Source organism: Phaethon aethereus (genome assembly GCF_964289735.1).
Source record: "Phaethon aethereus genome assembly, chromosome: 21".
Classification (NCBI taxonomy): domain Eukaryota; kingdom Metazoa; phylum Chordata; class Aves; order Phaethontiformes; family Phaethontidae; genus Phaethon; species Phaethon aethereus.
The window spans coordinates 621,103-733,882 of NC_138597.1; the positions used below are offsets into that span (position 1 = coordinate 621,103).

Below are 112,780 nucleotides of genomic sequence, written 5' to 3' on the forward strand. Positions count from 1 at the left end.
TGAGCTGGAGGAGCATCCATCACCCTGGGGCAGCTCTGGCCTGCAAGTCCAGGACCTGACTGAGCCTACAAGGATCCAGAAGGCTGGATGCGCAGACAGCCACCAGGTTTTGGCCCAAGGAGAAGGGACTAAGCATCATGCCTAGCACTGTCTCTACTGAACCCCAGGAGCCTTGGGACAAATGAAGAAAATGACAGACTAGAGGGAAATTAATAGAGCAGAAAATTTGAAATGATGTGGAAATAATTCCCCCAGCTTAAGGAGAACTCCTTGTAGGCTTAATTTCAGAAAGCAACTGTTTTCGTGTTGCTAAATTACAGTATCAAAGTGAGGGGCCCTGGCTGGAGCTTATGGGACATGGGGACATTTCCATGCACATGGCGAGCTCTCCCATCTGGAGTAAGGTAAGGGCTGGGGTGGTACGATCACAGGGATGGGGGCATGGGGTGGTGATGGCTGTCTTGGAGAAGCCAGTGTACTGCTTGTCGCCTTCACAAAGATTTGTCCCGTTAACTTTTCATGCCCAGTTTGGCCCTGCCATAAGCAGCTGGAGGGGAGGAAAAGGAAATGGGGGGGGTCTGTGAGGTGTCTACTGCTCCCCCCTCTCCATGGGGGCTTCTGTCCTCTGCTGTGCCAAGCAAAGAGGCTGAGGCACAGCAGGCTTGGGAGCGGGATGTGCTGGGAGGGATGGAGGGAGCAGCTGCAATGGGAAGGGAGGAGAGGGATACTCCTGTTTCGTGGGAAGTCCTGAATCCGCCTGCTGTGTGGGGCTTGGCCCCAGCTGCGTGGATGCTTGCTTGATGCCCTGACCTGGCCCTGTGCTGTGAGGTTTCCTTTGCTGGCTCCTGGGGCCGGGCTGGCCCTGCCACGATGTGCCACCACCTGCAGCTGTCTGCGCAACAGGTCCTCTGCGGCCGAGCCAGGGAGGGAGTGAGCACCGGAGATGCAGCTCTGCCCCTGTGCCAGGACCTGTGGGACCGGGATGAGACTCTCTCCCTGGGCACGTTCTCCATCCAGGGATATGAGGCCTCTTGGACAGAAGCCACAGAAAGCAGAGATTACAACGAACCCAGGGAAGAACACACATCCATGAAAACGGTGCCTCCTGCACCCCATCCCAGCTGAGGAGCCCTTGCCCAGGTCTCAGTGGCAGCCTGTGGGCATGCTCTGCCGGCGGGTCCCAGGGGAAGGGGCAGAGCAGAGTGAGGTGGGTGTGTGGAAAATGGTCTCGCATATGCTGGAAATCTGTTGGGAAGTCCCCAAGGAACCCCAGGGAGAGAGAAATCAGCTTCTTTCCTGACAAAAGAAGTTTTCAAGGTGTCCTTTAGGCTTCACAGCGCACAGTGAGATTGATCTGTGCTCAACCCCCCAGAGAAAATCACCAGGTTGTATTTTCTCTTTCCTCACACATAAATGGGCAGGAGCTGCCCACACATCCCCACCAGCAGAGCTGGGAGCAGCCAGCCCCAGGCAATTAGGAGAAGGGAGGCAGGCAAGGCCGGCATGGCTCACACACTCCTGCACTGGGCACCAGCGCCACATCCAGCCCTGCCCTGAAGGGAGGGCTTGGTTTCCTCCTCTCCCTGCAGCAAACACGGCTGGCTGCAGACTCCTGGTGGGCAGGGTGCGAGGGGCATGCACGAGGAGAGACACAGCCCTGGGATGTGGGCAGAGGAGCAGGGGCATCCCATCAGGAAACACGGCCCCAGCCTACCCCGGGCAGAGCTGTGGGAGGAGGGAAAGCACCTTTTGCTGCTAAAGCACTGCAGACCTGTCCTGTGTAAGCTCCAGAGCAGCCTCCACTGTGCATGCATGACCACGCAGACCTCCATCCCTGATGGGACGCTCCCAGTTGGAAAATCAGGGCGGCAGCCCCTCTGCTGCGCAGCACTGGTCACCCAGGCAGCACATCCGCACAGAGAACTTTCTCGTATCACAGGGATGCTGCAAACAGCCCTGACTCACATGGGCGATGCTGGAAGGACCAGCTCGAGTGGCCTCTGTCCTCTTTCTGCTGAGCTAGACCGCTCCTGGCAGCCTTGGTAATCAGGCTAAGTGGGGGTTTCAGCCTTCCTGGGAAATACCCAGGCTTCCCAAGGCTGCATCCACAGCCCAGTTCATCCCTGCCTGCCCTAGTTTCGTCCTGCTTACTGCTGAGCACCAGCAGTGCCACGTATTCCTCCAGCACAGGCAGCTCGGCACAAGCCGGGGAAATTTCACTTTTATTACAGCAGATGGAGTCCGAAGCCCGACGTCTGGGAGAGGAGAAGTGTGCCCACCATCCTCTGCAGCTACAGCCTGCACAGGTCTCACCAGCCACCCCACCAGACTGTGCCGGGGCACAGAGCATCTCTGGGCAGGGGACCATCCTTCTGCTTGCCGGGGAGACCTGGCTGAGTGTGGTGCATGGCCACGCAACAGCCGGTGAACTGCACTGCAGACAAATGCATGGAGGAAAAAACATACTGAACCCTCTGTGCACATCAATGGCCCCAAATTGAAGAAATGGCCCAGAATTTAGGAACACCCGGAGGTGTTATCACCACCTCATGGTAGACACAGGGTCTGGTCACCCCTCAGGCTGGGTATAGCAGAATGGGTGAGGGACCAGGAGGAGCTGCAGGGTAAGTGGAGACCTTCCAGGGCAGGAAGGTAACCAGCACAGGAAGGGCTTGGATTTGCACCGTAACTTGGCCCATGGAAGTGCCAACCACTGTCAGCTGGAGCTGGAAGAAGACAGACACTGTAAAGCCTGACCAAAAGAGCCAAGAATGATAAATTCAATTTGAAACATAATCTATTAACCACACTGGAGTGGTGGGGTGGCTAATTGCTTGCTATGGCTGGGATGGTCACCTCCCACCAGTGGCTCCAGTCCAGTGCATGTTGTAAGGGGAAAGCCATCACCATCCCCATCAAAGCTTCACTGGTGGCCTGAGGCAGCCAGGCAGTGAGGAGTGGAGGGGCAGCGGAAGGCAGAGCAAAGGGAGTGGAGGCAGAGCGATGAACCTGCTCTGCTGCTGCTCCCCTGGGCTCTGGAGAGCACAGACCACCACTCATGCTGCCAGAACAGCACCTGGTGGCTTTGGTATGATAGCTGGGAGAAGGATGAGCCCAGGGTGCTGAAGGGCAGAACGTGTGTGTCAGAGAAACCGCTGGCCGCTTGCTGTGTTGTGCCAGCAATAGCGTGTAAAGCGCTGTCTGTGCGAGAGGAATCGCGTGTCAAGTGCTCCCCGGGGCCGTGGGATCGCTGCTCGCTGCCGCCCGCCTCCATCCCTGCCCTCCCCGCACGGGAGGCAAAAGCAGAGTGGCGGAAAGCATCTGGAAGCAGCATCCCGGCAGGCATCCCACCCGCTGGGCAGGGAGGAAGCACGGGCGGCTGCCGGGGAAGGGCTGCATCCCTGGGTGATGTGCTCCCAAAACACAGATGCCCCAGGGCAGGAGAGGTGGCGGGATTTAGGGGTAAGAACTGGGTCAGTCCTTCAGAGGCTGAAGGGCTAAAGCCAGTGCATTTAGGTTGCTTTACGGCATCTCAGCTCTTAGCCCGTCACTACTCCATTTATTTCAGCAGACTGGCTTGTACCTGTCATGCATTGGAGGTTGTTCCTGCTCCGTCATGTGGCCCTTCCTCGGAGCATGGGCAGAAGAGCATGGGAACCCGTGTGCCCTTGGCTAAGGGGCAGCACAGGGAGGCATGGGGAGCTGGCGTATGCAACCCACCCACATTAATGATGCCACTAGCATTTTTCAAACTGCACCCAAGAAGTCACACCGCATTGTGGGCAGACAGAAAATTAGCTCTGGAGCTAATTGTATCATGTCCTGATTTGCACCTGTTGAAGGTCGATGAGTCTCTCGCTGGGAACAGAGCTGGTGGTGTGCAGCTGCCATTTAAATCCATATGTAGGAAAGGACAGAGCTTTTCCCAAAGCAAAGCAACACCAGAGAGGATGGACTGGATTGTTCCAGCAGGGAAAGAGCGAAAACACACAGCCTGGAGGGTACGAGTTGCCAGGGCTGTCATGAAACGAGGCTCAGCCAAAGATTTAGGTTGGAAGAGCTCTCTGGAGGTCCACAGCCCAGCCCCCAGCTCCAAGCATGGCTGACTTCAAAGTCAGATCAGGTTGCCCTTGGCCAACTGAGAGCTGAAAAGCTTCACAGATGGAGATTTTTTGGCCCCCGCCAGTACTGCCTGTGAAATCCTACACGTGCACATGATTAACAGCACGGATGTAGTTCAGGGATGCAAAAGGCAGAGGGAAAGTTTTCAGCCGCAAGATTTGCCAGCCCTTTCCAGGTGCTCAAGCATTTAATTCTGTGCAAAGTTCTCATGCCTTTGATGCCTCCTGCAGCCACTCATGTGGGAAATAGACAATCGAGTTCCTGTGGAGCATAAGCCACATGCTCGGGTGTGCGGATGGAGCCAGGGAGGAATGGCTGTTCTTGCACAAAGAAAGCTGAGGCAAGTTAGGATGCACAAAGTTTTAAAGCCAAACAGGGGCAGGGAGAGAGGTGGATGCACTACTATGTCTGCTGCATCACCTTCTTCCTGCCCCACAGAGCAGCTCTGGGGAAGTCCATCAGCACTCACATCCCATATAACTGAAAAGTTTGAACAGTAGGAATGTCCTTGCTAGGTACAATTAGCTGCCTGAAATAACTCGGCTGAATTCTCAGGAGCCAGGCTTATTCTGCAGGCCTGGTCATTAGGAAAATCATCAAGATCTTGCTGAAGAGAGAGCATTTATCAGCCTGTTTGGGAGCCGACCCTGCATCTCCAGAGCAGAAGCAGAAGCTGCATCCCTTGTGCAGGAGGTACCTGGCTGCACACCTTGACCTGTAGCCTCCACACCAGGCAGGGTCCCACCACCTCATCCCTCAGCAGCGCTGCTCTGCGTCTGGCCATACCCAGCACCGTTCCATCGTGAACACAGCTCTGCCTTGGCGTAGGAAGCCAGGCGAGGAAGAGGGAGAAAGCTGGCATGGCCGGCCGGCCGGAGCAGCGGCCGGAGCAGCGGCCGGAGCAGCAGCCGGAGCAGCAGCAGGCAGCGGGTGGTCGATCAGCTGTCTGCTTCCGTGACTGCACTCGGCGTTTGCCGCAAAGAGCTCCAGAGAGGAGAAAGCCTCTCGCTCATGAAAGAAACATCAGTGCTAATCGAATCAGGGTCCAGCCTCGCAGCACACAACAGGCCACGGTAGCTCATTCATATTTCATGCTTTGCTCCACTTCAGCAAGACAAAGGCCAGTGCAAAAAGTGGGGGAGCCCTGCCCGGCATGGAGGACCCCAGGACCACGGGGGGAGGCCAGCGGGGAGAGGAAGCAAGGGCTGAGCTGCACATGGGCTGGGGCCGGGGTGTGGGAACGTGGCTGGGACTTGCCCGCGAGTCAGCGATATCCCAGGTAAGCTCAAGCCAGCACTCACCAGCTTTCAGGTTCTGGCCTCTGAGGGTCAGCAAAGCCAGTGGGTTGCATGGGTCTTTGCTCCGTCTCTTCCGTGGCTGCTGGAGGCTTTTCTTGGCCCCGGGCTGTGGGACACTTGCACCTCCGTGCTGCTAGTGGTGCGTGGGAGCCCAGGGAAGCACAAGCTGGCCATGGCCCACAAGAAGAGGAGAAGACAGCACCCATGGCAGACAGTGACTAGGGTCTGGCTGCCCCCCAAAAGCATCTCTTTAAGGGCTTTGCTCTTGCCTGCAAGAGACTCCAAAGACCCTGCTGCTGTGGGATGGGGGTGTGGGGCGCAGATCCCAGCAGCAGGCTGCACAGAGCTACTGCTGGTGTAGGAGAGCAGACAGGCTCCCCAGCCTGTGCCAGGACCTGAGCCAAGGTCTCTGCTGCAACAGCAAGGGATGTGAGCAGCGGTGTGGGATTCTTTGCCGCAAAGCTCCCAGCAGGGATGGTGGAGGGAGGTCTGCAGGGAAGGGAAGGCTGATGGAGTCCATGACTGAGGCTGATAAGAGAAGATAAGGAAGAGAAAAATAAGATTAAAGGATAGGCAAGCTGGGAGTTAGACAAATGGGTGGGCAGCCATCTCCACTCCTCTTGGAGCACTGACAAAAAGGACAGAGGACCAAGAGAGAAAATTCCTATTTCAGCTGCAGAGACTTGGCCCTTTACTGGTGCCCATCCCCGGCGTGCCTAGATCAGTACACCAGCTGGCAGCAGCTGGTGAGCCTGTCACTGGGGAGACCCTGCTGCCTTTCCCTTCCCTGTGTCAAGTTTCCATCTCCCAGTAGCACTCTCTGCTTTGGCTTTTCACATGGCTCAGGGATCCAGCACGGAGAAGTAACTGGTTTTGGTGGAGATACCACTGGTGCTGGCTCAGAGCAGCCTGAGTGTCTGCAGGACATTTCATCCATCCCATCACCCTTCCCTCCCTGCCTTGCTTCCACCCCTCCTCTGAGCCCATCAGTTTTGTCAAGAGCACCTAAAATAGCAGCGGCTCGGAGATCTGCACATGGTTCAGTGGCAGATGGTGGGTTCTGCCCTCCACAAAGCACAGCCTGGCCGCGAGCCAGTTGTCCTGACCCTCCAGGCTGCACTCCTGGAGGGCACGGGCTGCCTGCTGTGGCCAGACCACTGGTGCAGGTTCCAGGAGCAGAGAACAGGCAGATGCCAGTGAAAAATCTGGGGGTCCCTGCACGTGCCTGCAGGGCACAGACGCTGCTGGCTCCCTGGGATTGCCTGCACCACACCCTGCTTTCAGCCAGAAGCCACCTCCTGGAGTCTCAAATCTTTCCATCTAAAATTGGTGGGACACTTCAGCATCAAATAAAGAGGTCTGGAGGTATCCCCAGGCAGCTCCTCCCAGCCCTGTAGTGCCAGGAGGGTGACTTGCAGGGAGACACCTCTTCCCCAGAGCAAACCTGTCCTACTCCAGGAAGATGTGGAGGCAGGGACATGGCTAATCCAGGCTCAGGGGCAACTGAACAATGCAGAAGTAGAGCAATGCCGCCATGGAGGAAGAGTAAAGGAGGGACTGCCAGAAGCAGTATTTGAGGCTGGGGCTGGTCAGGGATTGCCACGAGGCTGTGGCATCGCTCATCCTCCTCCCAGGGATTTTTAACATCCAGAGGATGTTAAAATATTCTGGGCTAATGACCAAAAGGGTGAGACACTGACTGAACCCCACAGACTCCGGGTCTCCCTTAGGGCTGAGGTGAAGCACATCCTGCACCACTGAGCCTGCGCAGCAGGTTCCATGGTGGGACTTGTGCACAAGGAGAGGTCTGGACCTGGGGACCACCATCCCCACACAGCCTACGGCAGCAAGGGGCTCACGAAGGCAAAGCCAACCTCCTGGAGGTGACCCAGGGCAAGACATACCTGTCTTGGTCACGACAAGCTGCAGGTTTGCATCCCCCACCACCACATGGAAAGATGCTGAAACCGCAACAGGGAAAAGAAAGGTTTGGGGCGAACAAGCGAAAATGCTAGCCATTTCCTGCACAGCATCTCCAGATGGAGCCTTACCTATCTTCTCTTACCATCGAGTACGTAAACTCACTACAGGTCTGCCTGGATCTGCCCTCTTGTCCTACGCTTCAGCTCCCAGCACCTACACAAACATACAGGCTCGGTGAGAGACAGCCACTTGGCAGGAGCGAGAGCTGTGGGCAGTCACCACAAATGCCTCCGATGGACACTGAACATCCTTAAAAAACTGGGGAATTGCACCCCAGTGTAATGCTAGCCCTTGAAAACCAGTCCTAGGTGCCAACTCTGTGTAATTCAAGTGACCTGTGCTGTTGTGTCCCTTTCATAAACTACTCTTTAAATTCCCCACCTTGCAATGTACTGGGATTTTGGAGAGGCTTGAAAAGTAAATGTGAATATAGATACGGTAATAGGCTTGGAAAATCAAGCGAGAACAAGAGGATGCAGGACACTGGAGAGAAGCAGCTGGCACAGACCCACTCGTCTTCCCAGGGCTGTTTCACCAGGCTGTTGGAGAACTGGTGGTGGACCAGGCGCTGCTCGTCCTTGAGCTGCTTCATCACCCCCGTCCTTCTCCCACAGTTATAGGCTGAGAGAATTAAGTTTTTGCCAGCCTGCACTGGAACCCCAAGACAGAGCAGGACCAGCAGCTCCAGGGTGCTCAACAAGAACAGGGTGGGCAAGGAGGGCTCTACCCAGAGGGCAGGACGGGGTCCCTAAGCCAAAGGAGTGGTGTCAGGGGCTTGGCTGCTGAAATGAGGACGTGTAAAATCTGAGGAAGAGGATTTTTGTCAGTGGTGGGAGCAGTCCTGGGAGAGGATCGAATTGAAGTTGTTGCTTTGTGACGGCAGAGAGTCGGCGGCCACGGCTGTCAGCACTGACGCTGGAGGCCTTATCCCTGCAGCCCACCACAAGCATTGCTCAGCCCAGCCACGTCCATCTGTCCATCCTGTCCTCCCAGAGGTGGATGTCTCTGACAGGCACTCTACAGAGACAAAACAAAAAACCAGGCTCTCCCCAGCTCAGTGCCCCTCCTGGCTCCCTGGGATGTGTGTGCAAGAAATTTCAAAGAGGCTGCAACTCTGCTCCTCCCAGGAAGGAGCAATGTGTTGCCACCCTCTCATAGACATGTGTTGTCCCCATGACAGCTCTCCTCCTCGGGCACTGCTCTGCTCAAAGGACATAGGCAGGGAGGTGAGAGCTGGTGTAACCTGCGGTTACGAGCATCACTAGACCCCCTCACCACCGAGGGTGCTTCACCACCCTGCTCGTTGCCCTCAACAGGCTGTGGAACCAGCCCGGGTGGCCTGGAAGGTGAAGGAGAGGTGGTGGGATGCTTTCAGGGAGCAGCTGAAGACAGTGGCAGGAGAGCAGGGGACAAGGGTAAAGCATGGAAAACCAGAGCACGTGAGCTACAAGTACTCTCAGGGGCACTTTCCTTCAGGACAGTGTCTCAGTGCTCATTGCAAGCAAAGCTTTGCCGAGGGAGCTGTCACAGGTCCCTCTTTTGTGCCTTCTCCTGGACATATGTAGACATAAGCTGAGGCTGCCGCCGTCTTGTCTGTGGGGGCCCTGCTGCACCGCACGCTCTTTCTCCAGCCATCGTGTCCCCTCAAAGCCTGTAGAAGCAGGTGGTCCTCAGTGCTGCGGTCCTCTGTCGCGCTTGGCTGAAACCCACCACAGCTGCGGGAGGGGAAGAGCGATGCAGGACAGGTACTGGCTGTGGGGATATGCTGCCTATGACTGCGTTGCCCGAGCCCTTGCTGGCAAAAGAGGCGAGAGGCTTGGAAATGTGTTGGAAAGCTGTACCATAACATTTCAGTGCTTTATGTACAGCGTTTGTTGGTGAGATCTGCTGCTTAGAGATATTTCTCTGTCTGGAAATTTCACAGGATCCAGCAGGGCTGGTGGAAGGGACCTCCAGGTCCTCCCATCCAGCATCATGTTCAGAGTGGGGCTGTCACCCGCCACAGATCAGGTTGTCCATAGCACTGTTCCCCTCAGACCCCTCCAGGGAATGTGGTGTGTTCTTGCTGTGCATGGCTGGGGTCCTTCCAGCCTCTCCTGATCACAGTTGCCTTCTGCTGCCTTCCCCCCACCAGCATCAGCCACCGGGGCTCTCCGCACAGGTAATCCCAGGCCACTGCGAACACACACATCTGGCATGTGGGCAAATGACCTGCAGGCTGGAGAGGTGAGATCTGAGCTACTGGCTCAGGCATGGGAGCAGGACTCTAAAAGGACAAGGGAAACTGAGGCAGGGAGCAGCACTGAGGAGCCTAATGCTGCACTTCAGGCAGGATGTCTCTTATCCCAGCAAAGCCTGAAAGAGGCTGCTCTGGGAACCACGAGCCATGTCTGTGCTATTCCCGTAAGTATCATAGTGTTGATAAAGAAGTGAACAGAAATCAAAGTGCCTGGAACAGTGAGGATGCAGGGAGGAAGGTCAGGTGTTGGTAAGAGCATTGTTTTTGGCATGGTGAGAAAACGTACAGAGATGTGCCCATGGCCAGAGGAGGGGTCACACACTATCAAGTCTCATCCTGTTTTCATCTCTCTGAGCAGAGAAGACAAAGATTTTGCTAGAGCTTTTTTTTTTTTTTTCCTTTGAAAAGCTTATACTCGATAAGTCATTGCCTCTAGTTATGAAAAGCTCTTTTCCACACCAGGCACAACTTGCCCAGGCCTCCTATTTTGGCTCAGACCTACCTTGGCTCCCCTGTGCTCTCAGCTCATCCCAGTTCCTCTTCCTGCCTCAGCTCTTCCCAAGTGTCTCAGCCCCATCCTAGTTCACCCAAATCTGTCCTAGTTGCCCTCCTTTCCCCACCATCCATCCCTGCATTCTCTCTTGAAGAGCCCCATCTCTTGCACAAGATGCTCCTGTACCACGCTAACACCTCCCAGCAGGGCTCAGCAATGGAAAAGCACCAGTGGAGCCGGCAGGATTCGTCGCTCCTCCAGAGCATCTGGAGTCAAGGAGGCTCTCAAGACCCCACAGAGCCCAGAGATTTCCAGGTCCCCAGGTTCTCTCCTCCCGGCACCACAGCAGAGTCACATCAAAGAGCACAGCCTTTTGTTTAGGCCCTGTTTTAAATTTGCTGCTAATTTTTGGTGTGTATATATCAGTGTTTGGCTTGTGCTCATTCACAGAATAAATGCTCATTGCATTGCTCTTAAATGATTGCAGACCTCCAATTTTAATCTTTTATTCATAATCTTCCTCCAGCTCAGACACAAGAAACCCCATGTAAATTCAAAACCCGCGAGAATTGAAGATTTCTTAAGTGCTTGCTGACCCTTCGCTGGCAGGTCTGAATGTGAGAGAAATAAAGGAATTGTAATGAGGAACCTCGTCTTTTCATAACAGGTTTAGAGGAGGAGCCCAGAACTTTCATCTCTCCCCGCTGCGTGTGCCTGCGGGATGGGCTCAGTCCCACTGGGCAGGGAGGCATAAGCCTGCTGCTCCTGCCTCTCCGTCGTCTCCTGCATCTCCTCTGCACTGAGAGGTGGAAGTTCACATGGTGCCCTTGGAGCACGCCCTGCCTGTCTTGCAGCACACATCGGTCCCCGAGTTCATACCCAAACGGCCTCTGCCACCCCACGCTCCCTCAGCTCCTGTCCACGCAGGAACAACACTGCTCATCATCCTCTGCAGCGCATGCGCCGCTCCCCCTTGATACACCCAGTTAATTTGCACCTTCTCTGTGTTTGGGAAGGGCACAGATTGCTCCGTGTTATCTGCTGAATACCACCGCACCCACACCTTCTGTCCCACAGCCCAGCAGTTTTCCGGATGGCTTTGTGGGAGGAAGATGGGAAGGGGGGAAGGAAATGAAAGAAATTATGAGTAGTAAGAAATCCATATAAGTGAACGACTCTGGGGTCAGGAAGACATCAGTGAGTGCCTGGGAACAATTTCACCTCTTTCAGCATCAGCAAAATGAAAATCTCTAACGTGCCATGGATGGAAGTCTATATCAACAGGTTTCAATGCCTTTACCCTTTCTGCAAGTTTCCTATGTGGTGTGCAACCCCTGAGGCTTTCTTAAGTCAGTAAAAAAAAGGTGTTTGGTTTCTTTTTTTACTTACAAGAATAAGCAGCACGGTGTGTAAGGGAAGTGTTGCCAGCTTTGCATGCAGAAATCCTTCTGGCACCTGCAGGTGGTCTGCGATTCCCTTCTGGAAGGACCAGCATAAGCAGGAGATACAGCAACTGTGCACTGGGATTTCCCAAGACACAACTGCCAGGAGTTTCCATGTAGGAAATTTGAAAGGGTCTGTTGTTTGTCTGGATATTGTGGACGTTTGACAGCCTGCTCAGAAGAGCAGGTGTAATTGGGCCTGGGTTGCTGGATGAGGGACCCATAAACTGCCATGGGTGCAGAGAGCCAAGGGTCCTGCTCACGTGCTGCACAGCAAAACCGTGCAACCCAGGCTACGCAGGTGGTGGGGCGTGTCACAGGTCCCTGAGGAGCTGGGCTGTGTGTGTCTGGGGATCTCCTGGTGCTCCCCTCGGAGTGAGATGCTTTGGGTTATATCCCATGGAGTTTTCCCACTCAGGGCAGCAGGCTCGGATGGAGACCTCATAACGAGAGATCTGTGTTTGTGCTCTGAAGCCTGTCCATCCTCCCAGCCCCTGCGGCAGAAGTCGGGGTTGCTGCAGTCCTGACTCATCCCTCCCCAAGTCCAGGGCGCTTGAGGTAGGGAGACCTTGCCCTGATTGCAGAGCAGGCACTTCCGTCAGCCTCTGCTCGTCCGGGAATGAACTGTGCTGCTATCTCGCACCTTCATGGTGGTTTTCAAGACGTGACCTATGGGATACTTCAAAACTCGTAAGTTCTTCAAAAGAACTTAACCCGTAACCCTTCCAAGGGTTAAAACAGCAGCTATGGATGATATTTCTATCTTGGAACAGGTTATCCTGAGTAATTTGCTTGGACATGATGCTAAAGGACTGTGCTAAAAGCAGAGAGAGAAGGTGGTTTGGGAATACAGCTTTCCTTGGCAGACTAAGCTGGTATGTGACCAGACAGGAAGCACATCAGCACATACGAAGCAGAGTTCGCCATCTGTTAACACTGCCCACTGAGTGCATCTGACCCTGCAAGCCCACGCGGCGCTGGCACGAGCTGAGCGTGGGTGCGGAGCTGAGACGGGTGGCTCCATGCAGGGCTCTGCAGGTGCCCTGCAAGTCCAGACTACCACCTCTAGGCAAACAAAGCTCGCAGAGCCTCGCTTGCTAACGACACAGCCAAACTTGGCTTCGGAGATGACTTATTGGTAGCCTGGGGTAATATTGTGTGTGACTAGAAAAGAAAAGCTGTTTTACCAGGGAAAGACCAGCTCCCAATGGTGCAAACTGGAAAAAACGTTTCTTGGGGGACATTTAAGGTGTGAAAATCCTGAGGGCTATTTTGATACATGAAGGGGTTTCTTTGCTGTCATACATAAGCCAGAGTTTCCATCACCTCTCCTCAGATGGAAGAGTTTGCCTCTTGACCAGCTCCTTCCCCTGGACAGGTTCCCTAAGTCCTCTCCACAAGGGGCTTGCTGCCGAGCCAGTTCCTCTCTCAGCCCGCAGGATCCCCAAGTGCCAGCCCTGTCCCCCAGCCAGCCACTGCCTGCAGTGGGTCTCAGTTTTGGGAGCATGGAGCCGTGCACAAGGTCTGGAAACGTGACTCTGTGTCCCGGAGAGCAGCCCTCGATGACTCGCCCTTACCAGGACTGCACTTTCATGGCAATTTCTTTCAGACACGAAGAAATGACACGTTAAAAATGACACAACCCTGCCGCGTCTTCTCAGGCGTTGTGAGTGGGGTGACGCCCTGGGCATGGTCCTCTCAGTGTCTCACAAAGTGATGCTGTAGTAGCTGTGGAGCCGCTCTGGACACAGGCCCCCACCCACACGGAGCAATGCACACAGCACCCGGGTGCATCGGCTCCTGCCCAGGCACCAGCACCCCCCATCCTTCCACGGATCACTGCTGGCTTTGACAGGGAAATTTAAGAAAACTTTGTACATTTTGCACAACGTGGATACTGGCTTTATTCATAACTGAAACAAACTAGTGAAATGTGGGTCCTCGGTGAACACTGACAAGGCCCAGCATTTCCAGGCTGCCCCACTGTGCCCAGTGCCAGCAGCGTACCGTGGGCGAGGTGTGACATGGTTGCTGTCCCTCTCTTCATGCTGGGGTGAGAGTCTGAGCAGAACCTGCACAGCTGTGTGCACTGGACATGTGTGTGGAAGGAGCAGGTGACCTTCAGTGGTCCCTGCCAACCATATTTCTTGAGGTCTCTGGCAGATGAAGGAACCAGCAAACTAGAAAGGTGGAACATGATGCCCAAGGATGTGTTTGGGAGGGAGTGGGGAAGGAAAGGAGGTGGGTCTGGGACAAGGACAGGTCAGGAGCAACAGGTATCCTGCAGTCGTGATGTGGGTGGTAGTGATGGGAAATGCAACTACTGAAATGGGGTATGTAAGGGCGAACGCAGAGCGCTGGGTTTGTGAGCCCAACCCTCAGCGCTGGGGAGACTGCCCAGGAGCAGCTTGCCCAGCCAGCGGGCTGGTGCTTCAGGAAAGGGGCACCAGAGGGAATGGTGGGAGGAGGGGACCGGGGGAAGGACGGTCTGGACGGGGCTGGCAGGATGACGATAGCCGTAGAGCCTGGGAGGACAGGGCTGGCCTTTCCTCACAGCCGGGGTGCGGAGCAGGGCTGCGCTGCCTGGGGATGGTCACCTCCATCCCTGAAGGGCTGCAAAGGCTGGGGGCATGTGTGCAGGCAGTGACGGATAGAGCCGATCCCACCCAGTGCAGTGGTGCCCTTTTGGGTTTCATAGAAAGAAAAATATTCCTGCAAATGCTGGTGTTGTCTTTGTCCCTGCAGCTCATGCAGGTAAATCCTTCACTGGAGGGCAGCTGGAACGACAGCTAAATGCCTACAAGAAGGGTTTTGCAAGCCCACCTACGAGATACTTCAGCTCAGACTGCAGGGGATGAGGGTTGAGGTTCTACTGGGGTTTTTTTGGTTTTTTTTAACAATTCCTGAATTTCCAGGAGAGGGTAAGCCTAGATCTGGGAAAACCTGCAGAAGACTCCCAAGGTTCAGAGGAACCTCTGCACACAAGATCTTCTGTGCTTGCATGATCTCCTGCCCTACACAGCAGTGACTTGGTGGTTTGGTGAGGGGCTTCTCCCAGCCCACAGCACAGCGACCACCCTGCAGGGAACCTAGGAACGATCAGCCTCTTGTCCCTTCCCTGAGCGCTCGGGCCAATCCCAGTGACACTCCTGCTCCCCAGGGAAGCATCCTTCAGGTGTGGGAGACTTTCTGGAGTGGAGTAAGGTGGTGGCTAGCTGGGCATTCCTGTGCCAGCCCCGCTGTGCCTGTGAAGCAGCCATGGGGGCCCCCATGCTCTCTGCAGGTGGTGAAGCAGCTCGCTGCAGCACAGGGACAATAACAGGCAAGGAGATAGCCCATGGGAAGAAGGAGTTTTATTGTCCCGGAGGAGGTGCACACTCTGAACAGAAAAGGCAAACCCTGTCCCACCATGCCCGCAGCCCGGAGCAGCCCAGTGACCCCGCGCTGCAGGATCCGACCCATGAACCACCTGGAAAGGGGCCATTTGCTTCAGATCCTTCAGCCTGCATGACCAGGGTTGCCCAGCAAACCCCAAGGACACAGGTCTGTGGCACTGGCCTGACCTCTGCTCTCCCCAGTTTGTCCAGGATGGACTCACCCTCTGGAGAGTCCCAAACGTTGGGAAGAGAGGACACGGCCAGTACCCACCGTCCTGTGCTGCAGGGCTTGGACTGACGCTGACTGCAGGGTGGGTGGGTGACAGGTCTGAGTGCAGGACGCAGGGTGCAATACAAATTAAACAACACATTGCATCTGTCCCCCATTACAGAGAGCTTCCATAGGAAGAAGTAAAGTGCCCGCCACAGTCAGAGAATCCATCAGGACATAAGCGCCCTGAATGGAAAGCTAAGCCACCCCAGAAAGGCAAGTTTAGCCAGGATTATTGCAGCTGAGAAATGGCTTTAACCCTCCCCCCGCCCCACCTTGTGCCCAAACAGCACTGGGAGGAAGAGACCTCACGCCAGATCCTACCAGTACGTGCATTTAAGTGATGCTGGATTTACTGTGCCCGTGCTAAGGACAGGATGCTGTGGTCCAGGCTGGTCCCTGGCAGTCAGCATGGTTCCCCTCCAGCACTTCTCCTTCTCCAGCAGCCCCCCTCCCCAGCCATGCTCCCAGCAGATTTTTTTGCAGTGAGTTTAGCCCCACGACTGAGGCTTCTGTGCTTTGAGACCATTTTCGTGTTACTTAACATCGTATTTCAGTAAAAGAGTTCCCAAACCTATAGAAAAATGTATTTACATCCGAGAGAAACCTTCCCAGCCCACAGCCTGCCCCCCCATCCCTGGCACATCTGCATGTCTGCAGCCAGCTCAGCCTCTCAGACCAGCTCCACAAGTCTTTGGAGGCCACTGCTCCACACCAGGCAAGCTCGCCAAAAGAGATGCTCCTGTGGAGGAGAGGAGAGCGTGTGGAGGGAAGGTCTCCCGGCCACCAGGCTCACCAGCTGGGTAGTGCTGAAGATCCTCTTTGCCCAGACCCCCTGTCCTCAGCCGTAGGACTGCGTGATTGCAGCCGCAGGTGTTGCGCAGGACCCCTCCTCTGCAGATGAGAGGGCAGCCCTGGGCACAGGCAGGCAGCGTAGTGAGGAGACGGCTCTTGGGTTTCTCTAAGAGCAAAGAAGAGTTTGGCAGAAATCTCTCTGTCCCTCCATCATGCGAGATGGGAGCAAACTCTCCCGCTCCTCTCTGGTCTGGTACAGCCTTGCAGGAGGCCAGGGTGGGTGTTCTGCTGGGGGAGAAACCTGAGCTGTGTGTCCCTAGAAGATGTGCCTGGGCCGCCCTGGGCTGCCTGTGCTGGATCTGGAGAGGAGCAGTGCTGGCAAGTTCAAGAGGTGGAGAGGCTTCTGCAGCAGCCTGGAACTTCTTGAGGCTCCAGAAGGCAGGCCCTGGCCACCTCTCGTCCATGCTGGGGAAGTCTCCGCTGCAAGCAGGGCCAGTTGCTCCTGTCACTGCCAGATTGTACTCCGTCACCTGCCCTCCTGAGCTCGGTACAGGTGGACCATGCAGTCACTCACAGGCTGGTGCAGTTCAAGAGGTCCAGGCTGGAGTACCCTGGAACTGGGAGGTGCTGGGAGCAGGGGTGTCTCTGCTGTGTGACAGCCTGTGGGGCTCTCCACAGTTCAGAGATCCAACAGACTCCCCAGTTGTCAGATCCAAAGGAGCTGTGTGCCATGGGAAGCCCAGTCCCACTGCTCCTGGTATTGCTGTTGCATCTGATACTAGTTCATCTGCAGGTGTAGCTGGGGCCATCCTGCCGTGTGAAGGGGTTGCCACCTGTCCTGCATAGTTGTGTGGGGAGCCCCCATCCCACAGGGACACATTAGGGGATGGAGAGAGGCGTGACATGTCCCTAGCCCACTTAGCATGCTGCTCCCCCCTTCAGATGGGGGAAGGAGGCAGCAGGACCATCAAGGTGTCTGGAAAGCCATGTTTCCACTGATGCTGAAATTGAAGAGATGCTCGCGGGGTTCCAGGTCCTGGTCTGACACCCCTCTTCCTGCTCACCACCCTGCTGCCTCTTTGCCAGGGTAAGTGTTAAGGAATGCCCAATGCGGGTCTGACAAGCTCGTGATCAGAGATGCCTCCTGGGGCCATTTGTGTTCAGCAGGTGGGACTTCATGGCCTGGATGCTGCTCAAGATCTTCTTCTGGTGGCCCATCATGGTGATGCCCAAACTCCGAACGTCCCTGTAGAACAAGAACACTGTCAGACACCCCGTGGGCTGGACCTGTTCCCAGTCCCAGAGAGACACTGCTCCTTCCTGTGTGCACACCCCATGGACCAGCCCAGGACCCTGGACCTGGCTCATCTCTGCTTGCCCATCAGCACAAGGCTGCTGCTGCTGCAGGTCCATGGGACACAGAGGCTGCCATTCACTTGGGCAGATCCTCCTGACAGGGCTGCTGTGACAGCCCCAGAGGGAGCGGGAGCAGGAGTGTGATCACTCCTGATGGGCTACTTGGTGACAAGATCAATGCTCTGAAATTGGATTCAGTTTTAGCGAGATGCCCTCAGATACCCCTGTCAGAAAGACAGATGGATGATGAGCCTTCCCTACTCAAAGGCTTCCCCGATGTGCATGAGAAACAAGGATCAGTATCAGTCCCACCGCAAAGGCCCCAGTTCCAGCCTTTGATCAATGCACATGACAGCTCTCTGCCTGTGTCTTTCCATCTTCCTTTTCATGGGCTCCTTCTCTACCTGCAGCACTTCGACCAAGGCATGCACTGTCACATCCTTCCCGAGTCACAGGAACTACTGTCTGGCAGCCTCATGCCTTTTGACAGGCAACAAATCTCTTCAGAGGCAGGAGAGGTTATTGCCAGCCCAGGTGCTAATGCTAATACCGAGGGATGGGGAATGTAAGCCCAGGGTAGGAGCAGGTATAGTTGCTGTCTTTTCTGGTACCACTTGGAGAATCAGCCACCTCGGGGACCCCCTAGACAGGGGCAAGTAAGCTCCTTACAGCAGGAGGAGGAGGATAAGTGGTGAAACACATCTTTGCCAGCTCTCCTTGGTCACTCGGCTATGACCTTCCACTCACACCGAGGCCCTGGATGGTGCCTCCCTGCCTAGCTGCACTGAGCACGCAGCCAGTCCAGTGCACTAGGGTCTGAAGAAGCTCTGAGGTGCCTCCAGCTCCATTTGTTTCCCGATGAAGCTGTGCAGTGTGGCACAGCTACACTTTGGTACAGACATGCCTTTTGCAGGGGAAACAAAGGGGAGAAGTGCAAGGACACAGCAGCCTCATATCTGATGCTGCTTTGATCAGGAGGTTGGATTATATGACCTCCTTACAACCTGAATTACCTGTGAACTTATGATGACATTGGGAGAGCCACCACAGAGCACCAGAGGTGAGTTGGTACTCACACCCTCTCAGTACAACTCCCACACCTTCTCTCAAAGGTCAGCATAGCCTTGGACATTGTCCCAGGTCTCAACACACTTTCCTTAGGGCTGTGTCTCTGGCATCAGGAACCAACTAGATTGAGCAAGTCAAGGCAGGATGGTCACTGTTTGGGGCTAGTGGAATGGTGCAGGGCAACCCAACCAGTGCTGTTTGTACTCTGGTACTCACTCAATGTTCATGCGCATCACCATGCCCAGGGAGGAGTACCCTGCCATGGCAAAGTTGTCCCGGTAGTGCCCCAGCCGGATGGAGTCCAGCCAGTCCTCCACTGTCAGACAGCTGGCCAGGTCGAGGAGACGCCTGTCGAAGGGTGTTTGGGTGAACCTGGGAGCAGGATGGAAGGGGTTAGACCAGGAGGTGTGGTCCTAGGTGGTCAGACTGTGAGGTCCACCTCAAAGAGCCTGTCACCCTGCAGGGGGGCAGGACAGAGACAGCCCTCGCAGGCTGGCAAAGGCAGGCACGCCGCTGCGTGCGCACTGCTGCACATGGTGGATGTGGGGATGCCACGGTGGGAGCAAGGCAGTGAAATGCAGGATGCTCCCCACTGCCCACCACCACCTGTGCCCATGGGCCCTACACATGTCCATGGTGGCAGGAAAGCCACTGCTGCTAGAGCTGGACAGGAATATCCCCTACTGGCTGCAACCCACACGTCCTGCGCAGCATCAGCTGTCAGCCCGCTCAGCGGGGCAGCTCAGGGAGCCCTTACCGGTTCACGGTGGCTGTGCACTTCAAGTTGTCAGGGTTGCGGATGAGCTTGTCCAGGATGCCGACAATCTGTGAGAAGCGTGGCCTCTCGCTGCGGTCCTTCTGCCAGCAATCCAGCATAAGCTGGTGCAGGGCTGTGGGGCATCCCATGGGGGCTGGCAGGCGGTAGCCTTCCTCCACCGAGTTAATGACCTGGAAGGAAGCCACACGCCGAAGTGGAACTCTACTCCCACCCAACTCAGCACCCCAGACGGCAGTGCACAGGGAAGGTCCCTGGGAAGGTCCCTGGTGCATGAGCTGCTGGGCCATCAGGTGGGGAAGCAGGGCAGGTGTACACAAGTCACGCTAAATGACAAGTGCGTTGCCAGCGAGCTGTGGGCAGTCTCTGTGGAAGCAGGCTGGGTACCACACACATACAAGAAGTCACTGCTATGACAGCAGATTTATTAAGTGATCCAACAGGCCTCAAATATCGCAGCTTCCCTCCAGCAGACAAGCCGCGAGAGCTGCACTCACGTTCAGTTGTTCTACAACCACGGCTTGCCACCACTTATCACGGCTGGAAGAAACCCTGCTCGAAGGAACTGTGCGGAAGAGGTAGTGAAGCCACTGCATCCATGCCCTGTTGTCACCAAAGCCACCTTCTAAAATAATAAAAACACTAGAGAGAGAGAGGACACTCAGGACCCCAGAGCAGGGAGAAGGCAGCTAAGTTTATAGTCCCTATAGTCCCCCATAGGTTAAAAAAAGGAGTCCTGTGGTTCTGCAGAGTCAAAATATTAATTTTATTGCCTGCTTTTGGAAATTTTGCTGCCAGGTTGTAGTTGGGAACGTAACCTACATTTTCCTACAGTTTTCGTGCTGTAAGAGTGACTGTAAGAGTGGCTCCCACTAACTCTGACAAGCCCAAAGCCTAACGCTGAGCGGTGCAAGCCTGGGGCTCTCAGCAGCCTCACGTGGGCAGTGGAAGGGATGGAGTCCCAGCACTGGGTGCAGCAGGGACTGGCAGGCTAATGCAGTGGGCTTCAGTGATCCTAGGGAAGCCCTGACCCCCCCCATGGAACGGAAAAGGTGGCACAACATGTGCTGAAGCTCTCCAGCCAGCAGAAAGGCTTGTACAGAGCAGCAGACAGGGACGGGGAGACGCGCAGTGCACACAGCCAGGCACAGCCTGGACCCACGCTGCAAAGGGAAAGGCTGTGCAGTGCGATGACGGGCAACACACCGATGTCCCCACTGAGGGGACAAGCACACGGTGCACAGCCCTGTGGGGATGTGAGGAGAGGAAAGGGCTGCTCCTTGGGTCCCTTTTCGCTAGGCTGGCTTGGGTCAGGGCAGGAGGACAGGCAGGCTTGCCACCATGCTGTCCCACGTTCACTCACATCCCGGTTGGTCATGTTCCAGTACGGGCGCTCGCCGTAGGCCAACACCTCCCACATGACAATGCCGTAGCTCCACACATCACTGGCCGAGGAGAACTTGCGATATGCAATGGCCTCTGGAGCCGTCCAGCGAATGGGGATCTTCCCCCCCTGAAAAAGCAAGCAACAGTGGAGGCTCAGGGCATGCAGGGTTCAGGCATCCCTACCTCCCTGCAGCTGGGACGGAGGATTAGACAAGCGATATGCTGGGATGGCATCTTCTGGAAAGGACTGAGGAGGCAATTTGTACAAGATGACCCTGAAGGTGTACCTGAAGGATGACTTCCAGGTATTTCCAGTAGAGCAAGGAGAAAGCTGTGCTGCTTGTAAGGTCTTCTTAATGCACAATTCTGGCCCTCAGTGCTCAAGAGAGAAGAATTTGAAGTGATGTGGTGGAGCCGAGGGCTGCCAGAGCACAAGAGCATGGAGCTGACCCTGGGCACAGGAAGAGGGACTGACTTGTTTAGTGTGGCAGACAAGGAGAGTGATGACATGTGCTCCCTGTTCATTACTGCTTTGGTAGGCAAGGACTGAAGAGGAGGACTTGTTGAATTAAAGAACCATGCTAACAAAAATCATCAAAAAATGGGCTAAGAACACATTTAAGCTGGAAATGTCATTGCCAGCCATACAAAGAAGAAAGTTGTGGTGTGGGGAACATCAGGTGGGTTTCCCAGAGCAGCTGGGGGGCAGTCATGATGTGCCTGGGAACAACTTTCAGGTATCTCTGTCTAGGGAGAGTTGCCTCCACCCAAGTGAGTCCTGCCTGCTCTGGTGCACTCCTTGATGGGGTGCAACGAGGTGTCCTTTGGGGGACTCCCTTTGGGGAAGGCATCTCCTGAGCAGGTTGAGAACAACAAAGGAGGAACACAGGATGCTGTCTTATCACAAGGTTCTGAACAAGAAAACATCCTCAGTTCAGCACTGTACCATAACACCCACCTACTGACCAATGGACAACTGAAGGAGTGGATGGAGCTATTGCAGTCTAGGGAGGGACTCCAGTGAGGACATTGGAGCATCCCTGTGCAGTGGCCATGCATGCCCACATGAGCTGTTGGCTGGGGAGGTTTAATCAGCTCCCTGCTCTCCTCCCTCACTTTTCTTTGTTCACTGCACACTTCAGTTCTGGGATGTCCCTGTATGAAGGATGATGCATTAAGGCTCAGAAGCAATTTGGGTTCATGGTCTTGGTCCAGATATCAGCAATGAGGTGACTATCTCCATTCCTGCCCTGCCTATCTTGATTTGAGAGTGGCAACTTTTCCATCTGTCAGTGACATGAGGCAATCACTGTCAGTAAGGATCAACAAGACTGCAATGCTAGGAGCCACGCACCGTGGTGGTGTACGCAGCATCGGGGTCATCCTCCAGGATGCGTGAGAGGCCAAAATCAGACACTTTGCAGACCAGGTTGCTGTTCACCAGGATGTTGCGGGCCGCCAGGTCCCGGTGCACATAGCCCAGGTCAGACAGGTACCTCATACCCGCTCCGATGCCACGCAACATACCCACCAGCTGGATGATGGTGAACTGCCCGTCATGTTTCTGGAAAGGAAATAACCCAGAGTTCATTCGTGGTTTTCACGAGCATCCTACTGATGCTGCTCTCATTAAACTAACTCCCTAGTACCTCTTATCTTTGGCTTAGTACCTCCTCTAACCCCAGTGCCTCTGTCTTGCCCCGCAGCCCACTTTCTGCCCTCCCAGCACTTCTGACACGCTGTTCAGGCAGGTGTCCCTGCCTTTGCACTGCTGCTCTGGGCAGCCGGCCGCGATGCCCTGGAGCCAGTGCCTGCGGGAGAGGTGAGAGCCCAGAGCTCACTGCTCCGGCGCAGGGGTTGCAGTGGCCATGAGGCTGAGGAGCAGGAACCAGCCTGTCCTCCAGTGACTCAGCCCAGGGGGATGTGCAATGAATACAAGAGAGCTCCCTACCCTGAGGAAGGTGTCTAGTGAGCCGTTCTCCATGTATTCAGTAACAATCATTACCAGTTTGCCTGCAGGAGACAAGGGAGGTCAAGTTAGCAGAGAAATCACTTTCCTCCAGGAAGCCCAGTGCCAGGCTTTTACTGGGAGAGACATGAATCCAGGCCTGTGGATCTCCTCCAGCCCCGCAGAGCGGTCTCACCTGTGCACCATACAGGACAGGCACCACAGAGGGGATGTGGCAATAACTGCAACACTTACCCCTCCCTTCAGGTGCTATTGATGTGGCTAGGTCAGTTTTGTTATCCCGCTGAAATCTGCATGCCATTAGCATAAAGCTTTGCATTAGAATGTGCCTTTTTGAAGGAAGACTTCAGATTATGATTCAATACAGGCAGCCTTTAAAATAAATGCTAATGGATAGGACATCTCCTAAAGCAATAACCCTGACCTGGGGCACACTGCGGACCAAGGTGAGGCACTGCCATATGGAAATCTTGTGCTGTAAGAGAAGGCAAGGGGTGGGATGGAGGGGACCCTAGGTAAATGGACATCTGACAAGCGAGCAACAGGGGCAGCTGAAGGATGGAGCACACTCAAAGTGATCCCTGACCCCCATCTCCCAGGGTGCCCCCAGGGAGATACATCCCAGCTCTGCCCCACCACAGGGTCCCATCCCTGCCAGCCACATACTCCTTGTCACCACCCCCTCCAGATGGATGATGTTGGGGTGGTCGAACTGCGCCATGATGCTGGCTTCGCTCAGGAAGTCCCGTCTCTGCTTCTCCGTGTAGCCTGCTTTCAGTGCCTTGATGGCCACAGGAATCTCCCTCTTCCCTGGCAGCTTCAGGCGGCCATAGCACACCTCTCCGGACTCCCCTGGAAGGCAAGGGAAGGTGAGGGCATGGGGAGCTCCTCAGCTTCTTGCACTGACCCACCAGCACCACCCATCACCCAGTCTGCCAGCATGGTCACAGCGTGCTCCGGCCCTTCAGGACTCCTGGGCTTTTTGTGCATCGCTGTCCCGAGCACAGAAAGGATTGCCCATCTCTGGCTTCCAGTGCCACCTCTGGCTTCTGGGCAGAAGTATCAGAAACCACCTCTCTCTCATGCCTTTTACTGCAGGCGATGGGCCAAGAGTAGTGATTACAGTGGCACTTGCTCTACCCCTTTTAATGAACAAATTTGTGAGTCTCTTAGAGCAGCAGGGATGTCTCTCAGCCAGGCTTCCTAATGCTGCTCTGCAGTAAGCCCTTGAGGTGCTGCTGGTGAAGTTCCAGCTCTGTCTCTGCCCTGTGCTTCCCTGCAAGCCCCTGTTCCTATGCAAAAATCCCTTTTGTTCTTAAAATTTACCATTTCTCTTGCAATATCATTTGCATCTTGTCACTCCAGACACTTGCTCCAAGGTTTGAAAGCAGGGTGGTTGCCTCGGAGTGCCCACGCGGGACAGGCTGAGCATCTGCTGTGTCAGCCTGAGCCGTCAGTGCCACGCCGGCGGAACGGCAGCCCTCTGCACCAGGCTGCCGCCAGAGAGTTTATTTCATGCACCACCACCCCCCCCCCATCCATGATTTTGATCTCAAAAGGAGAAGGAGCAGATGAAGCCCCAACTGAGAGTTGTGCCGTGCTGTGCAGCCTGCTGTGGTCTCAGCAGGCCACAGGGACAGCACAACCTCAGACCGTGAATTTCCCTGAGCAGATGTGATGCAAAGAGGCAGTCTGGCCTGGAGACTCACCAGACCCAATGACCTTCTCGATCTTGATCCGGGAGGCCTCGATTTCACGGGTGAACTCGTGCACGGCTTGGCAGGGGTCCTCGTATGTGTGTGGGTCCACATAGAACTTGGACTCGGGGAACTTCACTGCCAGGATTCAAAGGGGAGAGAGGAGATAAGCTCTTTCAGGCAGCCCTGCTGAAAAGTAGGAGCACCCAGCAGCTGAGCAGAGCATGGGCAGGGGCAGGACTTCTTGGGTTGACATGCTGAGGAGCCGCAGAGGTTGCAGCCCCAAGGAAACCTAAGGTACTCTTTAGCATAGCAGTGTCCTCAGAGTAGTCCAGAACCTGGCTGCCGAGGTCTCCTCCATGTGACTGTCCCCCTCCGTCACACCCCTACCCCTTACCTGTGATGAATTTTCCACTCTTCTGGCCTGCTGCTGTCTGGAATGAACCTGCTGCAGTCCCACCTCACGCTGTGCAACACTTCAACCCCCTTACCAGGATGCCCCTGGGATCAGAGCCCCTGCCCAGCTCTCTTAGACACATCCCCAGGGGCAGGCAGTGGTCAAAGCCCTTCCCTCTGGAAACCACAGCGGTCCCGGGGGGCAACGGTACAGGTCCCTGCCCATCCACAGGCCCCTTCACACCCCAGGGGCAGCAGCAGGGAGGGTCCTACCTTGCCCATTCTGATAATGCATCTTCTCCTCATCGGAGTCCTGGAAAGCCTTGCTGTACCCGCAGTGCCTGCCACGGGGACACAAGGGTCAGAAGAGATGCTCCCATGCCTCGCTCCCACAAGCAGCCCAAAGGCAGGGGTGGAAGGCAGTGCATGCCAAGGCTGTAGGCAGCCCAGGAGGAGCTGGAGTTAGCGCTCGTCCCTCCACCAGCTGCATCTCTGCACCTTGCTGGACTGACAGTCTTGCTTGGCCTGGAGCAAGGTATTTGCCAGGTGCTCTCCAAGGCTGGGCAGCGCTAAAAGCTGCAGCCCTTTTGGCCCCTCTGGGCTGTGGCATGTCTGCTCCACATGCCTTGCTCAGCCATGCTGAGATGTAGCAGACACAGTCCCCCTCAGACCTTTCTGATGCAGAAGAGCTCTCTCCACTCCTGACCCACTCCCTAGCGCATCCAGTCAGCCCTCATACTGGTAGTGGTACTGGTACTGGTATGGCTATGGCTATTGTTGTCACTATCGCTATCGCTACTGCTACTGCTACTGCTACTGCTTCTGCTACTGCTACTGCTTCTGCTACTCAGCCTGCTGCCACGAGGGGAAGGTCTGGAGACTGGCTTTGCCACAGGGAAAGTGGAGGCAGGGTGACACCTGAATGAAGTCTCTTGGTTGCTTATTAACCCCTGACCTATGGATGCTCTGAACAAACTGAGAGGAAAAAACTTGCGCCCAAGTTCTCCCATCCCTCCTGCCCTGCTTGGTGACAACCCACACTGACCTCCAGAAAACACTTACCTCTTCTTGCAGATTAGGACCACCAGCAATGCAATAAGACCAGTGATGAGTGTCAGGCAGATCCAGACAATTGTCATTGTGTCGTATCGGAGAGAGACTGGAAGAAGCAGAGTAGGAAGGAGGTGAGCTGGAGTGAGGAGCGCTCCGCTGTGCTCAGAAACTCACCTATCTGCATGGCGTCGTGTTTTTCAAAGATAAAGCACCATCCATCCCCAGCTTTGGGGCTCTCCCAGTGTACAGGGACCATTTACACATGAGGAAATGAAGCACAGATCTGGGAAAGCCATAGTGATACCACAAACCAGTGCAGAGAGGAGACTGGTGCCTCAGGACCTCACCAGGTCTTCCCTAGCCTAACTGCTATGCCCTTCCTCCCTATTTCTAATGTAACGGCACATCTCAGGGAGTGCTTGCTATCTCAAGCAAGCCCTGCAGGCTGAAACCCCGGAGATGTGCCTCCAGCCTCCCTCCCCACGTGCCAGAGGAACAATGGCCAAGGGCATCACCATCCCCCATGCTCCCTGCCCGACACTTCCCACATCCCACAACTGCACACACTCACCGGGCTTCCCTGTTTCCACCTCCACGGTCTGACTGAACCTCCCGCAGCCAGCGGACGTGCGAGCCCGAACCTGGAAAATGTAGTGGGTTGCGGGCTTGAGTCCAGAGATGGTGGCAGTAGTGGCCTTGGATTTCAGAGTCGAATAGCTCTGCATTTCCTTGTCCTGGTGAAAAGCAACACCAAAAATCTTGCTGCATCAGCACAGCAACCACAAAGTCTTCCAAAAATAGTCCTTTGTGCACAGCTGGCTGACAGCAGCAATTGCACCAGCAGGATTTAAACTGAGCTGTGCCCCTGTCTAAATCCACCACGCTGGGACCAGTTTGCAGCAGCAAGCTCGGTGTTACCTTCTCGTAGTACTTGATCTCATACTCCAGGATGATGCCGTTGGGCTGGTCCGGCTCTTGCCACAGCAAGGTGACGCTGTTCTGGCCCGTGCTCTCCTGGCGGACCACCACCACCTGGGACGGGGCTGGGGATGCAGACGGCAGGGTGTTAGGTGCCTGCTGGTGGGGGTCCTGCATGGGTGAGGGCAGCAGGACACAGCAGCAGGGAAGGGTGGAACTGGAGCCCCATGCAGGACCCTTGGTTTAAACCATGTTTCTGTTTTAATCGTGGAGATGAGTGCTGTGAAGGGGCTTGCAAACAGGCTTTTGTTCACTTCAGTTGCCTCAATATCTTTCCTGTGGAGCGAGCAGGCTCCGAGGAGATGAAAGAGGAGAGCTCTGTCCAGGCACGGGCAGGAGGGGACACTGATGCTTCGCTGTGATCTGGAGCCAGAAAGGAGACGGGGCTGCGGGGCTGGAGGTTGTGGAGATCCCTGGCAGGACCCTGACCCCTCCTGCCCCACCTGGGGAAGGGTACAGGATCACCCAGAGGCATGCTCAGGGACTGAGCGTCAGTCTGAAAGGTGCCCTGGGGGTGCTCTCCTGCCTGGAGATGCTCTTGTCGTCTGCCCGGGCCTGGGTTGGGAGCCTGTGAATCTGTCCTTGAACCTGCTGCATCTGAGTCGGAGCTGCCCTAGCTGCAGAAGCCAACTCACCAGACTGTTCCTGCTGGGAAAATCCCCCCTGGAAGGACCCCAGAAGGTGTGATGGGTGCTGCCATTGGGTCCAACTCACGGGAAGGTGTCAGGCACCCCTTATGACCCTAACTGCCGGATGGAGAATGGGATGTGGTGGCTCTGGAGATGACAGAGCTGCTGTCTGCCGCGGCTGCAGCGCAGGGGTGTCGCTGGAGCAAAACACAGACCAAAGGAGGCCAGAGGGGCTGCAGCAGCAGTGGGGCAGCCAGGGACTGAAAGGCAGCAGTTTTAGCTCAGTTAATCTTTGGGCTGGCCCCTCTGAGAAGCAGGAATCACTGCCGGGACACAGGAACCTGGGTAACTGGGACAGGACGGGTGGGGGGGATCAGCTAAACCCCATGGGCACATGCAGTGCCATCTCTCCAAACAGCCCCAGGGTATCTCTGCTGCACCTGCTCCTGCCCCACTCAGCCACTCGGGGCTGGGGGACAAGGGTGACCAGCACCCAGCGTGGGCAAGCCACTGTGCAGTGCGGCAGGGGTCCCTCAGCCCCTCCTGCTGGGCAGGGATGCTCTGTGGTGTGCAGCAGCTGCAGCACCACCATAGCAGATAAACTTCAACCACTACCAAATTCCCAGCCCCGCTGGTTTTGCCGCAGCTGCTCAGCATCCACTTTCCAGCAGAGAGGTTGAAATGGGAATATCCGGCACTTCCCAAGAGCATCCCACTCTGAGGCATCATGCTGACACTGCTCATCAGCACTTGGAGGGATCATGCAGGAGCGAGTCAGCAGGACTGAGCCTCGGCGGAGGGGTGAAGAAGTGCCTCAGGCAGGCATTAGTAACAAAAGGGCCTTGTTCTGGTGCCAGCCATGAGCTAACCCAGTGAGGCTCTCAGGGTTTCTCCTGCTGGCACCACTGCCATGAGAGCAGACGGGGCTCAGCATCACGGGAGGTTCCTGCGGGCTCGTTTCCAACCAGGAGGATTAACATGAAGTGTCAGTCCCTGCCCGGTCCCCTCTGCCTACAGCATGCTCCATGGAGAGGGGCTTAGCTGGGCTCCGCTCTGGGAAGATGCCCAGGTGACCCTGGAGCAAGGTCCTGGCTTACCTGGGCCACAGCATTACTCAGAAGTATTTCCTGGGGAAAGAGCATTTCACAGCAAGGGATTTGCAAAGATGAGGCATGCATGAGAGAGACTTTTCTCAGCAAACCTTGCTGTCACCTGCCAGGGCCTGGCAGTGGTGTGAGTTAAGAGCAGAGCATGAACTGCTGCTTGGCCCTTTGGGAAGGGACAGAAGGCTGGAGGAACAGCCTGAAAGGTTCATGCTCCACTTAGTGTTCCTGTCAATAAACAAGTGTTCTCCGTGCCCCCGTCTCCTGCAGAAAAGGAGCCTCCACTAGCGGCTGCAGGCTGCAGTGGAGGGAAAGGAGGATGAAGAAGGATACCATGAACCAGAGAAGGGTCTCCAGCCCACCCCAACTCCCTGAACCCACTTCCAGCAGCAGAAGGGTCACATCTCCTGGGGTTCCCATGCCCATCACCAAACCAGCCCTTGGCTGCTAGGGCAGGTTCTGGCTCCTGCAGGTGCTGTCTGGAGCAACATCAGCATCACCAACACATGCAAAGCCTGGCGGGGGTATCTGCTCCTCCTACCTGCCTGGTTTGTTGTGATGTTGGCGACTGCAGCTCTTCTGGACTCCAGGCTGAGGTCGGACACGCCGTTGACGGCCTCCACCCAAAAGGAGTAGTTGGTGTGGGCCAGGAGGTTGGTGACGGTCAGCGCTCCCTGCACCAGGCTCATCTGCTGGGGCACGAAGCGGATCCCGCTGCCGCACGCCTCGCACTGGCCAGCATCCCCCACGCAGCGCCTGCAGACCACGTTGTACACGATGTCAGCACGTCCCCCCTTGTCCAGGGGCGGGCCCCACTCCAGTGTCACCGAGGTGCCATTTACACTGGAGATCAGGTTCACAGGAGCAGAGGGTGGGCCTGGAAAAGAAGCAGAGGCTCAGGCAGAGCGGGGGCTGCTGTAGTGTGTTGGGACCGGCAGAGCGTGGGACCAATGGAGAGATGCACCTCGGGGAGCGTGTACCTGCGCGTGTAAACGATGCTACAGGGAATACACAGCTTCCCAGCGTGGGAAATGCTCCAAACAGAAGACAGCAAAGATGCAGACAGCTCTCAGGGTGAAATGCCATGGAGGTAAGAAGCTCTGGATCAGGATGCCAAATGGCAGGCAGGCAAGAACTCCCCCAGCTGAGTTCTGGGGAAAGCAGGAAGCAATGGGGGTGCATGAAGCTTTTGGGGGAAGAGCTAAGGTGTTGATGGGCTGGGCAGTGGAGAACAGGACCGGCTCATCTACAAGGGAGGGTAAAGTCACATTTCACTGGGGAGATAAACAACCTTGGGTGGATATCCCCCAGGGAAACACAAGACAGATGTTGCTGACCTGTCTTTCACCTTGGCTTCAGCTAGCAGCCCCACACCTTTCTGCACTCCTGGACCAACTTCAGAGAGGAGGACTCCTCCTGGGATGCTCTTGTCCCCTTTTAATAGCAGCAGGCTCCTCAAAGCAGCCTATTGCAGAGAGTTGAGCTGAGGGCTGAGCTGAAACGCGTGACAAGCCCTAGTGCCACCGTCCACCCACAGTGACGGAGAGCACAGCAACACTTGCCTACCCGCACTGCCCCATGGCTTCCCGGGGCTCTGACCACCCTGGGCATTTCTGCAGAGGCAAGCAGCCAGCAAGTGGCTGGCACGCTGGCTGGTGCGTGAGCGGGCGAGCTTGCCGGCAGAGCCACGGTCTCATCCTGCTCGCTTGCGGGAGAGAGCCCTGGGAGGGGAGCAGAGCCTGGCCAGGGATGTTTGGCCCCATCCAGCAGACGAGGATGAGGCAGAGGACAGTGAGGGAGTGCAGCCTAAGGGGGGCCCGGCTCGTGCACCGAGGGGAGACCCGGGGTTGAAAGGTGGCTACAGCGCCGTGGGCAGCATACGTGGAGACAAGGGTGCCCGCTGGGCTTAGCCGGGGAGCGTCCGCTGTGTCTGCGGACGTGGCACCTGCCCCGCTGCGGCGCGGATGGGCGCCTGGGCAGCCGGCGTACTCACGCGTGCAGGCGGCCGAGGGGGGGTCCTGCACTGCCCTGTAGAAGCTGCTGTCGCAGTGGCACACGTGGGCTCCCCGGCTCTCCGAATGGCTGTGCAAGGGGCACTTTGCACACAGCTGGTCCCCAGGGGCCGACTTGTAAAATCCCAGCTGGCAGGCTGCAGAGGAGGCAATGGGTAGAGGTCAGAGCGATGTGCCTGGCTGAGGAGCATCCTACGGCTTGGCGAATCCCACCAGCGTAAAGATGGACCCTGCTCTCACCCCCGTCCTAGTGCACTGGAAACCAGCCCTTCTCACAGGCAGGCTCAAGTGCATCTGCTCTTTGTGACCTGCCTGCAACGCTCGAGGTGCTTTCCTTGCTGCCCAGAGCTCTCCCCACCGCCTGGCCCCGGGGCAGGGAGTGCTGTGGAGACCAAACCAGGCAGCACTGGGAATCACCTTGTAAACCATTCTAAGAACTGTCATTTATGGGGCAACCTCACTTCACAGTGGTTGCCACTCTACTCATGCTGGGTGCGCCCAAGTGCCCCAAAGCATCCATGTCATGGGACATGGTGCACATCCCTCTGCAAGCCCCCAGTGTGCTGCTCTACAAATGGACAAGTTTCCTTGCACAAAACAAGGGAAAACACCCTCTCTTGTTTCGCGTTGCAGCAAGCGGGCAGTGCACGCTGCCTGCTCTCTGCGGAGGGACAGCAGGGCCAGACAAGCCAGCCTGAGTTTTCTCCGACAACACGACCCGCCTGCAGTTGCTCTGCACCCTCCTGGTGCCGGCGGCCGTGCGGCGGGTGCACACGCTCATCCCGCGCCGGGGCTGGCGCCAGCCTGCTCCGTGCTGCACCCGCCTCTCCCGGCAGCCCCTCGGGGGAATCATTTGTCACACAAGCAAACAGCTCGAATCTCATTAGGAAAATCGATTAGCTGAAGAGTGACATGTGGCATGTCAGGTATCTGTCTGGGGGTGGAAGGATCTGTCCTCTCCTGCAGATTTCAATTCCAAGTAAGGAAAAACAGGCTCTGTCTGGGTCCCTGTGTTCATCAAGTACTTCTAGGACCAGTTCCAGTGATTCAGGCATTAATCCTGGCTCTGACTCATTTCTGTTCTTCCCTACTGAGGTAGTAATACCTTCATTTTCCCATCTCTACCCCCAGTGGCCAGCTCTGCATACAGCCTCAATTTTTGCTTCCAAGCATGTAGAAGGGTTTTGTTTGCCATCCATCATCCCTGGTGGTCTGGGTCCCTCTGTGCTGTCTGTTTGTTCTCCTTCTAGGTGCTGATTTGTTTTCTTTCTAATAACACTCCTTTCTTTGCCACGGATCTCCCTGGACTGATTGCTACCAACATATTTCACCTATCACAGACTGCACAGCGATACAACAGCTCTTTATAAATGGACCACTTTCGGCACTGGCAGCTGAAGGCAGCGCTCCAGCCACACACCTCCATGGTGGCTTGCTGCTCCCGCTGCAGACTCTGTCACCAGCTTCTGTGTCAGTTTTGCACCGAATGCTACTTTAAAGACAGGATGTACATGTGCTGCACATGCCAGAGATGTTGGTATTGCAGGTGGGTATCACAGCTTGGTATCACATCTTGGTACAGCAGACTGGAAAAAGCAAAGGCCAGCAGCTCCAGACTTTGTTCCTAAATTCCTGCTCCTTCACTCCCCAAAGGGCATTGGAACAAGAAGCAGAAATGCCCAAACTTGGGGATGCAAGGGAAAGCGTATGTGACTCACGAGGAAATTGCAGCAGCTCGGGGCTGGCTTTGCTCCCCAGCTCTCCCACACCTTTCGCCTCCTCAAGGGCATCAGAAGAGGAGAGAACACCGGGCAGGCAGTGCTGGGAGAGGAGGTTTGCTGTCCCCAGCCAGCCGCACCACGGACAGCCCGGGACGTTTGCCAGGCTCTGGTGCTGACTGGTCCTTGTTATGCCCCGCACGAGCGAGCCAGGGACTCTCTACCCTTACCAAATGCTCTCTGCCTGATGCTGCAGCACCCTCTGGTCTGCAACCCCTTGTTTTTGGGTGTAAGACTGAGATGAGTGCTGTTACACCCTGTTCTCCGGTGGGGACAAACTTTGGGGGGTAGCCATCTGGGGAAAAAAAAAAAACCCAAATCCCTCAGAAAGAAAAGTTCCCATTTTTTTGCTTGTGTGAAAAGATGAAGACACGGCATGAGCACGGCCTACCAGATGGGAACCGAGAAATGAGACAGCCCCGCGGTCCGTACGGGGCAGCATGCATGCCAGGATTTGCTGCCTTCGACTTGGGTGAATCTCCCGTGGACCTGCAAACCACCATCATCTCTATCCATGCAGTAACCATCAACCAGGGACTCCTGATGCAAGAGGCACTGGAGTGGTTCCCCACACCAATATTTAAGGGCAGAGAAATCAGTGCTGTATCAGCTATGGAGAGACAGACCAGCAAGTAGGATGGGAACACGAAGCGCAGCAGGTTTGCACCAAGCAATTGCAATCACTTAGAATTTAATGTTGTAAAAAAACCTATTAATTACCTGTAGCAGTGATTCACAATTATTTTAGAGGCTCAGGGGGAAAATTATCCTAAATGACAAATTGCAGGTGTATTTGTGCACCAGGGCAGAGCTGTTGAGAGACACCTCCCGGCACCTGGACAGCACGAGCACGCGAGGAGGCCTGGAGAGTGACTGGGGCTGGGGCAGGCACCGCTATGGACGGGATCGTGTCACGCCGTGTGTCAGTGCTTGCTTTAGATGCAAGCGGAACATGCGTGCAAAGCCTTTTGCAGGCACGGGAGATGGGGCACCATCTTGGAACCTGCACGAGAGATGAAATCCCTACAGCACAGGATGACAGGCATGTCCTGCTCTGGATTGGGCTCTCATGCCAGGCCAATGACACATGGAAGACCAGGACATCCCGGGATAGCTCTGGGAAGAGTAAATGAGCAGAGAAGTGGCCAGTGAGAAAAATTCAGTCAAACGCAAAATCCGCAGTGCTCCACAGCCATGGCTGTGGCACACTCTGAAGGCACCGAAATCTGTGCAGCTCCAGGGAGGTGCAGAGCCGATGTCCGGCTGTCTTCACTGTAACCAGCTACTGCCACTTGCCAGAAGTGCCCTCCCAGGAGCCCTGCAGAAGGTGGGGATTTCTTTTTTGAAATTATTTTATGCAATTGATTCCCTTGCTCTGTGTCTGAGGATCTCGGGTCCTGCCTCTTTGTGGACCAGCAGAAGTCCTGTTACTGGTGTCCTCCTTCTGCGCCCAGCAAAACCCAGCCAAGGCTGCCTGTCCTTGCAGTTTCATCTCACGGTGTGGTTTTGCCGTGCACATGGGACAGCAGCAGACCTTCACCTGCAGCCCAGCTCAAGACTTGCACATCTATACTGGGCTTGCAGCCCAGACACCCAGCTGGTCCCAGTGTCAAGCAGAGCCTACAAAATCCAATGACAAACCTGAGCTTGGCAGAGCACACCTCCACCCCTCTGTCACATAGGTAGGTCCCCAATTATCAGCCCAGGCTGTTGGGTTCAATACTATGGGGCTTCCCCGTGCCCCCCACTGCACAGCACATCTTGCCTGTTTCCCCCAGCCCACCAGCCCCCCTCGCTCAAGCATCGCCTGCCCAAGGGGCCCCAAGCAACAGGCTCGTCTCAGAAAGGGCGAGCGTGGGCAGGGCTCTGCCAGCCGTCTGTAGTTCGGTCAATTTGTTTCCCTCCCTCTCCATCCTCTGGGGACAGGACAACATCTGCTAATAAGCTGGCAGAGCTCGGGAGATGATAGATGAACGGTCAAGGATACACTAGCTGGGAACGAGCCGCTCTTCTCATCCCAAAGTCGCCTTCTGGGACTAGTGCTCTGCAGGTGGCCCAGGCGGGACCACCAAGGGCTACTTCGGAGGGACTGCGAATGTGAGCATCGACCCCATGTCAGTCCCTCTTGGCTCCCTCCTCAGCCCGGGAGGTTTGGGCAGGGCAATGGCACGGCTGAGAGGCTGCCATGGGACAGCTCTGTGGCACCAGTGCCGCCAGTTGCCCCCTTCCCTGACCCTACAACAAAGTTGGACATCAGCAAGCACCAGAAGAGCAGCCATGTACCTCCCTTTGGCGGTGCTGGGAAGAGATAGAGATGGAAATAAGGGTATTGTAGCCACTGTGACAGCCAGAGGCAAGCACCAGTCCCAGAGCCCTCCAGGAGAGGTTAACACACAAAATCCCAGCTCCTTTCAATCCAGTTTCAGCATGATGCTGCCAATCTCAGCTCCCACGTGATACAGACACTAAAACAGAAGGATGTTATTCACAGTCATGTCTTAAAAAGAGACACCCACCTCATTGCCCCAAACCTTGTGTTTTTGCAAGGCTGTGCTCCCCTTTCCCTGCATTCCCAGGTCAGCCTAATCTCTGTCCCCAGGGTGGTCAGTGGTCTGGGGGGGTTGAGGATGGCTGGGCTGGCTTTCTCAGGCAAACTGCTGGTTCCCGGATCATGCATCACCCCACAGCCCTACTGCTGCTCTGGGCACCCTTTGCAGGCTGCTTGCCCCTGCGCTGCCTCGCACTCCCATCACTGCCTTACCTGTAGCCCCTGAGCTCCACCTTACAGCCCTTCACACAGCCCAGTTCCCACCTTGCGCTGCCTTTGCACAGCTCACAACCCTTCCCACCCCCAACGCTACCTTACAACCCGTCACACCACTCTACACACCTGAACTTGTCTCGTATCATCCCAGACTCCACATCACCTCCCCGCTGATTGTCCCTTCTTCCCGCAGTTCGACCCATCTCACACTCCTTCACACCCCTAAATGTTGCAGAGTGGCAAACGGGGAATTTTCATCCACCAAGATTTTGCAAAGCTAGCAAAATCCTGTGCATCAGGCTGTGAGCAAATGGCACGTGCAGCAAAGAGTACCCTGCACAGCTTCTTGCACAATGCCCAGATTTCACAGCTGCCAGGACAAGTTGTATAAGGAGGGCCCTGCTCTTCCCGGTGGAGTAATTCCACTTGTAGTGCTGGGCAAACTGGAACTGTGGTGGTCCAGACTGGCTGCATCCCAAACTGGATTTTTGCATGATGTTGCCATAGAAAAATCAGCAGGTGTCACTTCTTGCCTTAAAATCAGTACTGTTGAAAGCACCCCTGACTGCCCTCCTCTTCTTCCCTACATCTTTAAAAAAAAAAAAAAAAAAAAAAAAAAAGGAGAAAAGCAGGAAACATCCAAATCCCAGTTTGCTGCAAGTGCTGCTCTGCTGCCTGGTGCAGATGTCCTTCTGCGGGAGCGACGTCGAGGTGACCTGCGCAGCCTTACGTAGGTGAGGCAGCCTGGCTCGCTCTCGGAGCGAAGGCTGTGTAAAGCTTATAAAGCTTATCCAGGGAAATGCTACAGCTTGCAGGAGTCAGATGGAAACAGGCGGGCCAATGCTAGAATTAGAAAAAAGCTGTTTCCAAAACTCAGTCTTGTCAGAGGGTTTTAGACTGAACTATCCAAGGCTTCTGAAAAAAACACGTTTTTCACCAGACCAAAAAGAAACCCAGAAAACACTGTGTTCAGGATGGAGCAGGGCCAAACGGAGCCACTGCTGCAGATGACGGTGCTGGAGGTAACCCTGCGTCCTTGCTGCAAGGCTTCAGGAGCAAAGATGCATAAATGAAGAAAGGACATAAAAAACCACCAAGAATGTAGCCCCAGCCCCTGCAGGAACCAGTATGTAGCTTCAGAGGGCATGTGAGCCTTCTTACCACATGCTTATGGCTATGGCTATATGTAGGGGCTGAGCTTTAAAATAAGGGTGCTCAGCACTCCAGCAGAAGCAAAAGAAGAGCATTGCAGGACCAGCACAGCCCTCGCCCCCACACAGCTGAGCATCACCAGCTTTTGGATCCTTTTCTCCTCACAGGGAAGTGTCAGCAGCAGCATCTTGTTTTCGGGAAGAGGAAGAAGTCCTCACACAAGCAGCAGTGACATGGGTGCGTTCTGGATCTCATGCCAAGTACAGAAAAAATTTTTGTCATGCTCCTACTGCTCTGCGGGATGAGGAGCATCTTCCCCATACAAGGCAATCACATCAAGCCTCTGGATGTGCTGGTAGTGAATTTAAGGTGCCCAGCCTCCCGTTGCATTGCACCATCTCCAGTGTAAGCACTGGTGCAAAATGCCAGGTCTTTCCTGCAGGCTGCCTGTTTCCGAACTCCTCAACAACAGCTTCCCAGGCACCTGCACAGTGGCAAGCCAGAGTAACAGCCTGTGTTCATGACCTGAACCTGGCCAAATCCTGTGGAAAAGAAGAGTTCAAACTGAAAAAATACAGATTGCAGAACTGGTGAAGATCTTTGAGTGCTGCCAGATCCATCCATCACAGTCCAGCTTCTCTTAGCACTTCTTACGGGGACTACAGAGACCTACCAAGCACAAATGAAATTTGTTTCATCCCCATCAATACCCTGAACTCCAGCCTAACATAATTCTCGCTCTTCATCTGTGTCAGTGGCTAAACAGAGCAAACTCAGAGGAAAAGTGGCAAACAATAAAATATTCAGCCAGGGAAAAGAATTACATCGTTCTGTTTGCGGGGAAAGGGCAGCTCTGCAGTCACCTTTGTCCTTTTTGTTTGTTCCTAACCAGAAAAAAAAATGGGTTTAGGTGTTGGGGGGCTGCTTTGTTTTGTTTTCCTAGTAAATGCAATTGGCCAGTTGCTTGAAGGCACTGGAGATGCTGAGAGCACCTTGCCCTGCACCCTACCTTCTCCAGCGTGCTCGCTGAGCTGAATTTTTGCTTGCGCGCACAGCCCAGCAGGCCTGGGATCCAAACAGACTAATTAGAAGCCGGGTCTGGGACTGTAAGATGGAAGCCCTGGTATGAGGCAGGTATGAATCCAAGGATCCTACCCCAGCGATGATCCTCCAGGGGAAGAAATTTTTCCTAATGTCCAGCCCAAACCTTGCAAGCAATTTGTGGCTCTGACAGATCTTCTTTGCAGTCTGTTACTATCTGAAGTCTGATACCTGGATCCGGAGCAGTCCTACCTTACGTGGTTTGGAAAACAAACTGGTTGGGGGTTTTTTGGTTTGGTTTGGTTTTTTTAGGATGTGGGGCTTTGCATGGGATAAAGTCAAGGAGATATAATCTCACCAGCCGGTATTGCCTGTATTTTACGAAGCAGCTGACTGGCTTGCAAAACAATGAAAATCTTGTGAGTCACTAAGTTCCTTTGATTTTCTTGCCTGGCATCACTGAAAGAACATTTGCGTAACTCCCACGGAGCAGCTTCGAAACTATAACTGGTCCTGCCCTTGCAAAGTTTATTTTGGCACACTCGTGGCAGAAGCCCTCAGCGGCAGGCACCCAGGGCATCGGTGCAGTCTCGCTCCGGGTTCGGCAGCCTGGGACCCTGCCAGCGGGCACAGGAGACTCTGAGCAGGCGTGACCCAGGTGCAGCACAGCCACCAAGCCTGGGGCTCAGAGCTGGCATGTGTGTGCTGGGACTTGCATGGAAAGTCTCCTTGAAATCCGCACTGATTTGCAAAGAAACACGAAACATATTCCAACGTGTTTATTTGGAGTTGTAGTGACAGGGTGTTTTGACACACATTTATCCATCTCCTTGATACACGGTACATATGCTTCCAGGCAGGACCTAAGGGAGGTGGATCCAAGCCTGCTAATGGGTGTCCTGAAATCCCAGGTTTCCTGGTTGGCAGAGGCATGTGTGACGCCCACGCACATTTCTGGGGCCCCGTGTAGCTCTGAGCCAGGAAAAAGGGGTTTTGCTTGGAGTCAGCCCAGCAAGACCAGTGTCCTGTTTCCAACACAGCAGCCTGTATCGGTTGTTAGACATGAAGACAACACACGGAGCTCATGGTTGCTGTGTGATGTTCTTATACAGGTGGGAAAAAAAACATGGTAATCAGAAAAAGGAGAGAGAAGCCTGACGCTTCTCAGAGCATCTCTGAGATAGAAAGGGATAAGGAGTGTGGGGACAGGAGGGAATGCGGCAAGGCTCGGGTGGGCTTCTTTAACCCACTGCTATATCTTTGCTCCTCCCTGCATGCTTCTCCACCCCTTCTGCTCTGAAGGGAGGGATCACAGGCCGTGGTCTCCCTGGGTAGGTATCCAGGGACAAGCAGCATCCCTGCCTGCAGAGCACCGGGCAAAAGGGTCCGGCCCCTCGTGCCCAAGCCCAAGGCTCACGTGACTCCACCTTTCCTCCCCTTCTGACATCAACATCTGGACCACATCTGTTCACACAGCTAGCTGCAAAGGTTTGCTGCTGTGGCCACCATTCATCACCCAGCCCAGCTGGAGTCTGTGTCTCTGACCTGGCATCCCCTGCCCATGGCGTCACCTGTGTCATTTTGTCCCCTGGTGTTTCGAGGGCTTTCCCTGACCCTGTTGCCCACCAGCAGGGCACAAGGGTGATGGGGTGCAGCTGGATGGGGTTTCTGCTCCTCTCACGCTGTTTCACGCTCCTCTCACTCCTTTCCCCTTGCCCCATCAGCTGGAAAGTCAGTCTCCACTGACTTTCTTCATAAAGGTCCATGGATGTGTATGTATTCACAAGCACATAATTAACAAGCTGGGTATTTTCTCCTCTTAATTAGCAATGCCGTGGTGCTTTAATTGCTCAATTAAAGTTGCCCACGAGGAAGGTTTAAGGTACATTAAATTTGCTGATTGGTTCATCAGCATGAATCCCACCAACTGAAAAAAATTAACTGGCTTCCAGATTGCTAACCAGACTCTCCAGATCCATTTCCACCAGTCGTGTGCCACAGAAGGCATGAGAGAGCCCAGCAGCAGAGGGGTTTGTCCATGAGGGGCCAGCAGTCCTTCTCCTATTCTCACCTCTCCTTCAGTTTGGGAGCTGGAGGGGAAAGGGTCCCAGCAGTGACAGGTTCCCTCTCTTCTTGTCCAGAGGCCACAGGCCATTTTTTCAGCTTAAGCAGAGCTGGGTAAAGCCTACCCCAGAGCCAGATCCTCGTTCAGCCGCACACATCAGACCCCTGTTTGGTACCTGTTCTCGCTCAGCCCTGGCAGGCTTACAAACAGTGGTCCTCGTGTGCAAATAGGCTGATGGAGCAGCAGTTGCTTAATTGTTGCTCCCTAATCACAGTTTTTCAGCCAAAGGCAACAGCCAAGCTGAAGCACCCAAACACCACAGAGGGAAAGCAGGCAGAGCAATCAGGACACCCGGAGGCTAAGGTGCCTGGTCCCAAACTTTTGACAAGAACGTCTGAACAGCGAGTCCACTCCTGAAACCCATGGATATACTGCAAAGATGCTCTTTGGGACCTGCATTTCTGCCAAAGGCTCATCCACCCACTCTGACAGCAGGAAAGGGGCCCTATCCTTTCTGGTTTACCCTTTTTAATTTGTTCATTAAAGAAAAAGCTTCCTGAGAGGTTCTGACCCCCATGCAAGGTCCACAGCCCCAAAGCCTTGGTGGCTCAGGACCCCAGCAGCCCTCCCCAAAGGGGGGCTGGCCTGGGCTGGTAGGAGGGGTGTGGGTGAAGAGCCACTGTCCTCACCTGCCTGAGCTTCTCTGTCCATCTCTACATCCATGCACAGGATGTGGTACACGTGTCCCAGCTCTCAGCCTCACAGCTGCTTGAGGAGGTGGCTTGTGGTTTTCCTCCCACAGAAGCAGACCCAGGGTTAAAGTGCTCCCCTTTCTCATTTCTCTAATTGCACTGACCTTACTGGAATGGGTGCCTATTTGTCCTGTATAGCAGCTGCATATAAATAAGGTGAATTATGCTGATTGTCTTCTTATCTGATAAATTGCTGGGACAGATCCTTTTCAATTATGCTACTGCTTATTCTGCTATTTAGGCAGAGCAGTTGCTATTTGCTGTGTGTAAGAGATACTAAAGTGTCTCGCTGTGGACTGATAGGTTTCAAGGAGGAAAGAGTAGCACATCCAAGGCTGGCTGTGGATGATGGGGGATGAGGGAAGCAAAGTCCTTCAGAGCCTTGAAACTGGAGGGGAAAAGTGAGTCGGGCAGCAGGGCTGTGCTGCCCTGTGCGAGAGACCCTGAGGGGTTTCATCCTTGGGGTGGCTGTGGCAGAAAATGCCATGGGACTAGCTGCTGGGAATTTTCGGAGCTGGCAGACCCCAGGACCCCATCAGCAGCTGTGGCAATTCATGCTCAAACCTGGTTTCTGTCCAGTAAGGCACTGCAGCACCCATGCCCAGCCACAGCTGGAAAACGGGGCCCTGTGGCTCTGAGGTAAATCAAGCAGATGCATGAAGCGCAAGGGACAAATGTCTTGTGCGGTGCAGGGCTGTGACACACGTGATGCCAGGCTGGCTGGTCCTGACCCCAGTGCCCCTGGGCTGAGATCTGGCCCCCCCGAGCCCACGGGAAGTGCCCCTCACATCCTTATGGCAAACACCAGGACATCGCAACAACGTCCGGGACTGCGTGGATCCCGCCCGGGTAAGTGCAAGGGGTCAGAGATCCCAGCCACCACCCTCCTGCCCAAATAAAGGGGCATCCAAGGTGATAGCTGAGAGTAAAGGGGACGAGGGGCAGAGAAGTTCCTGGGTTCCTCCGCGTCCTCCACCACCTCCCACCCCACGCTCAGTCCTGTGGCACAGCCTTTCTTCTCCTCTGAAGGGCTGGGAACAGCTCTGGCCATCCTGAGCCGTGTTCCATCACTCTGGCAGGTCCTTAGAAAAATGAATGTTAAAGAGGAGGGAGAGAGACCTCCACTGTTCAAACATCTTTAGCTTTGACAAATAAGGCGTCCGGCTGTGAAAGGCAAAAGGAAATTAATTTGGAATCACACTTTAAACACTGCCATAAAGGCAAAGTATCTTCTCTCTAATTTCCCCCCCCCAAGCAAAAAATGAATTTCCCTGATATTTATAGAAAGATTATTAGGGCCACAAGGAGTGATTTATATCATCTCATCCCTGTGACGGAAAATGAAAAATTGCTGGGGCTACAGCCACTGGAATCCTGCTTTTGTCCACCTGACAATTAAAACGGCTAATTTCCAACTCTGCCAGATCTGCTGGGGTTATAAATCATTCCAGAAAGGCACTTTTCACTGTGAAAAATGAACTCTGCCCCTGTCAAGCACAAGAAGCTTAGATCAGAGATTTGCATCTGTTTGCTTTCGTCTGTAAATATACGTACTCCAGCTCCACAGCCACCCACCAAAGGAGGTGCTAGGAAGGAGGTGCTGCCCTTGCTCGCTTGGTGCTGGGCTATCACATTCCCTGTGCTAGGAGCTGCTGAGGATAAACGGGACAGGGAAGGCAGCGGGACAAGGCAACACTGAGGTCAGAGAAAGTCCAGTGACGCTTCTGTCCTGTTTCTGGTGCCACAAGCCCTGGGAAGCTCCACCCGAGAGCACTGCTGGTCCAGCAGCGTGGGTCTGAGTCCGTCTGCATGCAGAAGGGCCATGTTCTGCCTGCACCCACCCCATCTGGGGAGGCAGCTTGGACCACGCTTCCTCCTGCGCCATGCCTACGGGCAGGGGCAATCCCACCACAAAAGGGCAGGAGGGCAGAGAATGAACTCTCCCACAGCTTCGCTCTCAGGAGAGAGACAAACGTGTTCGAGGAAACACAGCAAAATGAGGCAGGCTGAGCACAACACCGGTGCCAGGGCTTCCCTCAGCCTCCAGGTTTGAGGTGCCTATCTCCTGGGGCAGAGCCTGCTGTATGGGACCACAGGAGGGGGAACACAGGGAAGGGGTGCTTGGACTTTCTGAACCAAATCTCCACTCACAGCTCCGTGCAGTCGTGGGGCTGGGACCTGGCTGTCCACGCAGCCCCTGCCAGTGCCCCCTCCCATGGCAGCACTCCCATTGCACCCACTCTTTAACGTGGGAGGAGACCCTTTCTGAATTATCAGAGCTATCCTAGGATGACTTTCAAATCAGTGGTCGCAGGCTGGAGGAGTTTCAGATAGAAGCTTTTATTCTGCCCGTCCTTCCCCTTCTGCGTAGCTGGGGACCCGCTGGGGCCGGCACGTGGATCTGTTCCAGTCCAGTGTCGGACGTCCTAACCTTGCGACAAGTCTCCCAAGACAAATGCTCCACTTGACGTTTCCACAAAACTCAAACAGAAGCCCCGCACTCTTATTTGTGCTGCTTCCCTAAACACGCCCCATAAAGAAACGGAGAGCAAACAAATCCGCGTGGAGGGCTCTCATGGGGAGCCCCGAGCGCCGTGCTCTGTACACACACATCCCCACGCCGGCTGCACGGCTGCTGCTGGTCGCCCCTCTTCCTTATCGCGGTTTGTACAGTCGGCAGCCTGACGTCTGCACAGAGGGCCCCCGGGAAGGCTCTCCACACCCCCGGACTGCAGCAGCCCCGGGGAGTGGTGAGGGGTGGACGCGATAACCTTCTTTTGTAAAAGCTCAGTGGTTTTTGCTTTGCATTCCTCACTTTCAAACCCCCGGCCACAGGGGAGCGAGCGGTGGGGCATTTTGGAGAGGCCAGGTTGTGCTCCGCTGGAGAGCGCACGCAGAGATCTCAGCACCAGCCAGAGCTGCTGGGGCACCAGGCTGGGACCTCTGGGCCACACGCTCCATGGTAGGGTACGACGGAGCCAGGGCAGGCCCCGTCCCGAAGCCAGCCCCCATCCCAAAGCCAGCCCCCGTCCCAAAGCCATGCCCTGTGCACCAGGACCCGTCCCAGTCAGGCTCACAGGAGCCTGCTGGTGGTACCAGCGACACATTTTGGAAGCACAAAGCCGGCCAACGGAGGCTTGGGCAGCCCTTGGCCTTCAGAGAGGCTGGCTTTCCAAGTTTTTGTGAGCAGGCTTCTGCCCTCAGCTCTTCCCCAAAGAGGCAAGAGCCCCTTTGCAGCCATCCCTCCCCTTGCAGGCACCGCTAGCAAGAAGCAGGGACTCACCCATGCAGGAATCCCGCTGCTCTTCGTAGCCAGCACTGCACACGCACTTCCCGATGGGCACCAACCATTCTCCCTCAGCACTGCAGTACATTTTGGGCGTGTCCCTCTCCTCCGAATGGCCCACGCACTCTCCCCGCACTTCCACCAAGGAGGACGAGTCTGCCCCAGTCACAGCCTCAGAGAAGGATGCCAAGTTCCTCACCATTGCTGGGCATTTCTTGTAGTACACCCGCACCGAAACGATGGCAATGCAAGCACCTATGTCCTGGAAGGCCAAGTAGAAACCCCTCTTGCTCAGTGGCCCCACACCCCGCACCTCTGTGTTCAGCTTCAGGCGCCTCACCCCCAGGTCCACGTTGGTGAAGCTCTCATCAGCTGCTATGGTATCGATCTTCAGAAACTGGCTCTCCCGGGTGCTAGTGCCCAGGTCCCGGTCAGACTCCAGGTAGTAGAGGTTGAAAGTCTCCTTGCAGGTGCCCAGCACACCCGGCATGCTGTTACAGTCCCGCAGCGTGAATTTAATCTCTGCGTAGACACGCCGCGCACCATCCCGTTGAACCCAGTTGGTCCGTAGCCAGTTGTTCTGGTTGGGGGTCATGACATTACAGACCTGGTAGGTGTGGATGGGGCTGAAAAACTCATCCATTTCATTGATTGAATCCCACTGCGGGACAGAGAGAGAACAGGTCACTCCAGATGTCCCCAACACCAGGTGAGAAGTCTGTGCCATCACCCACCCCGCGATGAACTCCCTCTGCTCCTGCAGCTGTGTCTGGACGAGAGATCACTGTTGCCACAGGCCAAAGGATAATGAGGATGAGCACACTTTACCCATCACTAATTTGAGCAGTAACTCTCACAGCCCACTCTGATGCGGGGCCGGGTGAAGTGCACCCCTGTTTGCAGATGGGAGTGCTTGCATAAGCCCGATCTGATGGCAGAAGCTGATGGCAGTGTGTGTTTGGGAGGGCTCCAAACCCTCCAAGACCATGTCTGCAAGTCCCTTCTCTCGGCGCTCAGCCTGCCGTTTGCAGCAGCAGCAGGAAGGTCCCTGTGTGGGGCTCACCTGGCTCTCTTCTGGCTCACGCAATCTCCATGCACAAACTAAATATGCCGATGTCCAGCTGGAGAACTGCTTTCGGGGTGCATACTGCGGGGTGAAGGGGAAGCATGCAGTGAACACAGGACTTCCAGCAAGAAACAGGGGTCCATGGGTTCAGAGCCCTCTTCTTCCCAGGCAAGGTGAGGTTAGCGTGGTTCCTTGGTGTCAGACCACAGTGCTCAGCCCAGCTGAGAAGCTGGGCAGCTTGGGAAACCCGGGGGCTTAGAGCTTGACAGCTCGGGGGTTAAAATCCAGTGTAGCAGTGGCAGCAGGATGAGCTTGGGGAGGAGATGCTGGGCAAAAGCAGGCTGCAGCAAGCAGGACTGCAACGGAGGGGTGGTCTGGGTGAGTTTAGAGGGACAGTGATATTTGTGTCATCCAAGGGAGGGATGCTAAGTGGTTTTGACTGATGAAAAGTGAGAAGTAGTGAGATTTTGGATACAAATGAGATCCATAATTGAGGGACAAGTTGAACTTAATAATTGGGGTCTACAGGACATTTCTGGAGGCTCGTTCTTGCCTCCTTCTTGTCTCTCTCTACACTCCCACCCTCTCCAACCCCATCAACCCCTCATCAGGACCCACAGACCTTCCCTTCTCTGGGGGCTTCCCACCACCTCTTCACCTCACATTCCTGTCCAAACCAGGCACCCCAATCACAAGTCCCATGGATGGGTCTGGGATCCTTAAATTCTTCTTATGGTAGAAGGAGGAGGAGGAAGAGGAGCAGAGAAGGACTTCAAACCTTCTGCCTTTTCCATGGACCTAGCAGCAGGCTTTGAAGATGCCCGAGTCCCACCACCATGCTCAAGTCCAGCTGTGAGGGGCAGCCCCAGGCACAGCCTTTCCCCAGCTGGGGAAGGTATCGGCACCCCTGCAGCGCTTGCTGCTCTGCCTACCAAGCCATCGCCCCCCGCAGCCTCAGCACCCCCCTGCCCGCACCTGCCTCGGGCTGCCAGCTCTGCCTGCATGGCCGAAGGCAGCCCATGGGGAGCAGCCCCCCACATCAGCATTGTGCGTGCCCTGCACCTGTGTGCTGCCTGGGGGGGCTGGGGGAGCCAAGCAAAGCTCCAGCAGTTGTGCGCAGATCGGGAAAACAGATCTTTTAAGCAGCATTGCAAGTACATTAAAATAAACCTCTGGGCTTGCTCTGACAGGGCAAAAATGGTGTTTTTTTATGCAGTCGGTGACATGTGGTTCATTAGAGATGCAAAACCAACAGCAGCCCAGAGAGAAGGAGCCTGATGCTCGGCTCAGAGTGGGTGAGCCTGAAGGCTTCATCCCAGTGACTGTGGGAGCCGACGAGGATGCAGAGCTGCTGGGACAGGCACCCCACAGCCTCGCTGTGTGGCCGCCAGTGCTGCAGGGACAGGACACGGCTAGGGGAGGGCATCATGCCTCCAGAGAGATACTGGACAGCAGTTATCAGTGGTACCTGTATGGCAGCCTGCTCCTGAGAAGGACCGTTTTCCCTCTCAGATGGGAAAGCCCTTCCCCATTTAACCTCCTCGACCTGCAGCTCCTGGGCAGAAGGTGTTGCTGTGCCTTCTGGTAGTGCTAGGGTGATCATTTCGATGATGTACAACCTCAAAACACCCCCAGCATCTTGCATTTAGGAGAAAACTCTGCTTCTCACTCCTAAAAAGCTTAAAGCAACCTGGAAAACGCAGCAGCTCCAGGTGCAAACTTCAGTGAAAGCTCATTCAGAGGTGAATATGCTGGCAAAGGGTGTGAAAGTCAAGCCACTGCCAGGAGAGAAAAATATTTCTGGTTCTTTTAAAAACAAATCTCTTCTGAATTCCAGAAATGCCCAGGTTCATCCTAGGATCACTGAAGTCCTGCTCTGCACCCCAGCACTCGGGTAGACAAGGGGCCAGGCTGCCCGCGTGCTTTGCCGAAGGGGTCTGTGGCTGCACCCCTCTTACTACGCCTCAGCTTCTCCAACCGCAGGGAAGAGCCCATGGAAAGTGCTGCGACACCTGGGACGCACTCCAGTCGCTTGGCCAAGGGCCACCGGGGTGCCCTGCCGCGCGTGCAGGAGCGGCACGGCTCCCGGCACACCCCTGCACCGGGGCCGGCAGGAGCCAGCCAGCTCCCTGCGCCCCCACGAGCGTGTGCACGCACCGCAGCGCTGTGGAGGGCGTGGAAGTCGTTGTCAAAATTAATCGAGCACAAATTAACACAACATCTGTTTCCTGTCTCTTCCCTGATGAAATCCCCGGGGGAAACGAGGCAGAGCTGCGCGTGGGATGAGGGCAGAGCTGAGGGTGGCGAGCAGGGGTGCTCCCCACGAGGCACAGCCAGATCCCCTCTGCAACATCTGCGGGGCTTGGGGCTCTCCAGGAGTGCCTGGCAAGGGAAATATGAGATTATTGTGTGCACCAAAGTGCCTTGGCCTCCAGCTAGTGTGCTTGCTCTAGGTCTCCAGACATTCACTTCTCTCCAAAATCTGTCAGAGGAGACACTGCTCATGATGGCAGTGTCCCCAAATGCCTGTGGCACTGCCAGAGGTGGCAGCATCCTTACTGGTGTCAGAGCAGGGAGCTCAACGCCCATCTCCACACACCGGAAACGGTCAGCCCAACCGCAGGGGAGAACTCGGGGGGTTTGCATTGGCAGCATCGCTCTTTCAAACCTGGTGCTTTTTTGCACAGCGACCGGGCTGTCAGCTCTTTCCCAGGGTCATATGCAGTGCCTCAGGACCCCAGTCTGAGACTAGCCCAAAACACCACGCCTGTACCGCTAGCCTACAGGGCAAGTGCTCTGCCATCAGTGGAAATGCATGGAGGGAAGGCAGGCCACCTGAACTGGTGGCTTGGATGTCACCAGGTGCATCTTCCCAGAGTGCCACCAGGCAACACAGGTCCCACGAGCTCTGCCAGGACCCGCCGGGCATTTGGGATGGAGGGAGCCGCTTCAGGAATGCCCCTGACTTGAAGGGTTTTTCTGTTTCACCTCAGTTACAGGGTCTTACAGCCAGAGAGCGGAGTCGCTGGTGCTGGATGGGTTCAAGAGCGCATGCACTGTGCACACATCCTGCCCCCAGCATCTCCTGTTCTCGGCTGATGGTTTGAAGTGGCGTTTATTAAACGAAGCTCAGCCTGGCCCCCGTCGTTGTGATAAGATCCCCTAGCGAGACGGAAATGAGGACATCATAATTAACGTGGTGAGCACACACGTTTCGGGGCGGGGGGGGGGTACATGATTGCATCTGTATTCAGGGACTTGCCTAATAGTTTAAATTAAAGTCAACACCAGTTATAAAAAAATTTTCCAGGTTATGAAGGGCGAAAGATGCAAACACCAGATATCTGGGCAGCTGAGCAAGATCTTAGAAGTCTCCCAGGGCCTGTGCAGCGCAGCAGAGTAGGGAGGAGGACCGGAGGGGGTGACACACAAGGAGAGACCACGTCCCCCTGGAGCAGCCGTTCAGCCCCCCCAGCCCTCGCGGTGCCCACGGAGGGAGCCAAGGGACGAGGTCTCCTCAGCCCTGGGACAGCTTCCAGGGGGGATGCCAGGTCTGCCTTGCACAGCAAAGCTTTTGCTGCTGCTGAGGCATCCAGCACTTTCCTTCCTCCCAAGAGCAAGCGCTGAGCTATGGGCACCTCCCCAGGAGCTGCCGGGTCCCTCGCACCACTGTCACTGAGGGAGAAAAAAAAGAGAAGGATGTTATTGCAGCTATAAATCATTAGATGGGAGGCATTAATGGAGATAATCCTCATGAAATCAGCCACTGCCGTGGCTAAGGAGCGATTTGTCAGGCAGTTAACTACCCTGAGCTTCACTGCAGGTGATTAACTCCTGGTAGTGACCAGTGTCTGGGGAATTAGCAATAACCTGGCATTTATGGAACAAGCATTGGGAGATGAGCTTTTATCTCAATTACTAGTCTAAATCTTTATTTTCCAATGGTCCTTTCCTACCCATCTTTTTTTTCAAGGAAAATGAGTTTTGCCGCAGCTTGCCCTGTAAGTTGCCGGTATTCCTGCATCCAGGCAGAGGCTCCGGATTGCAAGAGAAACCCAAGAAGTGGCACAAGGATATCAAAGTGACGGAGGGCAGAAGACATGGCCTGGGCAGATGGGAGAACCCCAATATCTTTTGGTGCTCCAAGGAGAAAGACATGACCCTGAAGGGGGTTGAAATGGCAAGCACAGAGCACAGCTCGGACTGGGGACCAGGGATTTTGCTGGGGCAAAGGGAGACCCTGCTCCACAACAGCTACACGTCAGATGGGGTTCACCCAAGCCATGAACTGGTTGTCGGCTGCAGGACCAGAGCTAGGCAAGAAAAGTCCCCTCCTGTGTAGGCAAACAGTTCAGTCTTGGTGTGTTCACAGCAGCACTGTACACCAGCATGAAATGCCCATCCCTGATGTGCAAACGCTGCTGAGAGACCGTCCCGCAGGCAAAAATGTGTTGTCTGTGCTCTCAGCTGGTTATTTAAGCAAATCTGGTGCCTTTCTGCCAGTTTTCTCACTGACCTACTGCAGAATGCGGGAAGAGCACTAATTGTGTTAATTGTGCCCAGAGGCCTCAGGATACGTCCCTTTACCAGGAGCGGAGGGGCAGGGGTGGGGGGTGCAAACCACCTCTGAAGGCCTTTCCTGGTGCTCCCACCAGCAAGCCAACATGGAGCATGCCAGGCGCTGGGGCGGCTGCCTGGGTGGCAGATGCCCACCAGCTCTCTGGGCTGACCCCCCGGTGAGGGGGTGCTGTGGGGCCAGAGCACGGAGGTGCTGGCAGTGGGGCAGGTGGGGGTGTCGTGGGCAGCATGGGGGGGCCTCTCGCTGATGCTCAGGGTGCTCCCACTATAATTAGCTTTTGCAAGGCGTCATTCAAGCTCCTTAGATACCCTGTGTCTGAACAAAACCGTTTCCTGTTTGACTTTGTAATCAAAGTAGACGATACAATAATTATTAATAATATGTTGACTTACCTCATCAGTGTTTTAATTAGTCAGTAGAAAAGCAATTTGCAAAGGGGCCGATCGGGCTCCCCCTGATGCGGCAGGTGACATGCCAGGCAAGGAGAGGGGAGAGAAGGGCACTGGGACACTGGGGCATTTTGCTGGGGAGAGCTGGGAAACCGGCGGCACAGAAGGGGAAGGGGCAGCCTCTTTGACGGCACTGATAAGAGTTTAATTTTCAATGCAAAGGGAATTGTTCTGGGGATGGAGCGAGCTGCAAAGCTCCTGGGAGCCCTTTGAAGTTATAATTGAGAGGAGCCGCAGCCTGCGGGACAGGGATGCTCCCCATGACCCTTCCGCTTCCTGCACGTGTCTCCGGGCTGGAGGTGAGGGGGGGGGCACAATTAAACCCCTGAGCGGCAATTACAGCCAATTACCCCTCAGTTGATTGTCTGGCAAGAGAAAATGTCAGAACAGGCCACGCTTGCCTCCCTGATGACTTGACACTCCCCAGGGCCGATGGTGCTGCTGACTCCCACTGTGCCCATTGCTCCCAGCCCCCTGCTCTGCTGCTCTTGCTGGCCACAGCAAACCCAGAGAGGAAAAAAACTGTCCTGTGAGGTGAGCTCACCTAGCCCACAGGTGTGATGAAAACATCAGGACTTTGCAAGTGGTACCCTTCCAGTTTTGCACTGCTAAAGGTTTGGACTATTGCCCTGGTTGTGTGGGCAGCTCTGGGATCTCCCAGTCCAGAAGAGGAAACCTCTGAGACTGTTGCCTTTCCTCTGGCATACCCAGGAGCCCCAGAGAGGTGGGACAGGACCTGCAGGTGCTGGAAAAACAAGCTGTAGGGCACTAGGGACTGAGCTAGTGGGCACAAGTCCCCTTCTTAAACTACTTAGGCTGGGGACTGGGGCTCTGTGCTCTTTAGTGCCATGCAAAGCCCCACCCAGAGCTACCCACCTCCCCACTGCCACCCATGAGGTGGCCCTGGGCTCACGTGGGGCAGGGGAATTGAGATGTGGGTAAAGCAAAAACAAGCGTGACTTCAGCTGGGGAGCCAGGGTCAGCAACGCCGTCCCTTGGCAGGAGGATGCTGTGATGTGTCTGTCTGTGGATGGAGCAGAGATGCTGCGGGGATATCCTGCAACCTCCGGCACCCAGCACATGCTCCAGCCGTGGCTCAGGCAGGACAGCCATCAGGCAGCAAGAGAGGATAGCGCGGCAGGGCACCTTTTTTTCCAGCAGGACTATCTGAATTAAGGAAATAGCCGCAAAAATAAGGGACCTAAAATAAAACCTGGCTTCACAGTACACCACCTCCACACTACACCAGCAACTGGGCTCTACCCAGCCCAGGACTGCCAGGGTCACAGCATGCCGCAGTGAGCAGGGACAGTCCCAGGGACACCTGAGATTGTGACCAGCAAACTCGGTCCCTTTCTGGAGCAGAGATCACACCAGGCTTGGAGCCATGTGGACCCAAGCTACCAAGCCTGCAAGTCACCCAGCATCTCTCCCACCTGAATCTGAACGCTGCTGTAGGGGCTGCTCAGGAGGCATCTGCTCAGTGCCAAATCATTGCCACTGAGAGCGAATATCCTACAGCAGCTTCTCTGAGACACCAGCACCCTATCCAACCTCCTTTCCAGTGATAGCAACTGGATCCAAGTGCAAATTTACTACTCAAAAAGCACCTGGAGCTGAAGGACCAGCAGGAGGGTAAAGGAATGAGATGCTCTTTCAGGATGACGCCCATGGAGGAAGAACCACAGTCCAGACAAGTGTTCAGAGGAGCCATTAAAACATCCAGCTGGAAAAAGATATGCAAAGCTGTTTGTGCAAGAACATCACATAGAAACCCAGGCACCCTCCCTTAAAGTGTTCAAGGCAGTTTTCACACAGCTGTATGGTCATCCTTGCGGTAACAAGGCCATGAGTTGGGCAAAAGCACAGAGTGCAAAGAGTGTTGTCACTCCATGACTTACCTAGGACTTGTAGGAGGACATGGCAGCATGTCCAAGAGGTGGCTTTGGTGTTAGGTGTTATACAAGTTTTATACATGTTTTTCTTTTTCTTTTTTGGCTTCCAGTATTAACTATTCTTAATAAACTCCACTAATAGAATGGAGACTTCAGACATGTATTAGGGGTCAGGAGTTGCTGGGCTGCTGGTGAAGGACTGCTGGGCATCTGCTGTAGTGCGAGAGCACAGGGTGACAGGACAGTGATCCACACGACCGAGGGCAGTCTGTGCATGACCATGAAGGGGACGACAACTCCCTGATCCAGACAATGGCAGAGAGGATCTGGTGGCTGGAAACTGAAGCCATGCAAACCTGCACAGCGATGGGTTTTTAAGAGCAACCTGTTAACATCATCACCACAGGACCTGGAGGATATACCACAACTGGCAATTTTGTGGTCAAGGATGTTTTTTTTTCCAAAAGCTGGGCTTTTCTGAGATGCAAGTGAATGGACGGGTCTGAAGGCTTGTATTTATGCAGGCACATTAGTTCTGCAGTCCCCTCTGACCTTGTACCTCGAAATCTATTAGATTTCCAGGATAGTCATCTTTGCAACAGCTAACTGCTAAAATTAGAGCTGAGTTAATGATGTAATATATTTACATATATGATAATGTCTGATATAAATCTGATCATTCTTATTATTATGAATTCATAGTTCTGATCACTTCTGCTCAAACAGCACAGGGGCTGAAATTCTCAAGCAACAGATCAATGAAAATGATTAGAGGCCTGGGAAGATTTCTGTAGGTGGTGGAATTGAAAAGATTAGGACCGTTTAGTTCAGAGAGTAGATGAAAAAGAGCGGACATGAAAAATCAGCACAGCAGCAAAAGCCAGGTAGGCACCCCAATTTTGCACATTTTGTGCATGCAGCAAACCCTTCTGTGCCTTGCAGTTGGTCCTGTGTTTATTTATGGGATTGTTTCTGTTCCCTAAATGAATGAGCAAAATACTTTCAGCCAGGTCACTGCTGACATCTGAAATTCACAATTTCCAGAAAGCTGCTGCAGCAGGAAAACCTGGACATGGAAACGTGAGTGAAGGGAGCATGCAGAGAGGATCCAGCCGGTAGAGACGGCAGGCTCACATGGGTGTCACCATGTCTACATCCCTCCTGGCCACACTGCAGGGCTGTGCATTGTGTACTGTTAGATTAACAGTTGGACTTGATGATCTTAAGGGTCTTTTCCAATGTAAATGTTTCTATGATATCAACGGGAATGATTTACATCCCCCTTCCCTGTAAGAAACTATCCGCAGGGGATGCTCCCCTGCCTCTCTCGCCCAGTTTCCACAGCAAACTCCTCTGATTACAGGTGGTTGAGAGCTTCCCAGTCATTTTGGGCTGTTCCTCCTAATGTTCCCCCAGTGCAGCAAGGAATGAGATGCTTCTCAGCATGACTGCCCGTGGGGCGACCCAGCTCTTGAGTTCCCTCAAAGCTCAGGACCTTGTGACAACCTGGATCCCTATCAGAGGACGCGGAGAGTTAAACAGCATTTCCAAACCGGCCACATCCCACTGCTGGTCTTTCAGTCTGACATTTTCCCAACAGACGTGGTCTCTTTGCCCCATCAGCACTGACCAAGGTGCCAGCCTGGGGCTGAGATGACCACCCATCCTGCCCACGGGGACCCATGGTGACCCATCCCACTGGGGTGCCGCGTGTGCCAACAGACGGCTCATACTTACCCCGTGCGAGGGATAAGTCATCCAGCCCCAGTCCCCCAGGATTGTTGACGTGTCTAGCAAGTTCACTGGAAAACACAGGAGCAAAATGCTGTGTTAGAAAGCTTTCTCCCTGTCCCCGAGGGGCGAGGAACCGAACCACCACAAACGACCCCTCCTCGCATTCTACTCATTCGATGGTCCCCTGCACCCATCAATCCATGGGGCTGCTGCCGGGGACCTGCCTGGCTGCAGCTGAGGCAGATACGGAGCGAGGGTATGGCAACAAACGGTGCTCCCCGGAGCTGTTGGTTTGGGGTAGAATTGGGGTGCGGCTGTGTCAGTCCTGGCCATAGGACTGGGCGCCACGTGTCCGTTTGCAGGAGAGGGGGCTGCAAACAGCAGGTCAGAGCGGGTGCAAAGTAAGGGGGAGCTGAGGAAACAAACTCCAGGCATCAGGTTGTCCACCAGCCCCGCCCTGGGCCAGCACTGATGCAGCCGGAGCATCGCTCCTCACTTGGACGCTTCTCCCGCGGAGGCGTCGCCGAGCCCTTGAGGCTGACATCCCCCCCAGCGTCACCGGTTTGAAGTCCGCCCTCCAGCAGCTGCTGTAATTACGCACTGTGGCACCTGGCACCAGCACAAAGTGACCCCCCATGGTCCTGGCCGACACCCCACTGCAGAGGCCAAACCATGGGGGACAGGCTGCATGAGGAGGCCCATCAAAGCCAGCCCTTCAAAAGCCCTGCCGCAACCGGGAGCCCGGCTTAGCAAGGAGGTACGGGCAAATCTGCGAGGAGAGCCGAGCAGCTTCTGCAGGGGGAGGCGAGACGCCTTCGAGCGTGCTGAGGAGCTCCCGTGGAAACCTGTGCAGCGTCAGCGGCGCGGGGAAAGCGGCACGCCATGGCCTTGCTGCACGCACGGGGTGTCATCTGCTGGCCATGAGCCCCACACCCAGACCCCGCAGCATCAGGCAGAGGAGAGCCTTGCCGCTGCCTGATAATCCCCGACTTGCTCAGCCCCAGCCCCAGCTCCAGGGTACAGATCCAGCGGGATGGAGGCTTGGGAGAGGTGCAGCAGGCACCGACTCCAGCGTGCCCACGCCTCGACACCCCTCATCAGCACCAGGCCTGCTCAGGGCCCTCCCGGGCCACCAGCTTTCCCCAGCGCTCCACAGCCGCCCAGGAAGGCCGAGCCCACGCTGGATGCTGCATCCATGCTGGCTGCTTTTCCTCACCCTCGAGCAGCATCAAACCGGCCCTTGGAGGCCACGTGGCACAGCATCCCTGCTGCAGCACCGCGTCTCGGCCGGTCCCTGGGCTCTGGAGGGGTGGTGGTCTCGGCGCAAGGCACCAGCTCATCACGGCGGCGACGGGGCACGTCAGGGCTGTGGCTGCAGCCCCAGCAGGGCTGGGCTCGGCGTGGTGCTGGTCCCAGCGGCCGCAGGAACGGGTGCCACTTTCACTTGCTATTACCAGGCAGGGAAGGGGGGCGGGGAGAGGAGCAGAGACGTGAGCTGGCTGTGAAACACCCGGACGTCATGCTCCTGACAGAGCAGATTAGGAGCTTTTAAGGCATTTATTAATGTTAGCAGAACAATTTGAAAGAATTTCCAGGGTTTCTTGTGTGACTCCATTGGCCCAACAGCAGGCCAAGCCCTCCCACTCCCTGCACGGTGCTGCTCCCACTGCTAAAGAGGCCCCTTGCCCTCAGCACGGAGTAATTACCTCAGAGATCTCAAATAATTTTTATTTGTTATTGTTAATCTGAAGATTTTCTGCCTATTTTCCCTGGGTAATTCACCCAGCAGGAGCCTGGGCTCAGGAGTTTCCCTGCTCACAGTGCAGGAGCATGGTCCCGGTGACCCTCAGCAGGCAGGCTGCAGGTGAGGGGACCACTTTCGCAGACGCCCTCTCCACCCTGCTGTGGTCTCTGCACCCTCTTTCCCATGCCGAGGTGCTCAGACGATGGACATGGCTGCTCTTGCTGCTCTCCAGGCAGCGTCAGGAGCCTGCACGGACCGCACAGGGTCCAGCCGGAGCATCGCGCCACGGGGAACGGCGCTGAGATTGGAGCAGGCATGGTGGGACATACCCCAGGCTTGTCTGCACAGTGGTGTGTGGGACCTGGAGCCAGCTTGCTACACCCCAACCCACCATGTGAACCATATGGTTGTCACCCAACATCATATAGATGAAGGAGAAGTCTCCTTGCGGGTGCTGTGGTGCACAAATAACTACACAAGCTTGCGTTCCCCGCAACACGCCTGTGGAGCAGATTGCTTATGCCTCTTTGCAAGAAGAGGGCTAAGTTATTTCTTTTCCTTCTCAGCAAGCATTTCAGCCAAGCGCATATGAGTCCTAGGCATTAAAAGCCCACTGCAAGTGGGCATTGCACAAATATAAAGGTATTGCGCGTCCGAGAGCTCTTGCATTAACTCATGGTACAGGACACGTGTCTGTGGATATGAGCATCCATCTAGCAGCACTATTACATGCTGTGCTCGGATATGGGGAGACTAATACTCTCCCAAAACCCAACCATCCATTCCAGGGAAAGGCTAGAGACCAACACCGAAGGGAACCTGCCGCATCATATGCGACCAGTGCCCCGTCCAGCCCCTTGCAGGTGATCTCCCGGCTTACGTCTATTCTCTGGGGGCAATGCTCAGAAAGAGCCCACCCTCGATGCCGGAGGGCGAGCAAGACCGCCACAAAGGACCCCTTTCAGCCGCAACATTTCTCAGAAAACGTGCCGGTTTGGGAGACCTTTCTCCTACAGCTGGGAAATTCTGTTTGATGTTATGGACTGTCTGCACGTATCAGTCTCAAACTGCAAGCTCCATACGTATCAGTCTCAAACTGCAAGCTCCATTTTGTTTTCCTGAGTGCCATTTTGTATTTTCCCTATTCTGTGCCTTGGCCTTGACTTGGCGTATTGAGCCAAAACACCAGGAGGTGCCAGGGGAAATTCTTGCCCTGGTGGAAAAGCTGTCAAGCCCAATTGCCCATTCAAATGGAAGCACCTAGGAGAGAGCAGGTCACTTCCCCAGCACTAACTGGGGTCTTGAGACGGAGCCTCACGCAAGGCAAGGCCTACTTGCCCCTTTTTAAAGTTGCATCACGTAATGTTGCGTTAGCAGTGCACATTGCAACCTCAAAGATGCAGATTATGCAAAGGTTGAAGACTAGGTGTATGTATGATGTATATGTATAATTTATTTATACCTACATCTTTATTTGTATATCTGTGTTTATATCTGTATCTGTATCCATATCCATATCCATACACATATCTACAAAATTCTAAACACTGCTTGGGATGAGCGAGGAAGTTGAGGTAGGGGTTAGCATCCAGAGGATGTGCATTTTGCCTGGGGCCATATATCTCGTGCCATATATCTATATCTATAAAGAGTGAGCACTCAGAAACCCTTCCCAACGCTTGTGCTGGTGGCCGCTGCTCCTGCAGGGATGTATTACATCCCCGCAAAGAGAGGCGTGGGCACCTTGGGGTCCCATATCCCAGCATCCTGGGCTCAGGAACAGTGCCGTGGGAGCCACAGCGGCCCAGCCCAGGGGAGCCTGCGGAGCCCCAGCCTGCCCAGGGGTGCGGGGCGCTGGTGGGACAAGCCTGGGGGTGACATGTTGGGGGATGCAGCCAACTAGTCCCAGCCTCTAGAAGAGCAGTGGGGGACCAAGGAGGGCTCCGAGCTCCCCCGCTAATTGTTAACCCACTGTGGTCCTCACTCTAATTACTCCACTGTCTCCCTCCCAGGCAGGGGTTTTGTAGCGCAGGCGTGGGGAGGAAGGGTCAGTGGGAGCAGCCCTGTTCCCTTGGGCTTCGGTTCCTCTCCATCACAACTTCAAAGGCCTCCCAAGATTCACAGCAAGGCTCCCCCCCATGCAACAACGCCTTTTGCATTGATAATTAAACTCTTAGCAGCACGGTTAGGCACTCCTGCTCCCTGCTACCCAAAGGCTGGCAGGCTCAGTCCCCGCAGCCCTATGTGGGTCTGCACACCCCACGCCGGCCCCACATCCCTAACCCCACTCAGTGAGGGAATGACACGGGAGGGTTATCCGCAGCGGGAAGAGAGTTGGGGTATGGGAAAGGGGCAGGGAGAGGCTCCCTGAGAGGAGGGGAACAAGAGCCAGCGGCATTCATTTCCCATAAGCTCAGGCAGGACTTTGAAGGGGTAGGTGGGGCCAGGGGGGTCAGCTATTTGTGTCCCACCGCTTAATGCAGGGGCGTGCTGAATAGCCAGCCGCGACCTTTCCAGCTCGGGAGGCAAAGCCGAGCAACAAAGCTGTGTCTTACTGGCCTGGGCGCATCGCGGGGAGACAGGACGGGATGCTTTTGCTTTCAGATTCCGCCTGCCTGGGACAATATTTATCTTTGAAGACAAAAAAATAGTCATTTATTCACCAGCCGTTGGGGCTTTGAGCAAAAGCAGCTAGCCTGCAGGGTAGGTCAGTTCTTCCCATGCGGGACCTGTTCGCAGTGGATGTGCCGCGCGGATCCAGGTCGGCTCCAGGGCAGCGGGGTGCTGCACACCGGTGCTGTGCCGCACGAGCAGCCAGGTACAGGCAGGCTTTGTCCAGCGGCTGCACATCCACCAGGCTGCACGTACTAAGGACACAGTGGGGATGGTGCTCGCATCGGCACCCACTGGCCCTGGCCACCCAGAGAGGAAATTTAGGAAACCGTTGCAGATAGATATAAAAGATGTCACCAAATCCGGCAGGAATGTGGCATTTCCACATTTCTGGAAATGCCAGAATCAGGCTGAAAAAAAAAAAATGTTAAAAAGAAATATTTTCAAACAATTACTGTGAAAAAGCACTGTTGCTTTTTGCACGTGCCCTAATTCCCATTTCAGGATTTCTTCTCAGACCTCTGGATTGTTGCTGTGAACTTTCTGTATTTAATTTTATATCATTTTGTAATGCATCAGGAGCAGTAATGCCCGTAAGGACTGCCCAGAGGGTCACCCCTTTTCAGTATACCAGGAGCAGAAGTTACTTTGATGTAGGAAGAAAGCTTGTTTGTTCAATCAGTGCTAACAAAAAGCTGCAGTTCAGGCTTTAAAAATAAAATGATCAACCTGATCCTTCCAGACCCTGCATGATATCATGTAAGATAATGTGCAGCACAAGAGCATAACCTGTGGTAGGACTGAGGTGTTGTGAAATAATGTAAAAAATGAAATAAAACAAAACAAAACAAAACACCCTGAATAAAGTATTTTTTCCGAGGCTAAAACCCTTGAAATTACAGGGCAGCATTTTTTTCCCCAGAAATAAACCCCATCAAAAGCCAAACAACAAAAAAATATTCCCTCGCAGAAATACAGGCAAGAAAATAGAGATGTAAAACGCTCACGTTTCCCACTGTTTGAGACTCCCGATGCTCGTGTGCGGTGGGAGAGCTAGGGCGAATTGCACACGCCGGTTCAGGCGACCCAAATTAAAGCACGCACACTACCCACTGCCGGGCGGGGGGTTGTAGTGCCGGTGTGCATCCCAGCCCCGTGGCACGCGCAGGTTTCGATGCAAACAGTGCATGGTAAGCTGGACATAAATAACCGCCTGGAAATGTTAAAAAACACGGGCTGCCCCAAGGCGCAAGGATGGTGTGCATGGGTCTGGACCCACGGCTCAGAGCGAGGGGCGAGCATCCCTGGGCCGGGAGCTCGTGCCCGTGGGGAAGGAGCTGCTCCAGGCTCAAGGGGCAGCTGGGCTCGTTGTGATTCAGGGCAGAAGCCAGAGGAGGAGGTGGGAAGGCTCTGGGGATGGGGGTGGTGAGAAAGGTCAGAGAGGCAAGGAGTTCCATGGAAACACCCCATGTGAGCAGGGGAAGGAGCAGGGCCGCGGCGAGGCTGGGGAGGGGGCAGGCACTGGGGAGCACCGAGGGCAGCTGAAGGGTCCCTGCAGCCTTGGAGGGGGCCTCTGCAGACCTGGTGTCTCCAGGCCTGGCTCTGGCCATCTGGCAGTCATGCAGTGTCCCGAGCCCAAGGGGTGGCAAGATGACACAGATGCGTCCATCAGCAGAGAGGAGCCTGCGCCTTGCGCAGTCACCCCTCGGCATCTCGTTTTGCTAAAGCTCTGCGAGAGCTCATCCGTTTGACCCCCACACAAAGGACAGCTGCTTGCATCCCCGACCAGTGTCCCCAAACCCAGGAGCTCGAAGAACAGGTAACGGACCTGCACCCGGACCCGGACTTCCCACCTTCCACCAAGCTGCAGTCCCAGGTTCAAGGACAGGCTGAATCTCTCATGCCACCAGTAACGCAGTATCATGGCAGTTTTTAAGAATTATACAGGAGAGTTTTCTAACATAAAATACACCTCTTCTGCTTGCGGTAAGCAAAACCTGCGTGGTACAGTCTCGGGGAAATGGGAGCCCTCTCCAGAGGGATTTGTGCTGGTGTCCTCACACCAGTCCTGGCTCCCTCTTCTCTTTTCTCGTGCTTGTTGGGTATAGCAAAACAGACACAAATGTGTTTTCGGCTTTAGCCGCTGAGGTTTCTGACTCCTGCTGTGTTTTTTGGGAGTCGAAGCTCACGCCAGGCAAGCCCCTAACACCATACCAGGTCCTTATCCCAGAGTATCTCACCGCTTCCAACATGCCCCCTCAGTTACCTCCTGCCCACTTGGGATTTTGCATATTCCTTACCCAAAATCAGGACTCCCTAGTGCCACTCCCGGCCACTTCCCATGCCACCCACAGCGACTTGGGTGGACCTGGTGCTGGAGACCTGTGCCTGTAGCAGAGCCCATGAATCCATCAGTAGGACAAACCCTGCAGCACCCCGAAAAACGTACCCTTGTGCCCTGCCCACTGACGACTGCATCCAGCAGTCCTGGCAAAGATTTGAGTTTTATCCTCTCTGGGAGGATACAGTAGGGATTTTTGCAAATGTGCTCACTTATCTGGATTATCTGAAGGGGCTTTGGATGGCAGTTTTTCAGGCTGTTCGATGCTTTTTCCCTAATTTCTCTGAGGATGTCTTTTGCTCCCACACCAGTTGGCCACCCTAAGCCATGCTTAGCTATCTGAACACCAGTAACATTTTTAGAGTGAGTTAATTTCTTTTAAAAGCAATTATTTTGCTCTCTTAAAAATAGTTTCCTAAACCGGAACAATTTCACAGACAAAAATACCAATACTAGAACTGTTTGAGGGTACAGGCTGATGTCTTTTGCTCCCACACCAGTTGGCCACCCTAAGCCATGCTTAGCTATTTGAACACCAGTAACATTTTTAGAGTGAGTTAATTTCTTTTAAAAGCAATTATTTTGCTCTCTTAAAAATAGTTTCCTAAACCGGAACAATTTCACAGACAAAAATACCAATACTAGAACTGTTTGAGGGTACAGGCTGAATATCTCATGCCATTGGTAATGAAATATCATGAGAGTCCTTAAAAATTGTATGGGAGAATTTCCTAACACAAAAGGTATTGCACCCAAGGAGGGATTCGGCGACTTGTGCGCGCACTTGGTCTGTGCAGCTGCAGCCAGCACCGTTGCCACTCGCTTGCAGGGTTAAGGCATTTTAAACATGAGAAACTGGAGACAGAGCAGAAGATCCCGCAAGTACAACCACGACACCAGGGCTGGAGAAAAAAAAACTGAGAGAGGGGAACCGACAGAGACCACGAGGGGAGCGAAGCACCCAGTTACACTCCGTGTACTTTCACGGGAGAAAAATACAGGCTTTTTAACCTAGCAAGAAAAGCCTCATGAACAAATGGCTGGAAGGTGAAGCCAGGCAAATTTGTATGGGCAAAAAGAGGGGTCCAATATTCTAAGGCTGAGGCTGATGAGCCATTGAAACGAATTATTAAAGGCGGTGATGGGTCTGCCTTTGCCGATGTCTTCAGGTAAATGTTGAATACCTTTCTGGACAGCATGCCTGGGCCAAACACAGTTCATTAGGCTTTATTGGTGTGGCTGGACCTGATCCATAAAGGAGTTACATCCTTTATGTTGTTATTTATGACCTTAAGTACCACGTATCTACAGAGGCAGGACATGGGGGTTTTTTTGTTTCTTTTTAAAGGAAACACGACTGCATGATCCCACCGCTCACTTTTGAACTACTGGGGCCGAAGGGGTTAATTGTTTCTCTGTGGCAGAGGAATAATTTTGAGTGTTGGTCATGCAAACGTGCTGGGGTTAGGAGAATGAACTATCAAAAACTGTCAGGGTATGAATAGAGTTATCATATGAATGGATTTGCCCCTGGAGATAAAGGCAGCACTGAAGGCTGCCAGTGAGGCAAGCAGGGACGTACGAAACGCAGATCCCGGCCGAAACAAAGAGCGGAGGTGTCAGGATGTCTTGATGAAACCGGTGCTCCCCGCAGCCCTGTCCGCCGGGGCCCAGGCGCCGATCCCAGCAGGATGTGTGGGACAAGCCGCTTGCTCTCCCTCCCTGGATGAGCATCTTTTGGGGATGGGGTCGGTTGTTTTGTTTGCTGTGGGTTTTCTTTTCGGTAAAATATTTTTCTAAACATTTCTCAGCAATCAAAAAAATAGAGAATTCTTCATCCCTGTAGTAATTCTTGGGGTTTTCAATTGTATTTAAATTTGGATTCATCAGATCTATTTCCACCATCACGAAAATGGGTGCCCATTTATTTTCGCTGTAAAAAAAAACCTCAAGATTTCAGGAGACTGGAATTCAAGGAGAGTGAAAAAAAAGCTCACAGAGTAGGTGCATTTTGTGTGCCGTTGTGTTATTTTTCTGCAAATTTTGGGGTTTGATTTTCCAGAAGTTTTATAAGCTATTAATACAAGAAGGATGGAAATGAAGATGAGACCAGAAGCATATCCCCATAAACCCACCTAAAATCATGCAAGTATTTGCTTTATATCAGCATTTTGGGAGCAATCAAAAAATTACACACGCCAAAATTTTTTTTTTTCAAATGTAGCCCAAATCAACTCCCTGTTTCGAGCTAATGCTTCTCCGTCCCCCATCAACAAAAGTCTGTATACCTAAAACCTCTTCTTTCCTATTCTTACGGAGAAACACGGCATCCCCACAGCTTTTTTACAACTAAAAAAGCTATTTCCTCTCCCTTTCAGAGCTTTGCTTCTCTTGCACCTCTGACTTCAGCATTGCTGCAGAAGGGGTAGAAAAGTAGCGTTGAATAAACACGCAGATGAGTTTTTACCTCTTTTTCTCTTTGAGCAGAGAGGCAAGTAATGAGATTACGATCGAGAGATCAGCGGGGAGGTCGCCCCAAACCCTTCCTCTGGCCCCGTTTGGGCAGGCAGCAAACTGCTGGGTGTTCCCAAGGACCCCGGTGCCCTCCTGCACCCCGTCCCTCTTGCAGGGAGGAACAAAACGTCTCCATCACCGGCCCCGCAGCGGGGGCAAAGGCGAGCACCCGCGTGTCGTCGGCTCTGCATCGTCCCCAGCACACTCCCTGCACATCAGCCCACTCTATCACCCGCTGCTTGCCTCGGCTGTCCCGATGTGCCCTGAAATGCTGGGGAATGTCCCTGGGTCCCCTTTCCCTGCTGCACCGTGCTCCCCACCGAGGCAGCGCCCGCAGGCCACGGGGTCGGTGCTGTGACGGCACGGACGGTCGCCCACCTCACGGGCGAAGGGCAGAGATGTGCCGGACGCACCGCCTGGGACGGAGCAGTCCCCAGCAGCAGCATTTGAAGTGCCATTTTCTGGCAGAAAACACAATTTTGTCACCCCCCATCCAAGCCCCAAATGCGGTAATTTCTGCTCATCTGATTTTCTTTCAATACAACAAAGATATTTCATATTTTATTATTAAATTTCAAATTGTGGTGTCATATAAAATATACGCTTTAATATTTTCACCTGTGTAACTCGGTGTGTAATAGTGTACATATTTTAGTCTATCACACTATCTTCATATAAATAAATAAATAACTTTTCTACCTCACTGCTCTAAGGCAATTTAACAATTCCAGACAAAATTTTTTCAGTGCTCAAAATGAAAATCTTCCACATCCTGCAAATTTTCATCCATCCAGAAAAAAAAATCTGAGTTTTGGCTTTCAATGCATTTTGCAATGGCCACACTGAAATGTGGGGATTTCCCACAGAACGGTGATTCCCTTTTCCTCCCATTTCCAGGGCACCCACTGCATGCAAGAAAGGAATGAAAAATATAAGCTCAAAACTTCTTGGAACAATCTTTCAGGAAAGAGAAAAGTACCAGGAGCTCTTGGAAGGGCAAGAAAATCAGACTGAAGCCATTTTCCAGGTTAATACACATCTTTATATGCCAATTGCCTCCCAATATGCACAAGCAGAGTGAAGCACGCACCGGCCCCGAATTTGCTTTGCGGCTGTAATTTTCTACCCTCCAGCTCCTAAACGATCATTGGGTTTGCTGGGTAGCATGGCCAGAAATGCACGGCAAGAAGCAGAGCGTAGCTGTGGCAGCAGGCAGAGGTCACGGTCAGAGCCGCCGGCACCTTTGTGCACCATGGCTACACCCTGACGCCATGCCCGCACGTGCCACGCGCTGCCGAAATGGGGTAGCAAAGCCCAGCACAACCAGAGCGCAGGAGGCACCAGGGCTGTGCTGCACTTTGCAGCATCTCCCCACTTCTGTAGTCCCATCCCCATGCCCGGGCGCTCAACCACCATCACTGCCGCTGCCCCGTCACGGATGCTGCCGCTGCCCCGGCACCGAGACGCCGCATGCTGGCAGGAGCCTGCAGCCACATCCCCAGCTCCGCCGCCGATATGGCGGGGCCCGGCTGGCACTGAGCTGCCCCGTGCCACCACAGAGCGGTGCCCCAGTACCCATGGAGGCACGAGCATCCTTGGGGGCAGCAGACGGAGCACCACCAGCTTTCTGCAGGGTCCCACACTCTGTCCTGATGCCACCCAGCACCATCTGCCTGGTCTCACCCAAACCCAGCCCGCTTGGTCTTCCCCAGAGCCCGGCTCACCCCCAGCCCCATGCATCTCCCTGACCAAGGCTGTTATTGAGCCTAGCTTTCCTTTCCAGGAAACCTTTCCTGTTTCTTGCGGGAAATCCAGGTCTTTCCCAGGCGGGGACAGGCAGACGGCAGTCTGGGTCTGTCCGTCCATACAGATGCCATAAAACCCACCCCAGCACCCAGCGATCTCCTCCACAGAGGAAAGCAAAGAGGCCCCAGCCTCGGTTATCCATGCCCAGGGTTAGCCGAATTCAGGCAGGGCTGCCTGGCTTTGCAGGGCTGCAGCACCAAGAGCCCGGGGCAGCACGGACAGCATCCTGCACCGCACTCTGCCCAGGGCCCGGGGCACGAGAGGAAGGCGAGCAAGGGCTGGGAGCGCGGGGGTGCTGGGGTCCCACCCTGCACCCGCACAGCCCGTCTTCAGCAGCAAGAGCCCGATGTATCCCCCCACAAGGGCAGGAAAGCCAGTGGGGAAGGGGGCACGAGGAGTGCCAGGAAGCGGACAGCTGGCAGAAAACAGGGTTAGGACCAGCAAATAGCTGGAGATGGGTCATACAGGTGAGGAAGACAGGCTGGGTGGGAGGGGAGGTGGGGGTGGGTGTTGGACGATGGCAGTAGGCACAAGGTCCTGGCTCAGCTGGGTGCTGCAAAGTGCACAAGGCATCGTGGGGCCAGCCCGTGGCCTTGGTGTGCCAGAAGGATGGCAGGGATGCAGGGACAGGAGAAGGGAGGGATGCCACCACTGCCACCGGGTAGGGACACCGGCACGGGGGCTTGCTGCGGAGGGCTGCGTCGTGCTGGCCGCGGCTCTCAGGCATAGCAGAAGGGAGGAAGGATGCTGCTGCCAGTGCCAAGGACACGCTCGGGAGCGGGAACAGCAGATCTCCAGGTGATGAAGATCAGCAGACCTGGGAAGCAGCTGTGCCGCCGCTGCCAGCGCGGAAGGAGGCAGGCAAGCAGGAGCAGCGCTGCCGAAGCCGAGGGGGGCTCAAGACGCCGGAGCAGGGTTGCACTGCTGACAAGGGCTGGGGACGAGCGCAGCCAGCAGCAGGGTGGGCGTCTGGGTAGCAGGAGCAGGCCTGATGGTGCTGACATCAGGATGTCGGGAACGAGTCCCCAGCTGCATCCCTGCTTCCCACTTCGAAAGTTTTCAGCCCTTTCCCTTGTGAGAAGTTTCCCATCTGAGTGCCCTTCCAGCTCCACACCCTCCACCAGCCCTCCCGTGCCCACCCTCTCGCTCCCTTGCAGCCCAGGCCGCCTGGCCAGCACACCCGGCCCCATGCCGTCACCAGCTCTGGTGATGGGGATCACAGCTGAGCTGGTGCCTGCGTCCACGTCCCCTCTGCAGCCACCCCTGCACGCTGCAGCAGAGCCTTGCAGGGGAGGCCAGGCAGAGCTGGCAGGCATTGCTGTAGAAATGAAGTCCTCCTGCCCAGATCTGAAGTTTAGCCTCTAGTGCAGAGGCTCCAGGTTCAGCAAACTCAGGCAGGCAGGAACGTGGAGCTGCGCTCCCCTGGGAGCAAGGAGAAGCTGAGCCCAGCAAAGCTAGCAACCCACGCGGGCACACGCAAACAGCCGCAGCGATCCTGCAGGTCCCCCCAACGCTGCCCCGTCGTGCCAGGGCCACCCCGGTTCCTACCTTCGCTGGTGGTGGCAGAGAGGCAGGCAGCCAAAGTGATGACGATGGAGAGCGAGGATGTCAGATCCCCCTGTGCCCATGCCATGGTCTGGCAGGGCCACCAGGCACGGGACAGGGCCACCTCGGTCGTCCCAGCACCTCTGCGAGCGAGTGCCGGAGCTACAGCACACGCCGGCTAATGCAAAGGCACTTTGCGCACATTGCTCGCATCCACACAGGCGAGCGGCTCGGCAGGGAGGGAGCAGCCTGCCTGTCACCGCTCGCAAGCCAATGGGGTGGGTGGGCTCTGCAGCGAGCCCCCCTTCCCGCGCCACACACGCACGCTGTACCCAGCCTGAGCATCCGGACGGCGGGCTCCTGCTCCCCCTGCCACCCGTCCTCCCTCCCCGGAGACGCTCGCGCAGCCCCCGCCGCTTTCCGTGCTCCCTGCCCCTCTTCGCTGCTCTCATCCGGCTGCTGCGAGAGCCAAACTTGCAGCCCAAGCTGTGGTCCGGCGGGGAGCTCTGTGCTCGGCCGGGGTCAGGTGTGAAGGGCAGCCTGGTGCTCACGGAGAGGAAAAGCCCTTGCACGTGCTGCCCTTGCGTGTCTGGGACCGGAAAGACAGGCAGAACCCCCCTCTCTTGATGCTTTTCATGCCACATCGCCCTGGGGCAAACACTCTCCGCTCGCCCTTGAGCTGGGGCAGTGGGAACAGAGGACAATGCAGCCAGGGCTCACAACACCCAGCCTGCTGACAGCCACGCTGACCGCCTGAGACAGTGCCAACCCCTTCCAAAGCAGAGTTTGGGAGGATGCAGCAGTCATCCCAGGGTGGGCAAGGCCAGGCGTGGGGCAAGGGAGCCCTGTGACGGGGGTCTGGGCTGCCTTGGGAGCGCAAAGTATCCTCCCCACAGCCTCGCCGAGGAAGCCTCTGCATCCCTCCCATTTGGAGCTGCCAGAATTGCCGAGCCAGGTGAGTACCTCGCTCAGCGTTAAATACTTGGCATCTGTCAGCCGACCCCCTACAGCGGCCACGACTGCTTCCCTACCCGAATGCTGAATGATCACTAGAACCTGCCCACCGTAACCGCAGATGCTGACTCGCACCACTGCCACGTGTGGGGGGGCTACTCGCCTGTCCAAGCGCGCATGGTCAGGCGACCGAGGTGTGACCGCAGCCCTGCCCTGTCCCCAGCCACTCACCCCAGGAAAAGGCACGTGAGGCAGGACGGACACCTCTGTTGACTGTCAGGCCACCCCTTGGAAAAAGCTCACCCCAGACTTGTTCAGTGGGCTTGGGGCGGGAGTGCCGCACACCCTCCCTCCCACCCTGGATCCCAGTGTGGGATCACCATCCTGGGGATGCTGAGCCTCATGCTGGGGCACCCCACAGCACTGCCAGCAGCTGCCTGTGTGACGGGGCGAGAGGGGTTCCCGGTCCATCTCGCCGCGTGTGGGGGCAACAATTCCCCATTCAGAGCGGATGAGGGTTGTGCCTGCAGGGACATGTCTGCACCACTCATCACCAGGACCTGGGAACAGCCCAGGGCATCGGGTCCCTCCAGCTTTTTTGCTCTGCCTGCCTGGGAAGCCGTCAGTCCGGCGACAGTGCTGGAGTGATCCTGTCATCAGCGGCATCACAGGATGGGCTTGCAGAGCGGCTCAGGCAGGGAAGCAGCCGTGGCTCAAGGAGGACTCCAGCAGTTCCCCAGGCAGTTGGCAGAGGCTGGGCCGGGTGCAGCTAAGAAGTGGTCTTCGCAATGGGCCTTGGAGCAAAGGGGTCAGGGCTGACTGTTTCCTGAATAGGACCAAGCCACCAGGAAGCCCCAGAGCAGTGCCGACGCCATGGTGGTGGCACCCCTGCAGCTGGTGGGGCGGCTGATTTTCCACCAGCTATTGCATTGCTACTCCACCCCAGCAAACTCCTTGTGCTGAAAGGGCTTGTTACAGCTCGGTGCTGGATCCCTCACCGCTTTGTCACCCACTGCCCAAGCAGAGCCAGGCATGCCAAAGGGACACCATCCACACCACCACCGTCTCAGTCCCAAGCTCTGGAAATGAAGCCCTGGGGAAGTAGAAGCCAGCTTTGGACTTGCAGTACTAAGTGATGCCCGCTCCCAGTGTGATGCTCTAATGCAGGGGGTTAACCTTGCAAACCTCCAACCCAACCCAGGCACCCACGTGGGCTCTCCAGTCCCCTGGTGCCATCCCACCCCCACATGTCCCAGGAATGCGGGTCCTACAGGTCTTGCAGAGGTGCCCAGGGCTACCAGATTTTGCACCTCCCCACAGCTTTTGGCTGTGCTGTGACCCAGGATCCTTGAGAAGCTGCGGTGGTTGGGCACTGTTACAGAGTGTGAAGTCACTTTGCAGGGTGACAGACACAGTGACTCCACAACAGCGTGCCCCAAATCCCTCCCAGGGAATGGGGGGCCGCTCAGATGCACTGTCAGCTTTGGGGAGCCAGGATGACGTGTACTGGGTGCCTGCGTGCAGCGGTGGGCGCAGCAGGTGCTGAGCCTCAGTGGAGGACTGCGCTGGCTCAGTGTGAACTGCGTACCGGAACGCAGCGCATGCACGCTGAGCACGGGGATGGGGGGTAGGGGCAGGCATCCTCGTTTCACTGGAAACTTGTTTTTTTGTACAGGCTGTGCTTCGTATGCATAACTAGTGCACGTGCCTGGAGGCTGGGCACTGTCGGGAGTGTTCGAACCGGTATGGGATGCAAACACTTGAGAAAGAGGCTGGGATGCTCCTGTCTGGAAATGCCTTTCCATACCAGGATCCATGTGCAGCTGTGGACATGGTCACAAGGCATCCCAGGAACTCCAAACAGCCCCAGGAACCAGACAGATGGAGGGCATCACACCAGCTCCCCCGGCCCTTCTTCCCACCTGCATCCCTCCCCAGGCTCCCAGTCACCTCTCCCTGGCCTGAGCTTGATGGGGCACAGTGTGCGCCCACGGGCTGCCTCCCCCAGCTCACTGCGTGCTGCTGCTTCCGCTGCTCGGCGGGTCTCTTGCCATCGCCACGTCCCTCAGACGTGGTCCCGCACCTGGCTGTCACGGAGATGGGGAGGATATTTATAGATGCTGCGGATAGAGGAAAGCGCAGCTCAGACAGGGAGGATCAGCGAAGGAGGGGAGCCAAGCCTGGCTCTACCCCTTTTATCACGACTCAGGTTATTGTGCATTTACCAGGGAGACCGCAGCCTCCTTGCTAATTCAGCAGCTCAGTCCTGAGTGGCTGTTGCCCTTTTCCCCCATCTTTGCACCCAAGGTTTGCCCGTCACAGCCCTGCAAGAGCAAACCTGTGCCTGGGCTAGTGGGGGGGCAGCCCTGCCCGCCTCTGGTGTCCCTGCTCCGCCTGGGTCAGGAAAGCAACACCCAGGCACTTCTGCTCTCCTGTAGCATGTGCAGGGCCAGGCGCCTCCGCCTCAGCGCTGGTGCAGGCAGCGCGGGTGGCAGTCATTAAGTGGACGGCACCACCTCCAGGACCCATGCCACTCCCCGTCAGGTCACCAGCAGACCCAGAACACCCCCCCTCCAGCCCCTGCAGAGAAGGGGATGCTCAGGGCAGGGAGCAGAGCCATGCTGCAGGTCTCTGTAACCCCTTGACGCCTACCCATCCGTCTGTCCCCTGCTGTACATCCCTTTCCCAGGAGGAGGAGTGCTGAGAGATGATGGAGCATGGCTGCCCTCTCCCAAGCCCAATGTGCATCCCTGTCCCACTCACGAGGTGTCTGCGGGAGGAGGAGGAGAATGAGCTCAGCCCTGAGCACAGGCAATGCTGCACGGAGGTCCGGGATCCTCCTGGCAAAGCAATGCCCTCCTGTGGGTGGGAGGGCAGGGGTCTTGGGGGGCTTTCCCCACACAGATGGCTATGCACAATGTCCCCTTCATCTCTTGCACAGGCAACAGCCCTGAATCCACAGACCTTTTAAAACTGGGATTAAACAAACCGAGCTCCTACTCCCTTCCCCCCCTGCCCTGAGCCGTCTGCCCCGGCCCCCTCAGCAAAGCCCTGGGGGTAGCAGGATAGGAGTGGGGTGCTGGACCCGTGCAGGTGGTACATCTCCCCGCTGCACTTTCACATGGCTGTGGCATCCACCAGCAAAACCTGCATTTGGTGCCTCAGCCTAAGCTGTTAGCAGTAATTCCCAATGAACTTCAGTGTATCCTGTGTAACGATGCACATGGACAGCCCTTTAAACTGGCATCTAATATATAAACATGCCAATAAGTTATCTACATCGATGTAAAAATTCATCTGGAGCAATACCCGTGCTACATCAAGTGTCACTGCAATTCCTCATGCTGTACCGGGGCTAGGACAGATTGCTCGGCAGCAAGGCCAGGCACCACAGGGATCGCGTCTCACCCCCTCCCTGCCCTCGGGGCAATCTGCACCGGGTCTTTTCCCTCTCCAGCACCCTGGGGTTTTCCTTTCCCTAAAGTGTCAGGCCCCTTTTTCAGCATGGTGCCCACCCTGAGGGGCATGCGGAGTGGTGCCTTCCCTGCTTGCCCTAATGCTCCCTGGGGCTCACTAAGCACCCCATCACCGTCTGGCCTCTTCCCCGACGGAGCAGCGGTCGAGCCAGTATCTTTCACGAGATGCCCCGGCTGAGCATCCCGCCCAGCCCCTCACCGCGGCCGGGCGGAGGGTGCTGCTTCCCTCCCCATTACCGCAGGCGGGTGCCCGGTTTCGTCCTTTAACACCAGTGGAGAGGGTCAGCCCTTGGCATCAGCCACGCTGAGGCACAACTGTGGGAGACCCTTGGCCAGCTGAGCTATCAGAGACCGACTCAGGTCAAGACTGGGGAGGCCTGGCATGCCTTTCTTCCTTGTCATTATCAGAAATGCTGTGTATTAATATCCTTTATATTAAAAAAAATAATCTTATCATAATTTTTCCTCGTTGAAGGAGATGGTTTGGAATTGGAATTGAGACAAAACATCAGCCAGGAGCACTGGCTGCAGAAGGGGAGAGTTTAAGAAAGGCCTTTTGGTAATATCCATCGTTCCCTTATCAGTGAGGATATTAAATGTATTGAAATGCTAAGCAGCTCTTTAATGGCTGTCTCTGATTTTCATTAAACAAGTAGGGGATGAGCAGGAGGGAAGGGGATGCAGCACTATTCTCTAAGAAATTCTGATTGCTCGATATTAACGTCATTAATGTCCTTTCATCCAAGAGCGACGGGGTTGTGCTTGCCGCCTTGCCTATCTTCTGTCTTGCTGAAGTGGAACTAAGTCCCTTCTCCCTAAGGTGGGTGCACGGTTGCTACGAAGCTGTTAGGGACCAGGGTTGTATAGAAATTAAAAGCAAGGTCCTCCTAGGGACCATTTTTTTGGTACCAGCATCTCCAAGCCCCGCCACTTCCATGCTGCCCAAAAGGAGATATATGCTCACGCCTTGATGGTGCAACCTGGTCCTGAGAAGAGGGAAGAGGCAGTCAGAAGAAATTTAGCCCAAGTGAAATCACCACAATACCTCCAGGCCCAGACTGGAAGCATTGCCTGCAAGCCTAGCAAGAGCCCAGCCCTTATCCCGAAGGACGGTGAGGGATGGGCTGCCCCTTTGAAATGGGTATGGCAGTAAGTCCTGGTGATCCCAAGGCATCTCCAGGCATGGAGAAAAATGAATCTGTGCCCTGTCTGAAGAGAGGTCTGGGGAACACCTCTGGCCCCTTCTAAAGTCTTCCTGTGCATCCAGTGCTGTAATGACCTCAGGGACCATCCCTCATGGGGGACATTGCTGTGGGGAGCATTGGGGGAATGTCATCACAGCAGGTAGTGCCACAGCAGGGCTGGGGCCACACAGGGTCCATAGCAGAGGTTTTGGGGTGCTCTGCAGAGGGTCTCAAGCCTGGTCACAGTGCTGGCATGGTCAGCTGAACGCTTGCAGGAACTCCAGCCCACACTCGCAGCTCTGACACCCAGATAAGGCTGTGACAGCCTCTATATTTCTCTGCAGACAGCCCAAACAGTGATGCTTTGCTGGCTGAAGAGGCAGGCATGCAACACAGTCAAGTCCAAGCACTTCAAAGACACATCAGGAAACAAAACCATGAATCAAGGCACTAAAATGGCACAAGAGCCACAAATATACCTCATCACTCTCAATACCTCTCCTTTGCCTTCCAGTTTCTAACCTTGGCATGCACATAGCTCTGTTCTGCACAGTCACAGAGGCCAAAAGCTTTGTTGTTAAAATCACATGCCTCCAGGAGCAGGGGCTTGAAAACATCCAAAAATAACACAAGGCTGCCCATGTATTGTGAGGGTCAGCAACTGGTGGAGCAAGACAGTGGACTGTCCGGCTAAAGTCCCGACTCCCCATCCAGTGTACACGCATTTGGAAAAGAAAGGGATACAGGGACAGCCCCAGCGCTCTCTTGGGGAAGACTGGTACAAACAAACAAAAATTAGATGGAGCTAATAAAACAGAGGCTGCCACTAGCCCAGGCAGCGCTGTGTGTATTTAATCCCAGTCTCCAGAGCACAAGCAGCTCTGATATTGCCGGAGGGAATGGCTTTGTGGCCTAAGCAGGTGGTTTGAAATGCTTAGACTTCGGGAAAACACAGGGTCCCTGCAGGACAGCTGAGCCTGCAACCCAGTTCACTAGCCCTCTGCTGCATGGGACCCGGCATCATCCTGCTCTGGGGCATCCCTTGCATTTCTTGAACCCAGCTTGCCATTCTTTCCTCCCAATTTATTCCAGACACTTTTCTTCACTCCCTTCTGTCCTTGCTCTTTCCTTTCTTGCGCACCGCTTGTTTTTTCCTGTCTCTGGGGCCTTATGCCACATGGACAGATGAACTGCTTTGTGTCTGCCAGATGGTGGTGGCACCTCAGTCCCCATCCGCTGCCACCCACAACCGCCTCCTTTGTCTGCACAGCCAGCCACCACTTTGCTCCCTGATACCAGCTTTGTCTTTACCCTGCCTGCACCGTCAGGCTTCTCCAGTAGCAACTAGCCAAGTGCTCTCCAAGGCACTCAAAACCTCATTAGATGTGCTATGGGACACAAATCGGAGGGTGAACATAGGAATCAGAGGGTGCCTTTCCACAGTTGTCTCTTCTCAGGGCTCCCAGAACAAAAGTCAAACCTGTCTCTGGACACTGGCAATGAGATGGAAAGCAAAGGAGAACAACCCACACCGGCCACCTCCAGGTCCTGCAGCTTCCCTTGGAAGCACGTTACTGCAAGTCTTAACACCCTCCGGCATCCCCAACCTCTGCCATCCCGAGCAAAAGATCTCTGCTTGGCCCCAAACCCCCAGTGCTGACAGCATAGGCACAAGATGGGCAGAAAAGACCTCCAGCCCCAACTCAGGCATCCTTTGCACTGCCAACAAAATGCACTGATAGCTGCCTAAACTGCTGGCTTTATTTCAAGAGCTTTGTTTCTGCTGGAAGTGGAAATCTCAAAGATTTAATTATAGAGCTGGGCAGACACAAGCATAATCCTTTTGAAAGCTTACAATGAGACGCTCTCCAAAATTAATTTTGATGCTGCAAAAATAACTAAACAAAGCTCTATTTAAAATGGGGCAAGTGATTGGGGAACAATAGTGAAACAAATGAGAACACCGGCAGCCACTTCAGAGCTCAGCCAGGGTTACCCCTTTGCAGAGAGGGGCACCAGTCAGGCACGAGCTGCCAGCATATCGGCTCCGTGCTGGTGGTACCCGGGTCCCACTTGCCTGGGCTACACTTTCACAGAGCTGGGCTCTGCCCTTACCTTTTATCACCTTAGGAAATTTGGGAACAGGCCACCGGAGTGCAAAGCTGAGGCTAGCGATGGCAAAGGACAGTCCCAAGCCAAGATCTCCTCCTCCAGTTTGGGTTGCACATCCCAGGCTCCCCAGCTGCAGTTTCAGCTTTAATATTTGTTCTTTCTGATGATTAAGTCCCATTGTACCAGGGACCTTGCCACCAGCTGGGACTATTTATTACCCAGCATAGGTCTCTGTGTACGCAGTTTGGAGCCTGCCTCCTGCGCAGGAGCCGTGTTCCTTCATGTGAGATTTTCGATGTAGGACTATTTAGGAAGAACTGGAGCTACCCTCCCAGCCCCAGCTATTATACAAAGTTATAAATAACTTGGTTACCTTGGGTAACCTTGTAGAATTGCAGCCTAATTTCTTCAGCCATCCACCTCTCCACCTTATTTCACTGAGATTTAACTCCCTGTGGGGTGCGAGGGGTCAATGAAAAGCCCTTCGTTAGTTCAATGGTCAGCAGAAGATGAACAAACAAACTGAAACTTCGTAAAGAGCATGTATTTAATTAATACTGTCTCAGGAACTAATTAACAGATTCACTTGGAAATTGTCAGGATTATAATCTATCTTTCAAGGGCAGGTGGCGAAGGGTCAGGGAGGACACACTGTGTGTTTCACATGGAGAGAAGGACTCGGGTCAGGGAATCAGACGTACACAAAACCCAGCCTTCGGCTGGGAGCTGGGGCATCGCTGCAGGAAACATCACGCGTGACCACGCCATCACTGCCGCTGGCGGCAGAGAAGAAGCCACATCTCTCTTCCACAGCCTCGCTTGCTCAGAGTCAGCAGGAGGCTGTTTGCTGCTCCCAAAGGTCAGTGCAAGCAAGCCCAAGCTGCACAGAGGAGCAAGGAGCTGTTTAATGCAGGCGCTGTGCTTTGGAGAAGCCAAGGCTGGCAGCATACAGCATCACCAGGTGGCTCTGACTGCCAACCCACAGCCTCTTCACAGCTCAGCCAGCCACGATGCTCCTGTGTCATCTCACCACGCCGGGTTTTGATTTCAACTTTGCCCCTGGGTAGTCTTCAAGGGCTTGACCAAAATGACCATTATGCTGCTGTCTTGCTCAGAGTGGAAGACAGTGGCATCAGCAGGTAGGTCAAGAGCAAGAGGTCACATTGCCAGATTCTGGCATCACTTTTCCCCATGCCACATTTTCAAACATCATGAAATCTACCTAGCACCCAGCATGTGTGGCATTTATTTGTCCTCTGGTTTGGGGAATTTGGGCTAAATTGAAGTCAAGCAGCTTCAGAAGGGAGCTTCATCAAGCCCCAGATATTACAAGGTCTGAGACAAGTGCCCAGGAATTGGCATGACAGCCACCCAATGGTCATCTTCCTCTTGCCCCAACTGACAGCAAGCTGTGTCTAATTTTTAAATTTATATAGTTTTGCCCATTCTGTATTTGGAGACTGTCTCTCCATAAGGCAGAGTAAAAAGAGCCCCAACTGGAGCTGATTTAATCACTCCAGCTTCCGCTTGGGGTTGTTCTCTCCAGTACCCCATCCTGAGGACATTGCAGCAAAGCTCCTCACCCATTGCTAGCAGCCTCCGCAACAGGCCCTGTTGTGCTGTATGAGGTCCCATGGGGCACCAGGCATGGGCAAGAGACCATCCAAGGCTTTGGTCTGGCTGCAAGGCACTGTCTCAGCCCACCAAGGCACCACCCCTAGGACCGTATCTTCTCTGCAAGCTATCTTTAGAAATACTTCTCAACAAGCTAGTCATTCACCTTCGTAACAGCGTGGCCAGGGTCTTGAGGTGCCTGAAGAGAGGATTTAGGCACTAGGGCTCCCTTTGAAGGTAGCTCTGCTGCCAGTTGCACTTGTCCTGACCGTGCCATGCCCTGAGGGTCTCTCATCCCAATCTAGCCACTGAAAGCTTTGCAGTAGACTCCATGCCCCTTGTTCCTCTCATCTGGCCACACAGGAGGACATCCCCTAACACCTTCTGCTCCTTTGGTCCTGCAGTTACAGCACTTAGATCTTGGGACACTTGACTGACTGATGATGCTAGCAGAAATAAGTTCTTATCTGATCAGTAGCATGCTCAGGTGATGTCCACATGTAGCAGCGAGAAGTATCTTCTCCACTGTCAGAGGCAGTTCCTTTTGTAGAGATACTTTCTGGCTTGCTTTCAAATATATATATTCAAAGTAAAGTAAGTTGCCTTGGCCTGGAGGTTTGGAGTCCATTTGCCTTCTGCTGCAGCACTGTCCTTTGCTCCTTTGAAGAAATCATCTGAGCTAATAGCATGGTCACCTTCTTCTTTATCCTTCCAGTGCATCTGCTGGTGCTTGCAGACTCCTGCATTTGCTGCCTCTCCCCCGATAGGCAGGGTGCTCGGCTTTCACCACTTATCACAGTACATGCAGCATCCAGGTGCTGCGCTGGCTTCGTTCCTGCTTTCAGAGCTGCTCTCATCTCTGCCGCGAGTCGCTCTGGTGGTGTCAAGTGTTTTCAAGCGTATCTATGAAGGCTACGTACTACTCACCCTTCAAAGTTGTCACTCTGGACAGGGTAACTTCTGCTGCCTGGCAAATTCTAATTGCACTGCCTGGAGTTAGCTCTGCAGACAGACCTCTCTCACTGCCTCTGTCTCTCTCAGTTGCCTGTTCTCCAGCCATAGATCAGTCACTAGCTCTTCTGAGATTTCCCTTTCTTTCAGTCCTCTCAGATTAAGCCACGTCTTTTATATGTTCCATTTTTTTCCATGGTGTTCCCGCGTGCCTTGGATTTCTGTGCTGCACTTCTGTAATTAGCTTCTTCGGCCTCTGTCAGCTGAAAACTACTAGAGAAATCAAATGCTTCAAAACCAGCCAGTGTCAAAAATAAGGCTACTGCCTTGACACCTTCCTTTTTACTGCAACCTATTGCTTACAGCAGTGGTCAGAAAAGCTGCTGAAAGCTCCTTCACCATGCTGGAGAAGTCCAGAGGAGCTCTAGCATCCTCCCGTAGACCAATCTGCGCCCAAGCAGCTGGAAGAGCCGGGCAAAAAGAGAAACACTCCAGTTATACAGCAGCACAAGTGACCAGCAGACTCACCAGTGGTATGGGACAGAAGCACCACACCTCCCTCTTCCCAGAGGGTTAAAACCCCACCTTTTGCCTCTCCAGACTGTGCCCCAAACCTTGGCAGGAGATGTTCCTCCCAGGGTGCGTGGCTGGGCATCTTTGGTCAGTGCTTGCACATGGAGGCATGTGCCCTGAATACAGAGCCTCTTGCAGCAGATCAGCCTCCCGCAGGGCTTGAGAGGCACATTTTGTCCTGGTGAGGTCCCTGAAAGGTCAGGCACAGAGACCAAACTCAGAAGATGGCTCTTGAGTTGGGATCATACTGGAGAGATGTGCCTCAACCTTAGAGAGAGTGGAAATTTTGGCTCTGTAGCTTTTCCCAAATTCCAGAAGACTCTGGTCTATGTCAGCATTACATCAGGTGAGAAGGTGGATTACACCAAGCAAGCTGGCATTGTGGTGCCAAAATCCCACTAACGATGTTGCCTACATGGCTGAGGCACTTCAAAGTGAAGCGTAATAGGCTCTAACCAGCCAAGTAAAAATTATATCTCCCCGCTTGTTTGGGATGCTCAGTCCTTAATGTAAGATGATCCAGTCTGGGGATTTCCAGACCATTTTTCTCTTCTACCCAAAAGAAAATGCTGCTGCTCCAGTCTATTAAATAAAGCAATTGAAGATCTAAGTAAGTGCACCGAAAAGGTGGCAACAAGACCAAGAGAGCAGGACTGCCTTTGCACAGCACATGGAGATCTGGGTCCTGTTCTCTCCTTTGCCTGCAGGTTTGAACGCCAGGTCTTGCCTTGCCTTAAAGCCCAGGAAGGCAGATGTCCTGGCTGAGCTACCATCTCTCTTATTAAATGAAATGCCCCTGTTCTGCCCTTTGGGCCAGGGCTGACCCATGGGGTTGGAAAATCATCTTATATACTCCCAAAGACTTTGTAAGTACATGCAGCAGAAGAGAGGAGATGAGGACAGCCCAAATCCAGGGGTAGCAGATGTCCTAAAGCCTGGGCTCCAGCCTGGCACAAGGGGAATTGCAGGAGGGTTTCTCATGCAGAGGACAACCCCGTGAATGGCCATGCTTGAGGAGATAAGTCCTAAACCTAAGCAGGAACGTTTCCCCTGTCTAAATCATTTAGTGAATGTGGATAAGATGTACACATCATTAAGGAAAAGGCTCAGAAATCAATGGGTGAAGTCAAGGACTGGGCCAGGAATGACCTGCATGGACCTGACGGATCCACTGATCACATCTCCTTCCCTCCAGCATAGCTGATGCCAGCATCTCCCCGCTGTTGTCATCCCAGGTCAGCATGAAGGCACTGCAGTGGGGGTTACTGCAGTAGAAACCAAACAGCTTGAGACTGAAGTCAGGATTGTGATTTGGGATCAGTATGAATAACCCTACAGCTCTGGGATTATCTTCAGCCTGTCCCACTCCAGCACAAATGTGGTGACCTTCCCACAAAGGCATTCCCCACTCCCGTGGGCGGAGGGGAGCAAGGACAGGGGCTGCTGGGGCCCTTTGGAGACACCCCCCAGCTTTTCTGAGTGCCCAGGCAAGGAAAGCAGCACCCCCATAGCTCAGAGCAAAGCGTTTTCAGAAACGCGGCATCCCCAGCAAGCAAAGGAGGTGATGTTGGGAGGAGAAAGCAGCACACCAGGCGTGCTGGCCTCACTGAGGGTTTGCTCAGGGCCCACCGAGTTGTGCCATAGGTGCTGATCACAACTCACAGCATCCCCATGAACCCATCAAGGCTGTGGGTCAGGGGCCCAAGCAGGATGTGGATGAGCGTTTCAAGCACCACAGTGAGATTCTGTGGCCCTCCCATGCCCCCTCCCCCTGAAACAGGCTGTCAGACCTCCACTGGAGAGACTTGTCAAAGGCAGCAGGCTCTGGCGGCAGGTCGGAGAGGCAAAGACCCCTGGGGATGGCCTGACGGACAGAAGCTGGGGTGGACGCGGGGGGAAGACCTCCCGGGGTGTGAGCCAGAGCCATGCCAGGGCTGCGAGCCTGCCCTTGCCGGCCCCATGGCCAGGAAGCACCAGCCTGGGGCTGTCAGCAGCCTGTCAAGCCGCAGCATGGGCTGGGGGCGACCGATGCTGGCAGCCCTGTCCAGACATGCCTGCACTCACTGAAAGACCAGCTTCATCTGGTCCCACGGAGGGGATGGGGTGCCCTGCACAGGGTGCCCAGGCACCTGGGGTGCTCCGAACCACATCCATGCTGCAATGCCAGCTGCACCCGCTTGCCCTCTCACTGTCCTTCGTCTCCTCCAGCACAGATGCTGAAGGTCCAGCTCAGCATCAACCCACTGATGGGTTTGCTCCAGGGTGTCTGTGCCTGCCCACCCCGCGGCAGACCAGGAGCTGGGAGGTCTCTTTGGGATGCTCCCTCAAAGATGACAGGATTCCAGCTCAGGTTAGGGCACTATCCCTTGTGCTCTTTGCTGCTCCAGCCAGCAATGGAGAGGATAATTATGAGCGATAATTTATTCATCACTGGTTAACCCGTTTAGTCTGTCTTAAGCCTGCTTCTAATTAGAAAACAAGGACCAGGCTGCCTCTCCAAGGTGGTCTCGTTCCCTAAAGAGGCTTTTCCGTTAGCAATGCCCGCTGCTAAGGAGAAAGGGAGCCGGCAGGGCCACTGCCCTCCCGCAGCCCAGAGGTGCAGTGCTGATGAGCTGGGGCGGGGTCTGGCTGGTTTGGGGAAGCCATCAGCAGGACTGTGCGCTGCATCGGAGGGGTGCACGGGAGGCACCGGCTTTCATTGCAGAGGGATGCGCAGCCTTTGGGGTCGGCAACCAGGAGAGGCTGAGACAGGCCGGTCGCGGTTGGTGGCCGGTGCGGGCACAGCAGGACAATCCCGAGCCCCCGCGCCAGCACGGCCGAGCTGGCCCCGCGGCAGCTGGGTGCTGCGGCCAGGGCAGAGCCCAGCATCCCACCCGAAACGGCTCCTGCGTCCCTCTCCGGGAGCAGGGAGCCGCCCCGGGGGGTGCCGCGCGGGGGCACCGCCAGACCCCCCCGCGCTCGCCCCGCGGGATGGCGCTGCGGGCAGAGGCGGCTCGGTGCAGCCGCGCGGCTCGGGGCCCGGCAGGAGGGCAGGCAGCCCGCGCGCGTGCAGGCAGCTCGCGCCTGTGCAGGCAGCCCGCGCGCATGCAGGCAGCCCCGGCTTCGCGTGAGGCCGCTGCAGCGCTGCCTGCCCCGAGCCAGCTGCGCGCAGCTGCGCCGCGGCTGCCGGGCCTCCCGCTGGGCACCAATCTTCGTCCCTTTGAAATGCGCATTAAAATACATGAGCCGCACTCTCTGGCCAGGGCTCCCAGCACTGGATAATTGCTTCTTAAGTGCTTTTTAAATGCAAACTGCATGTCATTTTTACCGGTGCTGCCACTTCCCCTGCATCCAGCCTTTGATCGTCTACATGTCATGACAATATTGCAATTACCCCGTCGGTATCGGGACTTGGAGGTGCTCCCGGCTGGAAAGCACAGGCATGCACCAGACCGCAGAGTCCTGCCCTCCTGATCAATACGTATGAGGGGCCGGTAAGAACGCTCCGAGCCACGTGGTGGCCGAGCCCCAGGCTGGTGGCGGATCCCGAAGAGCTTCTGGGAGCCACCAGACAGGCGCACCGGTGCAGATCCCCTTGGTTAAGGAGGTGCTGTGCAGCGGGCTGTGGCTGGCAAGCAAATGCAATGCGTCCCCTTGCATCGCCAGCTACATGAGTTTCTGAGTGTCTGTTCTCCCCCCGGCAAGGCATCTGCAAAGTCCGTAACCTTTAAAACTCAACCACAGCTCCCTCCTTGTGTATCCTTTTCCCTGTGGCCCCTGAGCCTTAAATGATGCTGAAGCCCAAAAATCACTCACTTCACCCCAAAACCAGCTTCTTTCTGACTTTTTGATTTGTGGGAAATGTTGGGAGGGAGAAAGAAAAACAAAAAAAGAAGAAAAATAAAATCCAGTGCTATTCTGGATTGGTCCCAGGTGTTAATTTAAAAGCACTGTTTTCAGACCTGACAGAAAAGCTGAACTCTGATCCACTCGCCTCCTCCTGGGAAGACACAGCTTTGAAGGCAGCAGCCAGTGAGGCTTCCCTGCAGCTCGCCCCAAGCTCTCTGCGAGCCTCGCTCCTCGCCACTGATGGGCTGCTGGTGGGCACCTGCTCCTGCGACCATGCACAGCTGCCCAGCCCCACCGCCCCAGCTGTGCCATGGGACAGGGAAGATGCTTGGCAGTGAGGTGAGACAACAAGGCAGTGTTGTTTAGCGGAGCGTGGCTACGAAAACCTTAGGGGATGCTGTGGGGATGTAGCAAGGAGGAGCAGCTCCCAGGTCTTCTCCATCCCCACCTGCTCTGTCTGGCCCCAATGGGGATGGCGAGGCTGGGGCGTAGGCGGTCCCCAGCAGGGGACACGAATTGGGATGGAAATGCCGTGCAAAGAACCTCCCCGTGGCAGCAGAGCCCTTTTGGAGTGTCACACCAGCAGCCCCAGGAAAAAAACCCAACACAATCCTAATGAAGCTCTGCGGGAGCAATGTGCCTTGCACCACGGCACCACCCGCAGCATCACCACCCACTGCTACTGTCACTGTCACCGTGTGGGTTCAGGGGTACAGGGCTGTGGACTGGCTCCTCCAGGAGCCTGGTACTGGCTTCCAGTAATGCCCAGTGTGCCTGGCAGAGCAATGCCCCAGGGAGACGCACTGGCAGCTCCCCTCTCCCTAGGGAAAGGACAGAGCGACTCCCCCATCCCACCACGAAACCTCAGGAGCTGCATCTGCTTCCTGACACTGGGGGAAGGTGACAGGAAGGACATGCAAGGAGATGGTCTTAATACTGCATTCCTCCCCTGTTCGCTCTGGATAGGTAACTCCCTTCTCACCGCTCCTAAATCCTACAAGGATCCTCTGGATATCACTGGCGACATCACACCCTCCTCTGAGCCTCCATGCAACGCAGCTCCCCCATCACTCACCACCTTTAACTTGGAGTACCCAACAGCTTCTCAGGCAGTATTTTCCAATTTCCAAAGCGCTTTGCCCAGTCACATGTGCAGCGAGTGGCCAGTGCTAAGCAGGGAACTGCCGTTGAACTCACCCCAACTTGCATGCACTGCCTTGGAGTGCGACATGGTGTGATGGGGATGTGCAGCTGGGGTGGGAGCACTCCGACCCCCAATGGCTGTGTCTACTGTGTTTTGGGCACGCAGTCATTTCGGAAACCATTTGATGACCCACTCTGCCTAAGAGCTGTTGCCAGAGGCATTTCATACCTTGCTGACTCATCAGCAACGTGGCAGAGCCCTGTGGCTGAGCCTCTGTGCCCACAAGCGGCCACAGCCTCAAACTGCTTGGCACAACACCCGAGAGAAACACCACAGTAACTAGCTGCTGGGAATCGCTGCCTTTTTTGGGGAGCAAACAGAGCAGATCAGAGATCCTGCCTTGCTTGATGCTGCCAGGAAGGTGGACGGAGATGGGAGGCAGACGCAGGCAGCTCCGGTGGAAATGAACTGGTAGTTTGTCCTCTGCTTCCTGCAGCCCTGGGACATATCCAGCCATGGACAGATCACTTGAATTCTGCCAGAAAGCACTTTCTTGCATCCATTTGCAAGAAGGGCCCTTTCAGTTCCCCAGACACCTCTTGCTTTGTCAAGGGTGACTGGTGGATGTGTCTTCCCTGTTCCATTCATTATTATCTCCATCTCACTGTGTTCTTCCTCATTCATCCCCTCTCAAACTAAATATCTCCTTTCTTCTCTCTTCTCATGTGGAAATTGTTCTCCATCCATTATCATTTTCATGATTTCGCTTTCTGCTGTATCCTCTGTGATGAGACACCGGGACACAGCAGTTCTCTGTGCATTTCTGGGCATGTGGAACATCTTCACGCTGGCGTGTCTTGTCTTAATGCATGTGGAAAAATTCATTTCCTCCCTTTTAGTGGCAACACTGTCCCCCGGTGAGAGCTCATTGCTGCGGTTCCCAGGCCCTGTGTCAATGCAGGGGCATCGGAAACATGTTGTGAGGGTCTTGTTTCCAGCTTCAGAAGTTCCTCCTCAGCTATTGCATTGCCCTGTTTAATTTCCTTCTCATCATTCTCTCCTGCCAATATAAGAAGGTGCACCACGTTGCCTCTCCATGGTTCCCCACCGATTTATTCCTGGATATCAAGCTTCAGAGCAGCAGCTCTGAGGCATTTCCACCTGTGGGTCATGCACGGTGTGGTCCCATCTCAGCCATCGGAGAACTGCCAGCATCATATGACTAGCACTTTCTTCAGGCCAGGATCACACTGCCTGGATCAGCCTCTCCACTACACTCAACGGAGCAGTCTCGGGACCCGTCTCCGCTGCAGCGCAGCATCTCTCCCATCTGCGATACAATGGGCAGCCTTCCCCAGCCACGGCCAACCTGACCGCTCGCACAGTCAGCTGCTCAAAGAGCTGAACAAACACTCAGGCTTGCACATTCCTGATAAGGCTCTTTTTCATTCTGCAAAACAATGTCCCACTTCTTAACTGACACAAATCCAAAGTGTTGCTCCAGTAGTTCTCCAAAGCGGTAATTTAACCCCGGACATGTTGGTGTGAACTTGGGTAATTATATCCGGAGCTGCCTCCAGCTCCGTGAGGTCTATAGATGTTACAGGTGCTCTGTCTCAGCAAGGTTAGTGGGATTAGATACATCATCCTCCCATGAGATGGTAGCTCAGTCCTGGAATATAAATCAGCCTCTTCTCTAGGCTGATATGTCACCTTTTTCACATGACACCAGAGCATAGTGCAATGCTTTACATCACGTTCCCCTGGGACTAACCAAAGCATTAGCAATTGCAGCTGGTCTTTGGGGTCTTCCACTTCATGGTCAAATGACTATTGAGTGTGCTGTCCAGGTCAAGACCACATGTTGTGCCAAGCCTGACCAGCACCACCGGCAGAGCCCCCCACCACTCCCTTACATCTCAGCAAAACTGAAGAATGAAAGCACAGCATTAACCCTTTCTGTCCTGTCCTTTCCCTGTAGAGCCAGGTCAGGTAACGAAAGGGCCACCACTAGCTGACCAAACCAGAGACAAAGTGTCCTTGAGGACAGTCCAGGGAGATGCTGCTCTGACCAAATGCTTGCTGGGCTCAGGGAGCTTTTCTGAAAGGCAGAATTTACAGTGGGGACCATTATGGCACTTCACAGGTGATTAACAAGCCTAATGCATGACCCAATTCTCCACACGGTGGAAACAACCTAGACGGCTGTGCTGTTTTCCCCACCAGTTCCCCCATGCCTAAACCTGCACGTATCATGGATGTGTACCTGGGCTGGGCACAGCGGAGAAGGTGAACAGATTCACACCGTGGTCCTTGGAGTGAGTGTACGCTTCCAAGTGTATCTGCAGTAGCATTGCCCCACTTGGCCGCCCCACTGGGGGCCACGGGCAGAGGAGCAGCGTGTGGCCATGCTCTGCCCGCAGACGCATGGGCACTCAAGCACTGGCTTCTGGCCGGGGCACAGGGGGGCGTGCCCAGGCTGGAGGAAAGGAAGGGTGGACCGTGGTCCCATAGTCAACATTTGCAAGCAGGTCCCAGGAACGTTTTCAGATCCTGACACATCCCATAGCCCCTGGCTGGTGGTTGGCCAGAGGGAAAACCCACTCATCCCGCAGGCTATGGTAGAGAAATTGGAATTTCCCAGGGTCGGGGACAAAAGGATGGATGAGAACCCTGAACATCAGCATTGTGCACAGGGCTGGGGCAAATTTCAGGTCTGATCTCTGCATGTCTAATGGAAAGAGATGCCTCCCCGCACAGGCTGTTCCACTGCAGCAGGGACAAACTCAAATGCACGCCGAGGGAGGCACACAGATGCCAGCATAATTAGCCACAAAATAGACTTTTCAGTATCACACAATGACAAAGAAAAATAAAAAAGGCCTGCGTGCTCATAATTCCTCAGAGCGCCTCAGTGACAAGGAACTGGGACAGACCTGAGCTTCCACTGAGCCAGAGGAAAATGTATTTTTAAAAAGCAGATTATCTGGTTAAACAGAGGGCAGGGGGCTGAGCCGAGAGATAATGGGGGTGTCTGTGACAGCTTTATTAGGAAGTGCCTAACGTCGGAGCGATTTCACGGTGGATCTCAGAGCAGCGAGCTGACTCCAGGAGCTGTGGTCTCTGCTGCGGAGCCGCGGCGGCACTGTCAGACGGGCTCAGACGGCCACTGACCCCAGCTTTTTGCTGCAGGAGACAATGAACACGGCAGGGATGCTTTGCAGGGCGTTGCCAGCCTGTGCATACTCCTGGGGTACCACCTGAGGGGTGGGATAGGCCAGCGATGTGTTCATTAGCCGTTGTTGGTAGTAATTAGCTCCGCTACCCTAAAAACAGGGGCATGCTTAGAAACACGGGGCAGTGCCATTGCCTCTACCGTCAGTACTGGCAGCCCTGGCCTCAGTAGCTCCCGGGCTCAGCAAGCGCAGGGCACGACCCTTCCTTTGCCTCGCAGCTGCCTTCCAAGGATGCTCTCGCCTGCCTGGCTCTCCTTGTCTTTTTTTCAGGGTTTCCTCGCTGCTCCTGTCTGCTTCCTTGCCGTGTCATCTCATATGGTACGAAGACCCCTGCAAAGCTGTCAGGGCATCCATGCAGCCCATCCCAGCCGAGGATGGTCTTTATCACATCACCAGGACCTTCTGCATCCAGGCCCCACGGAGAGATACCACCACCAGCTCTCGGCATCCTGTTGCCTGCTCTGGACCGGGACCAGGGACCTCCTGGCACTCTCCCCTGCAGTGCTGGTCTCCCAGAGGTTTGGGAGGACACAGCTCCAGGGTGCATGGGCACTACTTCGGTGGCATGGGTGCATATGCACAGGGCACTTAAGTTCCTTCTCCAGGGTCTTCTGCCTGTGCAAGGACCCAGCCTTGGCATCAGTGTGGTGTGGAGCACTAGCGTGATGCTCACCACTAAGAAACCTGAACTGGAAGAATTCCATTCCCAGGGACCAGCTAGCAATGCAAGAGTTCCAGAGAGCATGCATGAAACACGGCTTTGCCAGCGTGACTCCTGGCCTAGGGCTCCGGGAGCAGCTGTAAGCAGGAACAGAGGGCACTCGAACCAGTCTCTTAATCCCAGATTTTACATGAGCTGAACAGGTCCTGATCAGTTTGCCTGGGGCTTACAGTGGGATTGACAGCCGCTCCCACGCCACCCGGATGCCCTGGCAAGCCAGAGCAGCCCCAGGTGGCTCCCGTCATCCCAGCCAGGGCTTCCCTGTGAGAGGAGGGCAAGCTCAGACGCTGGGACTGGTGCTTTAATGTGCCCGGCTGTGGCTCTGACCACAGGCATCAGACAGAGGATGTAAATCCGGGTCTCCAGGAACAAAAGGCTTCAGCGCCTCTGCCCCCAAAGCTGCCAGCTCAGCGTGAGAGGACTCCCCAAAGTGCAGGGGAACCAGCAATGAAGCTGTCTCTGACAAGGGAAACTAAAGATGTAAGAGGGAGCATGAAATCACGGGTGACAACCGTAACAGGGGCAGCTCCAGCCATGAGAGGGGGAGCAGGAGCCGTGCTGCATCCACTCCCGAGGCTCTCCCACCTCTGTAGAGAGCCATGCATGCAGCGGTGGGGTGGAGGACCAACATACAAGATGGAGACAGTCCCTGCCTTGGCTCTGCTGCCTGCTGGTGCTCTGTCCTCCGTCCTTCACCGGCACCAAGCGACATGTTGCCCCAATCCTGGCCACGCTGCAGCTTGCAGACTGCACCTGCGGTAGCTTGCCGTTCCCCCGCCTATTGCTGCGGCCCCCAGCGAAATGCAGTGAACCACGAAGGGCACTGCAGCACCCCGGGTGCAGATTTGCAGGGGGTCTGTTGTTGACAGACAAGCCCAAAACCTGCCTGCCATTCTCCCCCGCTGCAAGAGCTCATCTTCCCTGGGCTGCCAGTCTGGGCAGCTCGGACAGAAAACACTTGCTAATTTCCCCATGAAAGCGGTTTCTGTGCCGTTATCAGTTTAACCCGTATTGCCTGAGCCATTACACCGTTTTGTCTAAAGCCCCGGAGCTGCCGAGCACACTGCCCGTGCCCGCAGGGATGCTGCCCAGCAGCCCCCCATCGCCTCCTCCCACCTCCCAGCTCCACGTTTCCCCTTTGTGCGCCTCTGCACAAGGGCGCCAGAATTTAACCACCCTCTCTTTCAACTTTTCCCCTCTCTCCTTTCCCCCCCTCTGTAACAAATCACTGAAAAGAGGGAAGAGAAGAGGCTTCAATGACAGATGGAGCTGGCGCTATCATCTCTCTTAACTGTCACCGAGAAAATCACACGGCAGCCACTGAAATTCAAATTAGAGTTTTGCTGAAGCTGCTAAAACTCATCAAAAGATATCTTTGAAGTCCACTGGCAGGCTGGTCATTTCTTTTAAATTAGTCCCTGTTGAAAATGAAATTGCAGGGAGTTGGTGTATTAGCATATTGGAGTGCAAGAGACAGCATAATACTGCCTTTCCAGGGAGCAGAGACGGTTTGCTCCTGCACAAAGACCACACTCAGACCGGGCTCTTACTGCATTAGGATAAATGAAGGAGTCATTTCAAAGCTCCCCGTTAAGGGGGACGGGCTGGCACTCAGAGAGAAGACGGCAAAGACAGGTCAGTGCTGTCCCCACGTTTGTGCCCTCGGAGCCAACCTCCCGGCCGCAGCATCGCAAGCCCATGCAAATGAGGAGCTGCCTCATTAGCAGAGCCAGCTTGGTGATGAGGGGAGAGGGGCTCCCTCCAGTGCCAATCCAGGTGGTTCCCAGAATTGATGTGATGTTCAGGACGTGCGGCTCATCACAGACCTCTGTGGGGGTGGCAGAGCCAGGATCAGTCCCCCGAAAGCAGGTCTAGTCCTCTGAACGCTGCCCATTTCCACGCTGTGCTTTCCTCCAGCACCTTTCAGACAGACCAGAGTCAGCATCCTGCTGCCCCAGAGGTAGCTGAGCCCCAGGGAAGGGTCCTGGAGACCCCTAGACCCTCCCTGAGAAGCTGCAGCAGGGCCAGTGGGAGCCAAGGACAGACCACGTCTGATCATTTGGCACTGGTCTGAAAAGAGGGTCAGTCCTTGTAGTGGCTCCTCCCCAGAGCCTTGCATCTCAAAGATGCCTGTCAGAGATAAGCACATGGCCTCCAAGGTCCTCATGAGCCAAAGAGCATGGTGGGCCTGGGGGAAGCACACCAAGACATTGGAAACCAAAGGCTGGCCACAGTGCGGTGGTGGCCAGTGGCCCGGAGAACAGCTGTAGCATCTCCCAGTAGTGAATATTTCTCAACATGGACAAAATAGGGTTGACATCCAGCTCCAGTTCGGTCCAACCCCGGCATTTGCCCAGAAATAATGGCCCTTAGGATGAGTACCAACCGTCTTCTTCTGGGCTTGGCACCACACTGTTCTCCGCTCTCCTGAGGGGCTGAGCACAGCATTGCTGCCCACCCAGGAGGCAGACAGCCACCGTTGGCTCTTTCCCCAGCCCTGCTAGCCCAGGGCATCCAGTTTCCTCTGCCTGCCCTGAGTGTCTAAGCAGAGGTCTCCCTGTCAGCCCAAAACCTTGAGATGTCAGCTACTTTTGGATAGAGCTGTTTCTTTCACTTTCTGATGTGATGGGATTTTGAGTGGTACTAGTTACATTCCTGTGTCTTTACACATAATGTTTTCAAGACAAGAGCTATCGGCTGCAGATTTCATACAGCTCTGAGGGGGGTTGGGAGTGGGTCAGAGGTGGGAAGCGTGGCCAATTCCCCCCTGAACTGCAGGAGAAGATGGAGCAGAACTTGCCCCAGAGCAGGTAACCTGTGACATTTTCCTAGGCTAATGCAAATTCCACCGACACAGACGGAGTTCTGGCCATCGCAAGCACACACGGCACTTGCTGAGCAGAAGCTTTCACTGCAGGTCGCTACAGTCCAGGGCTGAATGTCTCTTAGCTGTTTACTGTGGACTTGCTCTGGATTTCTGACAAAGGGGCACAAGGAGGCACAGATCCAATCAAACAACTACACCATCGGGGTTCATAGTGAGGAGTTTTTTCTCCCCTCTCTTGGTTAATTCTTGGTGTTTGGCTGCATTTCCCAGGGTCCAACACCGAAGTGTCTGGATGGGGTGGGGACTTTCAGGGGGTCATGCAGACTGTGTTGTGTGTAGCCCAACACCCCAATTTCCCAGGTGAGAGCAGCAAACAGGGAAGCCGGTGCCAGGATCATGAGCATGTGTTTCTGCTGTGCAACTCAAAATCCACCAGGCAGGTGGAGGGCTTGAAGCAGCAACTGCAGTTTGCCAAGGGTCATGAGCCTCCGACTTGGAAGGAGAAGCAGTGCCCAGGGATCACTGGGCACATCTCACCACTGTTGGCTTTGGCAAGCTGATGGCTAGCTGATCTGCAACTGTTGGTCACCTCCTGATCACCTTGAGCAAGGCGCTGCCTGAGCTGGAGGTTCAAACCCCCGAACTTGGTCTTCAGTGTCCTACCTTGTCCCCTTTCATTCCCCAAAAAACACCATCACTTTGGCTGCCAGCAGCCTGGACAGGAAAGCAGCATGATGGCCAGAAAGCCATGCCAGAAACAAATTTCTTGCAGCTCTGGGCTGTTAATCGCCTTCTCTCTCAGATGATGTCAGAGAATGGGATGCTGTAGGCTCTGATTGCTTTGCTTCTCCCACGGCAGCTCACCATCCCTCTGCATGGATGTGCACCCCGAGGCAAGGGCAGCAGCATCCTGTCCCCAGTGGGAAAGACATCTCCATCACTCACCCCGAGTGCTGAAACCATTGGGCATCAATAATAACAATAACAATAGCTGCCATGCTCTTTATTACTGCCATTGTAATGCTCAGCTCCTGAGACACTGGCTGCAACAGGAGAGCGGGAGGCAGTGCAGGGGCCTCTGCTCCCATTTCAAGCACATGGAGGATTGTTCCTTTCATCTGCTCCATGCGATGAGAGGAGCAGCTGGTGCCTCCTCCGATCCATCCCTGCCCCAGCACCTCCTGTCTTGGCAAACGTGCCCTGGCCCGGCCATCCAGCCGGAGCGTCAATTGGAGAGTGGAGAGGATGGCAGGGAAGGGGAGAGCCCAGACTAGGCAAGGCACAGCCACCATCATTAACTTTTCATTGCATCTGCCACTTCCTCTTAAGAAGAAAGGCTTTAAACATCACCATTTTCTGCTTTAATGACCTAAGAGGCAGCCACGTGCCAAGCCGTCCTTGCATTGCAAGCCCAAGCCTGGAGGTGTCCAGCTCAGCCCTTGCACGTGGGGATTGCAAGAACAGACAGACTGCTGCCAACCGGGGTGTCAGCTCCCCAAATATCCCCTTTCACTGAGCTCAGAGAGCCTCGTGTGTTGTGGGAGTCCCTTTTCAGGACATTTCTTCAGTGATTTGGCAAGCTCATGGGAAAGGTGGGATCATTTCCCCATGGGATCACATAGGGTCAAGAAGTGGGCTGGAGGAGAGAGCAGGGACTGTGCATCCAGGCACAGATACGGTGTCAGTCCGGGGACCAGTGCAGTGGCCACAATGTCCCACTCATCAGGAAGCGATCTTGAGTCTTCTCCATTTAAACATGCTTGTTTTTACCAGAAAAGATCCCACTGATAAGCTCAAAAGGCAGGAAATTGATTGAAAAACCTCAGTGGGAGACTGCATGAATGGGAAGGGGATTTTATTTAATGCCATTTCCAAGAAGACCTCATCCACTCACCCCCAGCACACACAGGAGTGTCCAAGTGGTCTGGCCAGGATCACTTGTTCATGACAGAGGGGACGTGGCACATCAGTCAATGATCCTACCTCTAGCACTAGTGATAACAAACTGGCTTTAACACCCTTTGGGAGGTAATGGTGATTACAGGGTGATGTCTTCTCTCAGGATCTTGCTTACTTCAGCCCTCACAGATCATGGGCCAGGTTGCTGCCCATTTCTTCATCTGTGGGTTTCTTGTGTCCTCATTCTGCCTGTCTGTGGCTACCAGCCTTCCTTCTGGAGGTCTTTCCCAGAACTAGCTCAACTAACCTCCTCTGTTGCAGGCAGGGCAGGGCAGAAAGGCTGGTTTTGCAGGACAGGTGTGGAGGGAGAAACCCAGGTCATGAGCCGTTTGGAAGGGCGGGCCTGGTCTGTGCCCTGTGAGGAAGGAAGAACCAGTCTGAATTTCTGGAGGCTGGTGAGGATTTACCATCTACTGCTCCAAGGGGACCTTCAAACCAACATGCACAACCTTCAACGTCTTGCTCAAAGAAAGTGTTTGTCAGAGAGGCAAACGTAGTTTCACAGTGTCCATGAAAAGTTTGGGTTTGGCAGCAGCCTTGGTGTCTGGTGGTGAATAACCCAGGGCCCACTGGGGCATCTTGCGAGGCAGAAATCGGGTGCCTGCGCCATGAATGAAGGTATGTAACTAGAAAACAAAGATCTCTTTAATACTACCCAAGAAAGGAGCGATGCTATCCAGAAGGATTAACGGCAAGAGCAGCTCAGTCTGTGCTGGGCAGAGGGAATCACGTGCTCGCCTCTCTCTGCTGGGGGTCTGACATTTTGTCTGCACGGGGACAGTTGGGTCTGGGCTGACGGATGGCCTTGCAGCAAGCTCCCAGAGCTGCGTGTCTCTTTGGGCTGGATCCCCGTAATGAAGTCTGACGGCACCACTCGCATCTGCTCTCCTGCTCAGCGTTATGTTAATGAGGGGGCAGATGAAAAAGAAAACTACATATATCTTACTTGCCCATTCCAGAGAAAAATAAACAACCCACTAACATGAGCGAGCAGAGTCTGGAAAGGCTGGTGCAGAGCCTGATGCTGTTTAGATAGGCTGGTGCAGCACACCACAACTCTTCTCATAAGTACTTGGTCACTCTTTTCGCTCCAGCAGCAGAAATAACATCTGCAAAGAGCACAGGCCCAGCAAACACCCCCCAGTTCCCACAGGCACCTGAAGGACTGTGAACAAGTTTTCCATCTCCAACAAGAAGAGGAATCACCTTTTACCTGTTGAAACACAGTCCAGCTCTGAACAAAGAGATCCTGAGCCTCTCCAATTGGATGGCACCTGAAGGGCTCACTTCACAAATTTTGAAACTTCTGTATCCTAATTTTTCCAAACAGGTGTTTTTGCCCAAGACAGCCATTTCATATTAATGGCTTTGAGATTAGCAAATCGTCATTTTCTGTGAAAACAAAAAAAATCACTGTCCAGCCCCACTGAAGACATTGAAGCCTATCAAATCCAGCAGGCACAAAGCACAAGCTGGAGGGTTCCACACCTCTACCATGTGTCCATGGTGAGCTCACCAGACATGCTCACCAAGTGTTTCCTCACCTTCTGAACCCCTGGACACAACACCGTCTTGGACTTCTCCCTCCCCACTCCTGCACTGCTGTAACCCTCAGCCCCCCTCCTGGTCTGGCTCTCCAGGGCAGGAGAGCCATGAGCCCCAGCCCGGTCCCTGCTGCCCCTGCTGGGAATGGAGACCTCGGTGGCCCTTGGTGCAGCCAGCGTTGAGCAGACTAATGCCGGAGGCCGTTCACAAGAATACACCCCTCGAGCGGTGACAGGGCCAGCCCATAATGGCGGCTGCTCTTTATCAGTCCCTGGCAGGGAGCAGCAGCCCTCCTGGTGCTATCTGCCAGGCAGGCACCGGTCTGCAGGGTGGATTAGGGGACAGACAGACAACGGGTGGCTCTTCCCCTGCCACCGCCATCCCCCCCCCCGGCCGCCGCACTGCACGGCCGCAGCGGCGCGGCCTGGGAATGGGTGAGGTACAGGGACCGGGCGACATGTCCTGCGCACGCAGCTTCACACCCCGGCGTGTGCGGCTCAGGGACGTGCTGGAGGACAGCACTGGCTTCACAGGGCCCCCGGCCCCGAGGCCCCACGGGGCACCGCAGAGCACAGCGGGACAGCCCACAACGGCGGCTGTGCCGTGCCGGCCGCGCGGCCCTGGGCACGTGGTGGAGGGCTCATGGCGCGATGCTGCCAGCACCCGTCCCTGCAGATCGTGTGCAGGCCCGCTGTCAGCAGGACGCAGCTGAACACCAGGAAGCAGGCATCCTGGGGGAGCAAGCAAAGGTTTTAGCTTAGCACCTTGGGTTTAAATTGGCTTAACCTGTCTTGCTGCAGAGCCCAAACCAACAAACCCCTTATAACAAACCACAGCTACAGAGATGCAGCCAGCTAGGCCAGGCGTTGCTCCCAGAGACCCCCATGTCCATGCCATTGCACAATGGATCTGGGTAACTCCAGCACTCTGGCTACACCCCGGTTCCTCAAAAGGCCCTTTGGGATGGTGCCACCTCTCCACAGCACTTGCTCTTTGTCTGTGTGGACCACATGCATCTCTCCTGCTCCTGGCTGCACCAGTGCTTGGTACCCAGCTCTTCTCCACCCAAAACCTCTGCATGCCACTGAGCTGTGCTGGTCCCAGGGACGTGGCTCTTCCCCAGGGTGTGTGAGCAGGGCCAGAAGTAGAGTCCTGAGGGACCACGCATGGCCAAGAGGAGCCCAAGCAGCCAAGCAATCCTGCTGCTGCCCTGCCCTGGGGGGTCCCGTGGGCAAGATCCTCAAGGGAACCAGAGAAGAAAGGAGAGGAAAGACCTCCCACTGCCACCACAGGTCCTGCTGGAGTGAAGGACCAAGGGCTTGACACGGAGTCTGCAGGCTGGCAGCGTACTTAGACAACTGCTCATGAAGTGGAGACGAGCCAGGGAAGGCAGCCAAGCCTGTCCCAGGAGAGCCCGTCCCTGCTCAAGAGCAGAAGCGCTTCAGAGCCTCTTTGCTGTCTGCTGAAGGGAGGGAGCACGATGGCCCCTGGAGGGGGGGGGCTTGCTGGCACATGATGCAGAGATGCACAGTGGGACCACGTCGGCACAGGGGTGCAGGGTCAAGATGGCTGGTACAGTCAGGACAGTGGTGGGAGCTTGCAAAGATGCTGTTTTCACCGGTGCAGTTCTCCCAGGACAAACGTTGCAGCACTGAGAGCAAGCGCCGGGAAGGTGCAGTCTCTGACCAAGTGAAAACCTCTTCCTCGGTGGAAAGGTGGGGATGAGGCAGGGTAAAGGGTGAACCAAAGTAATGGGAACAGCTCTGGAGACAGGGAGAAATAGCTGCAGATGCTAAATGTTGGAATGCATCTGTCAGTACAAGCCAAATCCCAAACCAGCGTCAATACAGAAAACACACTCCTGCCATCGCTGCTGCTGGGTGCAGCCAGGGAGCAGCAGCAAGAGCACAGAGGTGCCCAGAGCAGACCCTGCTGAGGAGCAGCCTTCAAACTGATAAGAGGCTGCAAATAATGCCCGAGAGCTCTTCTGTGGCTCTTAGCAATGATAAAACTGTTATTATTTAGCAAAGATCCCCAGCTTTTCCATGTGCTGCAGGATGGCATGGGCCATCCTGGTGTTCATATAAGGGGTCCGTTGCTGACCTGCTTCAGTGGAGAAGTATCAAGTGAAAATACTGTTAGACGGGACAGCTAAACTGCACCTACATGGAAAAGTCTGAAACAGGCTCCCCCAGAATCCTCGAGCAGTCAGAAACAAAATGTGTTGATCCTGGTGAAATTGTAGAAAGTAGTTTAAATGCAACAGAGGTCCCTTGCACAACCCAAGCCAGAAGAGACGGTTTTGGACACCAGGTTTCAAGCCACCTCCTGCTAGAGAAGTAGAGGCATCTTCCAGATCCAGAGCAGTGCTTGGCTCCAGGGAAAGAGCCCTGGGAGCCTTGTCCCATGATGCTGGATCTCAGCCCCTCCAGGCTGCCTGCGAAAGCAGGGAAAAGGGAGAGCAACATGTATTAAGCAGATTAACTTCGTGCCAGGATAGAAAGGCCACTGGAGCAGCTGCTGTGCTACAGCTGGAGCAGGGAGCCTGCCCTGAGCGAGGCAGACCTGGCTACCATGCAGCAGGTATCATCTGACCCTCACTAGCTGGGTACCGTGTCTCCCCCCATCATTTCAGAGAGACAAAGAGAGGAGACTGTCTCTTCCTCCTGAAAGATAAATGCCTCCAGATTGTAGCCACTCGACAGGTCCACTGAAATTCATCAGTTCTGACTTGAAATGAAAGCTGTAATAAATCTCCCCACTGAATAGGAGATCAAAGGCAGATCATTAGAGCTCTTGGATTACCCAGTGAGAGTGCACTTCCATCAGCTGCTGTGCTGCTGGTTCCCCCGTGTTCAGAACGACCCCTGTGACGGTGGGGCTTTGACTCTAAAGAAAAGGACAATTTCCCTCAGAAGAGGTCTGGGCTGTGCCCCTCTCTTCTGCCCACCTCTTCCCTGACTGCTCTCAGACAGCTCTGCATGGCTCGTGGCCATGTCCTTGTCTGCCACACTGGTATAAGCTGCTGCACAGCATGGAGGGGGACATTGCTCCACCACAGAAGACAGAGCAGGAGAGCTCAGTATTGGCTCAGCCCTCAGGGGAAGCTCTTTGCCACATTACAAACCTCTTGCATCTTCCAAGGGAAGGAAAAGCCTCCCCAGGCTCTGGGAACTATCCCAACTCAGTTGCCCTCCTTTAATTACAGACAGACCTTAAGCCCTGGTAGAGCCCTGCAAGACTTCAGTGGGACCAAGTGTCTGTATCACGCCTGGCTCTGGACAGATGTATAAGGGTGTTGTTCTGATCTTCCACTCCACTCTGTGGTGAGTCTCAGCGAAGAGTTTGCTGACCTGTGCCCACCGGGGATCGGGAGCAATTCCCACCTCAGCCTCTCCAAACCCATTTGTTGGTAGCAGCCTATGATACAGCCATGGTCTTCATGGGCTGCACAGGAAAAGTTGTCCCCCTTTCCTATATCTGTGTGGGCTAACCCCTTCTCTCTGGTTGGACCGTGAGATCCCAAACTCAGCCAGTCCCCTAGGATTCCTCCTTCCCTCACTTCAGCCTCAGTAGCCATCTTCGCAGTGACATACCCAAGTTGGCATCTGCTTGTGGGTGCAGGGGATGGTTGTGTGGCAGGAGCAGGAGGTAAAGGAGGCTTCAAACTGCAGGTGGTGACATCCTATCAGCCATACAGCTGCTTGTCCACCCTTCCCAGCTCCTTGGACCTGCGGGGGATGATCTTCTCCCAGCCTAATGCTGATCTGGTGAGACAGTTGTGCCTGAGCCAGCTGGAGGGATGCTGGAGAGCAGATACATCAGGGTCAAGCCTGAGTCTCTACGTGGTTTTATTTCTCTAACAGCATAAGGCAAGTTGGTCTTTCCCAGTGTCCTGGCCTGTGGACTGACAAGATTTTCACCAGAACAAGCTGGCAAGATTCATCTGACCTCCCTCGCTTAGCACAGGTGGGACCCACCACTTTGCTCCAGGTCTGGGTGAAGCAGAGCTGGGACGGAGCTTGCGGGCTTGCCTGCCCAGCAGTGCCTGGAGAGCCGAGGAGGACAGCTGAGGGACCAGTCCGTGCAGAAGCCACACAGAGGAGTGAGGTTTATCTCCATGCAAAACGTGTCACACTCAACAGAGTGAATTTCATTCCTGGAGAGATTTTTTTTCCCCCACTGAGACCAGGTTTGCTGAGCTTAGCTCTGAAATGAGGGACCATAATAAATCCATTAGCTTCAGAGGAGTTATCCTGAGCACACAGTTCGACCTGTGATCCTTCATTTTACAAAGGGCTAAACACGGAGAGGATGTAGCGGTGGAAGTAAGTGAGAAACCCTCTGCCATTTTACACAGAGCAAGACTTGGCTGTGATGTGAAAATCAGTACTGGGGGTGAAAGCAGGGTTACGCGGGACTCATTTCACTGTCTGAAATGCGTGGTCCTGGCAATCGAGCTTCTCACGTTATAGCTGCCCTTCTGCACTGCAGGACGGGGTATGCAGTGTCTTACACTGAAGGATGTCCGGAGACACAGGGTAGATGTGTTGGGGATGCGCCCTGATGTGGGGAGTCCTGCAGTTGGGTGCCCTGTGATATACCCAGCAACACAAAGTGTCCCCGGATACAGAGCCCCACAGTGTGGGATGTCCTGAGGATGTGGGTGTCGATACAGGAGACCCAGCACCCTGAGAAGAGGCTTGATTTTTACTCGGTACCAGCCTGCCTGGCTGCAAGGAAAAGTCTGCAGCTGGAAGAAAGCAACAAAAAGGGTCCCAGTGCTGGGGCTCTGATAATGAAGAAACAACCCTGCAATTTGTAACTGAGCTCACAGTTTTGGAAGCCCATCTCATAGCTTTTGAAGTGCAAACCGGCACAACACCCCCCCATTGACCAGCTCACTGCCAAGAAAAGCCCACAGCCCTTTGTGTCACCTCCATCACAGGAGGTTTCCCAGACCCCTGAGCAAAGCCCCCGCCGGACACTCGTGCAGACGAAAGTGCTGAGCAAGATCAAAAGCAAAAACCATACCCCAGGCTCCCCCCGGCCTCCTCCAGCTGCCCGGATAATCCCCCAGACTGAAAGGGAACCTGAACCCTGAGTGGTTTTGTGCAATGGGAAACAGAGCTGAGCCCCTGAACCCTCTTTGTGCCGGGATAATGGTCACGGTGCCTTACATCCCCACACCGTCCCGCTCCCCGCTGGCACTGGCCGGGAAGATGAGCTCCGGAGCTGTCACCGCTCAGAGCTTCAATCCAGCATAAACCAAACTTTTTGTTTAAGGTAGTAGTTTGAAAAAAAAAAAAAAAAAGCAGCACATGTCTTTGATCTTGAATAAAGCTTTTATCACAGAGCCTTCAGTCCCGGTGAGCAAAGGGGATTATCTTTCTCTCGCACAAAAGTTCACCTCCCAGTGCAGGTCACGGGAGGAAGATTTCACTGGAGTGGGAGGCGTTTTCTCCGGGGCATTCACCCCAAGTCCGGCAGGCAGCCGCTCCCAGGGAAAGCTTTTTATGAGCTAACCTACTGCCTCCAATCCTTTCAGATGCACAGGGAAGGAAAAAAAAAAACCCACCTCCAAAAGAAGGAAGTGGGTGCAAACTCCCTGACAATCCCTGCCAGGCTCATTTAGCAGGAGAGACTTCAGCATCCCACCGGCTACCGTAACTCCCAGCCAGGACTTGGAGAAGTCACCCGGGGCTGCGTCCTGACCCCAACCCCAGCCTGCACGCAGCCAGAGCATGGGCTGAATTTCGTCTTGCGCAGGGTACGGTCTGGATCTGGCCGCTGGCTGTCCCCACGGAGCCTCTTCCCATGCAGGGCAGGCTGGAGCCACGAGGGTCATCTCCTTCCCCATCGGTAGGTTAATGCAAAAGGTGCTTGCTGCCCACACCACGGGTAATTGCTCTCATTAACGACACACAGGGCAGCCTCCCTGCCTTCACCTCCCCTGCCTGTACATCAGACAGGCAGTGCTGTGTAACGAGATTTATTGCCAGTGCCTGGAAGCTGCTGCCTGCTCCCAGGGTCCAGCGAGAGGGGGGTGCGGGAGGCGGCAGCACCGGCGTACCGCCGCCCGCCCCAGGAGGGCACGCACGCACGGCAGGGCTGCCCGAGGCGCAGCACCCACCTCCGCTCTCCTGCAACAGCCGGGAGCCGCAGGGAGCTGAGCACTGCTGGCCGTGGTGGCCGCAGCGGGGAAGGAAGGGTACGAGGCGGGGAGTGCCAAGTTCCCCGCTCCCAGGACATGAATCGAAGTGACAAATACGCCTTGACATCAATTATGTTGCTTTCTTGTTCAGCCAAGAAGTAATTAACTTAAGTGAAGCAATTAGGTAAACTTATCAAGTGAGGTTTGCAGTACCTTAAGCAAATAGATAATTGGGCTGTGAAGGGAGTGAGGATGAAAGGGTCTGGGGATGACACACCCAAAGGGGACCTGAGGGTCCCCAGAGGCTGAGGCTGCCACAGCCATCAGTTCAAGGGGCAGATCCTGTGATGGGAACATCTGGAGTGAAACATCTGTCCTCCCCATTGCACCCCTGAAGCACCCTGCATCCAGAGCAGGTTGCACTCCCCCCTCGTTGTCCCTCCTGCTTCTCTCACCATGCAGGCAAGAGGAAACAACACAGCCCCAGGGGTCTCCGAAGAGCAGCGGTAAGAAATAAAGCGATCAATGGGGAACCCCACCGTGTACAAGACATTCAGACAAACAGGTCTCAAAGTGTTTGCTGATAATAGCAGGTGAGGCAGAGGATGGAGACAGATGCTCAGTAATGCTGGATTCCCTGCAGGGATAGCAAAAACATGACAGTGTCTCACTCCCAGCCTCCTACACCAGAGGAGCAAGAGAAAGGGTTGGGTCGGTCTGCTGGGACAGATGGTCACAGGGCAGTGCTCCATGGGGAGATGGGACGGCGGCATAGAGGGAGGTGCTGGACTAGCAGCCTCCATGGCCCAGAAATGCTCCTGGAAGCTCCCCTGCTCCCAGGACCCATCACAACATTATAAGAGACTTAAAACTCTGCAAGAGCGGCCTTGAGAAAAATGACAGAGGGTCAGAGCAGCCAAGCCACGTGCCAGTCTCCTGTCATGTGTGGAGATGGATGCTGTCCCCCCCAGGGCCAGTGCCGCCCCCTCAGGCAGTGGGTACATCCATGCATCCATACATCCAAGTGTTACAGTCACTTTCCAAAGACTCTTTAAGATTTTTTTTTCTCCATGGTGCATCTAGCCCATTTTCCTACCTTTCAAGCCAATGAACTACTACATTTTCAGACTTAATTTCCAGATTTCAGCAGAATCCATGGCACAAGCCGCTTTTAAAGTTTGCTAACGTGTGGAATCAAAATGCAATACTATAAATCATTAATACACCCCTGTGTCGCAATGAAACTGGAATATTTTAATCACCGAATAATGAAGTCAATACTCAGAAATCTCAGCTGTCATTAAAAGATCTGCATGGCTCTGTGTGCCCAGCAGGAGAGGAAGTCTTGCAAGTGGACTGGATTTGCCCACCGGAGGTGCAGCCAGGCGTACCGCAGCTGTGGTAGGACGCAGTCTGGTTTTTGCAGCCCTGTTTTGTGGTCAGCAGCGAGTCAGCATCCTTTGTCGTACCTGATCTTTAAGCAGCGTGACTGCTAAAAGAATTAAAGTCAAGGTAACCGGCTGCATGGTTCCTGGATAGGAATAATGGCAACCTGAGCGCATTGCAGCTTGGACAAGCGAGGAGTTTTCAAAGAGAACACTACCAGGCTGCTTGCCTTGGTACCATGAGAGTTTTCTCCAGCCCCACTGCGGACAGAGTGGAGCAAGCCCAGCACAGGAATGTCCTGCACACGAGACCAGATACCATCCTAGAGCTGGAGAGGCCCTGGAGACAGCAGTGTGAGAAAACCAGAAAGGGCAGATCTGGAAGATTGTGAACAGAAGGCGGAAGGGCAAAGTTAAAAGAACTCTGCAAATGCTGGGACGTGCCTGCAGGCAGCAAGAGCTGCCGTGTCCCCAGCACAGATGGAGCATGTGGCTTGGAGCCGCAACAACAGTGCCGGGGGCAGGATGGTCGGCCCTGCGAGGGGAAAGGGGGACAGGCGTCAAGCATTACTGAGTAAGACCAGCCTCCTCAAAGAAAGGAAACCCCTGGAAGGAGAGCATCAGGCTGGCAAACAGCCATGGCCAGCATGGGGGCTGCACACAGAGAGGTGCCGATACCTCTGCCTGTCCCCAGTTAGGATGTTCACTGTGATGCACCGCTCATGTGTGTGGTCTCACTGCCTGTAGGACTTACCTTGTGGTGTCTTGCACTGTGACAACAAACCCGAGGTCCCAAAACTGCAATACTGGCAGGATGGGGCTGCCATTCAGCTAGATGTCTGGGTACTTATGGAAACTGCAAGGTCAGATTAATGTCACTGGGACAAGAGAGCAGTGTGGTCTAGGATGGAGGGACCCATCATTTTGACACCTCCAGAGCTGGGTCCAAATCATATTCACATTAAGGTACAGCTGGTGGGACCTGTGAGAAGTAGAAGAGGTAAGAAACTGCTTCTTCATTTCTTCATAAAGGTAGGAGCAGTTACAACAGTGCTGTCATAGAGCTACTGCAGTGGGCACAGAGCCGCCAAATGGTCACCTGAACCACAAGAAACCTCCTTGGCTCTGGAAAGAGCAGATCAAAGTACCACACTGATCCAGACTTTCTGGATCAGTGGCATAACTGGGAGTCAGACAGTCTTCTCCCAGGAGCCAGCTGAGACAAACTGTCTACCTTGAGTTGTCTTGCTCCATCCTGTCCCAGCACTAGGATTGCACTGAAGCCCATGCCAAATGTCACTTGGGTTTGGTCCATTTTTTCTCCAGCAGAAAAATGGAAGCAGTGCTCTTGAGTTTAGGGTTTGCTTGATACTGCTCTGTGCTGCAGTAGGGAAGCCAAGCCAAAGCCATGGACTCAATCCTTGGGAGAAAAATTGGAGAGATGTGCAAAAAAATTGCACTCACAGAGTTGCAGAGTAGTTGAGGTTGGACAGGACCTCTGGAGATCATCTAGTTCAACCACCCTGCTCAAATCCTTGCTGTGCCTTTTTCTCCCAACATCACGAAGCACTTGGAGATGCCACACTGGTGTAGATGGTGCATGCTGCTGGGTTTAACAGCACACAGAAGCACAGCAGGACATTCAGCCAGCATTCTTCTATGAGTGACCATTAACAGTGCCCATCAGATATGACTTCTGCTTCACCGTGTTTGAGGCCATGATTTCACAGGTAGAGCATCCTGGAGTATATATGTCCAGAGCTGGTCCCCTGGACATGAGGGGCCTGGAGCAAGTCTTGCCAATGGACCCCTAAATTCATTTCAGTCTGGAAAACAGTCATAGGCTTTGCAGCAGTGTAACAGAATTGGCCCTCCAACAGGGATGACCAAAACATTTACTTAAAAGCTGAGGGGGATACAGTGCTCGAAGGGATTTCTTTCCCCATCAGGTTGCTTGCAGAAGTGTTTGTGTGGGTGGCAGAGGATTTTCACCTTTGGAGCAATGAGACCAGTCACTTCTGAAGAGAGGACCCTGAGCAAGCGGGACCAGCGTGGCAAATCCCGTTTCCTCATCGATTTTCTTGAAGGATACTCTGGAGGAAGCTGGGTGTATGTATTCGTGTGAGCAAGGGATATTAGAGACTCGTGCAGCGAGATTATAACTGACACCGAAGGTCGTTCTCTCCTAAACCCCTCTTTTCAGGCGTTAACAACTTTAAAAAAAAGAATTCTTTGTGCTAGAGATGTCTCAGGCTTCACCACAGACGAAAGGTTTTTTGGGGAAAACTGAGACAAAATCTCTGTGGATGTGTTCTGCATTATCTGAGCTTAAAAAAAAAAAAAAGAAAAAAAAGCAGGGGCGAAAGCGCTCCCTGGTAATACTGTTTGTCATAATCCTCTTCCATCATCCTGCCCAGCAACAGCCACTCCGCTCTGCCACTGCTCCTCCTACAAGACCAGGCGCGGATGCAGCCTTGTGCGAGCATCCCCCCGCGCTCCCCTTTCCCCGCTGGAGCAATCTAGTGCGGAGCAGGTGGGTGGACCTGGGCACTCATGCGTGCCCATGAGACACCCTTCTAGACCACCCCTTGGGCAGGCAGCTGGACCCTGGCCCCCACCCCCCCAACCCCCGTTGCCTCCAGGGGAGAGTTTCCAGCCTGGTTCCCCCGCGCGCAGCACCAGCCGGGCCGGCGGTGATGCCAGGAGGCACTCGGGCTCAGCAGACAATTCCTCTGGCCACACTTGCGTAGAGTTGGGAGGGGAAACCTGGTCCAGATCTGCCAGGCCCATGCAGCCCCAGGCACCGAGCACGGAGGAAGCGAGCAAAGAGAGCTCACTGAAGGCGGGGAGGGACATGGCACAGTGGGCAGGGCCAGAAGAAAATGGAACCCACCGAAGCAGAGACCTGCCCCAAACAAGCAAGACCAGAAGATGGGGATGGCTCCCCGCAGTGCAGGGAAGGAGACCCACGCGTCCCTCATCGCAGGGACGCCAAGCCAAACAGCTTCTGCAGGTTAAGCTGCTGGGCTCCAGACTCCGAAGGCTTGTTCGGGGTCTCCAGAGCACCAGCAGCGTGTTTTTCCCCCGAAACACCACCCGAGTGGCTCTGGGTGATTGGGGAGTGCTGGAGATGCCAATGTCCGAGTCCTAAGAGCCCAGCCACGCTTAAACCAACACCAATTAGTCCTCCCTCAAATTAGAGGTCTGAGTAATGCACCCTTCCAGCCCAGGCAAAGCGACTGATCCCAACAGACCTCTCCCTGTGAGGACCTGGCACGAGCAGAGCCCCAGGAAAGGGCTCGCGACACAGAAACGGGAAATGGCGTTCAGCCACTCCGGCAAGGCGAACTGCCTGCTCCTGGGAGGGGAAAGGGGGGCTTCTTCAGTGTGAAAGTAAGTCACTGCGAACCCCCGAAGCAAGTCCTACCTGTCCTCATCCTCCACTAGAGCTGTGAGCAGACTCAACCCCAACTGTGCAAAGCTCCTGGGATCCCACATCCAATCACCTACTATAGGGTCCCATCGGCTGCATCAGCTCCTGGCCAGATGTATCACCAATAATCTGAACTAGCCCATCAAGTGAACAGCAATGACTCACCTCTAAAAAAGAAAAGCCCTCTTGAACCACTGAGAAATGGATGAGTAAAAATGGTTTATTTATTTAGACTTTCAATAAAACTTTGACAGTATCCTGCACTGGGGGATTTAAAAATCTTGCAACCTACCCTCGTTACACACAAGGACACCAGAACTTTTGTGTGTTTAATAGATCTACTGAGATGTGGCAGATAGCAGAGGATTATCTGGGTTAGTCGATGAGAGAGGCTGTAGGGAGCTGCAGAGGGAATTCATTGCTAACAGAGACCAGTTTCGCTGCAAGGGAAACATAGTGTTGATGAATGGAAGTTCACGTATGCCATAGGGATCATCTGACCTACTCCTGCACATCGCCAAATTCACTATCATCTAACCATGCTGGGAAAAGCCCTGTGTGTCACTGGACAGCTCAATAACAGCTATTAAATGCTCAGAGAAGACAGAAACACCTTAAGGTTTGAAGTGCAATGGGCTAAACAAATGTAGTATTATTACGGCATTAAGTATCAACTGACAGGGTGGCCCTGCTCTATTGTCTCAGTTGTAGCCTCTGGGCTGGAAGAAGTGAAACCAACACAAGGGATACAGGGAACCACCCCCATCTCTGTAATTGCCAAGGGTCCTTCCAGTCATCCCACCCATCTTCCACCCAGCACAGAGCCTTCCCTTGTGACTCCTGCAGAAGGCCAGAATGGGAGTTATTTACGAGCAACTGGAGACTTTCAAGATGTGCATCCACACGTAGTCTCAACTCTCTGCAAAGTCCTGCATGGGGCTCAGCTCACGGCAACTGTACGTCAAGATGCACCATCTCCCTGGGATGAGCTTTGGGGAAGATCCTCTGGGTGATGACAAAGCCCAGGTGAAGGTGCGTGGAGGGTTGGGGTGAACCTGCAGGGAAACCTTGTCCAGGTGAAGCACAGCAGAGTGGAGGGATGAGGGTGGATGGCAAGGACTGGAGCTCAACTCTTCCCTACCAAAGTGCTGGCTAAGAAAGCCAATGCCATGGAGTAGGTGGCATACAGCCTTGGCCTCCTTGTGCAAAGAAAGTCAGGTTCACACATCAGGGAAAGCCATCATCATGCCTGTTAGCAGGTTCTGCACAGCTGCAGGGGCATGGATCTCCACAGGCAGTTTGAAACCTGAGGCAGGGCTCTACTCACCTTATTACAGCCAAGAAGAGGAGAGCAAACTCCATCTCTGGCAGGAAGCCGCCACTGACTGGAAGACCTGTGGGCTGAGATGATTTCGCATGGCACTGAGCTAGATCTACTAGAATGATAGAATCGTTTAGGTTGGAAAAGACCTTTCAGATCATCAAGTCCAACCATAAACCTAGCACTGCCAAATCCACCACTAAACCATGTCCCTAAGCACCACATCTACACGTCTTTTAAATACCTCCGGGGATGGTGACTCAACCACTTCCCTGGGCAGCCTGTTCCACCACTTGACAACCCTTCTGGTGAATAATTTTTTCCTAATATCGAGTCTAAACCTTCGTTGACACAACTTGAGGTCATTTCCTCTTGTCCAATTGCTTGTCACTCGGGAGAAGAGACTGACACTCACCTTGCTACAACCCCCTTTCAGGTAGTTGTAGGGAGTGATAAGGTCTCGCCCTCAGGCTCCTCTTCTCCAGACTCAACAATCCCAGTTCCCTCAGCTGCACCTCATCAGACTTGTGCTCCAGACCCCTCGCCAGCTCCGTTGCCCTTCTCTGGACACGCTCCAGCACCTCAACGTCCTTCTTGTAGTGAGGGGCCCAACACTGAACACAGGATTCGAGGTGCGGCCTCACCAGTGCCCAGTACAGGGGTACGATCCCTGCCCGGCTCCTGCTGGCCACACTATTTCTGATACAGGCTAGGATGCTGTTGGCCTTCTTGGCCACCTGGGCACACTGCTGGCTCATGTTCAGCCGGCTGTCAACGAGCACCCTGAGGTCCCTTTCCGCCAGGCAGCTCTCCAGCCACTCCTCCCCAAGCCTGTAGCGTTGCATGGGGTTGTTGTGACCCAAGTGCAGGAGCTGGCACTTGGCCTTGTTAAACTTCATACAATTGCCCATCGATCCAGCCTGTCTGGATCCCTCTGCAGAACCTTCCTACCCTCAAGTCAATCAAGACTCCTGCCCAGCTTGGTGTCATGTGTAAACTTACAGAGGGTGCACTCGATCCCCTTGTCCAGATCATTGATAAAGATATTAAACAGAACTAACCCCAGTACTGAGTCCTGGGGAACACCGCTTGTGACCGGCCACCAACTGGATTTAACTCTATTCATCACAACTCTTTGGGCCTGGCCGTCCAGCCATTTTTTTACCCAGCAAAGAATACACCCATCCAAGCCATGAGCAGCTAGTTTCTCCAGGAAAATGCTGTGGGAAATGGTGTCAAAGGCTTTACTAAAGTCCAGGTAGACAACATGCACAGCCTTTTCCTCATCCACTAGGCGGGTCACCTGGTCATAGAAGGAGATCAGGTTGGTCAAGCAGGACCTGCCTTTCATAAACCATTGCTGACTGGGCTTGATCATCTGGTTGTCCTGTACATGCCATGTGATGGCACTGAAAATGTTCTGCTCCATAACCTTCCCCAGCACTGAGGTCAGACTGACAGTTCTGTGGTTCCCCGGATCCTCCTTCTGGCCCTTCTTGTACATGGGTGTCACATTTGCTAACTTCCAGTCATCTGGGACCTCCCCAGCTTGCCAGAACTGCTGATGGAGAGAGGCTTGACAAACTCCTCTGCCAGCTCTCTCAGCACCTTTGGGTGGATCCCATCTGGCCCCAGAGACTTGTGAGTGTCTAAGTGGCGTAGCAGGTCACTAACCACTTCCCTTTGGATTATGAGGGCTTCATTCTGCTCCCTGTCTCTGTCTTCCAGCTCAGAGGGCTGGGTAGCTGGAGGACAACTGGTCTTACCATTAAAGACTGAGGCAAAGAAGGCATTAAGTACCTCAGCCTTTTCCTCGTCCTTTGTCATTATATTTCCTCCCACATCCAATAAAGGATGGAGATTCTCCTTAGCCCTCCTTTTGTTGCTAATGTATTTATAGAAACATTTTTAATTGTTTTTTATGGCAGTAACCAGATTAAGTTCTACTCAGGCTTTGGCCAAATTTTCTTCCTGCATAACCTCACAACATCCTTGTAGTCCTCCCGAGTTGCCTGCCCTTTCTTCCAGAGATCATAAACTTTCCTTTTTTCTCCTGAGTTCCAGACAAAGCTCTCTGTTCAGCCAGGCTGGTTGTCTTCCCCACCAGCTCTTCTTTTGGCACATGGGGACCGCCTGCTCCTGCACCTTTAAGATTTCCTTCTTGAAGAATGTCCAGCCTTCCTGGATCCCTTTGCCCTTCAGGACTGTCTCCCAAGTGAGTCTGTCAACCAGGCTCTTAAACAGGCCAAAGTCTGCTCTCCGGAAGTCCAAAGTAGAAGTTCTGCTGATGCCCCTCCTTACTTCTCTTTCTCCTTACTTCTAAGAATTGAAAACTCTTATCATTTTGTGATCATAGCAATCACAAGCAAGCCCAAGATGGCCTCCAACAACCATCGCATCACCCACAAGTCCTTCTCTGTTCACAAACAAAAAGTCCAGCAGGGCGCCTTCCCTAGTTGGCTCACTCACCAGCTATGTCAGGAAGCTATCTTCAACACGCTCCACAAACTTCCTGGGCTGCTGCTTCTCTGCTGTATTGTATTTCCAGTAGACATCTGGTAAGTTGAAGTCCCCCCGAAGAACAAGGGCTAGCGCTTGTGAGACTTCTCCCAGCTGCTTACAGAATATTTCATCTGCCTCTTCATCCTGGTTGAGTGGTCTATAGCAGATTCCCACCAGGATATCTGCCTTGCTGGCCTTCCCCCCAATTCTTACCCATAAACTACTCAACCACCATCACCATCATTAAGCTCTAGACAAATGAAAACACTCCGTAACATACAGGGCTACCCCACCACCTCTCCTTCCTTGCCTACCCGTTCTGAAGAGTTTACAGACATCCATTGCAGCACTCCATGATGGCAACTCTATCATAGTTTTCCTCCTGCACAATGACTTCCAGCTCCCCCTGTTTGTTGTCCATGCTGCATGCATTGGTGTAGATGCACTTCAGATGGGCTATTGATTCCGCCACCTTTTTGGGGGAGAATTCCTAATTCCTATGTGACCATTCTCAGGTGCTTTTGTGGTTTCTAACACACCAATAACCCCTGAGTCTTTGCTGCTGCATAGATCTCCATCCCCTACCTCCATTGAGACAGCAGACCAGAGGACCTTGCTAGCGCACCATCCCTCAAACACTGGCATGCCACCCCCAGGCTTCTGTCTAGTAAGCCTGGCTTTATCCCTTTCTTCCTTCAAATCTAGTTTAAAGTCTTTCAATGAGCCCTGGTAACTCCTGCGCAAAGCCCCTTTTCTCCCTTTGAGACAGATGTACCCTGTCTGTTGCCAGCAGGCGTGGTGTCATGTAGAGCAACCCATGATCAAAAACCCCCAAATTCTGCTGGTGACACCAGGCTCAGAGCCAGGTATTGATGTGCTGGCTCTTCCTGTTTCATTCCCTGCAACTGGGAGGATAGAGGAGAACACTGCTTGTACTCCTGTTCCCTTGACCAGTTGTCCCAAAGCCCTGAAGCGTCTCTTGATTGCCCTCAGACTTCTTGTTGCAACTTCATCTCTGCCTACCTGAAAAATCAATGATGGATATTAATCTCAGGGCTATACCAGGGTAGGAAGTTGTTTTCTCTTCACATCTTTAACCCAGGCCCCAGCAAGGCAGCAGACTTCCCTAAAAAGAGGGTCCAGTTTGCATATTGGGCCTTCTGTTCCCTTCAGAAGAGACTCTCCGATGACAATGACCCATCTTTTTCAATTTATGGAAGCAGTTCTGAGTTAGGCAGGGCGTAGGCCAACTTAACCTCAGCGTCACCTCCAAGCTAGATGAACTATTGTCCTCGTTATTGTTTGGTTCCACTTGCAGAGCCTCATACCTATTATGCAATATGTCTGGACAGACCCATGTGTTGACAGCTACTTTGTGCTCTGCGTACAACAGACCCATCCTGGCCAGCCCCTCCCCGTCTGCAAGAGGCTCTGGTGCAGTGGGAGAAGGTCTGGGAAGCACAGAGAATAAAGCAATCAGACAGCCTGCCCAGACCAGGCTTCCTATATACTGCAGGGCTCTAAAGTATCCGTGATCCAGGGGACGAAGGAAATACCAGCCAGCAAACTTGACCCTGAGCTCCCTGAGAACAAGACAGGGATCGACTGACCCTGTTAGAATTGACAAGGTCACTGTCTGGACTGCCTTCAGTGCTGGGCATCTCAAGGGTGTCCAAGAGGGGAAGGGAAATAAGACAAATCCAAGCATTTGTGCTCTGTACAGATGGACTCTTACTAGCGTTGATGCCCTTCAGCACTTTGCCTTTGCTAGAGTACAGAGATGGGAGCGAATGCAGTCCCCTGGCATAGGGGAGCGAAGGCTGCCGCCAGGTCATTCTTTAGCCATGTGAGCAATTTGAGCTCCTGCACTCCCATGCAATAAGGCAGATTTTCCAGCCCTTGACTTTCGTTGGTAGTTGTTGCCTGCCCAGCCTCCAGTTTGTCATTTACCTGCGGTACACTGCTGCGGGTGAGCAGCTGTACGGGAACGACGTCCAGTCGCAGCAATGCTCAGAGCAGGGGGCAGCAATAAAGGCCTCCCGACTTCTGCCAAAAGCAGCTACTAAAGCCCCCAAACATCGCTCACGGCTCCGCATGCCTCCAGTCACGGCCAGCACACCTCAGGATGCTTTCAGACATCCTGACCGCAGCCCCCTCCTCTCTCTGCATGGCCAGCATCGCCTCTTCCCAGACACGCAGCCTGACATTTAGCGATGCTAAGATGCACGCAGCTCGACTGCACCCGCGTGCCAGCCAATTTGGATCCCCACTGCTCCTCCAGCCTCTGTCTCCCCTGCACACTTTGCTAGCAAGGACTTGCCGTTTCCTTGCAGGTCACAGAAAATGGGTGCCACGATCCAGCTCATGGGTGCTTCCTGGCCCCACTCCCATTTGTAGATGAGAGCTATATATAGTGGGCACTACACAGCATCCACGTCTCGTATTAAGTGGATTAAGAGCTAGGTCACTTTATCAGGTTGGTTTAAACATGATTAGAAACCTGGGCAGATTTCCTGCTTTGAGTGATCGTAAATGGTGCAGGGAAGGCAAAGTGAGAGCTTCTGCTTGCACTGTCATTGTGTGTGAAAGGCTGGCTGGAGACCTGATAAAAGGAATTACTCTTTTAACACAGGACATTTGGAACTGTGGTGACTTACTGCAATGAGGCACTGTACAGCTGACCGTGCTGGGGGATTAGATGCATTAACTGATGCTGGAAAGGCAGCCGAGCCCCTGCCATTAGCCAGCCTACTCCCCCCTCTTACAAAAGGTTACCAAGCCCATCTCCCAAACCACTGATATTCAGGAGAGGGAATTCCCTCTGGCTGCCGAAGCGTCTTGCCTCTGCCCTGCGAAACGCTGCGCGGTGTTCGCTGAGCTGGAGGCTGTAGAAAACACCGCTTCCCTTTTCCAGTGCTTGAATTTGCTGGGGATGTGCTGGCAGCCTGCCAGACCAATAATGAAATCTGGCAAGCCATCAGCACCAGCCAGGGCACAGCGGCTGCCAGGGCTTGCCCAGCTCACACCCAGGGTTTTCAGACCTGCTCTCTTCCTTCCCTCCTCCAGGAGAGGCTTCAAGCAACATCCTGGCTCTCTCCCTGCTCCTGCCACCTCCATCCCTCGCTCCTGGGCCAGGAAGGAGCATCTTTGCACCTCATCACAGATGGGCTGGACTTAACAAACAAACAAACAAAGCCCAGAGCACAGAATTTGCATATACTGTGTTAAAATAACACCTTGGAGCTGCGAAATTACACTTTGCATTGGGAAATGCCAAGTGGGGGCTGCTCACAGCCGCTGCCAGGCCCAGCAGCACCCTGCCTTTTTCCAAAGGAGCCTTCAGTGAACAGGAGAGACACTGGGCCAGAATGAAAGTTGTGCAGAAAAGTATTTCCTACCAGTCACAAGCTTAATCCTGCACCCTAAATGGCACCAATTAATGCATGGAGATACATATATCATAACTGACCTAATGCCCTCCTTAGGATGTTACTCTCCAGGCTTCTGTTACAGGCACGTTGCCCTTTTTCCAAAAGCATCTGGCACCTGTAGCAGGAGGACACAGCAAAGGGCAGGACAGTCCCATGGTCCAGCCTGACCTGACAATAGCTTCTCCGCTTCTGTACAGAGGATGGCACCAAGGTCAAGAGGGGCACAGGACCCCACATAACCCAACAGGTCACCCAGCACCTGGGGGAGACCTGCAAAAATCATGTTTTCAGAAATAAGGATTTTTCCTTCCAATCAATTGCTTCACATGACACTGTGCAGCCACATCTTTCATTCTCCATGTTTTATTTTTACAGAGAAAAAAAAGAATCTGCAGCATAACAAGAAATCGCTAGTGATCAGCACCTTCAGCGTTGTGCATGCCAGACCAGTATGTACGCATCTTCCTTCCGGGTAGGACATAGGTGTTGCTAACACTGCAATTTGCTCCGACGTGCATATTTCATCCATCAAGAAGGAACTGGAATGGGGGCATGCGAGTTATTATCTCCTCATAATGATACAGGAGACACTTGATGGTCTCTGTACAGCTGCAGAGCTATCACTGGCTATATATACTACTGGCAGGACTCTGCCGAGGACATGTCCACACAGGTTCTTGCTGGGCACAAAGGCAGAAGAGATGGCCCTAACAGGAGATGCAAGCCTGAACTGCACCTGATGTGTGATTTACACCGTCCCCCTTCAAATGTGACAACATTTGGTCAACAGGGACCAAACAGATCAGTCAAAATGCAGCATTTGCATGCTCTTCCCTAGCCAAGCGCCCTCTGCCTATGAGAGGGCCGTAAATAAGGCAACTTCTCCCTAAACCTTTATTCTTCCTCCAGAGTTTTTCAGGAACAGAGGGAAATCAGCTTCACCTAGTATTCCCTGCAGATACTGGCTCCCAAATGAAGGCTAGGACATCTGCAAAGCATCACCTGAACAATTCATCCCCTGCTCCACAGCACTCACACAGCCTGTGCAGGATTTCCACAGCCCACAGCACCCATGGAGCCAAAGGGGGAACAGCTTCCACATCCACCAGCCTGTGGGACAAAAACCTACCAACGTATCAGCTCTGAGACCATCAAGATGTACTTGCTTCTTCTGCCATTATCCCTGCGCTCATCCTAAGCGCCATGCACAGCTATTCTGTGTCCAGGCAGGCATGAGATGGTCTCCAGCAGTCCTCCCTCTGCTTTCCTCCTGGCCGAGGGGGATCCCAGGCTTTTTTGCTGCTCCACGTCAGTAACAGATGTAATTTACCCTCACCACAGGTGGCCACAGACCAGTTTCAGGCTCTTCTTTAAGCAGCCATATCCAGGGTTTGGAGGTGTCCTGTCCAGGGCTTGGAGTTGCCCTTCAGCTTGGCAGTGGCTCAAAGTCTCTCCTTGCCTGCCAGCCCAGGACCTGGGTAAGGCCTGGAAGGCTAAGAGGAGCTTTAGCAAAGGTGCAGAGGCACCTGGCCATTAGCACTAATCCTCAAGACCTCGAGCACCATCTCCTGGTCATTGCTGGATTCAGTGGCAACTTAACCTCATGCTTCCTCCATTTCACTGTCACCGCCAAGCCTGGGGGACAAACCCTGCGTGCATCCGAGGAAGAGAAAGGTGGGAGCACTTCAAGACACGTGCAACACGGTCATATGCTTGCTGCCACACACACGCACAAAAATGATATGCAGAAGATTAGCCCCACCAAGCGCCTCCCCTGGGGTCACCCCTTGCTGTTCACTTCTTTTCTCCAAGTTGTAAGAGGAACAACAAACTATCTCACTGGCACAACCACCTTGGCACGTTCCTGTATGACCATCTCTGCCTGGTAACTGTGAGCAGCCAGCACAAAATGCTGCTGGAAAACTCCAATCTGTTCATTTCCTGCACTCCTGTGGCTTCGGGCAGCATGAGAAGACAGGCACTGCTCGCTGCGGGGTCTCAGGCTGCGAGATGCAGCGGGGATCACCGCTCAGTATGTAAATACCGCAGTGGCAAAGTTCAACCTTTTGGCATGAGAGAAAGGAAGATAAATGCTACCAGTCCCCTCAAGAGCCACAGGAACCCTGCATCTATCTAATTGCACTTCATAATGGATTCAGCAAACCATTAATTATCAGATTATATTTTAGGAAACTGCAGATAAAAAAGCTATATGAAATTTAGCCTTAAAGGGGCCAGTGTGCTGCAATGAAGCTGTTGCATCGTGCTGGCACCAGAGAAGCAAACTGTACAGTGGGTATCTGAATGCATTTTACAAAGCAATGCCTTGTGTGCCATGGGGAACATCTATATGCAGTCACAGCAGCTATTGCACACTCAGACAGAAATACCTTCATTAGTGCAAATGAAGATATTCACTGATACCAGTGAGGAGGGGCCCTGGCATGCAGGCACAGCTCCTTCTCCCTTCTCAGATGTGGCAGCTTCAGCACGTCCTTGGTGAATTACAGGAGGGGTGGGAGATCTCTCAGGGCTGTTTTCTTGCAAAGAGGATGTGGATGCCCAGACCCTTCTTCATAATGGACAACCACAGCAAAAATATGGATGGGGTCAGACCTGTGCTACACAAGGTATTACCTAAACAGCTCCGAAGCCATTTAGCACAACTCCCAAGAAGTCTCTGCTTGAGCAGAGGTGCCCAAATGTCAGCTCTGCGCTGGGGGACTTTTCTAGCTGGCACAACAGGCAGCACAACAGTTACAGGGGAGAGCAACAGAAGAAACAAAGCAGCCCTTAAGTAAGGGTTGCAGAGTAGCAGATACCTGTGAGCATGTCACTGATTCAGCTGTAAAAATCTCCACCCC

General features: G+C 54.3%; 1 protein-coding gene across 1 annotated transcript; it reads right to left on the minus strand.

Moving 5' to 3' along the window:
* Nucleotides 1-17,151: 17,151 nt before the first annotated feature.
* EPHA8 (EPH receptor A8) lies at nucleotides 17,152-65,654 on the minus strand (the record flags this gene model as incomplete). Its single annotated transcript, XM_082009335.1, has 17 exons — nucleotides 17,152-17,266; nucleotides 18,661-18,816; nucleotides 19,202-19,392; nucleotides 20,583-20,732; nucleotides 21,960-22,169; nucleotides 22,557-22,618; nucleotides 23,241-23,426; nucleotides 24,284-24,409; nucleotides 24,941-25,008; nucleotides 25,730-25,826; nucleotides 26,292-26,454; nucleotides 26,639-26,763; nucleotides 28,972-29,307; nucleotides 30,424-30,579; nucleotides 43,278-43,941; nucleotides 53,007-53,071; nucleotides 65,570-65,654. 17 exons carry the CDS (start codon nucleotides 65,652-65,654, stop codon nucleotides 17,152-17,154), a joined length of 2,955 nt encoding a protein of 984 aa, XP_081865461.1.
* Between the last annotated feature and the right edge of the window lie 47,126 nt (nucleotides 65,655-112,780).